The sequence below is a fragment of the Quercus suber genome, unplaced genomic scaffold, assembly GCF_002906115.3.
Source record: "Quercus suber isolate HL8 unplaced genomic scaffold, Cork oak 2.0 scaffold_844, whole genome shotgun sequence".
Taxonomy (NCBI): Eukaryota; Viridiplantae; Streptophyta; class Magnoliopsida; order Fagales; family Fagaceae; genus Quercus; species Quercus suber.
This window is the reverse complement of record NW_027070274.1, coordinates 109,240-253,418: the sequence shown is the minus strand read 5'-3', so window position 1 is coordinate 253,418 and position 144,179 is coordinate 109,240. Positions and strand designations below refer to the sequence as shown.

The 144,179-nt window shown below is 34.2% G+C and overlaps 7 protein-coding genes, 1 long non-coding RNA gene and 1 pseudogene across 10 annotated transcripts; 4 read left to right on the top strand and 5 right to left on the bottom strand.

Annotated features, from left to right (window-relative positions):
* The first annotated feature begins 31,646 nt into the window (after nt 1-31,646).
* Nucleotides 31,647-32,585, top strand: LOC136065079 (F-box/kelch-repeat protein At1g57790-like). The gene has a single exon (XM_065767756.1). The coding sequence runs from the start codon at nt 31,647-31,649 to the stop codon at nt 32,583-32,585; it is 939 nt and encodes a 312-aa protein (XP_065623828.1).
* A 1,457-nt stretch (nt 32,586-34,042) lies between these two features.
* LOC112019080 (OVARIAN TUMOR DOMAIN-containing deubiquitinating enzyme 2) lies at nt 34,043-42,744 on the bottom strand. The gene is made up of 9 exons (XM_024051605.2): nt 42,585-42,744; nt 41,974-42,055; nt 41,823-41,868; nt 41,131-41,239; nt 38,940-39,031; nt 38,786-38,848; nt 38,174-38,289; nt 34,504-34,579; nt 34,043-34,364 (listed from the first exon to the last, which is right to left on the bottom strand). The coding sequence occupies exons 2-9, from the start codon at nt 42,036-42,038 to the stop codon at nt 34,308-34,310; spliced, it is 624 nt and encodes a 207-aa protein (XP_023907373.1). The 5' UTR covers nt 42,039-42,055; nt 42,585-42,744; the 3' UTR covers nt 34,043-34,307.
* A 3,610-nt stretch (nt 42,745-46,354) lies between these two features.
* On the bottom strand, nt 46,355-51,087 carry LOC112019081 (uncharacterized). The gene is made up of 3 exons (XM_024051607.2): nt 50,460-51,087; nt 49,473-49,601; nt 46,355-48,356 (listed from the first exon to the last, which is right to left on the bottom strand). The coding sequence occupies exons 1-3, from the start codon at nt 50,889-50,891 to the stop codon at nt 46,794-46,796; spliced, it is 2,124 nt and encodes a 707-aa protein (XP_023907375.1). The 5' UTR covers nt 50,892-51,087; the 3' UTR covers nt 46,355-46,793.
* A 13,657-nt stretch (nt 51,088-64,744) lies between these two features.
* On the bottom strand, nt 64,745-65,125 carry LOC112019084 (uncharacterized). Its single transcript, XM_024051611.2, has one exon. It carries the CDS (start codon nt 65,123-65,125, stop codon nt 64,745-64,747), a length of 381 nt encoding a protein of 126 aa, XP_023907379.1.
* Nucleotides 65,126-88,520: 23,395 nt separating this feature from the next.
* On the top strand, nt 88,521-91,145 carry LOC112019074 (uncharacterized; annotated as a pseudogene).
* A 2,266-nt stretch (nt 91,146-93,411) lies between these two features.
* Nucleotides 93,412-94,536, bottom strand: LOC112019075 (F-box/kelch-repeat protein At1g57790). The gene has a single exon (XM_024051600.1). The coding sequence runs from the start codon at nt 94,534-94,536 to the stop codon at nt 93,412-93,414; it is 1,125 nt and encodes a 374-aa protein (XP_023907368.1).
* A 14,772-nt stretch (nt 94,537-109,308) lies between these two features.
* Nucleotides 109,309-118,994, top strand: LOC112019067 (uncharacterized). 3 transcript variants are annotated; one of them, XR_010626713.1, is made up of 4 exons: nt 109,309-109,476; nt 110,025-110,126; nt 113,555-113,656; nt 118,227-118,994. It is a non-coding gene; the product is annotated as an uncharacterized LOC112019067 (long non-coding RNA). The 3 variants fall into 3 exon arrangements; XR_002883651.2 differs by having other exon boundaries at nt 109,310-109,476; nt 118,224-118,994; XR_010626712.1 differs by lacking the exon at nt 118,227-118,994 and adding an exon at nt 115,960-115,975 and having other exon boundaries at nt 109,310-109,476.
* Nucleotides 118,995-120,314: 1,320 nt separating this feature from the next.
* LOC112019082 (uncharacterized) lies at nt 120,315-124,039 on the top strand. The gene is made up of 5 exons (XM_024051608.2): nt 120,315-120,704; nt 121,885-122,608; nt 122,704-123,061; nt 123,666-123,728; nt 123,811-124,039. Exons 1-5 carry the CDS (start codon nt 120,419-120,421, stop codon nt 123,874-123,876), a joined length of 1,497 nt encoding a protein of 498 aa, XP_023907376.1. The 5' UTR covers nt 120,315-120,418; the 3' UTR covers nt 123,877-124,039.
* A 2,860-nt stretch (nt 124,040-126,899) lies between these two features.
* LOC112019077 (F-box/kelch-repeat protein At1g57790) lies at nt 126,900-129,104 on the bottom strand. Its single transcript, XM_024051603.1, has 3 exons — nt 128,300-129,104; nt 127,125-127,129; nt 126,900-126,983 (listed from the first exon to the last, which is right to left on the bottom strand). Exons 1-3 carry the CDS (start codon nt 129,102-129,104, stop codon nt 126,900-126,902), a joined length of 894 nt encoding a protein of 297 aa, XP_023907371.1.
* Nucleotides 129,105-144,179: the final 15,075 nt, after the last annotated feature.

Genomic DNA, 144,179 nt, shown 5'->3' with positions numbered 1-144,179 from the left:
AATGAATAAAAAACAAATAAAACTTGCTACAATAGTTACGAACTTTTTCACAATTGCTAAAAAAATTTAGCAATACACACCTAGCAAAGCTCAATTTGAGGGCATATGTTGCTGATAAGCCAAGAATGTGTTGACTTCTTTGGTAAATTAACCAATTAATTAGTCAAGTGAATTAATTAAACTCAATTACATGCAATAAGCGTGGTAGCACAAACAAATCACCAATTAAACTAAATGCAATGAAAAATAAATTTGACACAAGTGATTTGTTTACGAATGGAGAAACCACCGAGGCAAAACCCCACCAAGTGAATTTAAGGTCACCACTCCCGAGAATCTACTATTATCAATACAAGCGATTACAAGTAAAAGGAATCCCAGTACGTAATACCAACTTACAATTGAACCTTTACCCCAATACACAATTGGACTTGTAATGTAGTGACAATCTCTCATTTCAATGCACGGCTCCTAGTACGTGACTAACCAATCGATGCACAGATCTAAGTACGTGACTAACACACCAACTTAAGAAAGATGTTGGCTGCAAAGTTGTTCAGTTCATCCAACGATGAAGATCAAGAAGCTCCTTGGTTACAAAACCATTGCCGCAAAGATGCAGCAGCTTCTACAATGAATATGATGAACTAGGGCAATTTTGTCTCGAGTCACAATATGTGTGCAACAACAATTACAACAACCTTTATATCACCTTTGACAGCCTTTAAAAGTGTGCTATACTAACTCTCCCCCTAAATACATGGCTACTCTCAACCCAAAACTACTCCTCCTTTTTGTCATGAATGACAAAGGGTAAGTCACTAAGAAGTCGTCAACTCCTCATCCCTGGAAGAGCTAGCATCCTCATCCTTAGAAGCCTGCGAAGAAAGTGAAGGAGATGGAGTCGCGGCAAAGCCACCCATGCGAGCCTGTTGTCGTGTGATACGACTAACACGAGTGTTCACCTGATACAACTCAATAGTGAGTGTATCAAAGAGAGCATCCATGCGCTCAAGCTGTGCCATGATGGCCTCAAGCATCACACCCCCACTCGAAGAAGGAGCAGAGGTAGATGGAAAGGTGGGGCCAAGAGAATCTGTAGTCTCGGTTTGTGGCCGCTTCGGTTAAAACTGGGCCTCACTCCGTCGAACAGATGCTGCGCTAGTGGCACCCATGATGGTAAAGAATTGAGAATCAGGGATAGGGATAGAAAAATGACGAATGATTCGCGTGATAGCCAAAGGGAAAATGAGCTTATCACGGGTCGCCATATCTCTATAGACATCGATGAGAGAGAGAATGAAGTGAGAATGAAAGTTTATAGAGAGGTCCTCTAAGAGAGATAACAAAAAGCAAGCACGAGTCTCTGTAGTGGAGTTATAGTCAGACAGTCGATGAAGAACGAATGTCATCACCATGTTTAGGAATCTCGGACCTTTTGCAAAGTCCGAGCATAAGGTGTTTTGGCGCTCACCCCAAAAAGAAGTTATCTCACAGAAAAGAGATAGAAGTTCATCCTTGGACACAATCCTTAGACGTGGATAAGCGGGGTAATCAAGATGTGATACTCGCGGAACATGTAGTATCTCGAAAACAATCTCCGGAGTGACTACAATACATGTACCTCGAATTTTCATAGCAAACTGAGGTATAGAGGTATCGAAACCATGCATATTGGAGTAGGACTCCTGTATGATCACGGTGGGAAAGGTATCTCACATAGAGATTCTCATCCTCAACTATGAAAGATAGTGGGTAGAGCAGTATCAGAAAAGTCCGATAGAACCACGTGGCATTCCAAATGAATACCACATTTGGAGAAGTTCTCTAAGAAGTCCTTACGTGCCTTCTCATCACGGAACCGAAAGTGAAGAGGAGTAGGATCAGAAGAAGATGTCTCGGAACGAAGAAGGTTCCGAGATGGAGTAGATTTGCGCTTGGGTGCCATGTGCAGACTATCCGAGAGAGAGAGAGAGAAGAAGAGAAACAGAAAACATAATCACAACCGAGCATAGAAAGATAGAAAAGAAAGGGTACGTATGCATGAAAAATGCATGAACATGTGATGTGCTAAAAGAAATTGCATCATGAGTTCAACCCAATCCAAACCTAGCAGCACAAAATTTTCAACATATAAACACACATCTGAATGCCTGAAATATTGTGAAAATGCAAATGGAATGTAATGCATGATCATATAGCATCAAATAAGCAACACCCAACCTAAAAATTTCACAAGAATCTCAAAAGTTTTCAAAAACCCCAAAAAATTTCAAGCAAACTCAAAACCTAGTTCTAAATTCATGAAATGCATGAAGAACGAAGGATTAAGAGATCATACTAGAGAAGAAACATAAGATCTAGGCCGAAATCCAAGGGGGGAAGGTGAAAGGGTTGAGGGAAAAGTGTTTGGAAGAGGATAGAAAGCTTTTCTGTTAAGGAGAAATGAGAAAGAATGAATCTGATTTCGCGTTTAAGCTATTTAAACAAATCGCGGCTCGATGGAGCACTAGAAGCTATCAGCTAGACAGAAACTTTTTGGATGGATCGAGAAGTTATCGAGACAAATTCCAGATAGCTCGATGGATCGAAAATGTGATAGGATCTATCGAGAAAAGAAGCCTAAGGGTCTCAATAGATAGCAATCTATCATGGATCTGTCGAGAAGCTATCGAGCTTGATAGAAACCAGTTTTTCAAAAAAAGGAGAAACACACAGAAATGAATGCAATCAAGCAAGCCATACAACCAAGGATCCAATCAACATTTTAAGCTTTCAACAAACATCTCTCAACAAGAAAAATGCAAAGCATTCATAGATCCAAAACACACACACACACACACAAACTAAACAAGTCTAACCAATTTTATATTTCAAAAACAAGTCAAGACAATTTAGTGAGTACACAATAACACATGTATCTCTTGTGATGGCCAAATCACATTGTACCTGCACATGTATTAAGAATAGAAAAGAATTTGTGTGTTGTGTGAAAACATCGCAAGAATGTATAAGTGTCTCATATTATGACGATTTGAGATATGAGAAAATCAATTTAACTCACACACAATCATAACTGCTTGATGAGGACTATTAATAACGCCTTAAAATGTATACTTGTTATATATTTATGTGGGCGTTATCTCCTTATTACTATGCTTAATTTGTATAATTAAGCCATGATTTGCATTAGTCCCTATTTTCTATCTTTACATAATTTCTTGAATAAGATGCTACTTATTGTGTGTAATTTTTTACTTTTAAGAAATCATGTGAGTTTACAAGAATTTGTGAGAGAATGGTGGCTGAACTAGAATTAAAGTGGAGTTAAAGGACTATGCTTAAATGTCTAAGGAGGTCCAGTTGGAGTGCTTGGATTTTCTACCATGATTAGAAGCTTCAAATAAGGAAAGAAATCAAAGAAGCAAAATCTGAAAAGGAAAAATCTGATTTGAGCACTGATCAATATTTTGGGCATATCTCTATCTTCAAATATCCAATTGACACAAGGCTAGATGGGTTAGAACCGTGACTTAACTATCTACAACTTTCCAATTTTTAGTTTTTCGAAATTCTCAATTTTTAAAGGCCAAAATTACCTCACAATTTACTGCAGTAAACCTAGACAGAAATTAAAATAGTAAAAGTTTTATTTTCTTTGGACACATTTTTTACCCTAGGGTTTGGAAGGAAGGCTGGGTAGAATGAATTTTGGAGAGAAAAACCTTGTATTTTCCTTTATCTAATGGCAGCCTAAACTCTTTGCTAGGACTTGGGGTTATGTTTCTTCTATATGGTAAGAATATTCAATGTGATTCTTTCTAATAAGTTCAATCAATTTTTTCTTATTGTTTAGATAAATTTCTAACAGTTTCAAATAGAAATTAGGTTTTAAAGTGAATGGGTTTTTTCTGAAAACTTTTCTAACCGCATTATTAATCTAGAATATCATGCGTTCTTGAATTATCTCAGTTCAACCGACTCATAAGTATTTAATTGTATAAGAACAATCAATTATGAAATATATAATTTCTTAGATCACAAAGAATTTCATATCGATAGAGGGAAACACCCCAATGCCCTAGTATTTACATTATTGATTTAAATCAGTTTTTATTATTATTCTTGTTAATAATCACATAGCAAAAGTACTTTTGTACTTTTCTTCTTCACCTAAATTGTTCTTTAATTATATTGTCTTTGAATTTACCCTGCTCCTTGTGGTTCGACCTCGGTACTCCGAGAATTATATTGCTACGATCTCTTGCACTTAGGAGTAAGCAAGCAATTTTGGCACCGTTGCCGGGGAGCTGCTGCATATTCAAAGGCAATTTTTTTTTTTTTTTTTTTTGGAGCAAAGCATAGCTAGTGGAAATTCTTCTATTAGTAACTTCGTTCCATTTTTTCCCTTATTTTGTTTTTATTTTTCTGTTTGTTTTTATTTTATTTTATTTGATTGTGCATTCATTGTTGCATGAGCATTTGGGTTAGAAATGAGTGAGGTAGATTAGAAATTTTTGAAACTTACTTTGGTAATCTTTTTGACACACCTTCACCTTCACCTTCTTCATCAATCATGGGTGATGAAACACATAATAATCATGAGGAGAATAGAAGAACTATGTATGAACTGTTGCATCCCACACAAAATTCTATTCCTTCATGCATCATGTTTCCTCCTAATGCACCACATGTAGAACTGAAACAAGGTTTATTAGCAATACTTCCTGACTTTAGGGGACAAGAAAATGAAAATCCTTATGTCCATGTTGGAGCTTTTGAAGAGGTAATTAGTAGTTTCTATGCACAAAATGTTATTGAGGCTGCTAAGTTACGTTTCTCTCCTTTTTCTCTTAAGGATAAGGCAAGAAGTTGGCTTTACACCTAGAAACCTAGGTCTACAGGTAGTTAGGGGGAGATGGCCAAAGAGTTTTTTAAGAAACACTTTCCTGCCCACAAAGTCCAACAAGTAAAAAGAAGGATAGCTAGTTTTGTCCAAGGAGAAAATGAGACCTTATACCAAGCTTGGGAAAGGTACAAAGATCTTTTCAATTTCTACCTAACTCATGGGTATGAAGATTGGAGGTTAGTTAGCTATTTTTATGAAGGACTTACACCTAGGGACCGACAGTTTGTTCAACTCTCATGCGGGGGCTTTTTACAAAAAGAACCTGAAAATACAATGGATTATCTTGATGAGATAGCTAAAAACTCTAACACATGGACTGGACCTAGCCCTATGGACTTCACTAATAGGACTAGAACTAACACTACCACTTCTAGTGGAAGTGTTTTCAAGTTGAGGAAAGATGATAACATGAGTGCAAAAATCAACATGTTATCTAAAGAAATTGAGGCACTCAAAATGAAAGGAAGTAAAAGTGTTAGTGCTACCTTTAGATGGACCTAATGGAGGTATGTAAAATCTGTCATAAGATAAACCATGCTACAAATGAATGTGCATCACTTTCATCATTCTTGAATGTGCCACAAGTACATGCATTTAATTCATACTGGGCAAATAATTCTTCATATTCTAACAATTATAACCCAAATATGCGAAACCATCCATATTTGAGTTATAAGAGTGACAATGTGTTGAATCCTCCTACTCCAAGGAATTTTAATTCACCACATGCATCATCATCATCTAGACCTTCCTTGGAGGATGCACCAAGTACTTTCATTCAAAGGCAAAGTTAGCAAAATCAAAAGTTTGAATCCATGCTCACTAGGCTAGATGAAGAGGTAAGAGAGACCAAGAGTCATATAACTAGGCTTATAAATTCATTAAGTGGGACAGAGAGAGGGAAGCTTCCTTCGCAAACTCAACCTAATCCCATTAATCAAAATCTAAATTAAAATTGGCTCTAAGAATAAATATGAGGAAGTAAATGTTGTGACCATTTTGAGAAGTGGTAAAGAGATTGATAAAATTTCTCCTTTAGTAACTAAGAAATCTAAGGAGACCATAGTTGAAAAAGAGAAGGATGAAATTGTGCCACTTGGGCTTGATGACATTGAAAAATGCCCAATCCCTCCACCATTTCCACAAGCCTTAAAATTACCTAAGAAATTGGACATCGTATCTGAGATATTAAAGCATTTGCATCAAGTTAAGATAAATTTGCCATTATTGCATGTTATCAAGCAAGTGCCTGCATATGCCAAGGTAATTAAGAGCCTATGCACTATCAAGAGAAAGCATCATGTGAAGAAGACCGCATTCCTAACAGAATAGGTAAATGCAATTATCCAACATAAGACCCCACCAAAGTATAAGGATCCAGGTTGTCCAACAATCTCTTGTACTATTGGAGATTACATCATAGAGCATGCATTGCTAGATCTTGAGGCAAGTGTTAATTTGATCCCTTTTAGTGTATAACAAAAACTTGGACTTGGTGAGTTAAAACCTACTTCAATAATTTTACAATTGGCTGATCACTCTGTAAGGGAGCCGAGAGGGATTGTTGAGGATGTGTTGGTGAAAATTGAACAATTTTCTTATCCTGTTGATTTTATTGTTCTAGATTACCAACCTGTTTTACATCCTACTGTTCATACCCCTATTATTTTGGGTAGACATTTTCTTGCCACAGCTAATACTTTAATTAATTGCAGGAATGGAAGGATGCAACTCACTTTTGGTTTCATGACTTTGTAGCTAAAAATATTTCATGCGACTAAACAACCACATGAGGATGATGACTATGCCTATGTGAACCTCATTGAGGCAGTGGTTCAAGAAAAGTTTAATAAGAATCGTTTTTCTGATCCTCTTGAAGCTCTTCTTAATAATTATGTTGATTCTTATGATTTAAAAAGTGATATTCATTTATCTAAAATTTGTTCTTTGTTGGATTCCTCACAGGTTTCTAAAGGACAACAGGTGATGGCAATTAATGAAGGATGGAAGTCTTGCTTTGAGGAGCTACTAGAAAATGAAAAAAAGCTCGTACATTCAAGTGAAGAGGCACCACAGTTGAAGTTTAAGCCACTACCCGGTGGTCTTAAATATGAATATTTAGGCCCAGGTAAGCTAAAACCTAGGTGGGATGGCGCTTTCATTGTAAGGGAAGTATTTAACCATGGAGCTGTAGTAGTTAAGGACCCTAGAGATGGTAGGATTTTGAAAGTAAATTAAAAAATTTTAAAACCATACTTAGGGGGAGTTATACCAGAGGAGAAGACTATGTCACTTGAGATCCTTGCCTATTGGGATGCTACATGAAATCTAAAAGAGCCTTATGAAATTGTACCATTTTTTTTTCTTTGTTTCCTTTTTCTTTTTGCTTTGCTTTTTTTTTTTTTTTTTTTTGGTGAGTTAACATTTGCAGGTGTGAAAGAAATTTCAAAAAAAAAAAAAAACAATTAAATGCTTAAGGTAACTTCTTCCCTTTATACTTGAATTTATTTTGGCTTTGATACATTGAGGACAATGCAATATTTGAGGTAACATTTGCAGGTGTGAAAGAAATTTCAAAAAAAAAAAAAAAAATTTAAATGCTTAAGGTAACTTCTTCCCTTTATACTTGAATTTATTTTGGCTTTGATACATTGAGGACAATGCAATATTTTAGTTGGGGGGAGAGGTCTACACATTTTGCTGCACTTGCATGACTTTTTTCTTTCTTTCTTTTTGGTTGCAACTTTTCAATTGTAACCACAAAAACCAAAAAAAAAAAAAAAAAAACCTTGAATTTGAATGCAAAAGAGTCATAAGCTTTATTTTATATCATGTGATGGAATGAATAATGCTAAGTGGTTATACTATTTGCTATATTAAGACTCTTTCAAGAAGGGCACAATTAGAAACTTTTGAGCACAATAGCCAAGTTAGCGGGCGGTTGGATGTTGGATATGCATGGATCATGAACAAGCTAGATATAAGTTGGAACTCAACCCATATAGAGAGTTCTTGAGCCTTACTTTTCTTTGTGAGAGTATATCTTTGTTTGAATTCTTAAATTTCTCTCATATGCTTTAGTTTTTGTAAAAGATCTCTATATTTTTTTTTTTGGTTGACTGCTGGAAACATTATGGGGAGATATACATGATCTTACTTATTTTTGTCCTTAGCTATGCTGGTTTATGTGGAATTTTAGGAGATGAGAACTTAATGCCATCAATCTTTTGTCACCAGCTAAACAAATATTCAACCTACCTTTACATTAACCATTGTCACCGTCATTTGAGCCATGAGAAATACTTCTACAATACCACAAAACATTTTTATTTATGGGTATTCTCTTGGGGGTTCAAGTTTTGAGCTATTGAAGCATTTAGATACCACCACTGTCTCTCTTTTCTTCCAAAATAAAAAACAAAAAGAAGAAGTAAAAAAAAAAAAAAAAGAGAGAAAAGAAAGAAAAAGAAAGAGAAGACATACATATAAATCATTGGTGTCTTGCACATCTTTCATGTATTTCAAAAGGGTTATATGGTTGAGTAAAGGTTATATTGATTCAAGTTTGTTGTTACTGCTATAAGTTGGGTTTGGCTTGAATTTTCTGCATTTAATTCATATACCTCATATTTCAAAGAGGGCAGTTTTGCCTTTACCTAGCCATAAGATTATACTACCACTGACCTTAAAGTCCTACTTGATCCTAAAGGTGCATGGTTGGTATGTGTTTGGGATAAAAGTTAGGGATGAGAATGACGTTAACCTCATGTTTCCAGGAATTCAACATCCTTTCCAAGAGATCTTTTTCCATTGTTTTAGCGGCTGTTTTTGTATACATGTGATATTCTTAAAACTTCTTCTTTCCTTTTTGTTCACATGTGATTTGAAGAGAAAAACCATTACTTCTATGTGTGTTCTTTCAAAGTGTTGATGACTTAAGAGAGGTTTTGGAGTAAAGGCTCTAATCTAGATTATTCTTAGTCTATACATGTTTGGAAAAGCTGGTTTGATTGGATGGGCTATGCACAAACACACTCCAAAAGTGAAGCTAGTAAAAACTCTTTAATATAATGAATAGTATCCCAACTCAAAAATTGAAAGTTCATTTGTATGATATAATGATAAAGCAGACTAACATTTGTTGCAAGAATTTTCAGGAAACCTTTGACTTTTGTGGGTAGAGTCACTACAAACTCTCATGAGAGTAAACTCGTCCACTGGGGTGACCTATTATTTATCTTTACATAATTTCTTAAATAAAATGCTATTCATTGTGTGTAATTTTCTACTTTCAAAAAATCAAGTGAGAAATGTGAGTTTACAGGAATTTGTGAGAGAATGGAGGTCAAACTAGAATTAAAGTAGAGCTAAAGGACCATGCTTAAATGTCTAAGGAGGTGCAGCTAGAGTGCTTGGATCGTCTACCATGATTGGAAGCTTCAAATAAGGAAAGAAATCAAAGAGTCAAAATCTGAAAGGAAAAATCTGATTTGAGCACTGATCAGTATTTTGGGTGTATCTCTCTCTTCAAAAATCCAATTGACACAAGGCTGGATGGGTTGGAACCATACTTAAATATCTACAACTTTCTAGTTTTGAGTTTTTCGAAATTCTCAATTTTTGAAGGCCAAAATTAACTCACAAATTACTGTAGTAAACCTGGATGGAAATTAAAATAGTAAAAGTTTTATTTTCTTTGGACACTTTTTTTACCCTAGGGTTTGTAAGGGAGGTTAGGTCGAACAAATTTTGAAGAGAAAAACCTTGTATTTCACTTTCTCTAATGGCAGCCTAAACTCTTTGCTAGGGCTAGGGGTTATGTTTCTTCTATACAGTATGAATATTCAATGTGATTCTTTCTAAGATTTTGTCAACAACATATTTGATTGTTCAATTAAATTTCTTTTGATGTATTAGTTCTTCCATACTTTCAATAAGTTCAATCAAGTTTTTCTTATTGTTTAGATGAATTTCTAATAGTTTCAAATAGAAATTAGATTTTAAAGTGAATGGGTTTTTTTGAAAATTTTTCTAACCGCATTATTAATCTAAGTTATCATGCATTCTTGAATTGTCTCAGTTCAACCAAATCATAAGTATTTAATTGTATAAGAACAATCAATTATGAAATATGTATAAGAACAATCAATTATGAAATATATAATTTCTTAGATCACAAAGAATTTCATATCGATAGAGGGAAACACCCCGATGCCCTAGTATTTACATTATTGATTTAAATAAGTTTTTATTATTATTCTTGTTAACAATCACCTAGCAAAGTTTCTTCACCCAAATTGTTGTTTAATTATATTGTCTTTAAATTTACCCTGCTCCTTGTGGTTCGACCTCGATACTTTAAGAATTATATTACTACGATCTCCTGTACGTGGAAGTGAGCAAGCAACTATCACTTTTGAGGTACATCATATAACTCCCATATCTCCTAGAAATACGCTTGCAGCCATATTTAAAAGCATTTTGATTGTTTTTGCTTTTGATTTTCTTTGCATATTTTCTTTTAAAGCATGTCATGCATTTCATCAAGCTTTGCATTGGAAGTCATCTCCAATTGAGCTCTGACTTGAAATAGCTCCGCTTCAAGTTTCTTGGTCCTGTCAACAAGGAAGTTGTTCTTGAACCGCAATACTCCAATGGTTTGATTTGCTTCATCGAACTCTATGGAGAGCTCTTCTCGATCTAGTTCAACATCACTCAGCTTCTTGGTGGCCAGCCAATACAGTTTCTCATGCTTTTCGGAGACCTTGTATAATTTTTCATAAGTTGTATGGATGTCATCTTCATCGTCCATTTTCTCAAACTTAGAATCCACCAAGTCCTCTTCATCATCTACTATTTTTGAAACCCCATCAGTAGAAACAACTATAGCAGTAAAGGCATTCAAAATTCTCTCGTCATCATTGTCATTTGAATCATCTTCAAGCTCGATGTCACTCAAGATAGCAGCAAGGACCTTGCTTTTCCCAATAGTCTTGAGATATGTTGGAAATTTTTGTTTCATATGTCCAAAACCTTGACATCCGGAGCACTTTGGTCCGGAGAGAATAGGGTATTGACCACCATCTCTAGCATCCTTCTTCCCTTTATCTTGGCTCTTGAATTGTGAAGAACTTAATTGCTTTCATTGTTGAATCCTTTTGCATTAGCATTCTTCAGAAACTTTTCGAACTGCCTCGTGATATAGGATTTCATCTTAGAATCTTCATCATCAGATAACTCATCGGTATCACTGCTTTTGGCCTTCAATGCCATACTCTTACTCTTTCTCGATTTCCCGATCCTAGTCAAATCCAATTCATAGGTTTGTAAGTTGCCAACCAGCTCTGTCGAAGGAATTTTGTCACTGTCTTTTGATTACTCAATAGCGATGATCTTGGCATGGAATCTCTCTAGTAGAGATCTAAGCACCTTTCTTACAACCTTGAGTTGAGAATGGTTTTCCCAAGATTAGAGGTAGAGTTGACTATGCCCTTTATCTTGGCATAGAACTCGTCAAATGACTCATCCTCCTCCATCTTTTCAATTTTGAATCCTTGACAGCCTTAGTCCCTTCATAGGTTGTCTGGGAGGATAGTCCATGCTTCCTTAGCAATTTCAGTAGAAGATATCTTCTTGAACTCCTCATTGGTGACCGTACTGGATAAGGCATTCAATACTCTGCTATTAAAGTTTGTTGCTTTGATCTTGACATCATCCCAATCAGTCGGCGCTTCCTTAGGCTTGGTTCAGCCTATCTCCATAGCTTGCCGCACCTTCTCATCTAAAGATTGCAAAAAAGCACTCATGCGTACTTTTCAGTATGTATAGTTAGTGTCATCAAATAAAGGATTTATAATTAGAGACTGTCTTCTATCCATGACAAACAGGAGTCAATGGATCACACAGCAAAGATTAATCTTAGTCAGAGTGTGCCCACTTTGATACCATTTGATAAACCAAGAATGTATTGACCCCTTTGGTAAATTAATCAATAATTAGTCAAGTGAATTAATTAGATTCAATTACATGCAATAAGCGTGATAGTACAAACAAATCACCAATTAAACTAAATGCAGTGAAAAATAAATTTGACACAGATGATTTATTTACGAAAAGGGAAAACTACCGAGGCAAAACCCCATCGAGTGAATTTAATATCACCACTCCCGAAAATCCACTATTATCAAAACAAGCAATTACAAGTAAAAGGAATCATAGTACCTAATACCAACTTACAATTGAACCCTTACCCCAATACACTATTGGACTTGAAATGTAGTGACAATCTCTCCTTTCAATGCACAGCTCCCAGTACGTGACCAACCAATCGATGCATGGATCCAAGTATGTAACTAATACACCAACTTGAGAAAGATGTTGGCTACAAAGTTCTTCAGTTCATCCAACGATGAAGATCAAGAAGTTTCTTGGTTACAAAACCCTTGACGCAAAGACGGAGTTGTTTCTACAAGGAATATGATGAACTAGGGCAATTTTGTCTCCGGTCACAATATGCATGCAACAACAATTGCAACAACCTTTGCATCACATTTAACGGTCTTTTAAATAATCCTTATATATGTCTAGGGTTGTGAGAAAAGAAACCCTACATAAATAACTTGGATATGCATGAAAAACAGATCTAGAAATCTGAATTTTGTAATTCTCTATAGATACTGTTTCTGTCAAGCAGCTGTTGAGCACAAGCATTAAACCTCAATAAATTTACCTGTCAAGTTTTAATGAACAGCAATTCTTCACTTATTTCTTGGATAGATTTGCATGGCTTCAATACTATACTTAAACTCTTGTTCCTAGAAGTACTAAACCCATATTCTATCTTACTTTTTTAGGTTTTATTTTATGTTTTACTAATTATGGTATGTCATGCGTCTTTACCTTTTTTATATAATTAATTATAAAAAAATAAAATAAAAAAAGAATTGATAACATAACAACTTGTTATAAAATATAACTTTTTTTTTTTTTGAGAAAAGTATTTGTACCTGCTAATTACTCGTATTTGTTTTTATACAAGGAAAAAAAAAAGTGTAGGCGGTGCAGCCGTGCATTCTCAACAAATATAAATAAATAGAAGGGCGAGTGCATGAAGCAAACAGATGGAATGATCATGATTGAAGCAATGCCTCACTATGATCAAGTACTGTACTCAATGCAGTAGATGATGCCACGTATGCAAGGATATTGGAAGGTGATTGGACACGTGAGCATGAGCTGGAATGTTGCTGTAACAGATTTTCCTTTACTTTAGGAAGTTAGTTATTTGACAGTATTGCTAGGTGCCTTAGCCTCTGTATATAAGTATAGAATCAGAGCTTGTATGTATCAATTTGTATTCATATTTCATTCTTTCAATCAATAAAGGTTCAGTTTCTATTTAGATTGAGAGCACAAAACTTGAAAGAACCTCCTTTAATCATATACTGTGGGAACCTTATTGATGGAGAATGGATTAAGTTATGATATCTAGAGGAGCTGAATCAGAGTTTACACAAGGCTGGAAAAAACAAGCTTCAAAATTATTCCAATGAGAGAATTCTTGATCCAGTTTGCTGCAATGGCAATTTGTATGGAGTAACATCTTTTGGTAACATGATTGTACAAATTCATATCATTCAACCCAATAGTCTTAAGATATCTCCCAGTGTCAACGTACCGTTTGCTCATGTTCCACAATATTCTGACGTGTTGTTAACATTAGTAATGGAATCTTGAGGTGAACTTTTCTTTTTTAATATAATGTTTACAGATTCCAGTGGCAGATACATTACGGCAATTGTGATTTATAAATTAGATTTTGATAAGTTGGTGTGGTTAAAGGTAGAAAGTACTAAGGATCGGGCATTCTTTTTGTCCTTCAATTTTGATAACCAGTCCTACAACGGGTTTTCTTGCCCTGCTGCGACAGAGATCGAAGGCAATCGTGTATATTTCACTTTGGCTGATGGTCATAAAAAGTTGTACTCATACAACATAGAAGAAGGAAATCTTTCGGTCTCTTCACCTTTTCCAAATCTACCAACAAGGAAATCCTCTCCAATTTGGGTGATGCCAGCTGATCTCAGGTACCACCATATAATCTAAAATCATTCATTTTTTTTTTTCCCACTTTGTGATCATTCAGTGTGGCACTCGCGTGGGAGAAATTAAATTGTCATTTTTATGGTGACCTTGCATCATTCTATTTGGCGCATATGTGCTTGTATAATAGAAAAATGACCACATTTAAGTTAATCAAACCCAAAATTTACTCACTTCAAGTCATATAAAGTTGTGTAAAAAACTATAGTTGCTACAATAATTATATAAATTTATGTTAACATTATTTATTTACATTTAAATTTTTTATTATTTTTTTTTGCGTATCTCAATGATGAAGGAAGAGAATAAATGATAATTTTTGTGCATCAAGAAAGAGAAAATTGTTTTTAAAATTAAAATAATAATAATAATAATATTTTAATAAAATATAGTACAAAATAGAATAAAATTAGATTTTTATACTAAAATAGACAATAAATACTCTTTTGAATGCTCTTAACCGACCATTCAAAAGAATCAATTCTCAAAGTGTTACATCTTGGTTAAACTTGAAAAACTGAGTTTAATTTGTGGTTTGTTATTAAAAAAAAAATAACAAATTTATTGTATTGAATTATTTAATTTTGAACTCTCTATGTACGCCTGCTTTTTTAAGTCAGTTGAATATGAACCAAATAACGAATTTATTGTATTGAGTTATTTTTGAACCCTCTATGGTTACTTTTTGAAGTCAATCTGAATATGAATCAAATATTATTCGAAAGTACTAAAAAATATAGCAATTATCTTGATTCTATTTTATGTTTAATTTGTTTCTTCTTTATCTTGCTGACATAAAATCTTGCTTATACAAATAGGTTTTTTTTGTTAATCCGCTTATATATATATATATATATATATAGGTTACCAAGTACAATGAAAGAAGCAAAGCACATTTACCGTACCTTCCTTTGGACATGCTTAAACTGATTGCCAAGCGTCTCATTTTACTTGATTATTTGCACTTTCGTGCTACGTGTAAAATGTTCCATTCTGTAGCACCTCAGATCCAATGGAGAATTGCCACACCAAGGTTGGAAAACCCTTCTTTATCTCCATGGCTAGTGTTATTTGGGAAAGAGAGTGTTTATTCTTTCATTGACCCTAATCATGGTGACAAATATCTAATCTTGGAATTCTAAAGTTAAACGACGAAGAGCATAGTTTCGAAGTTCTTACAAAGCCTAAACCACCGTGCAACGGTAACTTCCAGAAGTTTCTAGTAGAATGTAATGGTGAGCTCTTATCAATATTTGTGGCTCCATTTGGAAAGTGGGTTCGAGTTTTCAAACTGAATGAATCAAAAATGACTTGGGTTAGAGTTGAAAATTTAGGAAATTATATGCTTTACGTTAGCCATAAATCGTCCATGTCTGCTATGGTAAAATCACCTGGAATGGAGAACAAAATTTACTTTCCGAGATTTTATGGAGAAAGCATTGTCTTCTATTCACTAGAGACGGATAATTATCATTCCTTTAAGAGTAAGGATGTTGTTGACTTTTATAGCACAACAGAAGTATTGTGCTGTGGTTGGATCGAACCTAGGTGGTGCTAGATAACTAAAATAGCGGTTGTTAAGAGTGAGAATTAGATTCTTCATAGCATGTCATCTTCTTGTATTGAGTACAGATGAGTTAGACCTAGGAATTGCTACTAAATTGTAATAGTTACTTGAAATAGGGTTTTGTACTTTTGATTAGAGAGTAATGTTGCAGCAACTAACTAATCACTTCAGATGAAATATGTAACTTTGTTTCTCATGACTATTATGGAGGCATATCTAATTATCTATACTGAAATCGACAATAAATTTATATTATATAATATCGTATTATATATACACACACACACACCATGTTATACAACTCTATTCATCGAAGCTACCTCTTTTGTGTGTTTCAACTTTCAAGTGATATATTCCGCATCCATGAAAGTACTGTAGTTTGTGCAATTGTTGTAAATTTCTATTATTTATTTCTTTGGTGGACTCGAGTATGAATGAGAGTTTAAAGGACTTGTGGCTCTTTCCTTGAGAACCAATATTTTGGGTTCTGTGGATAAGTAATAAGATCTATTGAAATACCTATTTTCTCTCAAACTACACTCTTCTAAGTTCCTTTACATGCATATATGTATTATTGTGTCTTGAGTTTGTTTTTGCACAGATTGGTCCAGTAAAAAAATCCTACTTGATCGCGGCAGAACCAAACCTAATTCTCTATAATTCTCTCTCTTTTTCGGCTCCCAATAGACTTCATTGCCCCTATATTAGACTTGGGCCTAAGGAACTGTGAAAAAAGGGGTCCTACAAGGTATTAATTATTCTAGGCACAAAACTTTTAGCAAAAAGGAAGTTTTTGAGTACTTTTGGAACAATGTTCCCTTCTCTTACTTGACTAGTAAGTTCCACACATGGGCCCCACTATAGGGTCCACCCCTCATTTGAGAGGAATGAGTATTACTTTAAGAGTATTCAATAAATTTTCTTGGCAAAATCATTAGCAAATTTTTATGTACATAACTTTATGTTTTTACTTTCTCTCTCTTTCAACATGCCTACGGTGGAAATAAACACACTGCGAACTCAGGTTCCTTTAAACCCTGGTTATTTTTCCCATTGAATTTGAATGATTCCACTTCACATTTCAGTATTTCACACACATTGATGAATAGTTCTTATTTAATATTAGGAGCATAACACTGTAGGACTAGGCTGTTTGTTTCTCCTTGTTACTTGCAATGGCCTATTCAATAAAGTTGGGATATTTCTGACTCATTACAATGAATAATCAGTACAACATTCTTTGATTAATTCATAAAGTGTGCTTTTTTGTATGTATACACTTTATGAAAATGGCTGCTATTTGTTAATAAATAGGATCATTTGTAGCAGTGAATCTGCACTTTGGAGGTTATGAAGAGAATTGTTTTGGGGTGTGGGGTGGGTTTCAAATTATACTCACTGTGTAAGTAGGCACTTGGGTTTTTGATGGGTAGAATGCTTGCTTTTTAATGATGTTTAGTACATAAATCAGGCCACCAAGTGCCTTATAACTCAATTGGCATTTTTTAGTTCTTCCAACGGAGATATTTAAGGTTCAAATCCCCTCACTCCTAGCCATTGAATTACCAAAAATATTCAGGTCAAAGCAAGTGGAAGTGTCAAACATGAGTTAAAATGACAGTGAATCAGTGATAATATGCTATATATATGCAGTGTATAGTGTAGTTGGGGTTACCTTAGATTGCTATGCCCGATTGCCCACTCACACACCGTCCACCACAACGGAGGTAGTGAAGCTATTGCAAAGAGTGATTTCAGCGAAGCTATTGCAAAGAATGATTGAATGAGAGAAAGCTTATAAAAAAAAGATCAAGGATTCAAGTTGAAGAAAAGAAATGTGAAAATATAGATGGAGAGACAGAAAGATAGAATGATGAGAGATTTTTTTTTTTTTTTTTTTTTTTTTCTTTTTTTTTGTCTTTTGCTTTAGAAATTTATAATATCTATTTTAGCATATTTCAAGACATTTACATTGTATTACTAATGAATTTATCTGGTATTAATTTTGATTTTAGTATATTTCAAGAATGAGTTAATAAATTTGTCTCCTATAATTTAATTTTGTTAGCCGAATTTTGACTATTTTTGTTTTTTTCTTTTTTAATATTTTGTATTTTAGGATATAATATGGCATTTTTAATGCATTCTATTGACCAATAAAATGACTTAAATTTTTTTAATTAAAATATATAGATAAATATTTTATATATATATATATATATATATAACACTACCACCCTTGAACTTGAACTATCAATCTCAGTCTCAGGTATACATTGACTATTGCACCTTGTCATCAACTCCAAGCGAACCAGGTTGCATGGTCGTTTTATTTGTTTTGGAACCTCGTTTAATCGTATACTGTGATGATGGAGGTTGGATTGAATTAGCCTATTTTGACGAATTGAAGCAGGGTTTAGAGAAGGCAGGACAATGGCATGAGGTACTTGATCACTCGAAGAACGTACTTTATAATCCCGTTTGCTGCAACGGTAACTTGTATGCAGTGACAAGAATTGGTTACATGCTTGTGCAAATTCAAATCATTCAACCCAATAGCCTTAAGATACAGGCTCTGAATCTCTGCTGCCTAACGGACGCTACTAGTTATGCTTATGATAAATCAAAAGTTTTAACCGAATCTTGTGGGCAACCTTTCACGCTTGAGATAGTCTATACAAATCGCAGTTTCAGAGATATTGTAGGAATTAAGATTCATAGATTCAATTTTGCTAAGAAGGTGTGGTTAAAGATAAAAAGTGCCAAGGATCGGGCATTCTTTTTGTCTTTCAACAACAAATATAATCATGGCCACCACTGCGTGTTTTCCTGCCCTATAAGAGCAACCGCAGTCTGGCTAAATTTTTCCATCTATTTTATACTAACAACTTACTTTTTCTATTTTACAATATCACTTTTACAAAATACCTACATCGGAATATCTATTATACAGTCTAACTTATTCAAATAATATTTATTACTATTATTATTATATTCAGTGGCAACTTCATGAATTTTTCTCATGTATTTCTTAAGAAACATAAATTACACAATCTAATAAAAGAGATTGATCTTGGGCTTTTTTCCTAGGGTCTATTGGGCATTTAGGCTTGCCATTTTATAATTTCTTTTTTTCAGATGTTAGTTCAAAAAAAAAAAAATTGGGCTTTTTTTTTTTTTTTTTGCTTGAAATCGCCAATATATTGTTAAGTAGAACAAATTATGAAGCAGAGTTTAATTTTATTGGCATAAAAAAAATAAAAACAAAAATAAAAATTCAAGTCAGGGTGGTCATGGCCTTCAAGTACCACTACCCCTGGTTATATTAATAAATATGTCTTTCATCAATATATTTTTTTTCCACCCACAAGTCCCAACCCTCTCTCTCTCTCTCTCTCTCTCTCTCTCTCTCTCTCTCTCTCTCTCTCTCTCTCTCTCTCAATTCTTCTCTGCCTCTACTTCTCCCTAAACTCTCTTCCTCACTCATATCTCAAACCCAAATCGGCAGTAGTCGGCAGCAACCTGGCGACGGTAGATCCGCAGCAACCTGGCGCCAACAGTGGCAAATCGGTGGCAAATCCAACAGGCTTTCTGATGAGTTTTTCATGTGGATTTCTGTTGGATTTTTCATATGGGTTTTCCGATGGGTTAGATAGTTTTATTGATTTTGGTTTGGTTTGGGGTGAGTTTTTCTTTGGGTTTGGTTTGATTATGGTTGGCGATGCTGGGTTGCGGTGGTGGTGTTTAGCGGGGCTGAGCTGTGGTGATGTGGGTGGTGGTGTTGGGTCTGTGTGGTTGGTGGTGGGGGTTATCAGTTACAGAGATTGAGTTGAAGAGAGAGAGAGAGTCAGGGGAAGAGAGAATGTGAGGGGAGAGAAATAATATTAAAATAATGTATAGAAGAGCTATAGTAACCATGCATATATGCATGAGCACTATAGCAATTGTGCATTTATGCACAACTAGTTAATGTCCTGCACAATGCACAAACACTTTGCAATTTCATTTGGAAATATTTTTTATTTTTTGATTTTAAGATACATATATAATATTAATTTTGTTGTATATAGTATTTATGTTTTCCCAAACTATTGTCGAATGCTTTAAAGCTCCCTTTTGTGAATTCATATTTATAATTTTTCTTATTCTAGAAGTAGTTTCAAACTATTGATTGGCTCTTGTTTACTAATATTGATATATGAGATTGTAAAGTTGTAATTCACAACTATTTTGTGTTAGCTTTAATTCTGTGCCAAATTTGATTGTAATTTTATTCAATCTTATTTCCCTATATTTATGTGGATTTTAATTGTAAAGGATGAGTGTGAGAGAGTGTGAAAACTCAAGCTTAAAACGAAGAACAAGTGGATTTCGCGAAAAGTTCGCAAGAAGCTAACCCACGAAGTAGCCACATGTAGAGTACATGACTAGAATGTGAAGAGTCATGACAACCTGGAGTTTTCGCAAGTGTCTCACGGGTAAGACCTTCCTGCAAAATACTCGCGAAACATTATGTTTGGTTATTTTGTCATGTTTTGTTTTACCAAATCTTTACCCACACTATATATACCCTCATTTTTCACATATTATAAGGAGTGTTTTTCAGAGAAAAACCCCTAAAAATATACTTGAGAGTTAGAGATTGTTATACCCACAATTATCTACACATTTCCTTGTAGTTTTCCTCTACTCCTACCTCTCCATCTCTAAATCCTTGAGAGGTTGATAACCCAAACACTTACCACACCTAATCTGAGTGTCAAGTGAGGTTTCGGTGCTGCTAGGAAGTATTGGAAGAAGCCAATCATTAGCGGATGCAATCAAGCTGAATTGCAGGATCCGGGAAAGTTAGAGAAGACAAGGTTCCAAAAAGCTAGTTAGTAGTAAGAGCTTGGAAGGATCAAGTACATTTGGTAGATTAGGTTTGGAAGGTATTTTGTTATTCGTGTACTCCAACTTTATTATTTAGTTGATCAATTATTGCTTGGAGGGCGATAGAGAGGTTTTTCACTAAGTACTTCGGTTTTCCCTTCAATAACACGTCTCGGTGTTATCTTGTGTTTGCATCTCTCTTCCTTACTCTTAAGCTTTACTTTATATTGTTGAATAAGTATAAATATGGCTTAAGGTAGTTTTATCGGTTGTTTGCGCTTATTAACTTTTATTTCGCACGTAGTTTAAGCTAGAGTAAAAGCAATCAAGCCGTAATTTTTATTAGGGGTCTAAACAAACTCTTGTGTTTTCACACAAATTTGAGCTTTCAATTGGTATCAGAGCAGGTACACTTATCGGATTTCATTATCCAAGTGTGATCCTAGACCCCAAGTGAGATGGATCAATCTTAATCTCTTAATGCTCCTCCATTCTTTGATGGGAGTAATTATGCTTTTTGGAAAGTACGTATGCGTGCTTTTCTTTGTGCTATTGATGAGATGGTATGAGATTCCGTTGATAATGGGTATGTTAGACCCATTACTGCTAAATCTGAATGGGATAAGGCTGCTCTTGCTTTGGCAAAGGCCAATAGCAAAGCGATTAATGCTATATTTTGTGGTGTTTCTACTGATGAGTTTCACAAAATTTCGCATGTGAAGACCGCCAAGGAGGCGTGGACCATTCTTGAGACAACCTACGAAGGTAACAAGAAGGTTAAGGACACTAAGTTTCAAATGCTAACTACTCGGTTTGAAGAACTAAAGATGAGCGACGATGAGTCATTTGATTCCTTCTATAGGATACTCAATGAGATAGTGATTGCCAAACTCAATCTTGGGGAGAAGATTGAAGATGCTAAGGTGATGAGAAAGATTTTGAGATCCTTACTCGAAAGCTTTCGGGCTAAGGTCTTAGCCATTTGGATACTCAATGAGATAGTGATTGCCAAACTCAATCTTGGGGAGAAGATTGAAGATGCTAAGGTGATGAGAAAGATTTTGAGATCCTTACTCGAAAGCTTTCGGGCTAAGGTCTTAGCCATTGAGGAGAGTAAAGATTTGGTTGAGATAAAGATTCAAAAACTCATTGGATCTCTCCAAACCTATGAGCTTGAACTGTCTTCTCACAAGTCCAGCAAATCACTTGCTCTCAAAACTATAAATGAGAGAATGGATGATTCCTCCGAAGAAGACGATGTGGAAAAGGAGGTGGCGTTTCTTGTAAAGAACTTCCAGAAATTTCTCAAGTTGAAAAACAGTGGGAAGTCTTTTGGCAAAGGAAAGTTTTCATCCTCCAAAGGTGATAAGAAGGAGTTCAAGAAGAAAGATGGGAAGGATTCTCCATCCACTCAAGGAATCGTGTGCTATGAATGCAATGGTCATAGAGATCTCAAGAAAGAATGTCCAAACTATTTGAGAGAAAAGGGTAAAGCGTTTACCACTACCCTTAATGATTCAAAAAACTCAAATTCTGATGTGGAAAGAGAGTGTAATAGTGAGGGAAACTATATGGCTTTCATGGAAATTACCATGGTTGACTCTAGGGATGATTTCAGAACTTGGTTGATGAGCTTGGTGTGCATTCCGAAGGTGAGGAAGCTGAAGATTCAAAAGTTGAGGATATGTGCCTCAACAAAGGTAAGAAGAACCTTCAAGAAGTGTATGATACTTTGCTAGAATATTGTGGCAAATATGCCAAGGTTGCAAACAATGCCATTAAGAAGATGAAGAAAATCGAGGAAGAGCATAAGTGCACACTTATGTAACTTAAGGAGGCAAAATGTGAAGTTGAAGGGCTGAAGAGAGAATTGATGGAAGCCTATTCAAAAATCATGTTTCTTGAACTTGAAATTATTCAAGCAAATGTCAAAGTGGAGTGCATTTCCATCAAGAAGCTTGCTAGCGTCCTTTCTTCTTAAAAATCTTCATATGACAAGACTAGTCTAGGCTATACCAATGAAGGAAGCTCAAGTAGCGAACCTAAGAAGGAAGTGAGGTTCGAATCGGCCAAAAATATAGAAAAACTCAAAGAGGTGAAGCCTGAGATTGAGACCCCTGCTGTTGTAAATAGAACCATTGGTGCAAAATCAAAGGATAAAGGGAAGTCATTACCCAAAAGTCAAAGGGGGCCTCAAGTGAAGCACTTTTGTCATCATTGTGGTGTACGAGGGCACACAAGGCCAAATTGCTTCAAGCTTCATGCACTCAAGAGGACTGATTCTATGCGTGGCCAAGACAATTCAAGAAGAATGCCAAAGGTAACATAAGCTAAAGGAGAAAATGAGGGACAACTCATTGGAGATGTTATGAAGATGTTGAAGAACATTTTATTATGCCTTGCTAGATTCACCCCGAGATTTAAGAGTTATGTCAGTTGTATCCTTCCATCTAAGGATCTCACCCAAAACACTTGTACAATATGGGTGAAGAAGGGTACTCATGCATAATCATTTACTATGCCCATGCATTAATACTTCCAACATATTACGGTTATAGTTTCATACATCATGACATATGCAATCTTCTTGTGTCATTGCTTCCGGTTTTTAGCATGTTTATTTTTCATGTTTTTGCTTATTGTTTTTTGTTGATCTTACTTGTTCTGTTTTTGAGTGAGTTGAAAAATTCAAAACCCATAAAAAGTGAAAAATCTCAAAAAGTTTGATCTCTTGTGTTGTATATATCACATGTGAGTTTGGCCTAGTACCTCCGTACTAATGGTGTAGTGCATTTACGAGCTTAACTTGTTATGTATGCACATTTTCTAAGTGTGAGCGATATCTAGAAATCTACGTTTTGATTGCTGTAAATAGATCTTCAAGCTTGTCATGAATTATTGGTCAATAAACTTGCTTAATCTTAATACATACGTAGACTTGTGTCTATATATCTCCTCACAATTTTTTTTTCTTTTTCAAAGAGCTCTACAAATGTCTATCTCGAAAAGACATTTTGAGTTGAAAAAGTCGTCACACATACTAGTATTTGACTAGAAAAAATGGAAAGAGACTTGTATTAAAATGTATGGTGCCAAAGCCAAAAGCTCAATTGTCAAAGTTCTTTCAAAAATTTTATGGCATCGCTTTTCAAAAATTTGAGTTGTTTTTTATCAAAAATATGAAAAATGGAAGCCAAATGAAAAGCTTTCAATCAATTGTAATCACATTGGTAAGGAGTCATACATGTTCATTTCTACAAGTGAGATAGGTCACTTGACTTCGTACTAGTTAGGTATGACTTGATTGTATTGATCATTGAAACTTCATACTAAACTATAGATTAGTTCATACTTGATCCACACACACAACACACAAGTCTAATGTTCAATGAATGCTTATTTCATTTGTATAATTGTACATGTTCAAATATGATGTGTATACTCAATTTCTTGTTGATCAAACCTAAAAAGATTTTTGAGTATTTTATATGTTATTGAAAGTGTTTTTATGCTTTTGTGTGTTTAGAGTTTTGTCAAAAATGTCTATTTCTTGTTTTTATAAAATTATATAAAATAAAAAATAAAAATAAAAACTCTTTCAGAGGCATTTTCATGAGTAACTCGTGAGTTAGCTCTTCCCGCAAAAATGAGGATGGCAAAAATCAGAAAACACTGAAATTCAGACAGAGAGTTTCGCGACTGTTTCGCTAGAAACAGCAACCCGCGAAAACTGGTATATGCTTAAGTGGCATTTTCGCGAGTAACTTTGCGAGAAGCTTACCTGTGAAAAGCATGTTTTTGCAATTTTTAAAGGCAAACAGTGACGGTTTTTCAAATGTTTTGTTTTTGCCTCCTCCGAGCCTCTCTCAGCCCAAAACTCTCTTTCTCTCAAAAACCCACCAAAAACTCAAGTTCAATCACTTCCAAGATTCATCTAAGGTATGTTTCAACATCTTTTCACTCTTGATTCCTTAGATTAAGTCTTAGATTCTATGATTTCTAGGGTTGGGTTTATTTTTGAAAGGGTTGGGGAAAACTTATTTTCTTGCAAAATTTTTTTATTTTCTTGATTAGGATGTGTCCCATTTTGTTTGTTTGTGTTTGTGTTGGCCCCAAGTGGCCTTATAACATGTATTTAGGTAAGATTTAATCATGTTCATGCATTGTTTCATATGTTAGTGGTGTGTATGCACACTATGTGTTTGATGAAATGCCCAAATGACATGTTGTTGTTGTTTTGGACTCCGATGAGTACCAAACTTTGGGGATTACCATGTTTTTACATTCTTAACAAGTTTTAAACATTGGTTGTTTGTTTCACACACTTTGCCCTATGCATGCTCTATCATGCTTGGCTCGTGTATCACACATGCACACCTGATGCACACACTTGTTCACTTGACATGTTTTGCACTCACTCATGCTAGATAAATGTTGTTACTATTTCGCACTTAAAACATTGTCTTGTGATATTAGTTTTATGTTTTTATGTTCTTTTTAGAACTAGTTGTTTGGTTTATGGATTAACTTGTATCTAATCAAGTTTGTTTACTTGTTTTGTTTCTGTCCTTGTTCCTTTGTTGTGTGGCTATTCTTTTTGCAGATGTATCGTCGTTCCTCTCGCGGTAAAGAACAAGTGATTGACCTTACATCATCCCCTGTGTCAAAGAGGACCCAACATTCATCCAATGACTTCGACAAAAAGGGATTCAAGACTCTCTTGGACTCTAAGACGTTCTCCAGCATCTTTTAGAATGCACCTACTGTGGTAGAAAGGAATGTGCGGTTTGACACCCTGTGATCCATTTTTATCCCTAAGATTTTTGCAAATAAAGATTGGGCAAACCTATTCAAGAACTTTAAGGATCCTGTTGATGAGTTGGTCAAGGAGTTCTACTCAAATGCTAGGTTCACAAAAGCTAAACTGAAGTGTTGGGTTCAAGGAAAGGATTTTATCATCACTCCGAACTATCTTGCAAAGATCCATCGCATCAACCATTCGGCAAATGTGGACATCTCTCCATATGATGACAAACTTGCTCTAGTGACAGATATTCTTGACATTCTAGGAGCTGATCATAAGGTTTCCGCCAAAGGCACGTCCATTGGAATTGCAAAGTTTGGACCAGAATTGAAGACTCTCACATTGATCATGTTTTTCAACATTTATCCACTGACCAACACTAGATTCATCAATCTTGGAAGAGCACAGTTTTTATGTGATCTCATCACAGGAGCTCTGATTGACATATGTGCTCACATTTTCCAAACTATGGGGAAAACAGTAGGATGATCAGTGGTACAGATGTGTCTTCCATTCTACAATCTAATCATAGTATTTAAAGGTGTTCATCCACCAAAAGATGGAACTACCCTACTCTGTCAACACCCAATATCCCTGGTGTTTCTCCAAATGAGCAAAAGTCACTCTTCTACTAAACAGGGAAAGCAAAGTCCCTAAAAAACACCAAAGAGCGACTCTTCCCTACATGCCACTCCTTCCGGACATCGTTCAACTGCTCCCACTACCCCCGAGCATCCTAAGACCGCATTTCCTCACACTCCTGAGCCGCGTTCTACTAGCACTTAGCCGAGACCATCTAGTTCTGATTCCGATAGGTTAACTACCTTGGTTGAGGGTTTGCATGAGCATATTTTAGGTCTTGATAATGTTATCTACTCCACCAACAACTAGGTTTAGATGCGTCTAACAATCATTGAGACACAGTTTGATAAGATTCAACGCAAGTTAGAGGAGAGCCTTTGGCTATTCATGCCAAAAAGGGCGAGACCAACTCACTATATAGTTTTGACTATAGCATATAGTAAGGGGGAAAGCATCATAAGAAAGGAAGTGTGCATATTGAAAGGGGGAGTTTTGTGAGCTCAAAAGGAGGAAGCTTACCTTAGTCACACACTTTTGGATAGTCTAACCATTGTTTGGCTGGTCTAGTTTACCTTTTAAAGTTTTTATAACTTATGGGTATTTACATTACTTTCTTTTTAAGCTTTCAAGTACTTTAGTTTAAAACTTTGTTTATCTTTAGTACTTTTGTGTATCTTGGTTTTTATAGCCTTTTTGTTGCTTATTGATTTCTATCGCTTTTAGCTTTAGTTTCTTTAATGCATCATGCTCGCTGGACATGCAATTAATTTTAGCATTGAGCTTAATTGCATTGCGTGTTCGAATGATCATTTACTAGATAAATGTTCATTATAGTCATTCCTTAATGACTGTTCATGTTTGATCAAGTTACGCTTCATAGCTTATATCTTGCTTAATATCTTGATCGCATTTTACTTGTTCCTATACGTACCTTGTGTTCAATTTGTCATGAGCTTAATGAAAGTTTTGTTTATGTGCGAGTGTTTCAGGATACAGGTGTATACGGTGCAAGTGCTTCACAACTTCTAAAATTAGGTGTAAGTGAGTTTTGCCTATGTTCCCAAACTCACGTTTAAATCTAGAGTTTGTTTAGGGGTTTGTCACAGAATAGCCAAAGGGGAAGATTGTAAAGTTGTAATTTACAATTATTTTTGTGTTGGCTTTAATTCCATGCCAAATTTTATTGTAATTTTATTCAATCATATTTTCCTGTATTTATGTAGGTTTTTAATTGTAAGGGATGAGTGTGAGAGAGTGTGAAGACTCAAGCTTAAAACGAAAAACAAGTGAATTTCGAGAGAAGCTAACTCACGAAGTAGCCACATGTAGAGCACATGACTAGAATGCGAAAAGTCATGACAGCCTGGAGTTTTCGTGAGTGCCTCGCGGGTAAGGCCTTCCCGTGAAATACTCGCAAAACATTCTGTTTGGCTATTTTGTCATGTTTTGTTTTACCAAGTCTTTACCCACACTATATATACCCTCATTACTCACATATTGTAAGGGGATCTTTTCAGAGAGAAAACCCTAGAAAATACACTTAAGAGTTAGAGATTGTTATACCCACAATCTTATACACATTTCCTTGTGGTTTTCTTCTACTCCTACCTCTCCATATCTATATTCTTGAGAGGTTGATAGCCCAAATACTTACCACACCCATTCTGAGTGTCAAGTGAGGTTTTGGTGTTGTTGGGAAGTATTGGAAGAAGCCAATCATTGGCGGATGCAATCGGGCTGAATTGCGGGATCCGGGAAAACTAAAGAAGACAAGGTTCCAAGAAGCCAGTTAGTAGCAAGAGCTTGGAAGGCTCAAGTACATTGGGTAGACTAGGCTGGGAGGGTCTTTTGTTATTCGTGTACTCCAACTTTATTCTCTAGTGGATCGATTACCGCTTGGAGGGCGATAGAGAGATTTTTTGCCAAGTACTTTGGTTTCCTCTTTGATAACACCTCTTGGTGTTGTCTTGTATTTACATCTCTCTTCCCTACTCTTAAGCTTTACTTTATATTGTTGAATATGGATGAATATGGCTTAGGGTAGTTTTATCAATTATTTGCGCTCATTTACTCTTATTCCGTACGTAGTTTAAGTTAGAGTAAAAGCAATCAAACTATAATTTTTATTGAGGGTCTAAACAAGCTCTTTTGTTTTTTCACAAATCTAAGCTTTCAAAATTGTATAGTTCTTAGGCATTCCTAGGAGATCATACCATATTATAAATTTAATATTAAAAATAAAATATATAAAAAAAAAAAAAGAACTAAATTGTAGTTACAGTATGCAGAATAAGGTATAATGAAAGTACTTACTTTCCAAACTGATGGTATGCCCTTTTCTTTAATTAGCTTTGTTAGAGTATCCGCGCAATTATCCTCAATGTTCATATTCAAAATATTTTTAGTGTTTAATAGATTTGTGAAGCAAGCTCCCAAGTGTTCAAATATAGTATAATGAAATTCAGCAATATATATATATATATAGTATTAGGAAAATTGCAAAAAGAAAAAACAATCTAAAAGATTTCATACGATTTTTTAAATTCATATAAAATAACTTCATGTTAACTATAAACAAATTTTCTCAAATCCATTAAATTATAAACCTCATTCATAATTTTAAATACAATTCTAATAGTTCACACTAATAAGGAAAAAAATTATTTCATTTATGCGTGTGCAATACAATAGATTAGTATCAAAGTAAAAGGTAAAAATAAAAATAAAAAACAAAGAGACTAACGTAGAGAATAAGTAATAAAAAAAATTAAAATAAAAAATAAAAAATAAAAAATAAAAAACTGAAATAAGGGTTGAAAGTTGACAAAATAGTATACATCGACATATATATCTATCAAATCAAAAGTCTCAAAACCCACAAAAGGTTCTTCGTGACTTCAGCTTGTTGGCAAAAATCCAGTCACACATGCATCATCGTAAACTCAACACAAAAGCTCCAACACCAAAAATCTCAAACAACGAAAGACCCATATCCAATCACAACCCTCACAAAACCCACAATGACCTCTGACCTCCTCATCAAAACTACAAGTCATTTACATCCTTTCTAGATTGGAGAATCTCATATGTGCATTTGAGTTAGGATGATGTAAAAGACTATGGGCAGGGGTATATAAAGTAGTAAAAGTGCAAGAAGTGAAAACCTAAAGAGGAAAAAAAAATAGTCTTGAAACGATGTACCTAAGAAAATAAAGAGTCATTATGTGTTTATTTAGTAAACAAAGAGTAATTATCTTGGTGAGAGATAGATGAATAGTCTTGAAACGATGAACCAAAGAAAACAAAAACTCCATATCTTTTATTGTAAGAGAATCCTCAATCAAGGTTTTCAGACCCGAACCAGACCGTACGGTCCAACCCAGATAACCGGAAACCTCTCACTAACACGATTCTTTTAACCACTAGAACCGTTCTATACACAAAAAGCACAAAACCGTTCAAGCCGCGGTTGAACCACCCGAATTTGAGAATCGTGAACGATTCTCACAATTCAAATCAACGCTTTTTAAAAAATAAAAAATTTAAAAAAATTTAGAAGCTCACGGCACCTTATCACCATGGTTGAAGCTTCAACCATTATGAGATGCTATCAAACATTGAAAATATTGAGATCCCATCATCTCTATCTCACTAGCTCTGTCTCTCGTTTGTTCTCTGTCCAAAACTTTTTTTTCTAAATCTTCTTCTCTTTCTCTCCCTGTCTTGTTTTCCTGCCTCTACTACGTCTAGATGTTGCATAAACTAGCTTAAGAAAACTAAAGAAAGGTTAAAAAATAAAAATAAAAATAAAAATAATGTATGAACTGGGAAGTTGGAGTGACAGAAGAAATGAAGGTTAAGAAGACGAAAGAAGGGAAAAATATGTAGAAGTTAAAGGCTGACTTGGTGTGGTGTAGATTAAACTTTGGGAAATGGAAGCCTTGGGGAAATTAAATAAATAAATAAAGGTAAAGTTGATGTCCTGATCCAAACGTGATGTGTTGTTATGGAGTCGCAGGTGAATGAAGGGAATAAAAAGAAAAAGATTTTAAATTTGTATTGGGTTAGAAAGCGAAAGGTTATGGATTATTATTGGTTGTTATTGTTGAAACAAAAAGTAATCTCAATGATACGTTTAAATTTGAACCAAACTATAATTTGTTGTAAAAATATTGTGAACGTAGATATTCTAGATTAGAAATTAAACATAATGATATTTTTACTTGATATTTTTACTTAATATTTTTATAATATTTATACAATAAATTATTGTTTTAGATTAATATTTAAAGTAATTAGATTACTATTTAAAGTAATGTTAATTCTCTAAATGAATTAGACTTTTTTTAGTTAATTTTTCTATTTTTTTATTAAATTAATGTTTTTATATAGATTAATATTTAAAGTAATTAGATTACTATTTAAAGTAATGTTAATTCTCTAAATGAATTAGACTTTTTTTAGTTAATTTTTCTATTTTTTTATTAAATTAATGTTTTTATATATATTTAAAATAATTATTAAATTAATTATGACGTCATTACGGTTCGACCTCAGTTCGACCTTGGTTCGACCTGAAAAACCTTGAACCTCTCTCTTTTACGGTTTAATGAACAGTCCGGGTCCGAAAACCTTGTCCTTAATGAGAGTGTCATTTGGCAAAACCTCATAATCTCTCAAATGAAGTCTCTCCTTTTATATATATATATATTGATTGATTGATTTTACACCCACTGATGTGGATGTTTTTTTGGTTAAAATGTGTAAAATGACATACTTTTTGTATTTTGCAAGATTATGCAACCACTGATATGGTTGCTCTAACAGAGATTGAAGGCAACTGTGTATATTTTACTCTGGCCGATGATGATCACAAAAAATTGTACTCATACAACATAGAAGGAGGAAATCTTTCGGTCTCTCCACCTTTTCTCTGATACTGCCATCATGGCAAACCTCTTCGATTTGGCTGATGCCTAATCTCAGGTAACATTATACAATATCACATCTTTGCCTCTTTCTTTTGATCACTTATGTTATTCATTCGTAGTACAAAATAAACTAGTCTTATGCATAAATGTATTTTTTAAACAAATATATTTATGTATTTTTTTTTTTGGCTCAGGTTTACTGCATTAAGCTTATAAAGATACGATTCAACTATTCAGGAAATTATTAAAAACTTTTACCATTTTCCTTTTTGGCTGCCTATATCAATTTGAACGATTTCACATTAGGATTCTTAGGATACTATACTAGCAAATCATTGTCTGAATAACTAAATTGAATATTTATTTGTTTCTCAAAAAAAAAATGGAATATTTATTCAAAAATAACCATAAAGTATGATCTTGGAAGCAGCATGATTGGGCGTCACATAGGACAAATCAAAGAATAATTTTTTTTTTTTTCAAGAATTACTTTACTAACTTTTAATTTTAATTCTTTGTTTAATATTTTATTATTCTTAAAAATTATAATATTTGGTTATTAATAAATTATAGTCTTGTTAGTAGTGATGGGCCAGGCTAATTTTGAAATTAATTTTATTCTAAACATCATTTCATAGTTATGAATTTAATGAATTATCCATTATTACTTTTAAATTGATATATATTTAACAATATATGAAAAATAAACACCCCGTACTTGTCTGTGTTTATGCCCGTGCTTTTATTTTTTTTGCTAAACATTATGTCCGTGCTTCCCTAGAATATGATTGTCTGCAATAATGATCGTGTTGATTATATTTTATGCATTATATCTTATTATTCTTTGCTGACATAAAATCACGCAATACCAGTTCTAATATGGAAGAACAAGGAAGTGGCAAAGCCCACGAAAAAGTAAATTATTTAGAGGATGTGGATGACACAATTGATACTGAAGAATATTTACCTCACCTTCCTTTTGACATAGTTAAACTGATTGCCGAGCGATTCTTTTTAGTTGATTATTTAATTTGCACTTTCGCTACCTGTAAAACGCTCCATTCAGCATCACCTCCAATCCAATGGAGAATTGAAGCACAAAGGTTGGAAAACCCTGCTTTATCTCCATGGCTAGTGTTATTTTGGAAAGAGAGTGGTTATTCTTTCGTTGATCCAAAGCATGGTGACAAATATCACGTTAACTTGCCGCAAGCGATAAAAGAAAGCAGCATAGTTTGTAGCTCAAAAGACGATTGGCTGCTCGTAACTGTAGACTTATCAACATCCTTTTTCAATCCATTTACGCAAGCGATTCTTCCATTGCCAGATTTCTTCGGAATTCGGAACTCTTGCATGGGCTTCTCGTCAACCCCATCCTCTTCAGAATGTGTAGTTGTTGAGATTGAGCAGAGCTGCAATAAACCAAAATTCGTTGTACGCTTTTGTAGCCCAGGGATGAATATTGGGATGAGTGTGAAGGTGATGATACAGACTCTCTTTGACTGCAATAGCCCAGTTTTCTCCAAAGAAGCATTTTATTTTTTGGGTAGGGTAGTAAATCTTGGAATTCTAAAGCTAAAAGGTGAGGAGCCTAGTTTCGAAGTTCTTTCCAAGCCTAAACCACCTTGCAATGGTAACCTCCAAAAGTTTCTAGTCGAATGTAATGGTGAGCTCTTATCAGTATTTGTGGCTCCATTTGGAAAGTGGGTTCGAGTTTTCAAACTAAATGAATCAAAGATGACTTGGAATTGGATTAGAGTTGAGAATTTGGGCAATTATATGCTTTATGTTAGTCGTTCATCGTCCTTATCTCAATAGCAAAAACACCTGGAATGGAGAACAAAATTTACTTTCCTAGATTTTATGGGCAAAGCATTTTCTTCTATTCACTAGAGACGGATGATTATCATTCGTTTGAGAGTAAGGACGTTGTCAATTTTTACAGCACAACAGAAGAGTTGTTCTGTGGTTGGATCGAAGCTAGGTGGTGCTAGACATTTGGCAGTTTAGACCGAGCTAGGTGAGTTTGCTTTTGTACTTTTGATTAGAGAGGAATGTTGCAACAGTTAGCTAATAACTACAGATGTAACTTTGTTTGTCATAAGTATTACGGAGGCATATATTCTAGAGTGAAATTGACACTAAACACACACACACACACACACATATATATATATTCAAAAATGTTATGATGAAGTCTCATGCGTCTGCTATAAAGTCTCTGTGAAATCCCATGCGCCTGACAAGCCCTTAGGAATAAAGATATTCCTTAAAGCTCATAATGGGATTCTTGAAAAGAAAAAGAAAATCCACATACTTTGGTCTTGTCATGTTTTCATACTTTAATCTTGCCATGCTTCTTCCAACAAAGTCTGAATATTATAGGTTGAAGGAAAGGACAAAAATTTTTAGCTGATTTTTAAGTCAAAAAGTAGGAAAAATACAGTTCACTTTTACTGTTCACATATTACTGTTCATGGATTACTGTTTATGATACTGTTCACTCCGAATTTTTGCCTATTTAAGGGGGGTTGTCCCTTAAGTTTAGGACAGAATTTTTCATAAAATTTTCTCAAAATTCTCTTCCTTTGAACTTCTTTCTTTAAAAGCCTTCTTTAGAGAGAATTCCTTACTCCTACTACCTTGTTTCTACTGCCACCATTTCCATACAAATTTTGTAAATAGAACTAGTTCCAAGCTTTGTAACTAATTCAATCTTGTAACTACTACTACTACTGTAAATGCTTGTTCTACTTTCAATAACAAGTATTTTCAGTTTTCTGTTTAATATACTACTTGTTACTACCGTCATTTTGGACGGTTCTAAATTGCTTTTATTTACTTTGAATTATTTGTATATATACTACTTTATTTTTATATATACTACTTGGCTGATTCTACTGCCTTACTATTGTTTTAAATTACTTTGATTATACTTGCAATACCACCTTCTTGGCTAATTCTACTTTGCTTTACTTTACTTTCAACATATATTATATTGTGATATATATATATATATACACACACCATGTTATACAATTCTTAAATCGAAGGAAGCTCATTTTTGTTATATGCGTGTTTCAAGCGATGTATTCCACATTCGTGAAAGTACTAACGTAGCTTGTGCAATAGCTGTAAACGAATGAGAGTTCAATCATGGCATTGTGGACATAACGAAATTGAGCATGTTGAACTCTTTTTTCTTTTTTTTTCTTTTTTCTTTTTTTAATTGTTGAGGAAAATGAGCATGTGAACAAATATAGGAACCACGAGGATGCACAGGAACCAATAATATACAACAGGGTGATTAAAATACAATACAATCTTATTACATTTTCCTAAGAAAAAATATAAAGTAATCTTCTCATTTGGTACAACATATTATTCAGCAACAATAGTTCCCAAAGAACATATTATCAGTTATTAATTTTTCAATTATAACTTCGCCAAACCTTACAGACAATGCAATGGGTCAAGTCCTAAAGAAGCTCGCTGTGATAAAATGGGACAACATGGTGGCTTTGTTTTCCATAGTTACTGTCATCTGTATTCTTGAAAGTTGACATGGCCTGTAGCTTGAGCATGTTCCATAGCCTCCTATACATTAAAAAAACAAAAGAGTCCGTGAGTATCATAACAAATCAAGAAATCAAGCTATGGTGGGTACCAGGTTTAAAAAAGGTAAAAATAAAAAATAAAATTGAAGCAAGCATAATTTTTATTCATAAGAAATGACCTTCTGGCCGATTACTCCAATTTGGCACACTCCACAACGCAAAGTGAAGTTGGCAGTGTCAGTAAATCTCCTCTTCCTGGAAATAACAGGATGTAATTAACGCAAATCATGCACCACAAATCCAATAAAATAAAATAAAGTCTACACATTAATGATTATCAATGCAAGTACATCTACAAAGTAACATGAAAACTAGGAGCAGACCATAAAGGATGTAACTCATCAGAGGGTAGGAGTTCAAAGCAAAATGTCACATAAGAACATTGCCCCAATGTCAACAAAATGCAAAACCTCAAATATTTTGATTATTCAAAAACATAATAAGAGTAATTTTATTTAATCTTCAGTTATATACTTCCTGACCAGCTGGGTTAGCCACATTATCCGCAAAGAACTTGTGAAATTATTGAAGGGACAAATTATTCATGGAACTTTACCATGTGCATCAGGCAGATGACAAAAATCTGCTTCATCACATTATCCTCCATCCTTGTTTTGCCAATAAATTTCTCATACAATTTTTGTTTTGCCGATAAATTTCTCATACGATTTTAAGATTATCTTAACCGTCTGTTGGTCCACGAATTTATGGTTAACTAGTGGGGACTGTAATACAAGCTTTTTCCATGCAAAAGCATCAAGCTGGCTCCAACGAAATACTATCAGAGGATTGTGTGATGAAGCAGATTTTGGCAGGATGATGACCGTACATTGGAACAAATCACAGTGGCTTATTTCTCAAATATATTTTCGGTCCAATGGACCAACAGACTCTACAGCAGTAGTAGATGCAATGCAACCAAGAGTTACCGAGGCAATGAATGCAACCTTGACTCAAGATTTTAGAGCTGAGGAAGGGATAAAAGCTTTGAAGTAAATGCATCCAAAAATCACCGGGTTCTAACAGTATGCCTCCTCTCTTTTATTTGCATTATTGGTCTATAGTTGGTAATTGTGTAACACAAACAGTCCTTAATTTCCTTAACCACGGTATCATTCTCCCAAAATTTAATGAAACCCACATTGTGCTCATCCCAAAAGTGAAAAATCCAACAAAAAGCACCCAGTACAGGCCCATAAGTCTTAGTAATGTTGTGTCCAGGACTGCTTCTAAAGTCTTGCCCACTAAAACGTTTGTTTCCCCACATCATAGTGAAAATCAAAGTGCTTTTATGTGTAACCGCCTTATTACTGATAATATGTTGGTAGCATTTGAAACAATGCACCATATTAGTCAAAAAATGAGTGGTAAGGTGGGAGAGGTGGCTTTGAAATTGAATATGAGTAAGGCATATGATCGGGTGGAATGGGGGTGCTTAGAAAAAATAATGCAGAAGATGGGGTTTGATGAGAAGTGGGTGAATATTATGATGAGGTTTGTTAGCACTGTTACATACTCTGTTAAAATTAATGGGAGATCTTGAGGCTGCATCACTCCTAATAGGGGTCTGCGCCAAGGAGACCCTCTCTCTTTGTATTTGTTCTTACTTTGTGCGAAGGGACTGTCGGCATTGCTAAAACAATCAGTGGAACAAGGATTACTGAAAGGAGTAACAGCATGCCAAGGTGCACCATAAATATCACACATTTTCTTTGCAGATGATAATCTTATATTCTGTCGGGCCACAAGGGAGTAATGCTCAAATCTAGAGAAGGTTCTAGGAACATATGAAATAGCCTCTGGTCAGCAATTGAATCGTGAGAAGACTTCCCTATTCCTCAACCGTAACACACCTCAAAATATTCAGGATGATATTAAAACTAGATTCAGTGCAGAAGTCATTTGAAAGCATGAGAAATATCTCGGCCTTCCATCCTAGGTCAGAAAGAATAAATGCAACACTTTTCGATAATTGATTGAAAGGCTGGATAATAAGCTTTCAAGATGGAAAGAAAAGCTTCTTTCACAAGCAGGCAAACAAATCCTCATTAAGACCATCGCCCAAGCGGTTCCTACCTATAACATGAGTGTGTTCAAGTTTCCGAATGCATTGTGTGATGAGATGACAGCCATGATCTGTAAGTTCTGGTGGGGGCAGTCAAATGAGAGGAATAAGATGGCTTGGTTGAGTTGGGATAAAATGTGCCTACCAAAGGAGGAGGTTGGTCTAGGATTTCGGGACTAAAAGGCCTTTAATCTATTGTTATTGGCAAAACAAGGCTGAAGGCTACAAACTTGCACAAATACCTTACTGCATAGGCTCTATAAAGCTCAATATTTCCCAAATGGCAACTTCCTTACCACTGAACTTGGCAATCATCCATCTTTTGCTTAGAGAAGTATATTTTCAACTCAGAGGGTTGTCCAGCAAGCATATAGGTGGCAGGTTGGAAATGGGGCCTCAATTGTGATTTGAAAAGATAAATGGTTACCTAAACCATCTACTTTTCGAATCTCAAACCCATTGGTTGGCTGCCCAGCAGATGAAAAGGTGAGTTGTTTGATTGATCATCATTCTGTTACTTGGCAAGCAAATATGGTAAAACAGGGTTTTGCACCTGATGATGCGAAGGTCGTTTTGAGCATCCCATTGAGTTCTAGACTCCCTGCGGATCGACTGATATGGGCTTACACTCCTAAGGGCAACTTTACCATGCGTAGTGCTTATAGAGTTGCCCTGCTGTCTTCATCAAATTCGAGCCCTGAAACTTCAAGCTGTTGTAATCAAGGTTTATTTTGGAAGGCTTTGAGAGGACTAAATATGCCGAATAAAATCAAGACTTTTGCATGGCTTTCAAGCAGAAATATACTTCCTACAAAGGCCAACCTTTGTCATCGAAAGGTTTTTGATAACCTGGTTTGTGAAACCTGTAGTTTGGAAGCTGAAAGTAGCGGACACTTTGGAGTTGTGAAATGGCCCGTGAGGTGTGGATTTTATCTAGTCTACTGATTGAAACTCAAGGGGTACACTTTCCAGAATTTATAGATCTCTTGTGGCATCTCAAATTCGTACAACAGATGGGCAATGATCTTTTGGAATTGGTTATAGCAACTTCCTGGAGCATGTGGTTCAACAGAAATGTTGTTTGACAAGGGAAGACACGGCAGTTGGCTGCTATGGTTCTGCAGAAGGCAAGAATGCTGCTTGACGAGTTCCAAGTGGCAAATGCCCAACCATCTAAGGCCTTGGTGAGTGACACAGCCTGCTGGACTAACTCCACATCTCCTTGATACAAGATTAATGTGGATGGCGTGGTCTTTGAACAACAAGAAGCATCAGGTGTGGGTGTTGTCGTCAGAGATCATTAAGGCATGGTAGCAGCAGCAATGAGTGAGAAAATACACTTTCCACAGGGACCTTTGGAGGCTGAAGCAAAACCTTTGGAGGAAGCAGTAGATTTTGCTTGGGATGTTGAAATCCGGGATGCCCACTTTGAATGTGATTCACAATTAGGCGTGACCAGTCCACAGGTTACCATTATTAATATCATAGCAGGGATATGTGACAGGCAGGTGTTCAGGTTGGTGCAAGTTTCACATGTTAAGAGAGAGGGTAATCGACCAACACACATCTTGGCACAATTTGCCAAGGGCATTGATTATTATGTAACTAGGATAAAGGAAAATCTGAATATTATTGAGTCTGTTGTGGCTCAAGATGTACTGAATTTATCTTCTTCTTAATAAAGTTGTAGTCTTTTCATCAAAATATATATATATATATATTACCTTTGCTGCTCCTTAGTAAAATTAAGAGCAAGCCCCTCAACTGGACCAATGGTCCCATCCTGTACAGCAAAAATAGTCTGATCAAACTCCTCTGGAGCTCCCTCAAAGGGTGACATCTGTCAATACAAAATAGAAAAATTCACCACGTAAGAGAAAATTATACTTAAAATAATAATTATAACAATAATAATTTGGGCAAGCAGAAAAAATAAAATAAATAAAATAAATAAAAATAATGAAAGCACACAGGGTGAACAGATGGAACTATTAACTATAAAATTCCATAGTCTTCAGGGTTTAAACCAACATGTGTTCCCTTGAAAAATTTCATTGTTAACAAGAAATAAACTTATCAGGCCAATGACAGTAAAAACTGCTTAGCAAGTTCTTTTTCTTAAGTTCCCTTTCTCTTTCTTGAATCCCAAAACACGTGCAAGATGACAGACGGTTAAGATCATCTTAAAATTGTACTTGGCAAGGTGATTTCGTAGTGGGGCTTAAGAGATGGCAGAATGTATAACTCCTACATATGGGTAGTTTTATTCGTTCTGAATATTCATTTAAATGAAGAATCAGCCAAAAAAAGAAGGTGAAATAATCTGAACCACATACGGCTAAAGCATCATAATGGAGCCCATCATAAATCAGCATAACTCTTTCAGAATACTTCTTTTCCTGTCCAATAGCACCCCAAAAAAGAGTAAATACTCAGAGTTGGCAAGTAGACTAGATTCAGATGAACAGAAAACATATTCCAAATGCTAACCTGACCATACAAATCACATCGTGTGGTCTGAATATCATATGCTGCGATTTCACGTCCATAATAATCAGCTAATATTGAAAGCTCAATGGCACCTTCACAGATAATATAAAAGTAACAAATTTAGCAGAATGAAACAACAGATGATCAAAGACTTCCTAGTGCATCATTGTGATTAAATACACAGAACAGTTCAACAGAAGCAGAAAGAAACTTCATGCCACTTTTATCAAGAGAACCATTTGCCACACATTTTTTAAAACAAAGACAAGCCAAACACATTCTCAAAATTTAAAACTCAAAAACTTTTTATGGTAGTGGATTCTTTAAGTTATGCTTTGTATAAGTCCAGATTGAGTATTCCAGTTGGCAATCAGAAGACAACCAAAACACACACTAAAATGCACTGCATGATAGGTTTTCTTTTACGTATTGTTGGTTATCAGGAAGAAACTGAAGAGAAAAGATACTGGATTCCTACAAACAAAAGGTCCACCCCTATTCATTCAACATATCCAATTTCTTTTTACTTCAGTCTTCTCTGGAATCTAATGATACATTAGTTAAAGACTTAAGCACATTGTACAAACATTACCAGCATAGCCAGTACTAGTAAAGCTAACTGAATTGAACCACTACATAATGAATTAAGGAAGAACTTAAAGAAATGAACAAAAGACAATAAACCTATGGCAATCACGTGTCAGATAGCATCACATGTTTGGAAAATAGTCACTACTATTTATAGTGATACAGTTTTTGTACATTTGAACATGTGCAAACAACTTCACGTGACTTCAAAACAGTTAACTGAAAATATTCTCTCTCTATTTCTCCTGTTTTGGGGGGAAATAATCCAAAAAACAACTATATCATTTTCAAAAGATAAAATGTCCACTCAGAAACACAATTCATCAAATTTATCTTCAAGTGAACCATTCAAAAAGACCATGTTGTACAAGCACAATTATTACCGTAAACAAGCCAAACTCAAGGCCTGTCATTACTGCACTTAAAGTTCATTAGTACTGTTAAAATGTGCAACATCATGCTTGAACTAACGTGGCATATTTATCAATAAATCCAAAAAACTGACATGAAGACTTCATGATCATATATAGAGTAGAGTGTATGGTGGCATCTTAACATATCAAGAAATACAAAAAGATAGGAATTATGCAGTAGATAAAGGTGCATGATAAAAAAATTGAGTTGATCTTCCTATTAATGATTGTGAAAGCTTTTACAAGATACATGCTACCTTTGATAACTTTACAGTTTCTTTTTTTTTTTTTCACTCAGAGGGGGAGGGCAAAAGCAAAGGAACCACCAAAGGTGCTTTTAGAAAGAATCAAGAATCTAAATTCTTTATAAAAAATTTAAAAAAAAAAAAAAAAAAAAAAAAAACTTGATATAATTCAACCAGAATAAAAATTGAGCTGTCCATTATACTGGAAACAAATTAATAGATTATCAATTACCCTAATTGCAACATAGCAGCAAAAAATGATCAACTAAACCAGTTTTGTGAGATTATCACAAACTAATCCATGCTATTCAATGTGAGCAGAGATATTTAAGGCCAAATGGCAAAAGAATCCACAAGGTTTACCAAGTTTAACATGATATAGAAATTTAAGGAATTTCTCCGTTTGGTTAATCAATAACTTGACCACTATACAAAACAAAATATGCCATAAATCTTCAACAAGATAAGTTTTACCCTCCTTCAAAATAATTTTACATATTTTAAATTTTTAACAGTGATAAGGAATCAATAACCGCAAATGTGAGAGACAGGTTGCATAATTCTTCAATTTTACCACTAGAATTTCTATCCTTTCTGAACTGGAACTAGCTAGAATGATACCCTAAGGCAACCTTGAGCTATAGGGTCAACATGCAAGGTGATCTAATTTAGTAGTCATCCTATGCTACAGCAAGCCCAAACCCATGAATAAACGTAGCAACAATTATCTTTAAAAAATGGGTGTTACTTTCTTCAGTTAAAAGGATAAAACTCTACGATTCCTTATGCATGCCTTACATACTGCTAGACAACGAAAAACCAGCAGCAATTGCAAGGATAAATTGACCCAGGATAGTCATTATTCAGACCCATTTGGTTTCAGTTACATCATATGGACAATGAAGCCTCCCCTAATTAAGAATAGAAAGTTCAAGTTCAACAAACCTCCCCACTTCTCTGAGTCAAGAATCCAAGTACAATACTCTTCATTTGACTTTCCAAGAAATGCTTCAGAGTATTTTGTTGGATCACTTGCCACTGTTGCAGCTATAACCTTCAAAAATTATAGACAAATTTGTAAGGATAAAAAAAGTATATAAAACAATATAATTGCCACCAATGAATGCCTAAAGTGTAACCACAACAGGACCAATTTAAAACATTTTTTCCTAGATAATCATTCTGATTTTCGTCTTTCTAATTTTGAATCAATTTGGTCTATGCATTTGATATGGTAATGCAAGGAACACCAAAAATTATCTCTATTTTCCGACCACTGTCCTGCATCATATGGAATAGTAGATGGTAAGAAGCTCAAATTGAAAACATCAAGATGCGAAATATATACAGTTAACAGTATAGAATAAATGGTTTAACAGAGCATCTAAATAGAACATTAAGTACTTCATCAGCAATTTCAAGATTTACACCAAAGATACAGGGTTTATAAAGCTACACAGAAAATGAAATTTACTCACACAGATTCTGCAAGATATCAAAATTTAACTTTAAAATCCTTTATCAAATGTTATAAATTTTCAAAAGAAAAACTCTTAGAATCAAGTTATTCCAGCTAACAAGTTCAAAATTTTATACTATAACATTGGCACCAAAGATTAGGTGCTATAGACTGTAACCTGTCTCAACTCAGAGGCTTTGTGTTTGTCATGATCCATGACAAACCTGCAAATCAAGAAACAACAGAAAAATAGATTAAACATAACCAATGAACACACTTTATCACAATTGAAAAAAGCAAACAGAGGTTTTGTAATAATCTGAGCTTACCCAACAGCATTAAAGAGGCAACTATTGTCCGAGGGAATGACCCTTCTCACAACAATACCTTCCATGTTAATGAGAAATAGACCTTTAAAACAATCACAACAACACAGTAGGTTTTAGAATTACATATAAATATTAAAAAAAAAAATGCTCCATATTTTATCTCCATACTCTACAACACACATACACACAGAAAGAGAGAAACCCATTGTACATAAAAACAAAATTTTTAAACTTCATGGGACACATAAAAAGACATGAATAGAAATTAAAAAAGAAAAGCTCAAAACTTATAAAAATAAGAAAACAGAAAATATCAGAAACTACTAAATCTAAAACCCACTAAAAAAAAACTAACCATGCATACCCAGGTAAAAACTTTCAAAAAAAACTCAAGATTCAAAATGTTTACAAATCCGAGCGGAATTCCCACAAAGGAAAACCAACCCAGGTAACAAAATACATCATTTCAGAGTAAACATGAGAAACTACCAGCTGAATTTGCACCCACAAATTTAAAAAGAAATTATAGATCTACTACAGCACCAAGAATAGCATTAAATTCAAGAAAACTAATGGAACAAGTTGAAAAGGATAAAATTTAGGATCTTTACCTCTGTTTTTTGTATTGTTTTGGTTTTGTTTGGGTTAAGAAAAGGAGCAAAGCTACAGAGTCTTTGAGATGAAGAGGTGATGTCAGGGGTGGGTTAAAGCAGTTAAGCACAATATATAAATATAATGGGTTTGTTTGTTGCCAAATTTACATGGCAATGGATTGGAAACTTATATAATATTAATAGTTTCCACTGTTTTTGGATGTGGTTGTGTTACTGGTTTTTTTTAAATTGCACTTTCGGCAATGGTCTCCATTGAATCAATACTATATACGATAAGGAGCCTTAGTGGATTTGGAAAATGATGTATGTTACATGATGATGATTGGTGACTTTGACATTCCAAACATTTTTTTATATTCTTTTCTATTAAGTTTTTAGAGCTATCAAGGCACTTACGCAATAAATTTGACAACTTAATTTTTACTAATTTTCATTTAAATTCATCACTTACATCAATTTTTTTTATCCACTGTTAATAATTTTTTTTGAAGAACAGTAATACTTATTACAATACATGAACACGAAAGTAGTATTTAGAATTTCTTAAACAGGCTTATAATATTTCTATATATTAAAATATTCAGAAAGTTAGTTATGGCTTTAAAAATATTTAAAATACCCCTAATTTAATTAAATAATCTTTATCCTTAAAAATAAAAAATAAGATTAAAATTGTAATTCAACAAAATAAAAAATAAAAATAAAAAACTATTGTAAAACTTTTTTTTTCCTAAAAATTAGCACAATTTCTACCTAAACATATCTCAAGTACGTCTGATACATACTAATCAAAAAAAAGTATGATACATTTTTTTCCTTAAAAATAGTATACACTAAACCCAGCAATTTATCTCATTTCAAATATTAAATTTTAGTTTTATAAAATTCTTTTATGTGTAATCTCATTAACAATAGATAAATTCAAATTGAAAATTTATGTTAAACTGAAAATAAAAAAAAGTCTCATTGCATGTGCAAAGCGCGTGTGATGAGACTAGTATTACATAACCAGAATACCACTATAAAATGACCTAATCTTTGAAGTAGTAGCATGAGATTAAAAGAATTAAAACTCTATTAATAATTTGTTACATAAGTAGGTATCAAATTTGTTGTGTCCGTACTTGTAAATTTTCTTATTTTATTCCATGATAACATAACATAATGCTTTTGTTAAATAAATAACTTGTAATAGCCAGGAGGTTCGGAGGTTGAGTAAAAAAAACAAATATGTAGCTTTTGGATGTAACATTCTCGTTGGCGTTCTTTTGCAATAGCTTTACGAAAGAGATCTTTTTAACGTGTAGAAACAACATTCTTGATTCTCCCTGCCTTAGCAAATATATTTTGGGGTTTCTTTGGTTTCCATAGATAAAATTTTATGGATAAATTAAAATTATAAATTATACAAGTCTACGTTAAGATTATTAAAATGACACGCTACTTTAAGGTTTCTATAAATCTAATCAATCTATATCCTCTCACCCAATTATTTTCTTGGAACCCGTCGTGTTTGGAGATTTTTGGGCATGCATTTGGAATAGGATATTGTTGATCTGATGAAGATTGGATCAAATTAGCTGTCAACCAATGACCAACTTGTTAGGAGATAGGGCTTTGATGAAAAAAATTGTGTGCTGTGTGGGGAAGGAGTGGAAACAGTGGCTCATTTGTTTATAAATTGCCATATTGATATTGCCAGGTCAATTTGGTTATATTGGATTTGATGAAGATATAATAAATTTAGCCTTTAACTCTGCTATCCGATTCATCCAAATGATGAACCAGGAGCAACAAGATAAGAAATTGACTGAGTTTTGCACCGTATAGTTGGCATTTGTTAAATTAATTTTAATCATTTAACCACACAATTCTAAGTTCTAACACTCTCTCTCACATGTGACACAAGACTTCCTGCTCTGATACCATAATAAATTACTGGTTATTCTAAAAATTTAAACTATTGAGATATAGTAAATTTAATAATTTAACCACACAATTCTAAGTTCTAATAGCATTTACTGTAGATTCTATATGGAATATGAGAAACCAAATTGTGCATAATGGGGGCCAGGTTAACACCATGAATCTCATATGCAATTTGGAAAGAGAGTACTAAAATATGCAAACTCATTGGTGCAAGTTGAGGATGGGGTGATGGGTGAGAGTTTGGCATCTGGGAACCCCTCCTTGTGAATTGTGATTGCATAAAACTTAATGTTGATGCCGTTGGTATTAGAGGAATTCACTACACTTGCTGTTGCGACTAGAAGTGAACATGGGCAAAGGTAATATGATCAAGGTCAGGGCCAAGGTCTATGAAAGTTGTTTCCCTATGCAAGTTGAAGCAACTGTAATTCAATGGGCTCTAAATCTTGCCAAAGCTAGTATCAAGAGACCAAGGCTAACTAAAAATTGGTATCTAATCAAACAAATTGGCAACCACAGTGAGATTAAATGCCAGCAACAACTCGAAGAATGAGAAACAATGATGCTGCAAGTTTGGAATCCCAAGCTGAAGATGAGTCAAGGGAGAATCAGCACGAACTATAATAGAACACTTAAAAACAAATGGTTTGAAACCAACTTCTAACACAAATTGGATCAAAACTACGAAGTTCTGCCAAATCGAACGGCTGATATATTGGCTTCGAAGCTAAATATTTATCAGATCTATTAGCCATAAAGTGGTGGAAATTCTGCCCAATGCAATGATCCCAGCCTTCAAAGAGGTACTTCAAAGATTCCAAAATACCACCACTGGACATAACTCTGGAGAGGAAAATGGTCCTCCAGCCAACAATACACTCGGGGAGGCATGAAAGGCCTTTAAGCAATCCTAAGGTTACAACCAAGAGTCGATCCACTACCACCTTGAGTTGAACCACCTAGATTTGATCAACCTCGAGTGAGCAACTTCGAGTTGAACAAGAAAAGGTTGATCCACCTCGAATTGAAATTCCTCAAAATGATTTCCCAAAAAATGATGGGCCTTATAGATCTTCTCATTTGAATGGGCATGACAATAGGAGACATAGGTCTGGTTTTCATGAAAACATAAGGTATGGCTATGAGAGGAATGATCAAGATAACGCTAGAATGGACTTCGAACCACATGGTGGATTGGTGGTGATAGATATTGTTATCAGGAGCCTTACAAACCACCTTCTGAGGACCCTAATTGACAAACGTAATTGTGTATAGACTAGAGGTTTGTCTATTTTCTTACCATATTCTCTATGCTAGGCATATATTTTTAAATTAATGTTCAAATTAGTCAAAGAACACGCCAAATACTTGTTTTACATCACCTATTACCCACATTTTTTAACATTGATGTTTGTTTAGACTTTATATTAAATTCTATCAGATCCAAGTACTAGGCATTCAAATCAAATCTCAAATTCAGCCTCTCTTCACCTCCCCTACTATCGGGCCAACAAGTAACTCGGTTCTTTCACATGAGCTTAACTTGTGTTCTACTACTGTTTCACATGTTCTTAAATTGTGTTCGATTACTGAAGAAATGCAATTGTTTAATTTATTTATTTCTAATTATTAGTTTTGAAAGTAAAAGTTACCATTTCACTCAATCTTGAGACCATTCTGATCGAAATTTTAGCTTGAGTGATTCCTTCCCCCATACTAACCCATACAAATAATCCTTTTTGTTGGCAATTGATTTTTTTTTTTTTTTTTTTTGGGGAGCAAATGGCATTATCTATAAGATATTCAGGGAGAAATTTATCCCCCATAAAACAAGAATATAAATTACAAATGAAAATTTCATCATTTTTCTAGCATGCATTTTTCATTCCTTGATGGTGTCTGACTTAATGATACAGTACAAATAGCATAGTTTGCTCCCCAAGTCACTTGCAGTGAGAATCCTATAACCTATACAAGCAAATGGGCTACTCATGACAGAAGATAACCTGGATGATCCATTAAATATCGTTATTCCTCAGGGGTTGGCATCACTCGTGAACAGAAACTTTTCTGCAGAACATAATCAATTGTAGATACAAATTGGAGAACCAGAAAATGAGTGATTCCACCCCGCCATTCGTGAGAATTTTATTCACTGGCTCCTCACACCGACCTCTGCGCAGTTTCAAATGGGTTCCTTTCAAGGTGGCAACGAAACTACTTATTTCCATTTGGCTTTGTTGGTAACAAAGATGAGCAAGCTCTGCCTCACTGTGTCTAAATCTTCTGCTTAAGAACTTGGCGCAATTGGACCTTCTGGCTTTCCATCCTCGCCTCCAAAAGCTTCGCCTTCAAACTATTCTTCTGAGTGCTGCGAGGTATGCACCCTTTCATCCCTCTAGTTGCATGAGGATTCCCAGACTCAGGAGAACTCCACTGCCCCGCCAAATCTGGGGGGCTAATGCCACCTTTACCTGACCCCCTATCTGGAGATAAGATGCTTCCATTGGACATCCTTCCATTTGAAAGTCTACCATTCAGTCCATCTACAGAAATAATCTTGTAATTTTCCCCATTACTTGGGCATGATCTCCAAAGCCGTGCAATTGAAGACACCTTCTTCAACTGCCTCGGTACTGAGCAGACTTCACTGATTTCAGTAATTGGTGTTTCTTCGCCAGTATTTTCCTCCCATTCTGTTCCGCTCCTTGAGACATTGCTGTCTTGGCGATTCCTGTTGACAGATGGGGCACTCCCTTCTGGTGAATTACTTGAGCCCTGATCCTCAACATGGCTCACAGTTTCCCACCCGCTTTCATCTTCTTCTATATCACCATTCTGATCAGTAAATGCATTTGAAAGTCTGTGAATGCTGTCCTTGTTGATCACATTAACTTCAGGACTCACTGTATGAATTTTGGAGGCAGGACTAGCGGGACTGTAAGTGACACACTGTTCAATCTCCCTATCATTGGATTCAGCAAAATTAACTTCTTCAAAAATGGAGAAAATATCATCCGGATTGGGACGTTCATATGAGAATTCCTTGATATCTTGAATATTCACAGAGGCCGCAGCCTGTCGAAGCAACTCTATGTCTCTCATCTCCTTCACATCTGGAGTTGCACATCTTGACCTCAGAAATGTCTCCAGATCTGCTGCAAGCTTGCTCATCTGAGAATACTTCTGTTCAAGGGCCACCTTAGCATCAATCAGCTTCATCTGAACACGTTCTTCACGCCAGACCTCAGCCATCTGCAACATCCTCCTTTCCTCTTCCACTTCCTCTCGGAGTTTCATGGACTCCCTCTTTAGTGCTTCAACTTCAGCCTTGTCTTCTCCTATTTCCTTTGCAAGCTCATCACATACTTCCTCAATTAATTCTCTGGCCTTTCTTTCTTTCTCATAGTCCTGCATATATCGCTTTGCTGATAATTTGGCATCAGCCAGCTCATTAACCAATTTGGAATTCATGATTTCAGTCCTCTGTCGATTTTTCCTTTCCCTGTTCACTTCAGTTTTCAAGTCATCAATAAATGCACGGATTTTCTCATGCTCCCTACTTCGCCAAGAGGCCTTTTCCTCACTAACTTTCCTCAAAAAGTGCTCAAGTTTCTTCTTTGATGATCGCCGCTCAGTCTCAAGCTCCTGAATGCAGGCTCGAGCCTGCTCTAATTCGGTTTGAAGTGCAGAAACCACTGAAACAGCACCTAGTTGTTGGTCAAGGAGCTTCAAGTGACTGTAAATCTGCCGCACTTCTTCTGATGTCTTTAAGGAGACAGGGTCCCATTTCGTTGCCCCCTCCATTGCAGGGTTTGAGAACTGAAATGAAGGTTCAAGCTGGAAAAGTGTAAAACCATCCAATATTAGACCAAGAAAAGAAAAACATATTTAAATTTACAAGCTGCAAACAGGGACTAATAATTTCATGATTGTATCTATAATACCCACCAGCAAACTTTACTCTGGCAACAAATGCTTTATTCAGAATGAGTGAAAACAAAGTTGTGTAATTTCTTGTCTAATTGACAATATAGCACTAAGAAATTATCCAATTCATTGTGCAAATCAGGGTTGCACACCATTTCATGTGTTCTGGTAAAATTCTCTCTTTTTGACAGGATTGAATAAATTCAGGAAGTATTTAGTATCTCAGAGTGACCAACCCCAAGTTATTGCGTAAACTTTAACAAACTAGTGGAATCTTTTAGTGAATATAAGTGAGGAAATTCCATCCCAAGCCTCTTTTTTCCCAGACTTAAATCCCATTGTACATCTCCAGTTGTATATATTTCAGTATATTTTTCCCGAAATTAAATAAATAATGACATTCCATTTTGTAATTCCTGATAATATATGTTGATTCAATTGATAGATTCTGATCCTACCAAAGAAAGAAATTCAATTGACTGATTAATATGCTGAACTGTATTGGCAAGAAATTTTGCACTAAATCCTTTCATATGAGTAAATTCCAAATTGAACAACTTGAAACTCCCATCAGAAAATTCTATACTAATGAAAATTCAAAATGCCGACCAACCATTTAAAAGAATTAATGACTTAGCAAATGATATTGATGATAACACAATCACCAATCCTCGAAAAGGAAATCGCCTGACTAAGGACAAAAGGCCTTCCCTAGGTGGTTGCTAGTTAGCAAGATAAACATGTGGCATTGAATGTGTGCCACCTGCACAAGATAATAAATGGGTTGGGATTTCACCTGAGCTGCTATACGATCCTCACTCCGTATCTCCAAATCCAATGGGTTATCAATACTTCAGTTTTCAATTAAGGAACTTAAAGTGACCAGTTAGCAAGTGAAAAACGATACACGACACAGGCTATATTTCAATAGCTAAATCATCCTCAACTCAGTAGCCCCCAAATCGAACAGGTCATTACTTTCAAACGCATTATGGTTCAATTAAATAATTATAAGAAGCATCATACCTTACACAAGAATCCATTATTTGTGCCAGCAACAGAACCAGGGGTTTGTAAAACATCCTTCTCTTCAAAACCATAAGCTTTACCGCTACGATGACACATAAAAGGATCACCTACATGGCCCATACTATGCTGCATGGAGGAACAATATAATGAGAAAAATCACATAGTATCTAAAACCAATTAGGCAAGAACTTTACCACATAGAAATCCAACCAAACATTTAAAAAACAGCACGCCCAACAAAATGCAGTAAAGATGGGTAGTTTTAGGGAACCGTTTAAGGCAATATCTACACGTCCTAAAACAAATTTAATTAGATCACAGGCACAATTAAAACATTATGATAAAATTCCAATTACTATAAATCTTACTAAAGGAAGTCCAGTAGTCCATATTACCAAACTAAAAAAAATTTCCCAATCAACCAAAACCGATTTAAGAGGAAATTTAACCGGCCTTACTTTCATAGAAAAATAATTGCCCTTTATCATCAGGCTAAGACTCCTATTCGTTTTTGGTGTAGGAGGGATTTGATTATTCGAACTCGCTTATTCGATGACAAAAAAAAAAAAAAAAAAACTTTACAGTTGCGCTAACTGGAATCCATAGCTTAATTTTATATGTAACAAATGAATCAAAGACACCATTGCAGTGAACAACAAAATACTCCCTTTTAAATTTGAACCTCAACGCTAGTCTTTCACAGTTCACACCCAATCACAGAAAATCCAAAATAAATTTTAGCATGAAAAAAAAATATATGATCAAACACGTTCTCACAAGTCAAACTCAAAAGAACAAAAACTAAAAAAATAAAATAAAATAAAACTTCAAAACCAAGCAACCCAAAAAGAAAAAATAAATAAATAACTTTTACAAAAAGGTCTATAAAGTATAAATGCATTCAAAAAATATTTCCAAAATAGACCTAAAAATCACAGATCTTGAAATTCCAAAGAAAGAAAGAAAATGATACTCAAACTTTACCTGAAGCCCTAACTGAGCTTCGCTCCTCCGGATACTGCTCCGTTCTCCGACGCCGGCGGACATTTCCGGCATCTGCAACCTCCATAGCCCAGCGGCGAGCTTCCTGGCCGAAACGACAACTTCCTCTCGTACTTTCCGGCGACATTCTCGCCGCGGCGGCGACTTGTCGTTCTCCTCGTCGTTTTTCCTACCTCCGTGGTGGATCTTCCAGCCGAGTAGCGGAGTCTCGGGCCGGCTACGCCTGCCTGAGTTCGAAGCTCCGGTGCGCCTCAAACGGGTCGGGTTCCGGGTCGCTCGGCGCGGAGTGGACCTGCGAGTGCTGGTACTAGGCTTGTGGTACTGAAGATCTGAGTCCGGAGAAGGGTTTAGGGTTTTGGAGGAAAAACTCGCCGCGAATGTCGCCGGCAGTTGCGGCTTTCCGGTGATCTTCATCTTCGAAAGCTAGATTCGCCCATTTAGTGTGAGAGAGAGAGAAGGAGAAGGTGTTTGAGTTTGTGTGTGACAATGAAACTGTGTGTGTGGGTGTGTGTGTGTGTGTGAGAGAGAGAGTGAAATAGGAAAAAAAGTACAGAGAGAGCTGAGCTTCGGAGAGAGAGAAAGAGAGAGAGAGATTCGGGTTAAGAAAATGACGCGAACTGAGACATACGTGTATTTGTATGGTCAACGTCTCTGTAAATTAAATTTGGACCAATACGGTGTCGGTTTGATAGGGGCGGGGGGTTACACGATGTCGTTTTGTTTTTGGCAAATAGACGTTGTAATTTGAAAAGTCATTAATCGAAAAGGACATTACAGAGGAATAGCCGTATAAACGGTTCGTTTAATCTTTTTCAAACTTTTTTTTTTTTATGCTGTGTTTGGTTCTATGTAAAATGTTTTCCAAGTGTAAAATATTTTCAGATAAAAAAAAATATTTTCAAATGTTTGGTGGTATTTTAAAAATACTTTGAAAAATATTTTTTAATGTTTGGTTGTGTTCTTGAAAATACTATAGAAAACACATTTTCTACTTGTTGCTCACATTTTCTCAGCTTCCAAACAAATATAATATCATTTCTCAGTTCAGAAACACAAAAGAAACAAAACCGGAAAAAAAAAAAAAAAAAAAAAAAAAAAAAAAAAAAAAAAAAAAAAAAAAAAAAAAAAAAAAAAAAACATTCATCAAATCCGGTCAAATTGAGAGAAGAAGGAAGAGAGAGAGGCGATTGGGTTCAATCTAGACGCGAGATCGCGTGGCAAAGGCGAGATCATGTGGCATTGGAATCGATCTTTGCTTGATCGGTGGTGAGAGGCATGACCCCGACGGTGATGGAGTCGATCTCAAGTTCAGGTGACTGGCCTCTCTCTCCCTCTCTCTCTTTGGGTTCGGTTCTTTTTTTTTTTTTTTTTGGAAATGGTTTGAAGGTAAGCTTGGAGATGGGTTTTGGATCGTGGGGCAACACAATCTAGGCTAGCCGGAGCTTGGCTGAGATGAGCTTGGAGATGGGTTTTGGACCGTGTGAGGAGTGTGCTCAAGCTCTCTCTTCAGGTACGTGATTTCCAGAAATGGTTTGAAGGTTAAATCAAAGCGTAAATGATTTTACGCTCAAAGTGGCTTATTTTCTTGTCAAAACGTAAATGATTTTTCGTTAACCGTATTTTCCGTAGCTGCCAAACACGCACAAGAGTGTAAAATAATTTCCTGAAAGTGTTTTACACTGAAACAAACGCACCCTTAATCAGGAATTTTTTCTTCTTTTTTTTTTTTGGAGAGATTTTCAACTTATAGCGTCTATCCAATGATAGTTTTTTATCATCAGACCAAGATACCGATTAATTTTTGGTGTAGGCGGGGATTAAACCCTAAATCTCTTATTTAACCATCAAAGATTTTACTAAGTGAGCTAACTAGAACCTACAAAATCTTTTCATTTCTTAATGGATAATTTACAATTTTTTTCTAGGATGGAATATAATTTTAATTTATGGCTTTGGCGCCATAATAATTAATTTTTATTATTAGGTCAATTCCAAGTCTACTCTACTCACTTACCCAATATTTCTCTCTTCATCCAAAGTCCAAATTGGCCATAAATTTTACTAGTTGGCAAATTACTTTTTTAAACTTTTTTTTTTCATTGTTGTGACATATTAAACCCTAAATTTTATAAATAAACAACTCAAGTAGTTTAAGATGAATATAAATTGAATCTTGTAGTTTTACTAACAAGGTACAGTTTATGGATACTATAAAATCTCATAACATTTATATAACATACTTATTTTGAGTTGTGAATTGTGATAGATCACAATGTAATCTTTTTATTTTATTTTGACATGTCATGGATTGACACCTTAGCTTTTGAAGTTTTGTTAGAAAAATCTTATACTAATTCCAATTAAAAATCATATCAATTTAAATTTTAAACATTTCAAGTTTGATTAATGGCTCAAATTGATATGATTTTTAAAAGTTCAATTCGACATGAAACTAAATAAACTATAGGATTAATTTATTAGGATTAACTTATTATAGCCTTAAACTTTAGGGTTTAAAATATAATGTCCACCATTTTCTTTACTTTTTTGAGGTTATTATAATTGTTTTTATTCTTTACTTTTATATATATAATTTCAATATATGACATCTGTTTTATAAATAATTAGTTTTTATTTTTTGAATTATTGATTTCATCTTAAATGGAAAATTATGATTTTGTTGATGAATAATGGAAAAGTATGATTGTGCAATTATTAGGATTGATAATTGATAGTAATAAACATATCTTTGTCATTATTGTTGAGTCAGAATTTACCATGTACACTTATAATAAGAGAGGAGAGATGCAATTTGTTCATAAAGGTAGTAGGGATAAAAAAAATATTACAGTTTTTTATTATTATTATTATTTAACATCCACTTTTTTTAGGGGAAAAAAAGAAGATTCTAACATTGGGAATATGGATGCACCGAAACAACTTTTATTTTTTTTAATTTCCTTTCAATGCCGAGTAAAAATTAAAAAAGTAATATTAGATTTGCATTTATAGTTGGATTTTGTAAGTTCTAATCATTTTCATTTTGTACCACGGGTATATCCTTGTGATACAAAAAATCACATTTAGTTCTAGGCTTAGTTTCTTCTCAAAAAAAAAAAAAAAGTTCTAGGCATAGTTATGTGCACGTACAATCCTAATTAATACACCATATCATTTAATTAAAAATGTTTTTGAAGGAAGGTGAAATGCAAATTATCTGAGATAATCATGTCATATATAAATAAATAAATGGAATAATTACACATAACCCATCTGTGGTTTGGGCGAAAATTACGTTGCCTACCCGTGATTTGAAAAGTGTCACTTAACTCACCTGAGGTATGTTCCGTTTGTTTTTCCGTAACCCACCTTTGTTAAAATTAGGGGTAAATAGGTATTCTTGCACAAATTTTATGTCTCTCATTCCAAAACAAAAAATAACACAAAAATGCAAGAAAAACAAGATCAAAAAGTGATATTTGTCTCTCTCTAATTTTGAACATGAAGAACATACCCAACCCCGTTCCACTACCAAACCCATTAACTAGAAAAAAAAAAAAATCAAAAACAAAATCTAGCAACCCAGACCACAACCACGATCCACACATCAAAAACAAAATAAAAAACAAAACCCATTAAACCACGATCCACCCAAAGAGGGGAGGCATAGCAGCGAAATCCAGCAATCCAGCAACCCAGCTACCACAAAACCTAGACAAAATCCAGCCACACCACCATTGACCCGCAATCCACCACAAAACAAACCAAAATCCACTGCCACAAAACCACTGCCACGGCCAAAATCCACTGCCATCAAACCCACAAACCATTAAACCCGAAACCCACATTGAACATGGCGAAACCCACGGCTTAGGAGGAATATAGCAACCCAGCCACCACAAAACCCAGACAAAATCCAGCCACACCACCATTGACCCACAATCCACTACAAAACAAACCAAAATCCACTGCCACAAACCCACTACCACGACTAAAATCCACTGCCATCAAACCCACAAACCATTAAACCCGAAACCCACATTGAACATGGCAAAGTCCACGCTTGGGTTGGCGAGAGTGAGGAACTGGAGAGAGAGTGAGAGTCGGCGGCGAGTGGAGGAATACGTTTGGGTAGGGAGTTGGGCCGGTGAGGAGTGGAAGAAGATCGGTGAGCTAGGTCGGCAGAATGGGCTATGAAGATTGGCGAGTTAGGTCGGCGGAAGGGCTGGATCGGAGCTGGGGAGGCGAGCTGGGTCGACGGAAGGGCTAGATGGAGCTGGGGAGGCGAGCTGGGTTTATGGTGGATGGGCTTGTGCAAATCGGCGATGGAGGAAAAGAGAGAAACTCAGAGGGAAGATGGAGAAGAAAATGTGAGGAGAAAGACAGCTGGGATGAAATGAAAGAAAGAAAATGAAGAAAAAATAAGGAAAAAAAATTAGAGTAGTGTGAATGTGCGAATAAATTTTTTTGGTATATTCTTCAGGTTTAAAATTTGTGTGAATGGAGAGACAGAAAAATACCACTTTTTGATATTGTTTTTATTACATTTTGTGCTATTTTTTGTTTTGGAGGAGAGAGACATAAAATTTGTGCAAGAATACCTATTTACCCATAATTTTAAAGAGGTGGGTTACAAAAAACAAACAGAACATACCTCAGGTGGGTTAAGTGACACTTTTCAAAGAGGCAACGTGATTTTCGCCCAAACCATAAGTGGGTTATGTGTAATTATTCCTAAATAAATAAATAAAATTTAGATAATTGTGAAAAAGATCTCTTATGTACCATTAACATTCTTCCCTTTTTTGATGAATGCCACCAAAGTAATAACTAGTGTGAGATGCATAATGAAAATCCAATAGGTAGTCTTGTTTTTCTCTCAAGATAAAAAAAGGAGTGTAATGTAATGTGACACGAAGATTGAACAATTTTCAATTACCGGCCTTTAAAGTTTAAACATTTTTGCTTGTTTCCTAGCTGCCGTCCTAATAATAACGAAGAGTTAGATTTTGTGTCCTCAGACTCTCAGATCTGCTTGTTTTTTTCTTGCATTATTATTAAGTATAGAATATAGATATAGTACAAGAGCAAAAAGCATCCGAGGGACTCTCAACGTGGCACTCTTTCATGGTCTACACGTGGCAAATAATGCTTGTACATGTCAGCAAGCATCCCATGCATGTTAGCAAGGCGACGAAGTTTTCCCACATGGGGTGGCCTTTTATATATATATATATATATAGAGAGTATGGACTAACTTGTTTTGTGAGCCCAAATAATAGTATATAGTAATTAATTATGTTAGACTTTTACATTTATATAGGTTTAGATCTAGTCTAAATTAGTTTAATGAAATCTTTATTTTCTATACTTGTTAGGAAAGCTAGGCACTCAAGAAAGCCGTTAATATTTTTTTGCTGCAATTTGCTTAACGGCTATTAGTCCCCGACCTTTTTGATCTATGATTTTAATTTAAAATACTTGAACTTCAGACAATTTTTTTCCCCTAGTAATAAGTGTAAAGTGAGGACGTTATTGAATATCCATATTCTTTCCGTTAGGAAAATCAAATAATGCCCTTAAACTACAAAATTCTTAACACTTGTCCCATGCAAACTAAAAAACTTTTCCCTTTTTGAAACAAAACAACAGATACATACCAATAATTTTAGTGACAAAAATTTTATAATTTTTTTTCATTAGAGTTTGTATTATGATTAGAGTATACTAAAAATGATTTCATTGATATTGATTGACAATCATAATATGTAATCTCAATAAATTCTGGAAAGAAATTGTAAAAATGTTTGTGTAAAATCCATAAATACTGTCAGTGCAGCAAGGATTTGGGCAACCACATTGATAGACAGATAGAGATACGTGGGTCATAGAAGAAATGGTGGGTATTTGATGAGATCCAAAGAATCTGTAAGGTGCAATGAGCACATGTGGGTCCAATACATAATGCATGGTCCTTAATTAATTAATGTGTGTGAGCGATTTACTACCACTAACACGGTTTTTGATTTTTCAAAAAAAAAAAAAAAAAAGGGTTTTTGATTCTTCAAAAAAAAAAACAAAAAATCACGGTTTTTGAAAAACTAAAACAGCAATCCTTTTTATTGTAATCATTGTTGTTTTTTTGCTTGGTAATCCTTTTTAACTACGTGATGATGGAGACTTGCACGATTGTTGGTAGCCAATTTTCTACTTTAAAATTTTGGTACTGAATTTTAGGTTCATTACATCAGTCAGCTTGATTTTGCTTTATATAAGATAAATTACGAGATTCCGGCCTTTTTGCCTCTATTAAACAAAATATTTGACAATATGTTTATGTTTCTAAATTATATAAGTTTGTGTCCTTATTTTGTTCATGTTTCCAAATTAAAGAGGTTTGTATCCTTATTTTGAAACTCGATTTTAATAAAATCGAGTTTAATAAATCGATTTTAATAAAATCGAGTTTCAATGAAAATCTCGATTGCATGGAACTCGAGTTATGCCAAATGAATAATTAAAAAAAAAAAAACCTTGCATGGAACTCAAGTTGCACTTAAAATGCCACTATAGCACTAAAAAAACGCCACTATAGGTATGGAACTCGAGTTCCATACAAATATATATATATATAATATTAAAGTTTCATTTGCCATAACTCGATTTTAAATTAATCGAGTTTCAAAACAGAGGTACGAACCTATATAGTTTGGAAACAGGGGTATATTGTCAAATATTTTGCTCAATAGGGGCAAAAGGCTAGAATCCCTAGATAAATTATCACATACATGTGTAAATGCACGTACACATATATAAACATTAATATTTTGATACTAGTGTTGGTTATAATTTATAAAATATACATATTGTATATAAAATTAACAATTTTCACTAAGGTTGTGCATGGGTCGGATTAAAGAAATTTTTTGACCCCAACCCACCATGGTAGGTAAAAAAAATTCAATCTAACCCAACCCAATCCACATGAGTTGGGTTGGGTCGAGTTGAATCCATGGGTTTGACAATTTTTTTTTATTACTATTATTATTAAATTGAGCCAAAAAAAAAAATCACTCATACCACTTGAACTGATAAATAAAATATATATTAATATATGAACTAATATTCCAAACTCAGTTATACATTAATATTGGCTTTTATATAGGATAAGAGGAAGAGCTGGTTATTTAAAAATATTTATTAATTATAAAATATATTTTAAATATATATTATATATATGGGTGAGTCAGGTCAAGTTTGGCGGGTTTGAAATTTTATGACCCAAGTCCAACCCAACCGCTATCAAAAAAATTTGTAACCCAACCTAACTCACCAAGCCCTAAAAGCCGACCCAACCCTAAGGATTGAGTTGGGTTGGGTCGGTTTTGGCAGGTTGGTTTCACACCCTTAACTTTCACATATGTATCTTCGCAAGATAATTTTTAGGGGAACTTATCATCTTTTAAGCTCCAATGAGTATACAAAAGTTGTCTAATTTGATATTAAACATATAAAAAAATGAATTTGTGAAAACAAAAACTATCTTGTTTCTATAATTACTAGATCGATTGACAAATTCTATTAGTTTTTATAAGTATCATTGGACTAACTCAAACATTTGGGGAGGTCAAATTTTATTTTTGTAGCTAAATATTTAAAAATTTTAATACTAACACATAATATAAAAGAATTTTTTAAATTTGGGGGGGGGGGCATATATATATATATATATATGATGCATCAAAGATATGTTTTACCATAAAGGACTTACATGGACTTGTGATATAGAGTAGTTTATATGAATCAGCTTGTGACCCACATATTAATAAATAAATTAAATTACGGTTTATTTATCCGCGAGAGAGAGAGAGAGAGAGATTACTTTAGGGTTTGCATGGTGAAGAAGATATTAGTTATTACATGCATAATGCATAATGATACGTTTGAAGGTTCATTGAGCGATTGACAAAGTCCATATATGATATCATAGCAATCTAAGTCCAAATGCATGCGCTTGCGTTAGGACTAGGAATTGAATGAAATAGTTGGTAATTGATGTGTCATGTGTGGTATGCATGTTAATTTCCAAGTGATATATATAGTGCCCACGTTCAGTGGCGATGGACTTGCTAATGCTTGTCCATGATCAACATCAAGAAATTATTGGTTTATCTTTATCATGGGCAGGCACGTACGTTGACCATATACTATCATGAATAAGAATAATAAAAAGCTTATATATAAGAAAATTATTTATGGATTTTCTTAACATATGCCCTGGTTAAGAGCATTTCGAATTTGTTTGTGCAAAAATAAATGCATTTTGTGTAACCAAAATTCCCTTTATGTATTTTACATNTTTTGACCCCAAAAAAAAAAAATCACTCATACCACTTGAACTGATAAATAAAATATATATTAATATATGAACTAATATTCCAAACTCAGTTATACATTAATATTGGCTTTTATATAGGATAAGAGGAAGAGCTGGTTATTTAAAAATATTTATTAATTATAAAATATATTTTAAATATATATTATATATATGGGTGAGTCAGGTCAAGTTTGGCGGGTTTGAAATTTTATGACCCAAGTCCAACCCAACCGCTATCAAAAAAATTTGTAACCCAACCTAACTCACCAAGCCCTAAAAGCCGACCCAACCCTAAGGATTGAGTTGGGTTGGGTCGGTTTTGGCAGGTTGGTTCACACCCTTAACTTTCACATATGTATCTTCGCAAGATAATTTTTAGGGGAACTATCATCTTTTAAGCTCCAATGAGTATACAAAAGTTGTCTAATTTGATATTAAACATATAAAAAAATGAATTTGTGAAAACAAAAACTATCTTGTTTCTATAATTACTAGATCGATTGACAAATTCTATTAGTTTTTATAAGATCATTGGACTAACTCAAACATTTGGGGGAGTCAAATTTTATTTTTGTAGCTAAATATTTAAAAATTTTAATACTAACACATAATATAAAAGAATTTTTTAAATTTGGGGGGGGGGCATATATTATATATATATATGATGCATCAAAGATATGTTTTACCATAAAGGACTTACATGGACTTGTGATATAGAGTAGTTTATATGAATCAGCTTGTGACCCACATATTAATAAATAAATTAAATTACGGTTTATTTATCCGCGAGAGAGAGAGAGAGAGAGATTACTTTAGGGTTTGCATGGTGAAGAAGATATTAGTTATTACATGCATAATGCATAATGATACGTTTGAAGGTTCATTGAGCGATTGACAAAGTCCATATATGATATCATAGCAATCTAAGTCCAAATGCATGCGCTTGCGTTAGGACTAGGAATTGAATGAAATAGTTGGTAATTGATGTGTCATGTGTGGTATGCATGTTAATTTCCAAGTGATATATATAGTGCCCACGTTCAGTGGCGATGGACTTGCTAATGCTTGTCCATGATCAACATCAAGAAATTATTGGTTTATCTTTATCATGGGCAGGCACGTACGTTGACCATATACTATCATGAATAAGAATAATAAAAAGCTTATATATAAGAAAAATTTTATGGATTTTCTTAACATATGCCCTGGTTAAGAGCATTTCGAATTTGTTTGTGCAAAAATAAATGCATTTTGTGTCACCAAAATTCACTTTATGTATTTTACATTACCACTTTATAATACACATTATATTATATTATTATTTTGTATTCCATTATATTAAAATAATATATTTTTTACCCACAATCCTACACAACGAAAAGGAGAGGGAAGGGAAAAGAGAGAAGAAAGAATATTAAAAAAAAAAAAAAAAAACGATCAATATGGTAAAAAATGATGCTATAGTATTATGCAAACATAAAATTTATTGTTGCAAGAATGCAAATTTAGATGCAAAATGTATCATCCAATGGAGCAGGTTGGTTTTTTTTTTTGGTGGCATTTGTGGTATGCATTTTGCATTCTCAAGGGTTTTTCATTACTCAATGTGAATGCTCTAAGAACATTCATTTAAGAAATACTTTTACATTTTTTTTTTTTGAAAAATGAAAAAAAAAAACAAATGATTTTTTTCAATTTTTTTTTTTATATATTTCCCATAAAAAATAGTATCAAAATTTTCGTAAAATGATTTTTTAAGAAATATAGGTGTGTTTGGATTCCAAGATTTGACTTTTGGATTTAAATTTGAGTAATTAAAATCCAAATACTTGTTTTAATAGTTTTAAAGGATCAAGGATTCGGATTTAACCAAATTCATGAAGGTTTTAATCCTTTAAAAGTCTTGAATTTGAAATGATATCTAAAATCAATAGATTTGAGATTTCAAATCTATTGATTTAAAATTCAAATCCAAATTAAATTCAAATTTTCAAACATAACCTAAAATAGCTACTAAGGGAAACCACTATCTATATACTGTACAAAGAGCATTATGGTTCAATAACATTATTTGTTTTCCCCAAATTTGAGAACATAGGATACAAATTCGTCTACCCAGCACTTACCAATGCCATAAACAAAAAGAATCCTATAACCTGTGGCAGTGGCACACATTAATGAGGTCACTAATTATATATGGTCGTCCATAAACTAAAGCCACACTAAAATTCCTATGTGAAACTTCTTCTTCCTTTTTTATGGACCTATGAAACTTCTTTTATTGTCCCTTTGTCGGAAACAATGAATGAGTACATGGTACATTACATACTCCACTTCTATCGACCCTTACAATGAGTTAAAACTTAAAAGGTCAAAATGGTGCCCCCACAATCACAAGTGCATGTCTGAAGTCCTTTATGGGGCTATTTATTTACCATTTTTAGCTATAATTCTTTATTTTATACTTTTACAATATTTGTGTTCTAAACCTATCTTAATTTTCACACCTTTCCTTGATGTTGCATGGAACATGAAATTTTTGTGCATGCATGTATATAAATATAGATATTTACTATGCGTGCTTGTATTGTATCGTGGTGTCCAAATTTTAGTCCATAATTTCGATCAAACTATATTAAATTTTGATCAACTTAAACAAATATCAAAATTTACAGACTTTTTTTTTTCTTTAAATGATAAACTCCAATCCTCACTACAAGAATTTTGGCCTTTAGTGACCAAATTACATTAATTATGTGGTCGGTAATAGGTTCTCGCTAATGCTAAGCTGAGATTTTTTTTTTTTTTTTTTTTTTTTTTCACTTTTGGAAAATGGTGGGAAATGTTTAGCAAAGACATTTTCCTTTGAGTTCTTAGGTTATTTATGACTAAATTTGTCATTATTAGCAATGACATTGTCGTTGTTGATAGTAACATAATTGTGATAACATTAATGTTGTCGCTAAAAACCTTTTTGTTACTAATTTTGCGCAACGATAGTTATTGATAACAAATATCGTTACAAATATTATTAGCAACAACATTCTCGTCGTTGATATTAACATAATCGTGATGACATTAATATCGTAACTAAAAACCTCTTTTGTTACTAATTTTGTGCAACAACAGTTAGCGACAATAAATGTTATCACAAATATTACTGGTGACGATATTTAAAGCATCAATTACGAGTTTTGGCCTATATAATTCTCATTATGTATGTTTAAGAATAATGACAAAGTTTGAACCTTAATTTATAATCAACTCAAAAAAAATTTCCCTAGAAAATTTATGATCCACAACATTTTCATATAATGAAATGTTGTGGTGGACTAACAATTTGGTTGTGAAAAAAATGTTATGGGAGTGGTTGTGTAGGTAAAACAACTTTTTTTTTTTTTGGTTTTTTTCTCTTGGCTATAGAACTCCTGTTTGTCTGATCATTGGTGGGAACTGAGTGAGATCTGTGAATACCATGAAGGACAATTACTTTAATTTTTCGCTTTCTTGTGAGTATCATAAATTCAACAAATACTAGAAAATGTTTTACCTAACCTTGCTGCCATGTGGTACCGGTGGACATGAACGCAGATGGATATAAATTAATAATGAGCCACGGAATTCATCACTGGGATATATCATATATATATATATATATATTAATCACATCAAGGCTGAGTCGATATGATGTTTACTTGAATCTAACATCATTATGAAAGGGATTGGGATTTAAGTCTGATCCCCCCCCCCCCCCCCCCCCCCCCCTTCTGCTGCTATTCTCGGTCCAAAATGTAAACAGCTTTCCCCCAAAAAAAAAAAAAAAAAAAAAAAAATGCTCTGATTATAGAGCAGCGCCACATGAAAATTGAAGAGGCTCTTGATGCTTGTAAAAAGTGACAAACCCTTTATATGTGAGGAGAAGAGAAATGGCTGAACTTAAATTCATAAAAAAAGAAAAAGAAAAAAAAAGGGAATTAAGGTTGCCTTCATGCATGCCTTCATATTAATTTTATGTTCAAAAGATTGCATGAAACTGTTTTTAATAAATTTTTGTTGCCTTATCATTTAACTGACCGTATAACTTGTGGCACCTATTGTAAAAAAATAAATAAATAAAATCAACAACAACAACTTGTGGCACCAAGTGAATTCTAGTTAACTCAACCGATGAAGTCTTAATAATTAAATAAAAAATTTATGATTCAATCCTTGCTTACACCAAAAATCAATTGATGTTTTGATCTGATAATAAAGAGCATAATTATCATAAACATATCATAGATTGAAATTCTATAAATGCCATCTAAATAATTATGATTCCACTATACACAATTAAACATGGCATGGCTGTCTTCTCAAAAAAAAGAAGAAGCATGGTTGAATAAGTTCTAGGAGTTTCAATTCATTTTTTATTTTTCACCTTTTTGTTTTCTTTTTGTGGTCAGGCTGGGTGTTTAATCATAGACTCTCAGACAGATAAATAGTTTATTTTGGGCCAGGTGCTATTATTTCTTATGGTCTGAAAAATATTGGGCTGAGAATAAATTTTACTTTATTGAGTGATATGGGAGATGGGCTAGGCCTGCTGTGTCATGGCCTTCTAGAGTCAACACCGAGTTTCCAATTTACAGGCCTTAGCATTCTGGGCCTAACTTCAAGCCCTTCGTCTCTGGACTCTACCACCAAAGATAAAAGAATGACAAACATAAACTAAAGCTAGTTTATTACAGCTACAAAACCAAACCAAGTGAGATAGGTTTGTTTTACACAAATTTGAAACAGAGTTTTTAAAGCCAAACCTGAAGGAATTCCCAGTCCGAGAAGAAAGTCCAAAGCACAGGTACAAATAAGCTTAAAAGAAATCACTTTTTATTCTTTAATGGAGATTGGCAAAATTTCCAGAGTACAAAAAACATTATAGTTCGAGAATTTTTTTTTTTTAATTTTTTTTATTCATAATAATAGTTATTACCGAGCTTAATTAAAATATGCATTTACTTATTTAGTGGGAGTTCTTGTAATAAAATGAAAAAAAAAGTTATATTGAAACCCACCACAACTCAAAATAAAAATATTGTAAAAATATTATAAGATTTTGTTGTATCCTTAAGTTTTTTTTATCCAATGGCTATCTTATCTCGTAGTTCTTCAGCCTAATCACTTCCAATGGACCCAAAAAAAACCCTTACCAGGTTTGACTTGTCTATGGGCTTATCGGGTTAAAATTGGGTAGCCCCATGCTTTTCTAGATTTCTCAAACACCCTTATTACCTTAACAGTTGGGATTTTCTGTTTTGAGGAATAAGTCATGGTGATTAGAGACCTTAGCTAATTTTTCTTTCTTCTAATAGCCGCGGTTTATTGGATTCCTAATAACTTTATAGCTTATTGTCATTGTCAACTGAATTTTTTTTTTTTTTTAAATTACGAGAAAAATCAATCACTGAGTCTTCTTAAAATTTTTAAGATTATTTATATTTGTGAATTATAAATCTAACGTTAATATCGAGTTCAAATGAAAGTGGCATTACTCCAATCACGGGAAAAAAAGAAAAAGTGAAAAATGTAATGAAATTTTTTGTTTCACTAATATTGCTTTTTGTTTTTGAGAGAGAGAGAGAGAGAGAGACTCATTTGAACAAAAAACAAAACCTTAGGCTCTGCCTAGAAAGAGGTTTTTGGTATTCACAGACAACAATAAACAAAATCTACAGTAGAAACCTTCTAAGTCCTAACCCCATTCCCCTTCACTTCCTTTACAAAACAAGACCAAGTACATGACATTCCTGATTGACCAAAACATCCAAATATATAAGGAGGATTAGAGCAAGAAAGACTCATCATCACTACCATATATACATGCATATTCATCATCACCTACAGCCTCAGCTCAATTCACCTCAGGAATACTCTGCAGGGCAGGCCTCCAGGACCTTGGATGCGAATCAAATCGATCACTAACGTTAATCAACTGGGCCAAAACTTGTTGCACAGACAATTCTTTCAAGTCCACCTTGCCTAGCAACTCCTCCAGCTGTTTCTTCGTGATCTTGATCTTTACCTCTGTAGTAGTAGTAGTAGTAGTAGATGAAGACTTAGTAAAACTTCTCTCAGCTCCTCCAAGGAGACCCTTCTCTTCCATAATCATGGCCTTATTATTGTCCCCCATGTCACAATCTCTATCACTACCATAAAGCTCCTCCTTTTCTGGAGATCCCCAGTAGTCACCACCCCATTGCACAGAGGATTCATGCCTTATACAATTTCCCATTTTCTAAATTTTTATGTTTCCTGTATAGCTTTTTCTTTCTTTTTTGCTTTTGTGCTTGTAAAGAGAGAGAGAGAGAGAACAAGATTTTAAGACATAAACAAGTGTGGGCTATGTATATATAGCAATATAGAGAGAGTAATGGAAAAGGTTATGATAGAGAAATGGTATGGTAGGGTTAGGAGAAAAGATAAAATGTTGGAGAAAAGGTCATACCTAATTGTCGCCACGTAGGATGACATGTCCGACGTGGCATGTGATGGAGAGTTTTGACCTCATCAGGAGGATCATTTTAGGATTAGCTTCAACTCTGTGACGGCTTCCAACTTGGTAGCTAGTTTAGCTAAGGCTGTCGGTGAGCTCTCTATATGGTGGCTTGGCTTGGCTTTGCTTATAATAACTAATAAGAAGCCCTTTGAAATTTCAATCAAAACAATTTGGTTCAATATTCTTTTGTTGAATATGTTAGTTTAATATTTTGCTGTGTGAAAAGCATATAATCATATAATTGCAATGGTCAAGTTGGTCGAGGTTGCGTGTACTTTATACAATTATTTACGGAGTTGCTACTATAATGTATTTTTAGACAGTGAGAAAGTTATTCTAATATCACAAATAAACTCACAATTTTTGTCACAATTCTCCTACTTAGTAGATTGTGACTAGTTACACGTTATTTTTACATAAACTTATTATTTTTTCTTCACTAATTATAGACAACCACTTGAAAAATTGTGGTGAAAGTTGTGCATTATTTTGTGGAACTATTTTTTTTTTTGGGTAAAAGAGTAGATGTGAATCTAACTTTTGTTTTTATCCTAACCTTGTAGGTTTTAGTTCTACCATATTCAAAATCTATGAGCTCAACATTGTTCACCGAGCCATAAATCTTTATTGGAGAGATTGTAACAGAATTTTGGTTATATCTCTACTCAATATATTTTTTATTAAATTTAAATTTTGACAAATCTACAATTTGATAACATTTTATTTTTATATCCTTTATACTTGCAAATCTTCCAAAAAATCAAAGATCAATAGATATGTCATCAATTAAATATTTAAATTTAAAGTTTTGAGAAATGATATGCCGATAACATTTTCACAACAAATTCTAAATCATATGTTGTTATTAATTGTTATGGGTGGAAAAAAAAAAAGTAATTTAAGTTTTGGATTCAAATTATTCTATAACAACTTCATTCAAACTATGTAGATATTGTCGTCTTTGAAGCCATGTTAATTTTGTTTTGTGGGAGTTGTAGTCATTAGCTACAATTAAGTTATAACCAAACTTTATCCAACCTGTAATTATCATTAATTATACAATATTACTAATTACTCTATGTGGCTCATTATTTTGAATGAAACCGTGTGATCCAAATATTATAAGAGACATTTTTTTTTTTATTTTTATATAAGAATATAAGAGACGTATTAAGACACAAAGCATAACATTTTTTTATTTGAAAGTAAAAGCATAACATGTGCGGGATGATGCATAATGTGTCTTTAGACCGTACAGTTGATCAGTTAAATATTACTTTAATAATTGTATCATCATTTAGAGATCAACTTTAACAAGAATTCGGTATAAAAGTCTATATTTACCTCCTGTATAAAATAAGACCACATCAAAATTTTTCAACTTAGACAATAGAGATTGACAAATGTTATCACATTCAACCAATATATTTTGAATGTTAAAAAAAAAAAACGTATTTAAATTGAATAAAGAAAGTATCGAAGTTAAAAGTTGACGGAGATGATGCTAGACTCGCCGCAATTGAAGATGCTTGAGCAGTTGAGCTGAAAACTAAAAGCGTAGGAAATTAACACGAAATTCTCAACTTGTGAAGAACAAAAATTAGAGAAAATACACGTAAAAAAAAAACAATCACGTGCACAAGATAATATTTACGTGGTTTGGTAATTTGTTTGTGTCCATAGAGTTGCAGAAATTTCACTATTATCAGGGAAAAAAAAATACAAAGTGCAACTACATTTTTTTTTCTCTCTCAAAAACTACAACAATAAACCCTAGTTACCAAAATTGCGTTTTTTATATCTTGCGCACAAAATTCACAATGGTTTACAAAACGGGTCAAAAAATTTGGTCCAATCCTCCGCTCCATGGACTAAGCCTCAAAAAATCTCCAATTAAAAATTACGTAACATTATTCGGTTTAGGTCGGATCGTCAACCGGATTAAACATAACTAGGTTCTACAAAGTCCAACAAGAATTAGGAGGAGAAGATGGGCAACATGTACAACATGGGCAACAAGAACAAGAAGAACACCACAAACCAGCTCGCGAATGCAAAAAACGCTGTGAAATTAAGCAACAAAGCAATGGAAGTAGAAAATCGTCAGTGGTTTGTGGACATTGTTTTAATTAATGAACCAAAGCTTAGTAAAATGGCAATGGAGGCCCAAAACAATGACAAAGACATCCAAAGTCCAAACAATACCTTTCCACCAATTTCCAATAATCTCTGCTTCTTGGAGACTCCATCTTGTTGTTAGATGGGAAATCTATGATAGAATATCATGCATTCATTCAGTTTTGGGTAAATTTTAATTAAAAAAAAAAATCTACAAAAAGGTAATGCAAATTAGAACCTGAAGACTCCCCTTTTGGGTTCACTAACTAAGGATACGGTGGAGATTAAGTCCTTTTAAATCAACATGCTTATGATAAAGCTGAGCAAATCAAAACCTCGCCCTCTATCTCATGAGAATTAAACACAATTGAATTTATCTTCCCTACCTATAATTCATGACTACAGTCATGCTACTATTTTGTAAAGCAAATTTGATCTCATTTTAGTGTTAGATTCTTACATATGGTCTACAATAAAACTACAAGCAAGAGAAAATTATTATACACTCCCTCTCATAAAGAGGTGGGTCCCACCCCCCATGAGGCACACCCTTCTTTGAGAGAGCAGGAGCATACTTTCAAATTATATAATAGCAATATCAAACCAATGCCCTAATTAATTAGCTCAACTAGCACTTTTTTATATTTTTAACCAAGATATTTAAGACTCCTCTCCTAACTATTACATAACAATAATGATAAAAGAAGCTAAGTTCAAGACAAAAGTTCACAATATACTTAATTTGCCTATCATCAGACACCTGTACTCAATCTAGCTAACATTAATGGCCCATTGTTAGGTGAGTACTGTGAATTTTTGTTGTAGCCCTAGAACTCATGAATTAATTATGTTTCGTCTCAGCAATTAGAGAAGAATCAATTTGGACATGGACCCCGGATGCCGGATGTGCCAAATAATTGAGAGGCATCTTGAAATCGAACAGACGGCATGATCCGAACTTGAAGAGCAATAATTTAAATCCACTTCCAACCCCACCTTGAGATTCTTCACCAAAGTTCCCATGCCCTTGTCCTTATAAAAATAGCTGCTTATCTTTTCATCATCCAAGGCATCATCTCCATCAATTTTCCTCCTTAATATTTGAAAGGTTTTGGTAGGATTCTGACAGTAGTTTTTATTTTTTTCATTTGAAAAATGAAAAATCTAAAGTAACCTTATTTTATTAGAGAATATGAATGTAGGCTTTTAAATTATCAAATTCTTATTAAATTTAATCTCTACTATTTATTATATTATATTTTCGAGTTTTCATTACAAATGATATGCTTCTCTCCTAATAGATGAAATTAACAAATTCATATTGTTTAGGACAATGCACATTCAACCTTTAAAAAATATAAGAAATCAAAATATCAAGTTAGATTTCTCTTTTAGAGCATTCTTGTCCGTTGTCAAAACTTTCTGTTTATTTTACTATTAGAACTTATTTTTTATATTATTTTATAGTTTACACAATCATTTTTCAAAATATTCCACATCAAATTATTTATTTTACAATATATTTCATTAAAATACTATTTATATGTTTGGAGAGATGAGGTAGATAGAGAAGAAAGTGATGGGCAGAGAGAGCATATCTGGGATGAGAGAAAAAAGAATAAAATATAAAAAACAAATGAACAATAACCAAGGACAGAGCTAGGAAGGGGCCAAACGGATCCGGTCCCTCTAGGCTTATGGAAAAAAAATATATTTTGGGTATATTTTCAGCCAATTTTATTTATTTATTTTATATTTAAGCTCCTCTTATAAGTAACTTGCACCTCTCTTCTCCGAAATCATCAATCTAACCCATTCCAGTTCAACCCAAACTCATGTAATCCTCAGCCCAAAACATATGGATGCTTATTTGTTAATATTTTTATTTTATAAATATTATGTTCATAACATTTTCACAACAAATTTTAAGTGATAGGTTGTTATCAGCTGTTATTGGTGAGTAAAAAAAGTAATTTTAAATTAGAAACAATAACAATTAACCATTTAAAGATTTGTTATGAAAATATTATAACATTTTTTTTTTGGCTTATACTCCAACTCCCCTAGTCTGAAATTCTAGGTATATATATTTACACGGTTTTTGAAATTTAAAATGTGTGAAGTTGATACAATTTTTCTATTCTACAGCATGTGTGAATGCTCTTAGTTGTTGATTATTCCTCTTAAAAAGATAGAGAAAGCCACGAATATCTTTTTTGGTAAAGTAAAGCCATGCCCATGAATATCATGAAAGCCGAGCCATTTAAAATGAGAGCTAGACCTAAAGCAGGTGCGAGCTAGACTATAGTTTGTAGTTTCTACTAAGGTCAGGTGTGAAAAGAGTTAAAGAAGGAATCTTCAACATTAAAGTAAGTGTGAACGCATAATGGCGAAAGGAATCTTTTCATCTACGTGCCACCGCTCTTTCACGTGCGGTTGCCCACTTGATTTTGATGCGTGTAGTTACGCACTTTTCATCATAACGCCAATTATGAAAATCTTATCCATGATCAATGGAGCTTTGTTATAAAAAATAAAAAAATTAAAAATCAATGGAGCTATTATATTTTTAACTATACCTTTTTTTTTTTCTTTTTCTTTTTTTTTTAACTTAAAAAAAAAACTATGTCGGCATTACAAATCGGTGTTCCAAGTGTCTAATAGATGGTACACTTCCTCAAGTCATAATCTTAATTTATTTTTTTGTAATGGGAAAGAATCCGAACTTTATTCAATAGAAAAAGATGAAAGAAACATTATGAAGAAGAGTTTGTTCAATAAAACAAAGATTCTCTTCAACTCATGCATAATAATCAACAATGTAAAAAGTATGTTTAGTCAGTAAATGAGTGTGTTTATTGCCTTACCTACGAACATGCATATGAGAACTTAACTTGTTTACGTTCATGTGTTAAAGAAAGTACACTATTGATGATCAAGACAATTGAAGATAGGGTTGGGGCTTGCTTGGATATCAGGCTTGGAAAATGATCAGGGAGACTTCCTCCAAGACAAACTCTCTAATCCCCACCTCAAATCTTCCTTCAAGACAAACTCTCTAATCCCCACCTCAAATCTTCCTTCACATTACTCCTAGTATCTAAACTTCTAGGAATGTAATACTTGGCAAATAGATGCTTGAAAAGGTAACTATTCCTATATTTGGTTTGATTATAAATCTAATAAGAATAACGAGAAATATGAGATGCTTATGTTTGGTTTACTCCTAAGAATTTTATACAAAATTTTATTTTTCTCAAAATATCCTTTGATTAATTTGTATACACAATGTCAAGTGTTTTTTTTTTTAATCTTCCTCCAAATAAATTACGATAAACAAAATATAAACTATAATCATGAAAATTTCAATAAAACTATAGTATAATTTTTTTTTTTAAATGTCATGTATGATACAAAAATATTTATAATTATTATGTTTTTAAATTTATTTGAATTGGTTAAAGAGTGGGGATGTATGGGTAAAATTATCAATTTATAAAAAATAAACTTTTCCAAGCATGGAAATGTAAATGCCCAACTTTTTTCCGAAGAGAATCCATTTTCTTACAAAAAGGGTATTGAGTGGAAATCTAGATATTTTATTAATTTAAAAATTTACAAACTTATGACGTCACTTCAACATGATAATAAATAAGTATTTAAATTACCTTTTATGATTAGTGGCAAAACAGCTTGTAAGATCTATATTGTAATAAATTTATATATAGTATTCTTAGTATCACTCTTAAAGGTGTAATTAACTTTGGGATCTATCTCATATTAAAAACATATTAGGTATGGAAAATGGGTTTGAACGATAAAAGGTATTGTACACTTCCTCAAGTGGATTGAATCATAGTCTGACTTATACTCAAAACACATCATGGTTTTAGATAGTAAAAAACAATGTTATATATTAAGTCAATCCAGCATAATATCATCATCCCTGAAGGTTTAATTTCAAGATCTATCTCATATTATTAAGATCCTAACTAAAACGATTACAACCGAAATTTTTTAATCTCTCTCTCTCTAATAAAAATTTATATCGAAATGACAGATCAATAATCGAAAGGTCTTAACAAATAACAATAGGAGGACATCATACATTTCCTCAAGTGAATTGAATCATTGCATGACTTTAACATACTCAAAACAATTGTTTTAGATAGCAAAACACAAATGTTTTAAAGTCAAACCAACATCATGCCATCATCCTTTGAGGATTTACTCCAAGATCCATTTCATATCAAGATGGTAACTAAAGGATTAACAACAGTAATTATTTTAATGTATCTCTCTTTTTATTTTATTTTTTTTTCTTAATTTAGAAGTGGAGCAATGTGAATCAACATCAAATCATATCCATTCCAATTAATCATTACACGTACAGTTACTACTCAGTATAGTAAGTTTAGTAGTCTACTGATTGAATGACTAAATCAGGTGTATATGAATATTATTCACACATGTGAGTCAAAGTTTTACGTATCGCCGCTCTTAATTGATTTGATTATCAATGCGTGCTGTTAAATTATGACTTTGAATTTGCATACGTACCGTACGTAACCAAGCTTCATATCATAAAATTTAGAGTGGAAAACTAGAGAGCAATGCAACTGTGGCAGCTGACAGGAAAGAGGTGGTGTTCTTGACAAGTATATCTAAATTTCCTATTTATTTATGTATTAGCTCAAAAGGATAATTAAATTTTATATGAATGGTTGGCGAGTGAGTCAGTGATAGTGAGTCTAATTTGGCTCCTTTACCAACCAAAACATCACCTTTATGAACCGCTCCTCTCGTCCCCATATGGCTATATAAGCTACGATCCAAAAAAAAACCCTCAGAATAATTCACAAGGACTCTTCCACATCCTGCTCACGTGAGTATTTGGTCTTCAACACGTAAGCACACATCACTCTTCCACACCTACTCATTTGGTCATTCACTGGTCATCACTAATATACACGTGGGAGCTGACAACTTCAACGCATGGCTGATTGGCTCATTGCTGGGTTGGTTTCCTTTGATAAGCAATAATTTTGGTGGTGTTTTCATAGGTTCAATTTGGTGGGTCATAGTTGTGGGTTCGCGGCAATTCATGGAACTAAACTCTGATTCAAAGGTCTTAATCAGCGTAGCAGTAGACATAAAAATGTTGAAATTTCTCAAGAACAAGCAAGAAATGGCAGCCTTATATATAACATGGTAGTTTAGACTTTAGACTTTAGGAATCATTCAATTATATATCTTAGATTAATTATGTCCAGTACGGTGGGGTACAAAAGCAATAAAGCATTATATTTGACGCATTTAAACTCTTTAAGGTATTATAATTAATGTGAACATCCTTTGTAAGACATGATACTCCACAAAGTTTATAGTGGCAAAGGCCTACCCAACATCCTTTAAATTATAGGTTTTTAGAACTACATTGAAATGCCATGGAAATTTGTCAACGAAGTACTCTTTTGAGATTTAATGAAGTATTGCTGCCATTAGTTCAATATATAATTATATATACAAGCCACTGTTAAACTGACAGTAAGAATGGTAAGTGTTACTAAATTTTTAGGGTATGTTTGGAAGTTTTGGAGGGAAAGAAGGGTAGAGGCTAGGAAGGAAGGTGAGGAAAACAATGGGAAGGGGAATGATTATCCCAATTTTTCTTATTTAGATGTTTTAAAAATTAAGTAGGAAGAAGGGAATATATATTCCTTTCTTTTATTTTGATGTTTTAAATTTTTGAATAGAAATTAGAAAAAAATTATAAAACATCATATACATTGATAATTACTCTATTATTTTGATAAGTTTAAAGAAACATATATAAATTGACTTCATTATAAAGACAATTAACAATTTAAGGGAATTCCCTCCTTCAAATTCTCTCAATTTGGAGGAATTGAAATAACTCTTCCCCCTCCTTCTAAAAACATCCAAAAAATATCAATTAAAATTCCTATCCCTTTTCTCCCTTCCCACACCCTTTTGAAGCAAGCAAGACATAATGAGAATCCTATAGTTGTGTTGTATCTCGTAAATTATGTTGCCATTTGTTTAACATGTTTACAAGGGAATATTAAACTGAAGAATTTTGTTAACAAGTGTCATAAAGACATAAGTTAAGGTATATTTACTAGGATTTGTCTTACCTCCAATATTTTTGTTAATTAATTCCGACACAATGTAGACACATGTCCAAAATTGATCTTGTGTCCTCATTGATCGTATCACTCAGTATACTGAAGCAATATACTGAAGCTTTGTCCTATTTATTATTCTAAATTATTAAAAACATTTAAAAAAATAAGCAGTTTACGAATACTAAAATAGTTAGTATTTAAACTATTTTAAACAATTTTGCAGATAGCCCAAAAGCAATTGAAATCGTGATTTTAAATTATGATATCAATTGCTTTTTTTTGGGGGGGCCGGCATGCACACTAATAGTCTAATAAGTCATTGACAAGTCCTTCGAAAAATATACACTACATCAATTAATTCTTATGGCACGTGTTAAGAATGCCTTAAATTGAATTTTTTTTTTTTTAATTATAAATTTGAAAGCAATTTCAAGGTAAGAGGATAGCTTTTGTAGTCAAGCATTCCTAACAATTTAGTAACAACCAAACTATATAGGATTGTGTTAGGCTTATAGAGTAGCCACTCGTTCAATGGGCAGTGTCTATTATACACTGCTTATTATACACAATGTATACACATTTCAGTTTTTAAAATGAAATTGTGTCTTTAAGTTTTGGTTTCTATTCAAAAAATAAATTGTGTGTAAAATTAATATTTGAATTAATAATTAGCAATGTGCAATGAGGTATGTTTACAATGCATATTTTGTTAAACTGAATAATTTGTCTTTCCGATTTGATTGGAAATTGGTAAGTATTTTGAAAATCAAGAACGGTAGGAGGATAGTTTGTCTGTTTCCTTTGTGTTTGTTGGATTTGTCTCCCATTTGGTCAAGTACTGAAATCTAACAATCACTCTTCTGCTGCCATCTTTGAAGACTATAGAGTCAAAATTTTAAAATTCCTTCCAACTATCAATAACTATAATATATATATATATATATATGCATGCAAGCTTTCTCTTTCTTGATAGGTTGTTCACTTTTCCAATATATATTCCTACTACTTGAAGTTGTTGACTCAACTTACCAATTAAACCTTTTCAACAATATACATATAATAAGTTTGAGTGTTTATCTGCAGTTAGCCTCAAACATGTGGTGTATATAAATTCACTTTTATAAGTTTTTATTTTCCATCCCTTTGCATGCTTTGAATTGATTATTCACTTGCTGTTCGCATCAAACAAAATAAAATTAAGGTTACTTGATTTCTTGTTTTATACTTTTATTTGACTTGAATTTGTCAATTCTTGGATATATTAACCTCACTTTCTCTATATATTATTAGTTTCTTCTTTTTCATTGCATGACATTATCAAAACAGTCGTGCCACGATTACACATTTAGACTACCAAATAATTTTAAATGCTCCAGGTTGGAGAATAAAACAGATGAACTAGTTAGTCCGAATGAGATTAACACACATGTATCACATTGCTCACCAACCTGATATTCGGCCATAATCAAAGGGAGGAGTTAAGTTTTAACTGTTCAACTACTAACATATTCTTTAAGAGATCTCTTAACCGTAAAAACGATTTTTTTTTTCTTTTGCAAACAAAAAAAAGTTCAAAAGAAGTCGAAAAATCATTTTATAAAATGATGCCAAGTTCTAGGAATTGATCTGCCGGCCGGCGGCAGCCAAATTATCCTTCTTCTTTTTTAATTAAAATTTGATTGTTTCTTTGGAATATTATTAATGTCCATATATATGAAAGATAATCTCAGTGACGCAATTAAAAAAAAAAATTGAATGTAACGTTAACTAATTGTTATGAATACTTTTTAAGTCTTAAGATTGGCTCGAAACTTAACCGGATTAGATAATGACTTGAATTCTCTTTTATCTTTTCCGCCTGCTTACTTATTAGTTGATATATGAGTTTCACTTTCGCATGGTTAATTATTATGATTTTAAGGTTTTGTACTGTTGTTTACTCATCTACTTACGTAATCTCAAGAAAATGTGTTTCAAGCTTCAAAGAAACAAAAATCTTATCCCTTATCCTTTTTTGTTGGATCTTATCCGTTCATATGGTAAGATGAAGTAGAGTAGTTCCTAGTCATGAAAGAAAAAAATGTTTCCTCAAACACATCACAATTCTAGCTTTTTTTATATACAAAAAATAGATAGTTGAGTGAGGAAGATTTAAACTCTGGATATTTTTATTAAAAGCACCAAAAAGTGTCAAGTAATTTAGTTGCAAAACTTTTGGTATATAAAGAATTTGTACTTAGATTTGTTATTAATGTTGCACTGTTCCAAATAAATTATGTGCGGAAATTAATAATCCAACAATATTAGATGGCTTTATTAAGCAATGTGTATGAAGGAATTATAATTGTTTAGTTGGCATAAGCCTTTCAGAGTCGATATTTTTTTTGCAGATTAGCTTTAAGATTATCTGAAACTTTGACTTTCTATCTACCATTGTTGCTTGCTATATAAATCGATGTATAAGTATGATAATGACATTATCTTTTCAAGTTTGGTTTTTCGGCTTTGTTATACATTTTTACATTAATGTAACAACATTGCTATTGTATACGTGGTAAACCAATATGACTAGAGGCCTTGGCAGCGCGGAGGGCAGTCCAATTTATCATTGAGTTGGGCTTTAAATAGTCTGTGTTTGAAGGTGACTTGGAGGTTATCATTAAGACCCTTGATAATGAAGTTTTTTCTTTGGCTAGTGTTGGACATATTGTAAAAGACATTTGGTCTATGTCAAGTTTATTACAAACCAAGTCCTTCTCTTATGTTAGGAGGCAAGACAATTTCATGGTCCATGCCTTAGCTCAAAGAGCAATGTTTTCTTTTCCTGTATTAGTCTGGATGGATGATGTTCCACTAGACATTTTTCATTTTGTTTCTTCTGATTTTCTAGTCTTTCATTAAAATTTGCCGCTGAATTTGGCTTATCAAAAAAAAATAAAAATAAAGGAGAGATGTTACAGAAGTATATAACAAAATATTGGGAAAACGTTTTCCATAAAAAACAATCTTCTAATTCCTTCTCCTATTCTCCCTTCCCCTATTTGAACTTCTTCACTCGTAAGTGTCTAATACTCCAATAGTAATTGTCCAAAACCTAGAAAAGTGATTCTTATTCAATGGTTCAAGTGCCTAAGTAGCAGATCATATCATCATAACATTTAGCTAAGCCAAATTGCAGCCTTGCCATTGGAATTGAATTAGAATATAAACAATAATTTGATCCATTATCAATTGTTCAAAATTTATTTCTCTCCCAGGCCCAGCCAAAGCTTGATTCTAAATGGATTTGAAGATAGGCCCAAAATCTCAAGTCTTGAAAGTGGGTACTCAATGTTGAGGCTACACGGCGCTGACACAATAGGGGATGGCCCATCTCCAATATAAATTTTTTGTTTGACAGAACAAAGTTTATTCTAGGCTTAATCATTTTCCAGACCAAACGAAAACAATAGTACCGGCCCAAATATAGAATTAACCCGTCTACGAGTCCATAATTATACACCTAATCTGACCAAAAAGAAGGGGTTCTCTCCTCTCCTAGCTAGAATCTGATTACATTTTTTTTTAGTCTTGCATGGACTTGTTTTGGGTTGTTAATTGGGCTTAAGTTTGCTATTGATAATTTTTGTTTGGGCAAATTTTTTTGGACTTGTCAATTATATTTTAGATTTTAGGTCTAAATTAAAGATTAATAATATTATTAAGGGAGCTAAGTATAATTCTGTTGAACCCAATTATTAAAATTAGTACATGCTCCATCCCTACATGTAAAGAAAAATCATAACTTTTAAAATCCCAGAACCAAACCTCTCAATCTCAAATAAATTGTCTCTCAAACAAGAAAGTATCTCATGAGACCTATGTCTCAGTCATATGTGAGTCTCATGTGTATTTACCCAAAAAATATATATTATGCATATAACAAAGCAAATAATATCAGAAATATGAGATATGAGAATCAAACAATTGGAGAGAAAAAAACTTAGAAATCAAAACTTTTCAGATCTATGAGAAATCATACTATCTCCTACAAAAACATTGCATTCCCTTCATCACTCAATTGAGACAGATTCGATTAGAACTCACAAAAACAAAAGAGGTTTTTTTTTTTTCCTCGCTCTTTTAGGATAATAACAAGAGGCAGAATTATCAAAGTGATGAGAGAAGAAGAAGAATCAGCTCAGAAAAAAGAGTGGAGAAAGTAAGATTATGTGCAACAAAAGTCATCCCAAATTTCAAACTTGAAAAATCCAAAATACTAAACGAATAAATATAGTGGCTACAATTATTGGAATCTATTAAACTATTTAAGATATTACAAAAAATGAACCCAAAAATTCAGATTTTGTAACTTCCAAAATGCCAAAAAAAAATTAAAGAATCATAAGATGCAAAACCTATAAATTATAGAAACAAAACAAAAAATGTGTGACTACATAACATGGAAATATAAAAGAAAAATAAGTTATTTTCAAAAGAATAATCAATGGCTGTAGCTATTGAAATCTACCAGACAATTTTAGGTATTGCAAAAAAAAAAAAATAAATAAATAAAAATGAACCCAAAAATTTATATGTTAAAGGTTCCAAAAGGCCAAAAAATATTAAAGAATCGGAAGATTATGAGCTTACAATTTATTGAAACAAAACAAACAATATATATTGAAATCTGTTAGATGGTTTCAGATATTGTAGATGTACATAATTTACAAATGAGAGAAGCCCATGAGTTGAGAATTCTTTGAAACAAAACAAAAAATATGAGACTACACATCAGAGAAATAAAAGATAAATATAAGTTACTCAAATGAATATTTCATGGTTATAGTTATTGAAATTTATAGATATAGATTATAATTATTTCAAAGAGCTTTATTTTGTTAAATATATAATATATGGAGGCTATTTGTGTAGAGATTTTAAAAAAAGAAAAAAAGATTTAGACAGTTTTTGAGTTGTAAGTCTTATGACATATATACATACATAGTCGTGAATGAATTTATTAAATTCAGTTTGTACTTATTAAGCATTGGTCACATATAAGATGTGGACCAATTGCTTAAGAACCTTAGGTATATATTAGATTTCTTGATTAGATTGTTTTCTTTCCGCTTCTTTTAAAAAAAAAAAAAAAAATAGATTTAGCAATTTTTATGTAACCCTAAAATGGTGGGCCGATGGTTGAATATAGGGTCCCAACTTCACAATCATGCTCATTCAAATGCCTCTAGCAATGACTTCGACCTCAGCTGACCCACTTTCTTGTCTTTAAATTTTGATAAATTTTTGAGCCCATTTTGTAAGTAACGATTAGGCTTTAGGCCCAATCCTGATTAAACTTTCCCCTAGATCAAACCCAAGTTATGGGCTGAATTGACGTCTCAGACAAATTGACTCTTGGGCCGGCCCACCTATAAAATTATTATTTTCAATTTCTTTTTTGTTTAAACCCAAGTGTTATTAATTCCATTATTATTATTTTTTTAATACGTTATTGGTTTTTTTTTTTATTGCACATGGTTTAGCCAAAAAAGTTACTACTTGCTTAAGTTGGTTTAATAAATTAAAATAATGAATTTGGGTAGTGGGAAGGCAAGTCGGAGTTCAAGTTTTTAAGAGAGAGGGAGCTTCACATAATTTGGTATATTGCAACGGTACTATTCACCAATTGGTGACAACAAAATAATAGAACCTTGAAAACGATAGAATAAAAACATTTTAAATCAAACTTAAGATATATTTGAGGAAATATCTTATTCATATAATTATATTTCCTAAAAAATAATATATTTTTTTTAATGTGAAGGAGGGATTAGTTATTTTTTATGATTTTTTTTTTTTCATAATTGTTATGTGTATATGGAAAGTTTGTTTATTTGGAAATGTAAGGTCTCAATTTTCGGACTAAGCCAAAAAACGAATGGGATCTAGGCCCAGTGGACCCGATACAATGAATTTGTAGAGAGTGGGCCAAAGAGCTAGGTATTAGTGCGTGGACAACGACTAGAATGGATTTACATGATGATCAAATAGAAATGAGCTGAGTTTATCAAGGAAAGTTCATCCTCGGCACCATCCGAGGAACTCTGTTCTTGAGGGTGTTTGGATGACCATGGTTGTAGGAGTTTTTCAGATTGCCATCGTGCTCCCCTCTTTGTGATGGATTTCTCCTATTATATAGTCCTCTTTTTATGATCGTAGCTTTCTACTTATTAATCATTTAAGTCTATACTTGAATGTCTGTCCCATCAGACATCCTTTTTGGTGTTCTGTGAGTTGCGGTAATCGAGGTAGCGTTGTTCAGAGGTCATTTCCTCATTAATGCGGCTAGGACGTTAGTTGGAGGCACTTAATGAGGAGGTGACAGTTTCTCCCTGAACTGCTCCTCCACCATGCTCCCATGGTTGACCCTTTGTACTCGTTTTTCTTTTCAGAATGCTCTGGGAGGTTGTCTTTGATGACGTGCCACTCTTCCCTTCTATAATCTTGCTGGACAAGGACAGGATTGTCCTCGGCGATGTCTCTTGGTAATATGGGCTTTCTTGGTTCGTCCTCAAACATTCCTTCCTTCTCGGCGTGGGCTTTGGGCCCAATACAAAAATGGGCCGAGGTCGCCGAATTCTTAGGCCCCATAGGAAATATATTAATTTTATAAATTAATACACCTATGAAGGAATAACTATTATAATCATTTTAGAAATAATAGTTATTCCTCATTTTAAAGAATGACTATTTATATGGAATGACTATTTTCTATAACAAAAACATAACCAAACTATTAAATATCTAAAGAATTACTATCTTGCATCAAAATAAATAAGTAAATAAATAAATTAGAGTAATGATTTTTGTGTCCATGAAATAACTAATCAAACATTAAAATAGTCATTATTAACTTAGTAGATACCGATATTTCATAATTAGTATAGTATAGTGTAGTTTATTTTTTATTGTTTTTGACAAAATTTTATATTTTTTGATGGGAACTTTTTATGCTTTCAATAAAAATTTTAAAACGTTTCTCAAATAAAAATATGCTCTCTTATTTTTATTAGATGAAAAAGTCTTCTATCAATGGGTTATTTTGAATAGAGAAATAGGAAATTGCGTGAGAAATTTTCAATTGTGTGTGTTTGAGACCAGCTTTATCTAGGTTTTAGTATTTATGTACAACTTTTTTTTTTTTTTTGGCAATAAAATTCAAATATTTTAATGAAAATTTTGATACAATCATATATATGTTGTTGTAATAAACAATTTACTGCTTTGAATATTTTGCAATAATAAACTATTACTTTACAAATCATATTGCAATAACTTACAAATAATTGACAAAAATAATCAAGATCAAATTGCTGCAATGATATCTTCATTGAAATAGATAATTATTTCATATTTGTCATTGAAATAAATTGTAAATAATTGATATTAGATTATGCAATGATATCTTCATGTTTGTTATTATAATAAATTGTAAAACGGTCGGGAATAGAATTCTGTGCTGGGTAGGAAGCATAGACAACCACAAAATTTTAGAGGATGGTTAGAGATGATAGCCCAGAAAGGAAATGGTGACTAGATGGTATGGATGATATAATGTATTAAGTAAATGTTAGTTAGGGATGAAATTTTTTCTTATCTTATCTTCGTGTTGTTTTGAGAGTGAATATTATTTTTCACTTTGACAATAGAGAAACGGGTACATCTATTATAAAGTTTATATATTATTTTTTATCAAATACAACTGCTATTTGATAATTATTGTTTGTTAGGAGATTCTTCTCTCTTTATCAGTTATTGTATTCTCTTGATATTTGTTCACTGTTTATTGCGGTCATGTAAAGTTCGCTTATTAGAAATGTATGATAGAGGAAGCTTTTAATAAATATTTTTCATTCTTTTACCATTTTTGCAATATTGATACGGAGCAGTTTAATTTTCCTTTACCATTTTTTCATTCTTTTAATTTTCCTTTTGCTGGAAAATTGCTTCACAATCTAAAATTGTTTGAGATGTGTGCCAAAAAACCACTTTCTTAGATTCTTACTAAAGAACATTCATTTACTCTACACCAAACCATAGAGTGATAAATCCATCTCATGACAATTAGGTTTGTTCAACTCTACAAACAAACTGTTTGGCACCAATGAAACCACACCGAGTTGATCGGCAACGACATATTTTATGTTAGCTGTTGTGATCAGCCGATAATTATGTCACCAACTACCTTCCCCTCCCCTCTATCCTTTCGAGTTTTGCCCCCCCTCTTGCTTCCCATCCTTTTTCCTCATCTGATTGGTCCCTCGTCACTTGTTCCTCTTCGGCTCTTCCCCATTTGAATAAAACCCATTGCCTAAGCATGCTGCCAATCTGTCAAGATTGAAGAAGACCTTTAGCAATCAAATGTTTCTTCAAAGTGGCATTTTACTAAAACATCAATTTTTTTCCTTTTGCCCAACAATTGGCCACACTGACGAAAAATTGTTGATTAAAGCTCAATTTTCTGAAATACAAATCAACGAAGTTGATGCAGCCTAACACCTCCTCCTAGCTACAAGGAAAAGAAAACCGGCCACACCACTAAATTTTTTCTAAAATAATGTTGACCACTAAATTATCAGGAGCAATTATCAATTAGCAAGAGACATTAACATTCTAGTTAAAATAAAGACATTAATATTCTTTTTCTCGAAAAAGATAAAAGAGTGTCTAACATTTTTTGTGAGGTAGAAAAAAGAGGTGAGAATAGATAACATATGGCTTGGGTTCTCCACGTTGTACTTTCTTAGTTTGAGAGGTTGTACAAATATTGCAAATCAATAAATTCTATCATTTATTTATTTACAAGAACCACAGCTTGAGTGGAGTCAAAGAGCAGCGAGTTTTCTCACGCCCCACACAACACATCACATGGTAAAGAGAAAGAGATCCATGAGATGAGAGACGATACAACAGATGGTTTGATAATAAAAAATTTTGGAGTTTCAAAGGTTAATTTGTCAATTTCTTGAAGGAGGGAGGCCAAGTATAGATATTTTAGAATTAAAAGTTTAAGGGCCCATTTGGTATTGAAGTTTAAGCAATATTGTTTGTATTTTTTTGAAATATGTATAGATAAAAAAGTGTGTAGAAATACGTATAATGTTGTTTAAAAACTGAAAATGAGTTGTTTAATAACTCTACCAAACATGGCCTAAATTGTTGTACACTAATAAGTTTTATTTATTTTATTATTTTTTTTAAACTGGAGGTGGTACACACGTAGGTTCGTCGCTTATTGTTGTTCATATTTTTATTTTTTATAAAGCAGGAACTTGCCCTGCATGTCAAGCTCCATGCTACTGGTGGGAACAAGACAAAAATACCAACACTTTTCTTTGAAGTATTGGTTTTGTTAATATCTTTCTACTTTTTGCATCTCTTTTTAATCGATATGTTGTGGGCAACCCAAACCCAAAGCCTGATAAGGAGAGCCCAATTTTTTATGGAAAATATGTCATAATTTGTCTGTTTCATGATAACATGCTCTGTATCTTATTACAGCGATTTTTTTTTTCCCGTTCTTCTTTTAATGCCTGGTGGTCCAAAACCATTTTAGCACATCCTTAGAATAGCAGGCCAATGCAATATCAAGATTCCTGTTTACATGCTTTTATTATTTTATTTTTATTATGTATTTTTCTCTTTTTGATGCATCATATTTACTAAAATTAATGATGCCTCTAGTCTGAGATTTAAACATGTGTTTTGGCTGGGAGACATGTTTATATCCTTTGTGTGCTGATATGTACGCATCTTTCCGTTCTCTTGCTATTTTTGGTATCTCTTATTTATTTTAAGTTTTTGTAGCATCCTTCCATGAGATATAACGAGATTACTTAATGTTTTGAAACATAGGTTACTTAGCTTTGTTGTGTTCTTCTATCTAGATCACTGGATGATGGAATTTATAAAATTATAGTGTGAAAAAAATAAAAATAAAAATAGATGCTCTCATTAGAGGGCTTGCCTTTTTAAAGTTTAATGAATGGCTTGCATGCTGCTTGAGAGGCGGAGATGACAGAGAGTTATTGCAGGAAGTAAAAGATTTGATAGTTAGATGTTAAATTTGTATGAGATGTTGATAGTTCTTGGAGGCATAGCTTTTATTTGGAAAAATGTAATTGGCATGTAGCATTTATTTTGATTGTTTTGGATTAAAAAAATTAAATAACTAAATCAACTTATTGTTCGATTATTACGGCATCACCATTAATTTATTCCATGAAATTACTATTATTTTGTTTTAAATTTATTGTAGTTATTTTAGGCCACTTATATATAATTTCGCACTTCAAAGTAATTGGCAAACTGTTAGAACATTAATCTCTCAAATTATCAATCAACCGCACAAGAAAAAATTCACTTTTTAATGGGATCGATCAAAATTTGGTACTAATAAATTTCAATAGTTCTATATTAATAAAATAACAAATTGAGAAGAAAATTAAGCAGCACATTTTAAGTAATAGAGATAAGTCTTCAATATTCAGCTAAAAATATGGAAAGCAACTCTTGAATATTACCATGAAGAATAATTTACGTTAATTTTTTTTTTTTTAATTTGGAAAATATTTATTGAAAAAAAAAAAAAAAAAAAATTTTTTTTTTAATTTGGAAAATATTTATTGAAAAAAAAAAAAAAAAAAACAGCAACTATGAACTAGCTACAGTCAAAGCGGAAACTATGTCTTGCTGCACAGCATCTACAAAAGAAGCAGGACCCATTGACTCAATGCAACATAATTTACGTGCACTTAACATAACAACAAAACAGCATATGCATCTCAATTTCACGCCAAAAATAATCTCTTTAGAGTTCTCTAGCACCACCTAGGTTCGATCCAGCCACAGCGCAACTTTTCCCTTGAGCTATAATAATCAACATCCTTTCCATCAAAAGAATGAAACTTTTTGGTCTCTAGTGAGTAGAAGACCATGCTTTGTCCAAAAAATATAGGAAAGTAAATTTTGTTCTCCATTCCAGGAGTTTTTGCCATTACAGAAAAGGATGATGAGCAACTCAAATAAAGCATATGATTTCCCAAATTTTCTACTCTGATCCAGGTCATTTTAGATTCATTCAATTTGAAAACCTGTACCCATTTTCTCATATTACCCACAAATACCGAGAAGAGTTCACCATCGCATTCTACTAGATAATTCTGATCACAACCACTCATGCATGGTGATTTAGGTTTAGTAAGAACTTCCCAAGTATTCTCACCATCATTGTTTAACTTCAGAATTCCTAGGTTTCCTTTTTGACCCAAACAATAAAATGCTCCTCTGTAGAAAATCGGGCAATTGTTATTAAAGGAAAAGTCTGCATCATTAAATTCATTTTCATGCCAATGTTCTATGTCCAGGTCCTGCCCCAAGCTAGAAGAGTACTCTACAACAAGCTTCTCATCATAGACGTCACCTTTAGCATCAAGCAATTTACGCTTACTCAAATTAACAACTACACATTCTGAAGAGGGTGGGGAGGAAGAGAAGCCAATGCAAGAGAAATCTAGAGCTCTATCTATATTCTCTGCCAACGGTAGAATGGCTTGGGTAAATGGATTGAAAAAGAAAGTTAAATTTTCACCTAAAAAGAAAGCTGATTTTTCAGCTACAGCTACTAGCAGCCAACCATCCTTTGAGCCGCAAATTATACCTCCTTTTAGTACTTGTGGCAAGTTGATGATATACTTGTCACCATGTTTTGGGTCAATGAAAGCACAAACACTTTCGTTCTCAAAGAACACCAGCCATGGAGATAATAGAGAAGGGTTTTCCACCTTCTCCATGGCAATCCTCCATTGGATCGGAGGTGCTGCAGAATGGAAGATTTTACAAGTAGCACGAAAGTGCAAATAATCAACCGAGATGAGACGCTCGGCAATCAATTTAACCATGTCCAAATGAAGGGCAGCTAAATCATTTGTGGACTCCACGTCCTTTAAATCATTCTCTCTTCCATAAACCTTCCCACTTCCTTGTTCTTCTGTATTATTTTTGTGCTCGTCTTCTTTTTGTGTATTTGTTAACCTATATAAGCACGAACTTATATCAACAAGGAGTATAAGAGGAACAAATAGATAAAATCAACAAAATCTATATAGCAAACAAACCATTCAAGTGTTCAAGCATTCAATAGATATAGATACCTTACAAAATTGCTATTAGCAGTAAAAGCATATTTAGTTTTTTTTATAATTAACAATAGTACTGATCTGTTCTTTTTGAATGTTTGTCAACTTTATGTAGTAAATTTTGAAATTCCTCAACTATATAAAACTAGTTTGTACGGTGCCTACCATATATGAATTTTCATTAGTAACCATAGATTATTGACAAACAAGTATAGATTTTAATATATATATAATTTTTTCCCAATTGTGATTTTCAATGTGAACCTATTGATGTTGACAAAAAATTAAAAGTTTACAAGTAGTGAGCAATTACCTGAGAAGAGGCATAATCCAAATCAGACAAGATCGTTGTAGTCTTGGTAGATTTAGAAAAGGTGAGGAAATTGAAATTGTTCCATCTTCTATGCTGTACGAGTACAATTTTTTGTAAGTGTCATCACCATATAAAGTGAAATATACACGATTTGCCACATTTGGATTAGTTACATGGATGGAAAACGCTTGCTGTTCAATTGTGTTCAAAGGCAAAAAAAAAGCCCGGTCCTTGGCTGTTTCTACCTGTACCCATTCCTTGTTAGAAAAATTTAATCTGTAGATCCCAATTGCTAAAACGCCTGTGAAACTTTCATCCTTGTACTGTATTTCAACTGTGAATAGATCGCCACAGGATTCCATCAAGTGTACTTGTTTCGTAGTCGGACGAGGTGACCGTAGAAAGACATTTAGAGGCTCGATTTTAAGGCCGTCACGCTGAATGTCATGAATTTTTACAAGCCTCCTACCGTGTTCACAATCTCCTAATGGTGACCATACTGCATACAAATTACCATCGCAGCAAACAGGGCTAATTAATAGATTAGGCATTGTCGGCATTGATTCTTCCAGAATTCGTACCAAGTCTATAGTTCGTTTCAGCTCATCATAATAGCATAACTCGGTCCATTCTTCATCGCCAAGTTCACAGTATAATATATAACGCATACGTACAACAAATAAGACTACCTTGCAACCTGGTTCGCTTGGAGGAGACGTCAAGATACAATCTCCAATATCTGCTTTGGGCATGCACGGAAGTTTTATTTCTTCCATAGTTACAGGATTCCACAATATGGGGCAGAAATCTCTATGGCAATATAAACACCAACCGTGACAATTAGCCCATAATTTCCTATTCTGCAACTCAGGGATTTTACGTATATATGTTTTATTGGGATTTGATATGCTGCAAAATATTTGTCTTCTGCTGTGTTTATCAGTGGAATAAACAAGCCAAGGATAGGGTTCAGGCGGAGGCGGACGATGCTGTTCTTCATACTTTGCTGCCGATTTCTTCTCCATGATGAAAAGTAGACTTGCAAATTAAGGGTCAAGAATTTAAAGAGTTCAAACTGAGAGGTGCTTGAGTTTGAAAGACACGAAGTTCTTGTTTATATAGGCAGGGTCTAGAGTTCTAGATCTTAAAGGATTCGGTTTTCCCTATGTTCTAGGAAAACCAAGAGTATAGCTGCGTTTCTTAAACGCGGCTAAAGGTTTGGTATAAATAAAAGAAAAAACCCTAAGCCAATATCACTCAACAGTCTCTCCCTTTGACTCCCAAACCCTAATCACCGATCCAGCCCTCTCTAAACCTCATCGTCTTCTATTTTCTATTTTCTATTACCAAACCCACCACCACCTCTCTCTCTCTCTCTCTCTCTTTCACTTTCACTTTCTCTCTCTAACCCAAACCCTAACAAAGATTTTGGTCTTCATGTTCTTCACAATCCGATGCTCTGATCCCCTCAAATCTCATGGATCCAATTCGCTAGGTCAGTTTTGCATTCAATTAATTAATTGATTCTTTTTTCTTTTTCTTTTTTTTTTGCTTTTTGGTTTTGGATTCTGAAAATCGTATTATTCTCGAGAAACTTTTGGGGATCTTGTTTTATTTCTCTTTACTTTTTTCTTTTCTTGCTGTAAATATTTTTGTTTTTGTTTTTTTTACTATTTTTATTTAACCTTAGTTTGGATGCCGAGAAAATCGAATACCAAAAAAGAAAGGGTCAAAGAAGAGAATGAAATTCCGAGTATGCTGGTATCTCGATTCTTCAGAGTTTATACACAGTGGCGTTGGCCGAACCCTGTGATGTTATGTTCAATAGAAGAGAATGAACTAGGGTTTCCTATATGGGATCCTTGTAAAAACCCTAGGGATCTACTTCATCACATGCCAATTATAAAGTTGATTGGTTTTGAAACTTTGGGGGGTTTCTGTGGTTTTGTAGCTCCGGTGTTGTTAATGGTTGTGGGGTTGGGGAGATGTAGTAAAATGCTTCTTGGAGTTTCTGGGTCAGCTTCGGCTTTTTTTTTTCTTCAATATATTCTTCATTTGGGCTGTTTATTTAGCTGTTCTTAGACCAGGTGCGTTTTTTTAATACTATCGAGAATTCTGTTATTGATGCTCTGATGAGTTCTCACTTCCGTTTAAAATTGCTTAACATGATTGAATGTTACTATAAATTTTTTTTTTTGAAGCAAATTTAATTATTGTACGAGATGACACATTGTTGTTTTTGTGTTTAGCAATGTTGAAACTGGGTATATATTATGTTCTGACCAATATAGGAGGTCTATAGGCAGAGTCTAGAACTAGTAGTGTACAAGTACGGAAGTATAGTAGTACACAGTAAGAGTACAGTATGTACAATGGGTCCAATTGTGCTTTGGGGCCTAAGGATAACACAAGTACTATCATTGCAAGAAGCTTAGGAGTGGTGTCAGCCATGGCTTGATACTCGCGACCTTGCCACCTTGGTGCTAAAATGAGCAACTATGTTTTGTTTCTTGCTCTGAAGGCCCAAAGCTGAAGGGATGATTGTGTGCGTGCATCCAGTGTGTAGCAAATTTAATTATATTATGAGCTGGGTGCATGTTTGTGTATAGCAAATGTGATTATAGTATGCTTTGTGTGTTGGTGTAGCAAATTTAATCATGGTACGAGTTGGGTGCATGTACGTGCATCCAGTGTGTAGCAAATTTAATTATATTATGAGCTGTGTGCATGTTTGTGTATATCAAATGTGATTATAGTACAATTTTTGTGTGTTCTTTTTTTCACTATGTTGGAAGTAATGAATTGGCACGTACATCTTTCTAAGCATTTTGAGATTGTTTGGTTCTGTGTGTTGCAAATTGGTTTTTGCTATAACTTGTTTGACTGTTGAAGATGCTTACCACTCCCCCCCCCCCCCCCCCCCCCGGGGGGGCTAAAAAAATAAAAAAAAATAAAAAAGAAAGGAAGAGAAAGGCAAAAGAGATGCCTGGACTAGTGTTTGTGTAACCAACAAGGTGTACAATATGACTTTCCTTGGTGTTTTGGCTATCAATTTTTTGAATGGATTTTAGACTTTATTCAGATGCTTTCATTTTATACCAAAACAGCATATGTGCTTCCTGCTTCGTGACGTCTCACTATTCTGGACTAGAAGCCTTGCTTGCCACACTCCACACTTACTGTAGTAATTATGCTCATGGGTCTATTAACTAGATATATCTTATTATGAAACAAAAAGCTTGTAATCTGCAATGAAGTTGGTTTGTTTGTTTGTTTGTTTTTTTTTTTTTTTGTTTGTTTGTTAATGTTTTAAGAATTGATAGCTGAATTTGGTTGTGAGCTCACAGTGACCAAATTTTTCCTGCCTTGCAACTATATCATGTCGTGCGCGCACACACACGCACGCACACTTGATAATTTAAAGTGGTACATATAATGACCTTCTATATATTCACCTGTGCAGATACTGGAGCCATCAGCAAGTGTCTTATGTCATGAATGCCCAACTGAAGTAATACTATTTTTCTCAATTTTCTTTTTAATAAAAAACTTTCCAATTGATTCTTTCTTTGTTGTTTCTCTGTGTTTGTCTCCAATAATGGTTTCATTTGCAGGGTTCTGTTTTGGGCAGGAGGGTAAGATATTGCAGAATCTGCAAGGGATAGATAAAGGGATTCGATCACCACTGTCCTGCTTTTGGGAACTGCATAGGTAAGTGATATATGTCTAACAGTTTTTCCTTGTTAAAATAACTATAAAATTCTTTGAATCCTCTTATGGTGTTATTCTGTGTGAGTTATCCCTCTACTTCTTCGTGATTTTTGCACACAATGTGACAGAATACCAGGGTAGATAATGATGTTCATATGGTTTCCATGCAGGCCAAAACAATCATGTCCTCTTCGTGGTTCTTTTAGTTGGATTTCTTTCTACTGTAGCTTCTTATGTAGTGTGTTCGTCCCAATGTAAGCCCATTGTTGCCAATGCCTGATAATGTTTGTGTCATAGGACACATGAATGTCTCAACATGTACTATACTATAGGGCTATAATAATCTCACATTTTAGATAGTACTTGTGGCATCAGGATTCCCCTAAAAGAGCACACCTCAATCCAATTAACTCAAGCCTATGTGACTCTTGACCTTCTAAAACATGAATGGTTATTGTAATCAGCAGCCTGCGCAAGACGAATTCCATAATATGGATCATAATTAGAGTCATTTTTTAAATTATTTTTCTTGTTTCATCTCTTTCCTTTGGGAATGCTTTTTGGTGTTACATTTTTGCCCTTGTGTACTTTTTTTCAGTTGCCGCAAAATCCCAGGTTGTAAATAGAACCAGATTGGAGGTGGGTCATTGAAGTGTTACTTTGTTATTATCCAATCAACTCAATGTTCTTTCATTCTTTATTTTATTCTATGCCAATTTGTGTAGACTAGTCTGTCTGGAAATCTGGCCATTAGCACAATGCTGTTCTCTATTTTCCAATTGCTATGGCAGGTTTGTATTATTATTTCCTATATTTTTAAAATTCTCTCTTCTGAATGTAGTAATGAGAAGGAATTTTTTTAGACATATAATAGAATCTACTTGCATGTGTGTGGCAGTGTTTATGACATGGCATATATATTGTATGTGTTTCAACATCAGAACAGATGAATGGGTAAGTTCCTAACAACAGGAAAAAAAGGAAGATGATGGATGTGTGTGTGTCTCTGAGAGAGAGAGAGAGAGAGAGATGATTTGGCGTTTTGCTACAGGACTGTGTCAAGCTATAAGGCAATAGTGATGCTTGAATAGTAAAGGCCATTATAATCTATGTTTCGATAGACAATAGAGATCTTCATGGCAGATTTTATTTTACACAACCTCTCAAAATTTCCTATGTTCAATTCATTTGTTTCCTTGAAGATAATTTTCTTCTTCTTTTCCACCCCCGTAACAAGGGCATGTATAGACACAAATACCACTTTACCTAATGATCATTGGTGAAGACCAGAGGGTACCTAGTTATTTCAAACATTCCACAAAAGTTTGAACATAAAATTCTAAGGTAAACTATATGGAGTACGGTATAATTGTACAAATTAATCCAACAATTACCCATCTTATGCAACTAACCAAACCATAACTCTTTACGTAATTAGTTGGCTATTTATAAACTTTTTTTTACACAATTGATTTGATGTGGATTGTTTCACTTGGGATTGCACTGTTATTCTTCTCTTTCCTCTGCATCTCTTTATTGAAAAGGTGAATTGTTTTCTTGTTTGTCTACAAGTTGATGATTATGTGCCTGTAAAAATTTACAGATTAATGCCTTTTGGAATTACAAGAGCATATTAAATGGATGATGATTGTACAAATGGATAAAATGTCTGCTCCTCCATCAAGGGAGCGTGCCCAACGTCTTTATGAGAAGGTATCTACTTTTCCTGTAGTTTTGGGACTTTACTTATTATCTGTCTAAACTTCAACTAATTTATGCTCTTAAAAATTTTAATTGAATTTTCACTTCCAGGGCTGTGTATGTGTGTGTGATTTGTGTCTTCTTTAAAATCACACTTGTCCTTAATCCTTTGTCTGAAAAGAGTTTTGGAGGCCAATTATGCAATAAAAAATGAAAGTAGGCCCCATTGTTTCAATGATAGGTGGGGTTTGGGTTATTATTATTTTTTAAATGTGGGTGTGGGGTAGGTAAGAAAAAAAAGCATAGGCTAGAATTTAAGTTTGAGATAACGAACCCACTTGAAATAAATTTTGTTAAAAGACAATATAGTACGTTATTTTTATGGTACAAGATTTTCTAATATGTCCTTGCCAAGTTTTGCTTGTTGATGAGTATATTGTGGATATAATATTTTCTAATTATATATTCTGCAAATTGTGTACCTGGACTGATATTTGGACACTTGCATTCTAAGCAATAATGGGTATCGTGGGGCATCCTTGGATCTAAGATATTAACACATATCGTATGGATCTGATCTTTTCTATTTTTTTTTTTTGGATTATCATTAAATTTTAAAATGGTCATTTAATTTATTGTCGAAACACACTTTTCTTTTCTTTTAATGTACCTTAATGTACGTTACAAAGGATTATATGCGGAGGGTGACTCCAAAATTAGGGAGTTTGCAGCAGCTTCAAGTTATTACTTGCAAGCTGCATCTCTTTGGCCATCAAGTGGAAATCCCCATCATCAGGTTTTGCCCATTACTACCATTTTATCATCGATCCAATCTATTCTTTAATATACAGTGGATTTTTTTTTCTTCTGTTTTATGTTTTTAATGTTGATCTTTCGGTGTGACACATTCTCTGGTTGTTATCTCAGCTTGCTATATTGGCTTCATATTTGGGGGATGAGCTGGCGGCTGTTTATCGATATTTCCGGAGTTTGGCAGTGGATAGTCCATTTTCAACTGCAAGGGATAACTTGATTGTTGCATTTGAGAAGGTGTGATGCTTGTCTATAGCCGCGTTTTGCGTTGTTTTTACAAACGCGGCTATAGACAAAGCCCATATGATAGAAAACGTGGCCTATAGCTGCGGTTTTAGGGACTATAGTCGCGTTTTAAAAAAGCGGCTATAGACCTCGTTTTTTGTAATTCAAATGCAGCATTTATTCTGATTGTTTTGGATTAAAAAAATAAAATAACAAAAACAATAGCTTGTAGATTGGTACGGCATCACCAATTATTCCAACAAATTACATTTATTTTGTTTTACATTTATTGTAGTAATTTCAGGCCACTGATAATTTCACACTTCAAAGTAATTGGCTAAATGTTTGAACATTAATCTCTCAAATTCTCAATGAACCGCACAAGAAGAAATTCACTTTTTAATGGGATCGATAAAAATTTGGTACAAATAATTTCAATAGTTCTATAATAAAAAACAAATTCAGAAGAAAATTAAGCAGCATATTTTAAGTAATGGGTAACTGTTCAACATTCAGCTAAAAATATAAAAAGCAAGTCTTGAGCAATACCATCAACAATAGTTTACGTTAATTTTTTTTTTTTTTAATTTGTAAAATATTTATAGAAAGAAAAACCAACAACTATGAACTAGCTACAATCAAAGCAGAAACAAAGTCTTGCTGCACAAAAGCAACAAAAGAACTCATCAAAAAAAAAAAAAAAGCTACAAAAGAAGCGGGACCCACTGACTCAACGCAACATAATACACGTGTACTTAACTAGAACAAAACGGCATATACATTTCAATTTCACGCCAAAATGATCTCTTTTCTCTAGCACCACCTAGGTTCGATCCAGCCACATCGCAACTTTTCCCTTGAGCTATAAAAGTCAACATCTTTACCCTCAAAGGAATGAAACTTCTTTTTCTCTAGTGAGAAGAAGACCATGCTTTGTCCACAGAATATAGGAAAGTAAATTTTGTTTTCCATTCCAAGAGTTTTTGCCTTTACAGAAAAGGATGATGAGCAACTCAAATAAAACATATGATTTCCCAAATTTTCAACTCTAATCCAGGTCATTTTAGATTCATTCAATTTGAAAACTTGTACCCATTTTCTCATATTACCCACAAATACCGAAAAGAGCTCGCCATCACATTCCACTAAATAATTCTGGTCATAACCACTCATGCATGGTGGTTTAGGTTTCGTAAGAACTTCCCAAGTATTCTCACCATCATCGTTTAGCTTCAAAATTCCTAGGTTTCCTTTTTGACCCAAACAATAAAATGCTCCTCTGTAGAAAATCGGGCTATTGTTATTAAAGGAAAAGTCTGCATCACTGAACTCATTTTCATGCCAATGTTCTATGTCCAGGTCCAGGTCTTGCCCCAAGCTAGAAGAGTACTCTACAACAAGCTTCTCATCATAGACGTCACCTTTAGCATCAAGCAATTTACGCTTACTCAAATTAACAACTACACATTCTGAAGAGGGTGGGGAGGAAGAGAAGCCGATGCAAGAGAAATTCAGAGATCTATCTATATTCTCTGCCAACGGTAGAATGGCTTGTGTAAATGGATTGAAAAAGAAAGTTAACTTTTCACCTGTAAAGAAATGTGATTTTTCAGCTACAGCTACTAGCAACCAACCATCCTTTGAGCCGCAAATTATACCTCCTTTTAGTACTTGTGGCAAGTTGATGATATACTTGTCACCATGTTTTGGGTCAATGAAAGCACAAACACTTTCGTTCTCAAAAAATACCAGCCATGGAGATAATAAAGAAGGGTTTTCCACCTTCTCCATGGCAATCCTCCATTGGATCGGAGGTGCTGCAGAATGAAAGATTTTACAAGTAGCACGAAAATGCAAATAATCAACTAAGATGAGACGCTCGGCAATCACTTTAACCATGTCAAAATGAAGGGCAGATATATCATTTGTGGATTCCATGTCCTTTAAATCATTCTCTCTTCCATAAACCTTCCCACGCTCTTGTTCTTCTGTATAACTTTTGTGCTCGTCTTCTTTTAGTGTATTTGTTAACCTATATAAGCACGAACTTATATCAGCAAGGAATAGAAGAGAAATAAATAGATAAAATCAACAAAATCTATATAGCAAATAAATCATTCAAAGTGTTCAAACATTCAGCAGATATAGATACCTTACAAAATTGCTATTAGTAATAAAAGCATGTGCAGTTTTTTTAATTAACAATACTACTCATCTGTTCCTTTTTGGATGTTTGTCTACTTTATGTAGTAAATTTTAAGTTCTTCTATTAGTAACCAAAGATTATTGACAAACAAGTGTAGATTTTGATATATATAACTTTTTTTCCAATTATGATTTTCAATGTGCAAAAATATAGACGTTGACAAAAAATTAGAAGTTTCGCAAGTGAACAATTACCTGAGACGAGGCATAATCCAAACCGGACAAGATCGCTGTAGTCTTGGTAGATTTAGAAAAGTTTCCATCTTCTATGTTGTACGAGTACAATTTTTTGTAAGTATCATCACCATGTAAAGTAAAATATACACGATTTGCCACATCTGGGTCAATTACAGGGATGGAAAACGCTTGCTGATCAAGCCTGTCCAAAGGCAAAAAAAATGCCCGGTCCTTAGCAGTTTCTACCTGTTCCCACTCTTTGTTAGAAAAATTTAATCTATGGATCCCAATTGCTAAAACGCCTGTCAAACTTTCATCCTTATACTGTATTTCAACTGTGAATAGATCGCCACAAGATTCCATCAAGTGTACTTGTTTGGTAATCGGAAGAGCTGACCGTAGAAAGACATTTAGAGGCTCGATTTTAAGGCCGTCCCGATGAATGTCATGGATTTTTACAAGCTTCCTGCAGGCATCATGATCACTTCCTCCTGGTGTCCATACTGCATACAAATCACCATCGCAGCAAACAGGGCTAATCAGTAGATGACGCATTTTCAGCTTTAATTCTTCCGCCAATCCTACCTCCTTTATAGTTCGTTTCAGCTCATCATAATAACATAACTCAGTCCATTCTTCATCGCCAAGTTCACAGTATAAGATATTGTTCATGTAGTGAAAAAATAAGATGACCTTGCAACTTGGTTCGCTCGGAGGAGACGTCAAGATGCAATCTTTGATATCTAGCCCCCAAGGCAAACACGGAAGTGTTATTTCCTCCATAGTTACAGGATTCCACAGTATCATTTGGCCGAGATTTCTACAGAAATATAAACACCAACCATGACAAGTAGCCCAAAAAGTTTTATTACGCAACTCAGGGATTCTACGCATGCATATTTCATTGGGATTTGATATGCTGCAAAATATCTGCCCGTTATTGTTATCGCCAAAGGAATAAACAAGCCAAGGATAGGGTTCAGGCGGAGGCGGACGATGCTGTTCTTCCTTCTTTGCTGCCGATTTCTTCTTCATGATGAAAAGTAGACTTGCAAATTAAGGGTCAAGAATTTAAAGAGTTCAAACTGAGTGGTGTTTGAGTCTGAAAGACTCAAAATCCTTGTTTATATAGGCCTGGTCTAGATTCCTAGAACTTGAAGGATTGGATCTCTCTTGAACTAGGGCGTGTTACCCAAGTTGTTTTATTCTTATTATTGGAGATTACATAATCAAACTCCATAGGGCGGCTTTTCTATAAATAAATTAAAAAACTCTATAGCAGCCGCCTCCACCGTAGCTAAACTTAAATATATTATATTTTCATTATAGTATTGCAAAAAAAGTTTTAGAAAAAGTATTGCCAAAAAAAAAAAATTAAAAAGTAAGGCCTCCCACCTAGCCGAAAGAAAAATATATTTTCTATTGGCCAATAAAATATTTTGTTAATTTGTTTAACATTATAAAAAAAATTAATCAGTGCCCAAAATTTTAAAATTTAAAATTTATTTTGATACTAATTGTTTAGATTTATTTTTTGAAATAAAAATTTAAAAATATATTTTATATAAGTAGATGAAAATAGCCCAATTAATGTATTAAATTATATAAAAATGTTAGTGATGATATAAGAATTTTTAAAAATTATATTAACTAACAATACATTTTTGTGAAAGCTAGAAAAAAAATTAAAATTAATTAAATCTTGTTTAAAATTGATTATGTCCTAAGAAAAATTAAGTAAATTAGCGATGATATCAATTGAAGGATTTGGCTTATCTCCAATACTTTTTAATTGGAATATCCTTTTGTTTTAATATAAGAAACTGTCACTACCACTTGTCATTATATACTTAAAACAAAAAGAGATGTCCACTTGAAAAAAGTACTAGAGATATAAGTCATAGCTGTAGATATGAAAGGAGCAGAAATGTTTTCAGGGGTTAATTGTAGTCTCGACAACACAACAGTAGGAGCTCTACTTGAAGCAATGGTGGAAGCTAGTATCATAGCTCAAAACTATGGCATCTAGCAAGTTTTGTTCTTAACCGACAAGGTTAATCTCCATCAAGTTTTCAAATCGAGGAAAAGCACAGATTGGCTGGATAGGAGTAGGATAGCTGATTTGAACTTTGTTTCTCAACTTGGTTTATGTTGTAATACTTTAGTTGTTCCTCATGTAGTAGTTAAGGTTGTGTGGTGTTTTGCTAATTAAACAGGTGGTACAAGTGGTACAATCTATTAACAGACCTTTGTATCACAGGTGGTACAATCTTGCTCTATATAGCCATGTATGAACTCTTCCTTTGTTTCGTATATAAAATAAATAAATAAAAAAAAAACTACCTTAGTAACTCCAACTCTATAAGTAAAGAATGAGTGTTTGTGAGTTGTAAATATCTATTTCTTTATTATAAATTTATATTATATGAATGTGAGGATGCATTTGAGATTGATTGTATGCACTGTTTCTTTCTTTGTTTATTTTTTGTTATAATGTCATTTGTGTCAGGGACGAAACTAGGTGGGGGCCAAGAGGGTCTGTGCCCCTAGTCTTTAAAAAAAAAAAAAAAATGTATATGAGTATATTTTTTACAATTTTATATTTGGGACCCCACTTTCAAAAATTTTGGGCTCCTTCCCCTACAATTTTACATTGATTTCATTTTAATAGCATTTTCATCAGTTGTTAAATACCATAAGACCCAAAATTTGTGCAAAAGTACATTTGTGATACAAAAACTGTGTAAATTTCATCAGTTGCACAATTATTGTAGCACAAACTTATTTTTTGCAAATTTACACAATTACTATAGCTATGCACATGGATGTTTTAGAAATTATTTAAATTGAGGACAATGGTTTTTGGTTGAGGAAGAGTTGGGATAATAATAAAAAATTGATAAGGAAATAGTATTCTAATGAAATGTAGTGTAAAATAAATAATTTAATGTAGAGTATTTTGAAAAGTGAGTACATAAAATAAAAAAAAATTGGTTAAATATACTAAAATAGACCAAAAAAAAAAATGGAAACAATGATGTTATGTGCCTTTGTCTTTGTTAGTAGATAATTGCATTATAATGTATTACAGAATAATAATTTTATGCATATATCTTTGTTGATAGTTTGTTAATAATAAATATGCTTCTTCGGAATTTCTTGATTTTTTTTTTAACTTATACTCTAGTCCCTTTAACTCGAAATCCTAGGGGTCCTTCCCTGATTTGTGTGAATTTTGATTTGTGTGTATTTGTGCGTGTATGGTATACATGTAATATAACTTTTATAATTTAATAATTAGGAAATACATTGGGTTTGTTACATATGTGTGTTATTATCACGTTATAATTATTTTTTTATTATAAATTCAATGATTTAAGAAAAAAAAATAGTAAAGTTAGTTATTGTTCAATCATTTAATTGGTTAAATAGAAACTTTTTTTTTTTGAGAAAGAAGACTGTCAGTATTATTAACTAGAATCTGCAAAGAGAACAGAATAGAGGTGTGGGGGAGCATCTTCCAACCACACTGACAAACCTCTAACATGTCTAGCATGTCTAGCCAGGTTATGAGCTACCTTATTACCAATTCTACGTACATGAGAAAAGGAAATACAGCTGTTGGCATCTAAGGTGGATTTAGCCAGAGAAATAATGTGTCCAAAGGAAGAGAGGGAATCTTCGTCAGATTTGAGGGTGTTAATCACAATCTCTGCGTCTCCCTCGAGAATGTATGGCCTGATTCCGATCTCCTAGGCAAAACCGATAGCTCTGGCAGCAGCCATTGCTTCCACAATTTCCGGTGCGAATGGGAGAGGGGCCTGCTCTGAAAGGGTTGCCACCACCCTACCATTGCAATCTCTGATCACTACACCCAGCCCCGCCTTGCCCAGGTCAGCAAATGAAGCTCCATCGAAATTAATCTTAAAACACTCCCGTGGAGGCGGAGTCCAGTGAGTCCGAGTCTGTGGGTTTCCAGCAACAGCTCGTTGAGGAGGTAGTGAAACATTCGAGTGCCTAAACTCTGTCAGAGCTTGCTTAGCTTGGGATAACACTTGCGCCACTGGGAAGTCTCGTGAGCCAACTCTGATTTGATTCCGTCGATGGCAAACTGTCCACATAACCATAGCCATCAGTTCCAAGTTCTTCCCTTCTGCATGAACGAAAGCAATCAAGTCTTTGAGAGAATGGAAACTTTTTATCTGTCGAAATTCAAATCCTCGTAACTCCTCCCAAACTTCTGCAATCTTCGGGCATTCCTATAGAGCATGGCAGACCGTTTCAGAATTTAAATTACATTGTTCACACATATCCTCGGTAATGATCTTCCTCCTCACCAAATTTTGCTTGACCGGGATTGCATTGTGACAAGCACGCCAGAGAAAATTTCTGACTTTATTTGGAATAGAAAGACTCCAAATCCGCTTCCACGTGCCATCTTCATGCAGTTGGTCAACCCGTGGAATTGAAATGTTATTCTCTTTGGCTAAAAACTTAGTGCCCGATTTCACAGAGTAGGCACCTGAAGAATTATAAGGCCAAATCACCTTATCTTCCGTGGGACGATGGCTAAGTGGAATGCTGAGTATCAACTCCACTTCTTCTGGAAGAAAAAGTCCACGGATAAGATCAATTTCCCACTTCCTTGAAATCGGGTTAATGAGGTCTAAAACCTTAGCATCTTCGAATCCTGGAACAACCTGTGAAATAATTTTTGGGTGATTAGTGGATGGCAACCACGCATCATTCCAAACACTAATAGAATCCCCACTTCCAACTCTCCATCTTGCACCTTGGAGAAGCACATCCCTTCCTTTCAAAATACTCCGCCAGGCATGTGATCCCAAAGTAGAATTTGTGGCTTCCAATATAGAGCAGTCAGGAAAGAATCTTGGTTTAAAAACCCTATAGAATAGAGAGTTTTTATTATGTAGCAATCTCCATGCTTGCTTTGCCAAAAGTGCATCATTAAAATCTGCAAGGTCTTTGAAGCCCAACCCTCCCTCATCTTTTGCTTGGCAAAGTGTGGACCACTTGACCCAGTGAATCTTCCTTCGATCTCCATTTTGACCCCACCAAAATCTCCTAATGAGACTTTCAATTTCCGCACAAAGACCCAAAGGGAGTTTGAAACAGCTCATAGTAAATGTGGGGATTGCTTGGACGACCGCCTTTATCAAAACTTCTCTACCGGCTTGTGATAAGAGCTTTTCTTTCCATCCTTGTATTTTCTTCCACACTCTCTCCTTAATGTAGTTGAAGCTGGCTCTTTTATTTCTCCCTACCAGGGAGGGAAGACCCAAATACTTCTCGTACTGAACAATTTCTGGAACTCCCAAGGCTGTTTTTATATGATTTTTGGTCTCCTCACAGGTAGCTTTGCTGAAAAAGATTGTTGTCTTACTTCGGTTAATCTGTTGACCCGAGCATTTTCCATAAACCTCCAAAATGTCCAAAATTTTTTGGCACTCTTGAACAGTAGCCCTGCAAAACAAAAGGCTATCATCTGCAAATAGGAGGTGAGTTAATCTCGGGCTATATTTGCAAAGCGAATAACCCTTAATATCACCCTGGTTTGCAGCTTGGCTTATGAGACCATGAAGACCTTCTGTGCAAAGTAGAAATAGGAAGGGAGACAGAGGGTCTCCTTGGCGAATGCCTCTTGATGGGGTGATCATGCCTTTGGGTTCTCCATTTACCAGGATCGAGTAGGACACTCTTTTAACACAAAGCATGAGCAATTTAATCCAGTGCTCTGAGAAACCCATCTTCACCATAATTGATTCCAAGTAGTGCCATTCCACCTTATCGTATGTCTTGCTCATGTCTAGCTTTATTGCCATAAAATCATCCCTTCCTTTATGATTCTGCAGGCTGTGAAGAGACTCAAAAGTTACCAAAATATTGTCAGAAATGAGACGGCTTTTTGTAAAAGCACTCTGCTGTTCAGAAATAATTTTTGGTAAAATTTTCTTAAGTCTATTTGCTAGAACTTTTGAGAAAATTTTGTATAACACATTACACAAACTTATAGGTCTGAAATCAGCAGCAGATTCAAGATTTTTCTTTTTTGGAATAAGGGTGATGAAAGTATGATTGAGATTTTCAGGTAAAGAAGCAGAATTTAAAAAATGAAGTATAGAGGTAGAGATGTCATCACCAATTAAATTCCAGTAGTGTTGGAAAAAAAGAGGTGGCATTCCATCTGGTCCAGGAGCTTTGAGAGGAGCCATCTGATTGATAGCCTGCTTCACTTCCCATTCTGAAAATTCTGAAGAAAGTTGTTCGTTCATTTCAGCAGTAATGACCCTCTGAATAGAGTTCGTGGCTAAGTCACAATACTGATTGTTAGTTGCCGAAAAAAGCTCCTGATAGTAATGAACTAAACAATCAGCTATTTCATCCTTATCCGTTCTCCATTGACCGTGGCAATCTTGGATTTTATGGATTAGATTCTTCCTTTTTCTTTGTGAGGCGTGGCTGTGAAAAAATTTTGAGTTCCTATCACCAAATTTTGCCCATAACATCTTTGACCTTTGAAACCAAAGTCTATTCTCCTTGTCAACTAGCTCTAAAATATCTTGCTTTAGGCTTCTGACTCTCTGATTGCATCCAGACCGCATGGCCACCTTTTCAGCTTCATAAAGTTCTTTTCTTTTCCTTGCTAATTGTTGTCTCACATTCCCAAAGTGGGTCCGGTTCCACCTGCCAAGTTCCTTCCCACATTTTTTAATTTTGTTTGTGACCATCATTTCTATATCATCCCTCTCCTCCAAAGAACACCATACGGCTTCAACTATGTTAGAACAGCCACTATCCGAAAGCCACATTTCCTCAAATCGGAAGGGCTTTTCAGCTACGGGAAGATCTAAACCGTCGAGTGTAATCCATAATGGACAATGGTCTGAGGAATCGGAATGAAGATGGTGCACTTTTGATCCGGAAAACTTCAGAAACCACTCATTATTAGCTAGTCCACGATCTAACCTTTCCCAAATAGAGTGTCCATTGGCGAAATGCTTTCGCCATGTGAATTGAGAACCCACAAATCCGAGGTCAATGAAGCCGCATTCGTCAATGACATCCCTGAAGAGTTGCATTTGTGATTGGCTTCTATTGCTTCCTCCCACCTTTTCCGAGCATCGAATCAATTCATTAAAGTCTCCTGCGCATAGCCAAGGGATATTATTCCTGTTATTGAGTTGCCTTAGTCTATTCCAAGCTTCAGATCGTCTGTGAGTCACCGGTTCTCCATAAAATCCTGTGAAACGCCAAGCCTCAGCACTGCCTTTGTTTATGATGGAATCTATATGGTACTTTGAGAAAGAATCAACGTGGAGATCACAAGAGTTTTTCCAATACAATGCTAGACCACCCCCTCTGCTATGTCTTTCTACAAAAAATAAATTATCAAACTTAATGCTCCGCTGAATATCTTTTAGCCTAGCTTCATCCGCCCATGTTTCGGCTAAGAACACGACGGAGGGATCTTTGGCCTGAATCAACACTTCAAGCTCCTTCCCTGTACGCAGGTTCCTAAGCCCGCGACAGTTCCATACTAAGAGACTCATTGTGATTGGCGGGACTGCTGAGCAGCCTCCACCATTGGCATTTCTTGTACGTCCTCCCTTGAAACCTGAAGTTTTTTGGTAGGTAACTCGGGTTGGATATCCTCCTCTGTTTCCCTGCCACGTTTGGTAGCAGTGCTGAAGGAAGTCTGGTCAGTCATCATGTGAGTATCACGAGCCATTTTTTTCCACTTACGTAAGCTGTTGGTCTCTGAAGTGGATTCTTGGTTTGGAATTGCCACGTGGGAGCAATGATTCTGAGCTTCCGTTACTTGTGTTTCCTTCACTAAATCCGGATCGTATTCATGAGATTCCAATATATGCGGACTTCCAGCTGTCTCACATAACGGATCCGAGGTTTGATGATCAAACTTCATAAGTGCAGTATCTATTTCCTGGATTTGCAAGTCAAAGTCTTGGGGATTAGTAAGGAAAGAAGATGAAATTGGAGCGGAATTAATTACCTCAGGATTTGAGCCGTTATTAGTGATAATGGGCAGCGGATTATCCTCCGCAGGATCCGTTACTTCCATATATGACATGTGAGGGGTGTTCACCGTATTACCGCCGCCGGGAACCGTATTCCTATCACTGTCGACGACTGGTGTAGCCGCCTTGGCAAGTGAGGGTGTTGGAACAAAAGTCTGGCCTACTGACTCTGTCCCGCCAAGACCATCACCCATGCCTGCCACTGTTGTAAAATGAGTTTTTCCGGTGTTGTAGGACAAAGCCCGTAGCCATTCACCATACTCTCTATTTGTCATGGAAATCGTTCCCTTGCTAGACAACCACACCTCACATTCTTTTTCATCATGAGACACCATGCCGTACCAATAGCAGAAATTTGAGAGTTTCTCGTATTTGAAAGATACCCAGATTTCTCTGTCATTCTCCAATACTACTGTACGGCCACGGCAAAGAGGTTTGGACACGTCAACCTCAACTCGGATCCGTAAGAAATCCCCTCCTATCATCTCCTTCGAGTTCACAGACGGTGAGACTTGCCCGATAGTTTCACCCAATTCTATTGCTGTTTCAGGGTCTAACATACGCATCGGTAATCCATGTAGTTGCACCCAAAACTTCACCTTCGTAAAGCGCAAGGTTCGCGCTGGGGCAGACGCATCATAGCGTTGAAAGAGTACTAGATGCCTGTCAAAAGACCATGGCTCTGTAGCTAAGACTCGTTCCGCGTCGGACTCCAGTTCAAAAACGAAGAGAAGCACGTGGTCACCAGCCTCTCTGATTTTGAATTCCTTACGTGATCTCCAAAGCGGTTTAAACGTCCGCCCTATTGCTTCCACGTTTAGGGCCCTTCTCGTAAGGAATTTGGCAGCAAGCACATACTCTTTGCTAGTCAAGTTTTTTGATTTGGACAGACTGATCTTGGCCCCCTCTGCACTTGTCAAAGAGAGCTTCTTCCAGTCATTGAGAATCGCCTCCATTGAGAAAGGAAACTGAAGGGAGAAAGGGATGGGTAGAGACAAAATAGTTTTAGCACTGTAGGAGACAAAGACTAGTAAGGCCCTACTGTTGCTCACTGGTAACAGAGGGAAGGGTGTATCATTCCGTGGAAGATAATAAAGTTTCTACGTTTAGGTCTCTCAGAGAGAAAACCTAGGACGAGAAAAAGTTGTTAATCTTATGTATGAATGTGTATGGTTTTGCGGGTGAATAATCAATACAATGCTAGTGGTTTGAGTTCTATCATTTAGTTTAAAATATTTTATATAAAAACAATAACAAATACAGATAGTAGCAACTGTATAAAAATAAAAATATTTATACAAACTTAACAAATAAAATGGTTACACCTCCCTACATTGGCAATAGATAATAACAACTAATAATGAATTATTATGTAACGATTTCAAATTTTAAACTCTTTATAAAAAAAAAAATGGTAAAACTTCATATCTATATGTGTGCATGTGTGTGTGGTTCCTTTTATTATTATTATTATTATGTGTAATTTTTTATTATTAAACGTTATTTATTTTAAGTTTCTTAACAATGAGTTTTGATTAAAGGGGGAACTCATCTTTTTAAGATACAATTAAAAGTGGACAAGCAAAGCCAGATAATCGCGATGCACATGGCACATGGACCTTGTCTTTTGAGGAGATGATGTGCTTGATTTGATAGACTCGTCTCATTAAGGTCATGTTTGGTTGGAGATGAAATAGGAATGAAAGAAAAAAAAAGGGAGAAAATAGGACTTTGGGTTGTTAGTAAGGAGAGAAAAGTGGAAGGATTTTTGGTGGGGCCTATAAATTTTCTCCCTTGGCCACCGAAAATTGATTTCTCTATTTTAGAGAGAAAATAAGCATGAAAGCTTATTGCAATTGGTGTTACTAAATTACCCTATTAATACCTCTCACATTGCCAAGTATGTTTCTCACGTAGTGGCAGAGCCAGGATTTAAGTTCAGGAGGAGGAAAAATTTAAAAGAATGCACACAGGCACACACATAAAAAATAACATCAGTATGTTTGCTATACTATATTTTTCTATTAGAGATTTATTTACACATGAATAATTTTTTTAATTAAAAATTTCTATTTACGATTATAATAAGATATTTTAGTAGTTGGATACTCAGGTGCAAATCATACGAATATGAAATTTTAGTGAACAAATTGTAATATTTTTAAAAAAAATTGTGAACTTATAAACATTTGAAAATTCAAAGTTTAACATGAAAAAATATTGAGCTCTATAATTTATTATATAATTATCTTTACATTTTCTTGCTTACACAAATTTTATTAGCAAAGAATAAATTATTACATTGGAAAATGATTTTTCTTTTATCATTTTTATCACTTCAAAGGCAATAATAATATTCTTTTTCAATCTTTTCAATTAAAACTTGTGCTTCTTTACTTATTCACTTTTATGTTTGTTTGTTTGTTTTTTTTTTTTTTTTTTTTTTTTTTTTTTTTTTTTTTTTTTTTTTTTTTTTTTTTTTTTTTAAGCTTTAAAACACATTGATAGATGATGAATGGTTTTATTTTTCTTTTAAATTTAATGAAGTTTTCATATAAAAAAATAATAATCCAATGATAATTTTATAAATGAAAAAAAATACGTAAAAGCAAATTCATGTAAACAGAATAAGAAAATAAATGAAATACAAAAATTAAGATGGGACCAGTGATGTGGAGGGGAGGGAACAAGTTGATAAAAGGACCAAAAAAACCTTGAAACTCACAAAATAGTTATTACTCTTTGAGATATATTTCCTCATAATGGTAATATGACAAATAAGTAAAACCCTAAGTAAATTTTGGGCAGGCGAGTGGGGCAATTGCCCCCCTCAACCCCCCTTGCTCCATTTTTGTAGTCTCACCTTCTCATCCTCCTTTTGGATTTGGATTCTCTAGAGTTCTTAGGGAATTTTACCAAATAGATTTTTACAAATACTAACCATTCTTTTATGATTTAAGGCTTTAGATTCTGCTATGTCAGTATTTCTGATTCAGATCTTCTAGAGTTCCTAGAGTAATTTACCAAATAAATTTCTACAAATTTTAATCATACTTTTATAATTTAAGGGTCTAAATTCTGCCATGTCAGTATTCTACTAACAATTCTCTTAAAATAATATTGCAAATAAAACAGTTAAAGTTTGGCATCAACGTTTCCAAAGGGGAAAAAAATATCAACCACCAAACTCCATCTCAGAAAATTAGATTGTTGAAAACTAAAATCTCCAAAAATAAAAATAAAAAAATAAAAACTGAGTCAACTTGTTTTAACAAATTTCTCTTTAAGATATTTATCACACAATATATATATATATATATATATAAGATGGAACCCATAATCAAAGAAAGTTTATTTTATCCCAATCAAAGTCACCACTCTTTATCAGATGATTCAGATCCATTTTGATTGTTTTGTTTTGTACAGTAAAAATTAAAATTAATAGAAACACACGTTACAAACCCATACCCCTGTTTGGTCCCGAGATACCAAACGAAATTGAATGAGGTAGGTTGATTTCATTTTTCAAACCAAAAAATATTAAAATGAGAAACAAACGGTTGATTTTAAATGAAATCAAAAGAAAAGGTTTTCAAAACCAAAAGAAATAAAGAATCTAGAATTTAAGGGGAAAGAGATTACAATTGACATTAAAAATTGGAACTTTTTAAGTGAGGGGTTGAGCATGAAGCACATATGCAAGTTGCAAAAGAAGGAAAAATCGTCTATAATTTTGTTGGATGTGGAAACCAGATTGGGAAATCTCCATGGGGAGGAAGGGGGTGATTTTTCCCTCCTGCAAACACTCTTACACCCTTAAATCATAAAAGAATTATTAAGATTTAAAGAAATCTATTTGGTAGAGTATTCTAAAAACTTTAGAATATCTAAATCCCCTCCTTTTTATTTTTATGTTTTTGTTCTTTTCCTTACGTGTTTTTGCTTCTTTTTTTTTTTTTGGTTATTTTTCTCTTCAAAGTGCCTTTTGTTTTTTCCAGTCAACATTTATTTATTTTTTGGTTTTTGTTTATTTAAAAATCAACAATTTTTTATTCTTTTATTAATTAATGGTTTTTAAAAAAAATTTAAATGGTGGTTTTCACTTTTAATAAAAAATGCAATATTATGGAAAAGTACTTTTTTTTATTTATTTAATGATTAAAAAATATTACTTTAAGGAGACTGTGTTTTAATGCTTGTTAGTAGAGTTATTAAACTAGACATGTGGCAATAATTTAAAAGGGGTACATAAGAAATTGCATTTAAAGTACTGTATTTAAATTTTGCCCATTATATAATAGGGAGACATAAATTATATCTCTTCATTTTACCGTCCTCCTAACCAAACATCATAAAAGAAAATTAAAATATTTTTTATTCTCCCACTTTTTTATACCTTCCCCATTTTCTATTCTCTCACAACCAAACAGAACCTAAAAGACGAGTTTTAGAAAGTAACTATTTTCCAAATAACTTTCATACAATATCATTTTGTGAAAAAATCTCATAGCAACATTATTATGCCAAAAAAAAAACCCTTCCCAAGGTCAAACCTTATATCTTCCTTCTTTTTGTCCTAAAATCTAAATCCTTTTCATAACTTGGGGGATTAAAGTCTAACATGATTTAAGATATCATAGAAGACTGTAAATGAATTGAGCTTTATTGAATATTGAATGTTCAAGTTTGACTTGATAATAAATGTAAAATGTTTAAGGTTAGTTTGAGCTTGAACCAAACCTACAAACAATGCCTAAGCTTGAGCTCGTCAAAATGTCCAAAAGCTTGAACTTGGTTTGCCTTGACTTAACTCATTAGTCAAGCTAAGTTCAAACTCGAGCTCATACTTAAGCTTAATATCAAGTTTTTGAACCTGAGATACAACACAAGTACGTTATGAAACTCATATTAGCAAGCACATAAAATAGTCTAAACTTTGTTTGTTTTTTATTGAACCATATTATTCACAAGTTTGATCATGAACAATTTTATTTAGTTTGGGCTTAACTTGTTTATTAAATAAGCCTAAAATAAAAACCCAAGTTTGACATTTTAATAAACAAAAAAATATGAATGATTTGTTTTATTAAGCCAAGTTCAAATTGTTTACAAATGGTTTACAACTCTTAACATAAAGATGAAGGTGGCGCATACCGGTAACCCTAAGTGAAGGATTATAATTGTTAAATGAATTGTATTTTAGCCTTTATTTAACAATTTTTAGAATAAAAGTGATGGAAAGCTATATTTTAAACCTATAATTTAGGTGTGGAACAAATTAAACCATATAGTTTCAAAAGTTAGAAAGTAAACCCTGAAGTTTTAAAAAATTAACAAATTAAATTCAATGAAATTACAACTTAAATCCTAAGGTTTCAATAAAAAAATAATAATAATTAAACCCCTTGTCTATATTAAACCTAAAACACATGTCATTTCACTTAAATAGTCACAAGTATGATTTGTTAAATTTTTTTTAAACTTTAGTATTTAATTTGTTACACCATTACAATATAGGAGTGGCTACCGTCAATGATAAACCAAAAATTTCAGATCCAAAGAGCTGGAGACTTCACCGAAGTAAGGAGTGGCAACCGTCAATGATGTCGTTCATCCCAGCCCAAGAACAAATCTTATAACCAAAAAATAAAGAGAAATTTCACACACACAAGAAAGCAATTGCCTTTACTTAGTTGATCAAATATATTGATACCCAGATCAAAATTCAAAGAACCCAGTTGAGGTACACAAAATCTGAAAGAAAAAGGTGGAGGATCTGAGCTTCTAAAGGAAAAAAGTTAACCAATCAAGAAAAAAAGTATACATGGAAACTAAAAATGTGAAGGTGATGACAGGAAGTTGAAGAAGAAATCTTTCTGGGTTTTCCTTAAAGAGGCAGCAATTGGGGAGGACTTGAGAGTCAGTGGCGGTGGTTGCGGTGGCAGCGAGTGCGGTTTGGTGATGATGGTGCAAGAGATGTATAGAGAAGAAGACAAGAAGATCGGAGCACATTTCTTTTTTATAAAATTAATTAATATTTGAATATATTTAAGGGTACAGTAATCATGTGTGTTAGGCTGTAATTTTTTAAGTGAAATCGGGTTTTAAAAACCGAAGTGGCACCATTTGATTAGTGGATGTAAAGACGGGTGTTTATACCATGATCTTATTTAGAGCCGAGTAAAAGCGGCTGATTGAAAGTGGGACCGCAAACAGTCTTTTGTTTATCACGTGTGTGGCTGGCAGTCAAGTAATAATAAATAATAATAAAAGTCTAAAAGTTGCGTAGGTTAGAGAGCAGAGGTTGTCGTTTGTCGAACCAAAAAAAGAAAAGAAAAGAAAAGAAATCTATCTTCCTGGCTGCAGCCTCCAGTGTTGGATCTCATCCACTCTCTCTCAATCGGGTCAGGATGGGGGTCGAATTTCATTACTATGGAAGGTTTGATCAGTTTATTTTCAAAGCCGTGTTTTCATAGCTGCGAAAAGTTTTGATTTTATTCAGATCTAAGTTACTATGCATAGTCGAGTAATATTGATTCCTAGAGATGTTTTACCTATCAAATATATATATATATATATTTGATTCCTATAGAGATTTTATTGTACGATTTTGCTGTTTTGCCTTCTGTTTGGTGGTTTTTATTTGATTTGTAAGGATGGTGCTATAATTCTGGCGAATTTGTAGTTTGAGGGAACCCGGTTGGAAAATTTCATGAAACAAATCTGGGTTTTTTATGAATCATGAGGGAATTTATATGTATGTCTACATGAGAGAGAGGGTTGGTTTGGGTTGTAATCTCGCAACGTTTTTTTTTTAAAAAAATAAAAAATTATGCAGAGATCTAAAGTTTCATTTTACAAGCTTTGATTTCCAGAGCTTTTTTCTGTAGTTTTTGTCGAATTTGGCCCTTCCAAGTTGATTTTCTTTTTCTTTTTCTCTAATTAAAAAAGAAAAAGACTTTGATGTGTAGATCTTAACTTGTACAGAACTATTGACCAACAAAGGAGGATGAAATTCAACATGCTATGATTCCTTGGCCACTATGAAGGACTAACTCAAACCACGATTCCTAGTTCATAGCTTTCCAGGTGATTCTCTAAATTCTTGATTTTGGGTAGGTCTAGCCGTCTAGGTCTGATATTTTTATGCTATATATATATATATATTGACTTTTGGTGCTAACTATTGTCTGGAGAGTGAGAATGATAGATATATGCAGTCTTGCTTATTACTTCATATTTATATTCAGAATTTCAGATTGTTATCTTATTAGTAGGCATTTGTATGGCTTGGTGATTATCATGCTGTTATGTGACAATATGACTAGTTCAGTCAATGAGTTCTAGCTCAAATGGAACCTCCTTCCTTTGTAAGAAACATGTGAGTGACTATGTAACTTAAAGATTTTTTGCTTTAAAAGTAAAAGTTATGGTTTCTCCTCGCATAGTATTTGTGGATATAGGGCTTTGCTTTTTTCACGTTCCTTTCTCTCCAAAGAGTCCACATCAAACAAACAAGAAGGAATAGCCCTCAAAGTAAATTCTATTCAAAAGAAAAAGACACCATACGGTAGATGCACCATACACATACCACATCAATCCCATACACTATAGATGCATCAAGGGTCATGAAAAATACAAGTAACACTGAAATCCATTAAGCTAGTCATCCCACCAAACAAAGTATGTAAAAGGATGCTTATTAAAGAAAATAGAAGGATAAGTTTCATTTCCACCACAAATTTTTCTGAGCCTACAATAGTCTTTAAATCCTTTCTTTCCACAAAGTCCCCATGACACAAAGAGGCGTAGATTTCCAATTAAGCCCTGCACCATTTCAAACAATTAGTCTTTTCCAATTAAGACATTTTCAGTTGGTAGATGGATTTAATATTTGAAATATAAAGAAGTATTGGAGATAGATTAGAACTTACTTTTTTCTTCATTTTTGTTCATTAACTTCTTTTAACCTCAATCTAATTTAACTATCTGAATCTTGGTGTTTGTTTAGCATGCTATGTATAATTTTTTTTCTGCACTTGTAAGATTTATAAATCTGGTATATCTGCTTGACAATTGTTGTGCTGGCATCTTGTTTGATTGCTTTTCCTTGACATTAAATCATTGACCATCCTTATGATTGTTTAGGCCATGTTTGGTTAACCCATTACTCATAACTCATAACTCATAACCCATACCCCATATCTCATAATTTTTAACTCACATTTGTTACACAATTTTGTCCTAACTCAGACATGGTGTGTTTGGTACTCCAAATCCTATATTTTTTTCTCTCTTACAAAAAAAGCTTTAACACTGTTGCCTTTTGTGTGTGTCAGAATGATAATGTCTCCTTTTTTTATTTCACATGCTTGATATTCTCAAATCCCACAAACAGCAAAGAAAGAAGGGAAGAACCCAGTAAAACGAATTCTCACCTTCTCTCTCTCGCTCTGTCTCTGTCTCCCCTCAAACCCACTGGATCTTGCCACCATACCACCAACCATGGCATCAAACACAATAACACCACTACACTATCCTGCCTAGCTCCCAAGAATCACATAATACTCATTTTTTAAGCACCCACAGATTCCTAATCCTACCTAGGATGCAAACCCGACATAAAGGTTTCAAAGCAGAAAAGCAAACACAAAAAAAAAAATTGAACCTAAAGGACAACACCTCTTCAATAACAAATCCAGAATGGCAGCACCTTCTACAAATTTTAATGAAATCAAAACGCACCAACATCATCTAGAAATCTAGAACCCACTACCACCAGCACCGCCACAAATGAAATAGGGGAAATAAAATCAAAATGTATAGGAAGTGAGAGAAACGGCAGCCACCCACATCTCAGATCCAAACCTGCCATAGGCATACCAAAAATCCGAACCCCACACCCACACACAGCTCGAAAATCCAAACCCCACAACCACACCCACAAAAGAGAGAGAGAGAGTGAGGAAAAAAAACTTGATCTTGCCGAGGAGAGAGAGGGAGAGAGCTTGAGGGGTGGGTGAGAGAGAGTGGGGCTAATGAAAATTTGGGAATTGAGTGATGGAAATTGAGAATTGAGTTATGTTTTTGGCTAAACCAAACATAGCCTAAGTTTTTCTGTTGTTGGATGAAAATTTTCAAGAACTTTTGACCAAATAAAAATGACAAGTAAAGTTTTTTAAAACATGGGGGAATTGGAGGAGGTTGATATACAGTAAAATAAAATTGGCTAAGACAAAACTAGGCCTTCTGGAGAAGGAATACCGATCCCACTAAACTTGCACCCTTTCAACAAACCCCTCATTTTTTAACCACATTGTCAAATCTGATAGGGCTTTTCCCTCTCACCAAACCCCCTGCCTCTAATCGAAGTGGATTATGATATGATATTGGGTTTCGTAACACCCTTTGAATTACGTCAGAGAAATTCTCTTCCCAATCTTTAGAAACCAATGCCCTATCAATCTTGGACATCAAAGGATTATCAACACCACTAAACCAAGTAAATTGCCCTCCATCAAGAGGCAAGTCAATCAAACTAAGATCCTCAATGAATTCAGAGAAGTCTAACATCGCCGGGCTAAAACTAGTACAACACAACCTTTCACTTGGGAAACAAATTACATTAAAATTCCCAATACACCACCACAGAATATCCCACTAGTGACGAATCTCAACTAACTCATCCCAAAGCAAACCTCTCGTGCTATCATTGTTTGGTCTATACACCCTGAACAAGCCCACTCAAACCCATCTTTCACTCCCTTCCATCTGATAAAATCTGAATAAGCACCCACCATATCCTCCAATCTCTCAACCGCCCTTCTATTCCACATAACCAGAATCCCACCATCTGCATCCATAGCGATCCAATCCATATAAGAACAACTCCATAAACTACTCATCCGAGAAAGTTATTTATAAATCACTGATAGGCACAGCTCAGACTCAGATCTAATTATAAATCACTGATGGGCATAGTTTTAGTCGAAGGCTTAATATGTATTTCAAATCAATTGCAAGTAAAATGAATATTGGTAGTCATTTGAATGATTTCTAATGGCCTAATAGAGACATAAACCCCCCAGAATTACTTCCTTGTTGTATAACTAGCAGTTATATGATTTATGTGCATTAAATAAATAAAGAAACAACAAAATTATTTGTATTCAAATAATAAATTTTAAATTTCAGTGACCTTTAATTATAAGAACTAGGAGTTGAAAATTTTAATAAATCATGAGGGATTTGAAATTATGTGTGTGTGTGTGTGTGTGTGTGTGTGAGAGAGAGAGAGAGATTGGGTTGGTTTGGGTTGTAATCTCGGAACTTTTATTTTTTGGTAATTTTGATGCAGAGATCTAACGTTCCATTTTACAAGCTTTGATTTTCAGAGCCTAAAGGTTCTAATATTTTTTCTGTAGTTATTGTCAAATCGACACCTCTAGGTTAAATTTAAAAAAAAAGAAAAAAGAAAAAAGGAAAAGACTTTGATGTATAGATCTTAACTTGTGCAGAACTATTGACCAACAAAGGACAATGAAATCCACCATGCTATGTACTCCTTGGCTGCTATGAAGGACAAACTCAAACATGATTCCTAGTTCTTAGCTTTCCTGGTGATTCTCTTTAACTCAGTCTGAACCTTTTTTTTTTTTTTTTTTGTTTGAATTCAGTTGAAATTCCTTAAAATTATAAGACATTTTTAGTTGGTAGATGGATTTAATATTCAACATATAAAGAAGTATTGGAGATGGATTAGAAACTTACTTTTTTCTTCATTTTTGTTCATTCACCATCCTTATTATGGTTTAGGCCATGTTTGGTTAACCCATAACCTATATCCCATATCTCATAATTCTTAACTCTCATTTGCTACTCAATTTTCTCCTAACTCAGTGTGTTTGGCACTCCAAATCCTATATTTTTATCTCTTACAAAAACAACTTTAAAAAATTTGCCTATTGTGTGTGTCAAAACAATAATGTCTCCTTTTGTTATTTCACCTGTGTGATATTCTCAAAACCCACAAACAGCAAAGGAAGGGAAGGGAGGAATCCAGTAAAACACTCTCTCACCTTCTCTCTCTCGCTCTGTCTCCGTCTCCCCTCAAACCCGCTGGATCTGGCAACTATACAACCAACAATGGCATCAAACACAATAACACTACTAAACTATACTGCCTATCTCCCAAGAATCCCATAATGCTCATTTTTTAAGCAGCCACCGTTCCTAATCCTGCCTAGGATGCAAACCCAACATAAAGGTTTCAAAGGAGAAAAGCAAACACAAAAAAAATTTGAACCTAAAGGACAACACTTCTTCAATAACAAATCCAGAATGGTAGCACCTTCTACAAATTTGAACAAAGTCAAAATGCGCCAACATCATCTACTAGTCCAGAACCCACTACCATCAGCACCACCACAAATGAAATAGGGGAAATAAAATCAAAATGTATAGGAATTGAGAGAAACGGCAGCCACCCACATCTCAGATCCAAACCTGCCATAGCCACACCAAAAATCCGAACCCCACCCCCACACAGCCCCAAAATCCAAACCAAACATAGCCTAAGTTTTTCTGTTGTTGGATGAAAAATTTCAAGAACTTTTGACCAAAATAAAAATGACAAGTAAAATTTTTTAAGACATGGGGGAATTGGAGGTTGATAGAGAGTAATATAAAATTGGCTAAGACAAAAGTAGGCCTTCTAGAGAAGGAATACCGATCCCACCAAACTTGCACCCTTTCAGCAAACCCCTCCTTTTTCAACCACATATTGTCAAATCTGATAGGGCTTTTCCCTCTCACCAAACCCCCTGCCTCTAATCAAAGTGGATTATGATATGATTTTGGGTGTTGTAACAACCTTTGAATTATGTCAGAGAAATTCTCTTCCCAATCTGTAGAAACCAATGCCCTATCAATCTTGAACATCGAAGGATTATCAATGCACTAAACCAAGTAAATTGCCCTCCCTCAAGAAGCAAGTCAATCAAACTAAGATCCTTAATGAACTGAGAGAAATCTAACATGGCCGGACTAAAACTAGTACAATTTAACCTTTCACTTGGGAAGCCAATTACATTAAAATCCCCAATACAACACCACAGAATATCCCACTAGTGACGAATCTCAACTAACTCATTCCCAAGCAAACCTCTTACACTATCATCGTTCGGTCCAATCACCCCGAACAAGCCCACTCAAACCCAACTTCCTATCCCTTCCGTCTGATAACAACTGAATAAGAAACCACCATATCCTCCAATCTCTCAACCACCCTTCTTTTCCACATAACCAAAATCCCACCATCTGCATCAATAGCAATCCAATCCATATAAGAACTAGTACGTAAACTACTCATCCGTGAAAGCTATTTATAAATCACTGATAGGCATAGCTCAGACTCATATCTAATTATAAATCACTGATGGACTTAGTTTTAGTCTAAGGCTTAAATTACTTCCTTGTTGTATAACTAGCAATTATATGGTTTATGTGCATTAAATATATATAGAAACAACAAAAGTATTTGCATTTGGATAATAAATTTAAAATTTCAGAGACCTTTTTAATTATAAGAACTAGGAGTTGAAAATTTTTATAAATCATGAGGGAATTGAAATTTTTTATATATATGTCTATGTGAGAGAGTGATTGTAATCTCGGAACTTTTATTTTTTTCGTAATTTTGATGCAGAGATCTAACGTTCCACTATACAAGCTTTGATTTTTAGATCCTAAATGTTCTAATAAGTTTTTTGTAGTTATTGTCACATTGACATCTCTGGGTTGATTTTATTATTATTATTATTATTATTATTATTATTATTATTATTTTTATAAATTATAAAAAAAAAAAAAAAAAACTTTGATGTATATATCTGAACTTGCACAAAACTATTGACCAACAAAGGAGGATGAAATCCACCTTTTTTTTTTTTTTTTGGTAATCAGTTGAAATTCCTTAAATTTATAAGACATTTTCAGTTGGTAGATGGATTTAATATTTAACATATAAAGAAGTATTGGAGATTAATTAGAAACTTACTTTTTTTATTCATTTATGTTCATTAAATTCTTTTAACCTAAATCTAATTTAACCATCTAATTTTTGGAGTGGCTATGGCAGATCCAAACCTGCCATAGCCACTCCAAAAATTCGAACCCCACAAAGAGAGAGAGAGAGAGTTTTGGCTAAACCAAACATAGCCTAAGTTTTTCTGTTGTTGGATTGACCAAATAAAAATGACAAGTAAATTTTTTAAATACATGGGGGAATTGGAGGAGGTTGATATAGAGTAAAATAAAATTGGCTAAGACAAAACTAAGCATTCCAGAGAAGGAATACCAATCCCACCAAGCTTGCATCCTTTCAACAAACCCCTCCTTCTTTAACCACATATTCTCAAATCTGATAGGGCTTTTCCCTCTCACCAAATCCCCTGCCTCTAATAGAAGTGGATTATGATATGATATGGGTGTCGTAACACCCGTTGAATTATGTCAGAGAAATGCTCTTCCCAATCTGTAGAAACTGACGCCCTATCAATCGTGGACATTGAGGGATTATCAGTGCCACTAAACCAAGTAAATTGCCCACCCTCAAGAGGCAAGTCAATCAAGCTAAGATCCTCAATGAATTGGGAGAAATCTAACATGGCCTATCTAAAACTAATACAACCCAACCTCTCACTTGGGAAACGAATTACGTTAAAATCCCCAATACAACACCATGGAATATCCCAATGCTGACGAATCTCAACTGACTCATCCCAAAGTAAACCTCTCCTACTATCATCGTTCGGTCCATACACCCCCAAACATGCCCACTCAAACTCATCTTCCACTCCCTTCCATCTGGTAGAAACTGAATAAGAACCCACCATATCTTCCAATCTCTCAACCACTCTTCTATTCCACATAACCAGAATTTCCAGCCGTATCATCTGCATCCATAGCAATCCAATCCATATAAGAATAACTCCATAAACTACTCTCCAATTTCTTGTCTATTCCACTCAACTTTGTCTCTAGCAAACACACTACATCACCCTTCCACTCTCAATAAATTATTTACGACTAGATGCTTTTGGGGGTTGTTTAAACCCCTAACATTCCATGAAATAAGTTTTAATTTCATTAATAACTAATCACCCAACACCATCACCCTGCCACTCTCTTAGTAAATTCTTTATGACTAGATGCTTTTTGGGGTTGTTCAAACCCCTAACATTCCAAGAAATAAGTTTTAACTTCATTAATAACTAATCACCAGCCCTATAAGCCAACAACCACATGAAAACACGATCTTACTTCCCATCATTATTGCCCATGGAGATCAGATTTCTCGACTCCCTCTCTCCTTTGGACTTTGCTCTCACCTTGCGACGAATGGTGCCCTCATCTCCTTTGGATACCTTAGCAGCTGCCATGTCCCTCTCTATATGAAGTAGCATGACTATAACAAGCCTCTGATGGCAATCCAACGGCAGCCTAACAAACTTACAAAACTCACAAATTCTATATTTGACCCATCTATTCTTGACACCTCCAAATTCCCGTGAAGAACCTCTGATGCTGCCACATCCAACACAGTTAAGGGTAGACGAGGGGGATGGTGGTGTTATGGCGAGTTTTGGTGAATGTAGCAGTGATGAATTATTCATGTCACCCAGATTGATATGGTGATGGTGGATGATTTAGCACAAGGTGGGACATGAAGATTAACTAGGCAAGGGGGATGGCGGTGTTATGGCAAGTTTTGGTGAATCTAAGAGTGATGAATTATTCATGTCAGCATGTTGATAGGGTGATGGCGGATGATTTAGCACAATGTGGGACTTGAAGATTAACTAGACGAGGGGGATGGTGGTGTTATGGCGAGTTTTGTTGAATCTAAGAGTGATGAATTATTCATGTCACCACATTGATATGGTGATGGTGGATGCTTTAGCACAATGTGGGACATGAAGATTAACTAGTTTCTATGAGCACCATGATCTGTCTTGACCTGACAATGAGCCGGGAAATATGAAACCACACCTGGACTTGTTAAATTGTGTAACTATGGTTCACATACACCACATAACATGTTTTTAAACAATTAGGGTTCCTGCTTTTGAATTTAATCTACTTCTGAGATTGAATTTTAGTATTTTACTTACTAATTTTTTGCAGCAGCAACATCTTGCACAGCAACAGCGTCCTGGACAGCAGCAGTGTTCTCGGCAGTCTCATCAGCAACGCCACTTGTTTCACCTGCCCAAGAGAGAGATACATACTTATAAATTTTTTCTTTAATTAAAAAGAAATTTAATATATTGCTCCCATATTAATTTATTACCTGGTGCTGTAGCCTGGGAGCTGTAAATGATTTGTTCCCCTCCTCTAGTTATTCCTTTTTTTGACTTAGCTAGATTATAAATTGAATGTTTATATTAGTTATTAAAATATACTGTTTGGAACTCAAAAGTACAAAAAAAAAAAAAAAAAAAAAAAAAAAAAAACTAAACTCAATTATTTTTATTGACTAATTGACTACTTACTGAGAGATTTGCCAGGAAAGAAGTTTTTCTTATCTGCCCGAGGAGCTGAGTAGGAGTAGGGGTTGTGTGAATGCTTGGAAATGTTGGCAACTGTTTTGCCGCATATCAGACATTTTCCTGAATTTCCCATCCTATATTAACAAACTAATATTAGTTAACCAACTAAAATGGGAAACTAAAATGTAAGATCTGACACTTCAGTATTTTTATATTAATTAAAATAAAATAAAATGTAAGATCTGACACTTAAGTATTTTTATATTAAATAAAAAAAAACTAAAATGGAAGATCTGACACTTCGGTATTTTATATTAATTAAAAAAATACCTTAAGTCCCTAGAATGTCAGATCTGACCCTTTGGTATTTTTCATATTGATTAAAAAAAAAAAAAAAAAAGCAAAAGCAGATGAACAGTTGAAGCAATTAAAATAGAGAGGCGGATGAACCTGTACGGACTAAACTGTAATGAACAGTAGCACCAATTAAAAAAGAGAGGTGAACCAATTAAAAAAGTGAGTCAGATGAAAAGAAGGAGAGAAGAACACCTGTAGGAGCTAGTCGGAGAGAACAGAGAGGGCAAACGCCAACTTTTAGCTAGGTGTGTAATGCGTGTTTGATTGGGTTGTGTTTGACATTGGGATAAAAGGTCAGTTTTTTTTTTTTACTATTTATTATATTTTTACTAATATTTGATTTATTTTTGTTATTATTTATGAGTTATATTGTATTTTTTGATATTATTTATAAGTTATATAATATTATTTCAGTTACTTTTTAGCTTTATCTGCAAAAGTTTGAGCAAAAAGTTTTTAATTTCAACTAAATAAACTTGTTCTTAAATGGACTTTTATTCTTTTCTAAGTTATACGTACTATTTTTTAAAACTCATTTCAAGATACAAGTATATTTTAGTATAACGTTTTATTTTATATCTTTTTTTATAAGAACCTTAATACACTTCTAATAAAAAGTTTATTAAATGAAAATATGCTCACTTATTCCATTTTAAAGTACAAGCATATTTTAGCATAATTTTTAATTTTATTTTTATATTTTTTTTATTGGAACGTTGATACTTTTCTAATAAAAAGTTTCCGAAATGAGAATATGTTCACTTATTTTTATTAGATACTTCTCAAAAAAGAAAGAAAAAAACTATTAGATTAAAATAACAAAAATGCCCTCTATTCAATTTGAAGAATTTTTATCTTATTTTCTTCAATTGAGTTGGGAAGTTTATTTCGTCTTAGTGGGTGGGGTTCACATGTCAGCAAAAGATACTAACATTAGTCTTAAGAGACACATGTGGGACCCACATATCAATAAAACATGTACACCCAAAACGGATATAATTCTTCATAAGACATAAGATGGTATACCATTTTTTTTTTTTTTTTTTAGAGATAATTACAAAATACTATTAACCAGGCAGTTCGAACCCTTTCCCGACCTCAATCACTTTGTACATGAAAATATGTCAATTTAGCTATAAGGCCTTTAACTAGTATATCATATTTCATGAAACATTAGTAGGACTCACATATAGTGAGAAATGGGTCTCATGAGAGACTGGGCATAGAAAATTTACCACAAATTATTTCAATTTTTTTTTGCTATAACTCTAATATGATGGATTGTAAATGATTAACTGCATCCTACACAAACCTACCAATTTTTCTTTACTAGGCACACTCTGGCACGTCACATAAAATTATGTGTTCCATGACTTTTCTTTCTTTTGTTTTAACAAGAATTTTCCCTCTTCGCTGTCCAAAATTAAAATTTCCCCCAAAATTAAAAACTGAGCTCTTCTTCCTGTTTCTTTCATGGCGGGATACGAACCTCCCTCGTTCTCCCTAGGACTCGATCTGGGTCTCGATTCGGAGCCCCAAATAGCTCCGGACAAACACCCGATCCAAACACCGGCTCCCCATGACGAAGATTTCGGACCTGAGGTCATGGATTCGGATCCTGAATCCCGGCCTGAACCGCCCCGGATCCTCAAGCGCCTCAGGCGAGGTCCTACCACCACCCCGACCACCAAAACGCCGTCGTCTCATGCCGTTGACGATGACATTGAAGATTTCTCCTCAGAAGACGATTTTCTTAAAGGTAATAATCAAGTGCCATTTTTCTTTGTGTTTGTGTGTTCTTTTGTTAGGGTTTATTTTGATTTTGAATTTGATTACCCAGTAAAGTAATTTTGTTTAGCTTAATTGTTCTGTTATTTTATATAAATATGATTTGTGATTTGTTGGTTCACATTTCAGTGCTATGATTTTGTGGAGACCGATTTAGTTAAAGAAAAATAGACTTTGAATTTGGCTTAGAACTAAAATCAACTTCTTTTGGGAGTGATACTTGAGAATTTGTGGTGGTGAGACTGTAAAATGGTAGGTTGGGTCCATTACCAAAAAAAAAAAAAAATAAAGAAGGTGAAAATATACCATTGGGTCCCTAAAATTTGAGTCGGATTATATTTTATTCAATGAGATTTGAAAAGTTCATTTTTAGTCCTCAAAAAATTGTGAGATTTATAGAGTTTTAAATTTAATAATGGAGCTCATGTGGGTTTGCTGAATTTTTCTACGTAAGCAAGAGTTATGACGCTGGAAGGACTAACTTGATATGTTTGCAATCTTTTGAGGACTATAAGGTTTTGAATTGCGCGGACTACAATAGAACCTAACCTAAATTTTAGGGTCCAAGCATTATATATTTGCCAAAAAAATGACATACCTAAGACCCTTAATTGTTGCTTAGGTACTTCCTTTGATGATGTTTTATGCACTTTGAATGCTGTCGTCTGCTCACAAGATTATCAATGTGGTCACCAGTCATTTCTAAGACATCTTTTATGATCGGCTTTCTATGATGGGATATTCTTTCCTAGAAAGTAGCAGCTTCCTTATATCCCAAACTAAGTCATTGATTTATAATAGGAGGTTCGCGTTTAACAGAGAGCTGATTAACAATGCTGGATTTACTCTAGGACTGGTTTTCTAATTCTATTCAGGTGTTTCTTTCAAGATGGTCAAATGAAGCCAGACCATGTGCTTTTGGTGCTCCTGAGTCTCGTCTCAATCCTAATCTGTATTTTTATAGGAATAATCACTGCATAGTCACTGAAGTTAATCTGAAGTTATAATTATTGAAAAACAGAAATGAATCTTAAGTTATATTTTTCACTCTCCATTTTTGGTCGGCCTTTTTTATTATCAAGAAATTATAACTTGAGTTTGAATGTTTTTTTAGTTCTGCTGCTAGACTAATCTTACTAAATTTGTGGCAGATGCACATCCACCATCACAGTTCCAATCTATGTGTAGCAGTTCAAAGATCCCATTGCATGGAAGTGGGGTCTTAACCACTAAATCATCTAGCCAGTTAAACACAAGGAAAAGGAAACAGGTTTCTGATACCTCAGCTTCTGCGGGTTTGGAGACGATCCACAGTGAGTTAATATTCCCAAGATTAACTCAGAGTCCTCTTCGAATGTTCCAGTTAATTGATTCTGACTCTGATGATCCATCTAGTTGTGACAATGTAAGCAGAGAAGTTCGTAAAATTGGTCCATACTCAACGGAACGACAATCTAAATCTGACCATTCTGCAACTTTGAGTGAACAAAAGAGAAAAGTGTCAGCTAACATAAATCAAACTGAGGATTTATGGAAAGATTTCTGTCCAACAAAGAGTTTTGGCATTCCAACACCTGCTTTTGATGAGGTTTATGAAGAATACTTCCAGTCTCTGAAGGATAAGAATGTACCCCAGAGACCGAGTTATGCAGGCACTAGTAATAATGACGGCCATCATGGAAATACAACTAACAGCCAAAATGATGAACAAATATGGGATTCAGATGACCCCCTTCCTCCTGCTCATCACTATTTTTTCCATCATGATCCAAGGATTCAGAACTTAGTCCGCAGTCGCTTGCCCAACTTTTCTCCACTTGGTGTCATTAACAACAGAAAATATCAGCAGCCTAATGCATCGGCTATTGATTACATGTATATTGCTTTCCATTTCTTCTATTTCTATTGCTCTTGTATTTTATCAACTTTATTGTGTGTTATATCATAGTATGTCCTTATTGGTGCTTCAGGAGACAATTTAACAATGAAGAAGCTTCTAAACGGCAGGCAAATCAGAAACTGAATGTTGATAAAAGCCGCACAAGGGGAAGAAATAAATTGAAAAAATCAAATACTGAAGATGTCATGCTTGCTTCTGGAGGTTGGATGGACCCCAAGCAGAATGCAACTCAGAAAATCAATGTCAGCAGGTCAACAAAGGGAAGAAGTAAATCAAGAAAATCACATGCCAAAGAAGTTTCACAAGCTCCTGGAAGTTGGGTGGAACCAAAAAGCCATGCTACCACACCAAAGGATGCTGGCAAAAGACGGGTTCAAGCAAATGGCGAGTCTGCAGGTCATTGGTTTACAAACTCAGATGGAAGGAAGGTGTGTTAAATTACTATTGGCTTGTTGATTTGAATGAATTTTATTAAGGTTATGGTTAGTTGCAGATTGGTTTCATATATTTGCTCGGTCACTTGATGTTTGTCCACATAACCAATGTTCTGCGAGTTGATTGAGTATAGGTGGGTTGTTAATGATGCTGTTATTATAATTGAAATCTTGTAGGTAACGATGTTTGCCTGTCAACAATAGAGATTCTGCACTGTCTTATTATTACATCTAACAAAGAACACAATATTAGTTTTTTGTGAAATTGTTATGGCTGACTTCATTTTACTTGGTGGTTGGATATTTTTTTTGTCCTTTTACATTTGTATAGGGAATAATTGCACATATTGCTGCACGAAACCATTTTCTTGGCTGTGAACTTGTGAAAATCCATTCTAGTTGGGTAAATATCAAACCACACTTGGACCTGTTAAACTGTGTTACTATGGTTCACATACCCCACAGAAACATGTTCTTAAACAATTAGTATTTGCTTGGCTACCCCTGTATGATCTAATATTCAAACATGTTCTTAAACATTTGTCTTCTGGACTTCGATAATTTACAGGCTTATGCTAACCTATAAATTCCACTGCAGGTTTATGTCACTAGAGGTGGGCAGGAATTGACAGGTCAAAGTGCTTATAGGCAATACCGGAAGGTACATCTAAATACCCCTACATTCATGGTTTTGGTTTTCACCTAATGTCAGTTAAATATACATTGAATATACTTGGTTACAGGAGAGTGGAGCAGGGGGATTTAGGAAGTCAAAAAAGAGAGCTAGTACCAAGAAGAGAAAAGGCTGAAGCACAATGCAAGGATTTTATCCTTTTATTACCTGTAACTTGTAGAATGTACTTGCAGGACTCGTATTGTAAGTGGTTTTATTCATGAAATCCCTACTTCACTGTAGAAAATCTTTAAATGTAATACTGCCTTTTACTGGAAAATTGCTTCACAATGTAAATATGTTTGAGATGTGTGCCAAAAAACCACATTCTTAGAGCATTCTCATAAAAAATGCTATAATATATAACATTTAGCATCTCAAAAGGTTACTTTATTCATTTTAACAACTCACTTTACAATACACCTAACATCAAATGTTCCATTATTTTACTACATTAAATTTTTTTTTTTTATTACACAGTGGACTGACTTGCAGTGAAATGGCTGCCCAAAAAACTTCATGTCTGAAGAATATTGACTAGACTCACCTCATTCGCCTCACTTGTTTCATTAAACAAATATATATGTTTTTTAACATTTTGTTACAGTGGGCTGCTAGAGATAGCAGCCCACTATACCTAGCTGTCAAAATTTATAGCATCTAGCACTTTTGATATAGTGTGCTTTTATTAAATTAGATGTTAAAAAATAGTATTTATAGCATTTGACACTTTTGATGAGAATGCCCTTAGATTCTTACTGAATAACATTCATTTACTATACACCAAACCATAGAGTGAGAAACCCATCTTATGACAATTATGGTTGTTCAACTCTACAAACTGTTTGGCACTAGTGAAACCACACCGAGTTGATCGGAAACAGGGATTTTTATGTTAGCTGTGGTGATCAGCCATTGATTATTACACTGACTACCTTCCCCCTCCCCTCTATCCTTTCTCAAAAAAAAAAAAAAAAAAAAAAAAAAAGTGCCATTTTTGCAAAATTCATGTACGTCATCACGCATTTTAAAAATGCCATGTTAAAACCAAAGCCCATAGCCAAAATCAAACCCACAGCTACCAAACCACCACCAACACAACCACCCAACCACCATTTCAACCATAACCCATAGTCACAACCAAACTCACAAACAAAATCAAAAACCAAACCTGGCCACCAAACCCATAGAAAAAAATAAAATAAAATAAAACACCACTACCACCACCACCACCACAACCATATCAAGAGGAGAGGGAAGAGATAGAGATCGACGAAAGGGGTGGAGAAAGCTGGGGTGGCGAGGTGGGTTTGCGGTGGCTGGGCAGGCGAGATCGGCGAGATGGGTTGGTGCCAGGGGTGGGTCAGAGCTGGGCTGGTGGCTGGGCAGTGAATGAGTTTGAGCTGGCAGCTGGGTTGGCAGTGGAGGAAGAAGAGAGAAAATGAGGAAGAGATGCCGAGTGAGTTTGAGGAGAGAGAGGGCAACAGGATAAATGAGAAAGAAGAGAAAATAAACATAAAAAAAATAAAATAAATTATTTAAATATCATTACAAGTGTGAACACACAAATATATATATATATATATTGAATTTTGTTAATGTGTGCCTAAGGGCACACAATCATTTTTATTTATGGAAAAAAATTTCTCGAAGATTGAAAAAGTACTAACAGTTTTTTCAATTCTCGAAAAAATATTTCTAAAAGTAGATGGCTTAATGTGTGCACGCATTAACCGGACCCATATATATTATATTTGAGCAACAGTGCATAGCCAAAAGTAGCTGTGTACTGACAAGCCAAATTTTTTTGCTCCGTCTCCGCCAATGCTATAAGCCTATTACTATTAGAGGGCTTACCTTTTCAAAGCTTAATGAATGGTTTACATGCTGCTTGAGAGGTGAGTATAAGATGACAGAGTTATTGAGGGAAGTAAAAGATTTGATAGTTGGATGTTAAATTTCTATGAGATGTTGATAGTTCTTAGAGGCATAGCTTTTATTTGGAAATGTAATTGGCATGTAGCATTTATTCTGATTGTTTTGGATCAAAAAAATAAAATAACAAAATCAACAGCTTGTTCGATTGCTACAACATCCCCATTTTTTTTTTTTGAAAACGACATCACCATTTATTCCAAGAAATTACTATTATTTTGTTTTACATTTATTGTAGTTATTTCATGCCACTGATAATTTCACACTTCTAAGTAGTTGGCTAAATGTTAGAACACTAATCTCTCAAATTCTCAATGAACCGCACAAGAAGAAATTCACTTTTTAATGGGATCGATCAAAATTTGGTACAAATAATTTCAATAGTTCTACAATAAAAAAACAAATTCAGAAGAAAATTAAGCAGCATATTTTAAGTAATAGGTAACTCTTCAACATTCAGCTAAAAATATAGAAAGCAACTCTTGAACATTACCATCAACAATAGTTTACGTTAATTTCTTTTTAATTTGTAAAATATTTATAGAAAGAAAAAGAAAAACCAAGGTTTTCAGACCCGGACCGTTCATTGAACCGTAAAAGGGAGAGGTTCAAGGTTTTTAAGGTCGAACCGAGGTTGAACCGGGATCGAACCGTGATGATGTCATAATTAATTTAATAATTATTTAAATATAAATAAATATATTAAAAATTAGTATAAATAGAAAAATTAAATTAAATGACCCAATTAAATATAGAAATCTATATTTCAAATGTATTTTTTCATATCATAACTTTTACAAGACAAATAAGAAATATCATATCCTAAGTATACATAGATATAATATTTTTTTATTTTTTTATATGTTGATTAGTTAAACTCATAATAGTAATATTGTAATAATATAGGAATTAGAAGGACACTTAGTAATTTTAAATTAAAATAATTATTTAATAATTATTATATACTATCTATTGACTCACTATTTTTTCTCTATTATTCAAACTTTTATTTTTGAGTAAATAATAATACTTATTAGAACAATCACAAAAATGTAACAAATAAAATATTATAAATACTTTTAATTAATATTTACAATTTTTTTTAAACAAAAAATCTAATATTACAAAATATTTCCTAATTTTTTTATCACAATTATAACATAGCAAAGTTTGAATGGTCAAATCTCAAGTTCTTCAAGTGGATTAATTATGACAATTGATGGATTAATTATGACAATTTGCTATGTCACGAGATGGATTAATTATGACAATTGTGTACTGTGCAGTAAGGTCCACAGTGTACCAGACCTGCAGCATCAAAAAGAAAAAAAAAAAACAAAACAAAACAGCATGCTCTCCCGTTCATTGTACCATTACTTGGAAAAATACAAGTGGCTAGTGCCACATCAGGGGCTAGATCTATCCAACGGCTGAAACATTTTGCCGTACCAGACCTGCAGCATCAAAAAATAAAAATAAAAACAAAACAAAACAGCATGCTCTCTCTGTTCATTGTACCATACTTGGAAAACTACAAAGAAGTGGCTAGTGCCACATCAAAGGCTAGATCTATCTAACGGCTGAAACATTTTTCCATATTTAATTCAAAAATCAAAAGTCTTCTTTTTTTCCCAATGCAAGTCACGTGAAGGGGCTTTGAAAACATAACAAAGAATTCAAAACAAGCACAAACAGAGAGAAGGTGAGAAACTCAGAAACCACAGCTGTGGAGACGGAAAGAAGAAAGAGAAGAAGGAGAAAAAGAAGAAAGAAGAAGAAATAGGAGCAGAAGACGAAGATGAAGGCCGTGACTAGCGCTCTGTGCTGGGTTGCTAGCTTGCTGCTTCAACTTCGCACAGCCCTTATTTTGTCATCTTCTTCTTCTCAATTTGTTTTTTTTCCCTCACAAATCTTCTGGTTCTAGATTTGAAAAAAAAGTTCAAAGTGCATGCCGGCTAAATCTTTAATTTCAGGCGGTGTTTGCTGAAAAAAAAAAAAAGGAACCGTGAGAACCGTTCACGGTTCTCAGAACCGTGAGGTCCGACCGCGGTTCGCACGGGTTCCTGCTTTTTTCTTATGGAACGGTTCTTGATGCTAAAAGAACCGCAAAAATGAACGGTTCGAAGTTTTTCCGGTCGGACCGTACGGTCCGGTCCGGGTTTAAAAACCATGAGAAAAACCAGCAACTATGAACTAGCCACAATCAAAGCAGAAACTAAAGAAGCGGGACCCATTCACTCAATGCAACATAATATACGTGTACTTAACTATAGAACAAAACGGCATATACATTTCAATTTCATGCCAAAATGATCTCTTTAGAATTCTCTAGCACCACCTAGGTTCGATCCAGCCACATCGCAACTTTTCCCTTGAGCTATAAAAGTCAACATCCTTACCCTCAAAGGAATGAAACTTCTTTGTCTCTAGTGAGAAGAAGACCATGCTTTGTCCACAGAATATAGGAAAGTAAATTTTGTTTTCCATTCCAGGAGTTTTTGCCTTTACAGAAAAGGATGATGAACAACTCAAATAAAACATATGATTTCCCAAATTTTCAACTCTAATCCAGGTCATTTTAGATTCATTCAATTTGAAAACTTGTACCCATTTTCTCATATTACCCACAAATACCGAAAAGAGCTCGCCATCACATTCCACTAGATAATTCTGGTCATAACCACTCATGCATGGTGGCTTAGGTTTAGTAAGAACTTCCCAAGTATTCTCACCATCATCGTTTAACTTCAGAATTCCTAGGTTTCCTTTTTGACCCAAGCAATAAAATGCTCCTCCGTAGAAAATTGGGCTATTGTTATTAAAGGAAAAGTCTGCGTCATTAAACTCATTTTTATGCCAATGGTCTAGGTCCTCGTCCAGGTCCTGCCCCAAGCTAGAAGAGTACTCTACAACAAACTTCGCATCAGATTCACACTTACTCAAATTAACAACCACGCATTCTGAAGAGGGTGGGGAGGAAGAGAAGCCAATGCAAGAGAAATCTAGAGTTCTATCTATATTCTCTGCCAACGGTAGAATGGCTTGTGTAAATGGATTGAAAAAGAAAGTTAACTTTTCACCTAAAAAGAAATGTGATTTTTCAGCTACAGCTACCAGCAACCAACCATCCTTTGAGCCGCAAATTATACCTCCTTTTAGTACTTGTGGCAAGTTGATGATATACTTGTCACTATGTTTTGGGTCAATGAAAGCACAAACACTTTCGTTCTCAAAAAACACCAGCCATGGAGATAATAAAGAAGGGTTTTCCACCTTCTCCATGGCAGTCCTCCATTGGATCGGAGGTGCTGCAGAATGAAAGATTTTACCAGTAGCACGAAAATGCAAATAATCAACTAATATGAGACGCTCAGCAATCACTTTAACCATATCGAAATGAAGGGCAGATATATCATTTGTGGACTCCATGTCCTTTAAATCATTCTCTCTTCCATAAACCTTCCCACTCTTTTGTTCTTCTGTATTACTTTTGTGCTCGTCTTCTTTTAGTGTATTTGTTAACCTATATAAGCACGAACTTATATCAGCAAGGAATAGAAGAGAAATAAATAGATAAAATCAACGAAATCTATATAACAAATAAATCATTCAAAGTGTTCAAACATTCAATAGATATAGATATCTTAGAGCACTCACAGTAGTGGTGCTATATTGCTATATAGTAATATTTTAGCTCCTCAAACACTAAAACCAGGCTGCAGCAGTGGAGCTAAATTTATTTTTTTTAGCTCCATTGCTACAGTGCACATCTATTTGTGCATTTATATTCATTATTTTGATCTATACAGGAGATAACATATATGTCCTAACTGTTTATTTTACATCTATTTTCTGATAACTCTCCAGTTACTATTCATCATCTCTTCCAGATCCATTGTTATTGTTATTCTTTTGTTGGAAGGCTGAGCCTCCTATCTATCTGCTTTTATTCTTTGATTATTTGTTCATGTTGATCAATTGTTTCCCAGTTATCTGCTTCCTCTTGTTTCTGTTTTTATCCAGCCCATTTGTTGCAGATGTGTACTGTTGAGACTTGTAAGACCGTGATCTGTGCCGTTGTCAACCTAGTAAGTCCAGTAAAGCCCAGGCTGAGTGTGTGTCCCGCATCAAACAATAAGTCCCGACGGGTAGGGCGTGAGCGAAAGGGAGTTATCTCAGAGTAAGGTTTGTGGCAGTAGGAAGTTGAGTTGCACGAGATTAGGCGACTGTCTTTGTGTACACCCTATTTCAGATCTATAAGAAAGGTAAATCCAAATCCACAGGAAAATTCATACCCAAAGCATCAGGAAAATGCTACAACTGTGGAAAGAAAGGTCATTTCAGAAAAGAGTGTAAAGCTAAGGCCAAATCCCTTATCAATACCCTCGTTAGTGACCAAGCAGGAAAAGATGAAATCATTAAGCTCCTAGAACTCAACCACTCAGATAGTGAGATTTCTAGTAGTGAGATTCACCAGATTTACCAGTCATCCTCTGATTCCTCTAGAGTTTCTTCTAGCACCTCTAGTGGCCCAGATGAACCCATCTGTGATGTTGCTGGGTTTTCCTACGAAGTGTTTCATGATCGTATAGACCAGGGTATTGACTCCGTCGGGAATTCCACATCCTCTATCGGTATCAAAGATGGGGAGACCTTCCTCATCTTTTTGGACAGCATGCTTGATGTCTTCCCTAGATTCTTCTGTAAGGCAATTGTTCCACCATTGGAGGAGTTTACCTGTGAATCCTAAGGAAATGAGTCCTATGACCTCAGTATGGGAATGTCCTTCACTGATGTAGTTATTGGCTACCATGGTCATATGCTGGAGTTTGTTCAGTATTTCTTGTTCAGACAAACCATCTATGTTCCATTCATAGAGTTTACCTGAAGTGACAGAAAACTGGCTACTCAAGTTCCTTTCCTCGAACTGGAGGTCAGGGGGTGTGGGTCTGGGATACCAATTTCTGGTTAGGCTAGTAGGGGTTACCTTTGGGTGGGTAAGCCTGTTAACCTTTAAACTTCTAAACTGGCTTTCTAGGTGTTCTATCTCCTTGTCATTGTCTGAGGAGGAGGTGCTAGAACTACTAGAGGCTGTATAGACGTCTAAAACAACTATTCTGTTGGTTTGAAGACGGGGATCAACACTGGTTGAAGTACTAACTGGTGGAGGGGTGACTGGTTCCTTCTTCACTAGTTCTTCAAGCTTTTGGTTGACTATTTCTAAGGCTGTTTTGTCCTTAGATCTAAGGCTAGGTTGCTTAGTTGTAGGGAGCTTGACTAGAGGTTTCTCTATGGCTTTGACAGGTTTGCTAGGGTTTCCTGGCTGGGGAACAACCTTGCTGTCTACCTTGTCTTCTATCCTATCAAGCTGTTTTCCTATAACACCTAAACACTGGTTGGTGTAGTTGTTTTGCTCTATAACCTTCTTCACTACCGTTTCTTCTGGAGTGGTAGGGGTTTTGAAGGGAGAGGCAACTAGATCTGTTCCACGGTGGTTGAAGACTATGGCTTCTTGTGGTGGATGGTGAGATCTAACAACTTCTGGAGGTTTGGGTTTACCACTAGCGTCCTTGCTAGGGAGTTTTGTCCAATTGGTTTTGGTGAGAACACAAGACTTCTTGTGCCATTCAAAATGGTTCTCAAAGTATTCAAAGAAAGGGACATTACTGGATATCTCTTTCATGAATGTTTACCAATTTGCGAGAACTTCTTTCTTTTGTTCAAGGGTATGGTTGGCTCTATAGGCTTCTCTTTTGAGTCTGTTCTCTTTTGACTCAAACTCCTTGCCTAAGGCATCCATATCAGGAGTGAATTCTTTCCTGATAACCATAAGCTCGTAATCAATTCCAGGTTCTTGCTGGAGGATCTTCCTATTGGTAGGGATTTACCATATCGCTACCTGTTGGTGATGGAGGTTTTTAACTCTTCTTTTCTTCCTCATCAACAACTGATTCTTGTTTGGCTGTGTAGCAGGGTGTACTAACCTGGGATTTGGTCTGGACACCTTGGAGTTCTAGATCTAAGTCTCTTCTAGACTTAGGAAAGGGTGCTAGAGGTCTGGATGTACTACACTGGGATGCAGGTCTATTTTTAAGAGAAATAGGGAATTACGGGAGGTTTTGGTGTAGGTGAGCTGGTGAGCTCATCCTAGGATCATCATAACATGATGGGATGTAAGAAGGTGATCCTACTGGGGGTCTTAATCTAGAATGGTCAAAACTTATCCTAACTGAGCCATCGGCTAGTTGCTGGACAAAGTCTAGATCAGGGTTTCGTGCAGGGTTCTGGATCTGATGAATGAAATTCTCATTTTCAATCATCCAATCAGTAGGGAAAGTAACCTGTGACCATTTCAGGGTTTTGGGAACCTGAATGTTAGCTTTGGTGTCTGTGGTCTGGATCAGGGTAGTTTCTCCTTTCGGGCTTTTGTCAAGTGCCTGAACATTGAAGTTCGTCCTCATGCACTTGTAGTATACTCTGTATATCAAGGCTAACTGTCTGACTCCGGGTAACACAAGGGTACCAAAGGTCTTGATATTGAGGGTGAGGGTTTTCATAACATGTGGGTCTTCAAGAGCCACTGAAAAGTTTGGAAAGCAGTCAAAATGGACAGGACCATTACTAAGACTGGTTTCTATGGTTCCTAAGAGGCTGTCATTGAATCTTATATGACGAGTGTCTCTAAGGGCCATAAGGATGGAAGCATTTAATCCTTCTCGGATTAAAGGTTTAACTCCGACCTGGACTAAACCTATGTGGATAAAATTATATCCATCATTCATATGTCTTACCAGGGTTGCANGGCTAACTGTCTGACTCCGGGTAACACAAGGGTACCAAAGGTCTTGATATTGAGGGTGAGGGTTTTCATAACATGTGGGTCTTCAAGAGCCACTGAAAAGTTTGGAAAGCAGTCAAAATGGACAGGACCATTACTAAGACTGGTTTCTATGGTTCCTAAGAGGCTGTCATTGAATCTTATATGACGAGTGTCTCTAAGGGCCATAAGGATGGAAGCATTTAATCCTTCTCGGATTAAAGGTTTAACTCCGACCTGGACTAAACCTATGTGGATAAAATTATATCCATCATTCATATGTCTTACCAGGGTTGCTTCAGGTAACAAGTAGCACGTCTCGTACTCCTTGTTGATACTGTAAACCTGTTCTATGGTTCTGACATGGAAACTGGTTTTAAAGGCATTCTTAAGGGTCCAAGAAGATTTGTAGATCTTGTTGGTGGGAACCTTGGGAATGTTCCAATCTCCTCGTTTTAGATCTAGATCTGACAACTCATAATTCTCCGAATTGATTACACCATCTGACTGGGGAATCTCAGGGAGGGATGTACTGGAAGACCTAATGCTGGTGGAAGAGTTACTTCTAAACAATCTTCTCATATTCATGATTAAAAGCCTAGTTAAACAATCACAACCACAGTCATCCAGTTGATACCATCCCATTGTGGGAGAGTGCTCTAGCATCTAATGGAAACAAATGGACTTCTGATTTTTCTGACAACCTGCTGTATGATCTGTGGGAATTGAATAATTTGATCATGGCGTGTTAGCTTGATTAGCCTAACAAACCCGTATTCAAACATTCTGGAAAGCCAGCTTGAGTTCATGATTTCTTCTTTTGTGCCATCATCTGCGTCGTCTTCATAATTGATTATGAGACCAGGGAAAGGATGGCGTTTCTCATAAGCTCTGTGGCTGCTACCAAAATATTGTTCCCATAGAGACTGAGCAAGAGCATGGTCAACTTCTGTGTCAACATCCCTATTTTCTCCAAGGATTGGGAAATGGGTGGTGACCAAAACTTTGAAGTGTTCGCATCATTGATCATAGGATTTGAACATGGCCTTGCAACCAAAAATATTGGTTTGTATTTCTGGGGGCAAGTTGGCAATAGCACTTCTTAGGATAGTTTGAGCCTTAAGGCTAAACTTTGCATAATCAGTACCCATAATAGTCATTTTATCCGTTTATAGATGTGCACTGTTCATGAGAGCTAAAAATAATAATAATTTTTTATTCCTTGTCTCATTAAAATATTACCTCTCTCTCAACTCTGATCATCTCTCAACTCTCACTTTTCTCTCTCTCAACTCTCTCAGCTCTCTCTCAACTTCCTCTCACAGCTGCCGGCCCACCCCCACGCCACTGGCTCACATCGCAGATCTGCCGCCGGCTTACACCGCAGACCCCGCGCCGGCTTACACCGCAGACCTCGCTGTCGATCCACGCCGTAGACCCCGCCCTCCGATCCATGCCGCAGGCCCCGCCTTCCGATCCACCCCGCCCTCCGATCCACGCCGCAAACCTCGTTTTTTTTTTTTTTTTTTTTTTTTTTTTTTTTTTTTTTTTTTTTTTTTTTTTTTTTTTTTTTTTTTTTTTTCCTGTTGTGGGCTGTGGTGTGGTTGTGTGGATAGATCGGCGTCGGTGGGTGGCCGAGTTCGTCGGCATCAGTGGGCTGTGGCTGGTTTTGTCGGCATCAGTGGGTGGCTCGGGTGGGTTTCGTGGTGGTGGGTATTGCCGCCGATCAACCTTAGACCCACACCGTCGATCGAAGTGCTTGCTCGTGGATATTGGGTACCTGACTTGGAGATTTGGGTTTTTTTTTTTTTTTTGCTTACTGTGGACTACTGCCGGTGGTGGTGGTGGTGTTGGTGGTGGTTGTAGGTGTGGTTGTGGTTGTGGGTGTGGCTGATGGTAGAAGTGGTTGTGGCTGTAGATGCTTTTTTGGTAGTAGAATATATTATTTTATTGTAGTGATTATATTATTTTATTGTGATATTTATATTATTTTATTATGTTGAAAGTTAAAATAGATTCACTGCTGTAGTATGTATGTAGGTAAAATAAATAAAGTAACTTTTGGTGGAGCTAAATAGCTAAATTTTTAGCTCCACTACTGTGGATGCTCTTACAAAATTGCTATTTGTAATAAAAGCATGTGCAGTTTTTTTATTATTAACAATACTCCTTATCTGTTCCTTTTTGGATGTTTGTCAACTTTATGTAGTAAATTTTAAGTTCTTCAATTACAAAACAAGTTTGTACGGTACTTACTATATATGAATTTCCATTAGTAACCAAAGATTATTGACAAACAAGCATAGAGTTTGATATATATAATTTTTTTTCCAATTATGATTTTCAATGTGCAAAAATAGAGATGTTGACAAACAATTAGAAGTTTCGCAGGTGAACAATTACCTGAGATGAGGCATAATCCAAACCGGACAAGATCGCTGTAGTCTTGGTAGATTTAGAAAAGTTGAGGAAATCGAAATTGTTCCATCTTCTATGTTATACGAGTACAATTTTTTGTAAGTATCATCACCATGTAAAGTAAAATATACACGATTTGCCACATCTGGGTCAATTACAGGGATGGAAAACGCTTGCTGATCAAGCCTGTCCAAAGGCAAAAAAAATGCCCGGTCCTTAGCAGTTTCTACCTGTACCCACTCTTTGTTAGAAAAATTTAATCTATGGATCCCAACTGCTAAAACGCCTGTCAAACTTTCATCCTTATACTGTATTTCAACTGTGAATAGATCGCCACAAGATTCCATCAAGTGTACTTGTTTGGTAATCGGAAGAGCTGACCGTAGAAAGACATTCAGAGGCTCGATTCTAAGGCCGTCCCGATGAATGTCATGGATTTTTACAAGCTTTCTGCAGGCATCATGATCACTTCCTCCTGGTGTCCATACTGCATACAAATCACCATCGCAGCAAACAGGGCTAATCAGTAGATGACGCATTTTCAGCTTTAATTCTTCCGCCAATCCTACCTCCTTTATAGTTCGTTTCAGCTCATCATAATAACATAACTCGGTCCATTCTTTATCGCCAAGTTCACAGTATAAGATATTGTTCATGTAGTGAAAAAATAAGATGACCTTGCAACTTGGTTCGCTCGGGGGAGACGTCAAGATGCAATCTTTGATATCTAGCCCCCAAGGCAAACACGGAAGTGTTATTTCCTCCATAGTTACAGGATTCCACAGTATCATTTGGCCGAGATTTCTACAAAAATAAAAACACCAACCGTGACAATTAGCCCATAAATACCTATTCCGCAACGCTGGGATTCTACGTATGCATGTTTCATTGGGATTTGATATGCTGCAAAATATCTGCCGGTTATTGTTATCGCCAAAGGAATAAACAAGCCAAGGATAGGGTTCAGGCGGAGGCGGACGATGATGTTCTTCCATCTTTGCTGCCGATTTCTTCTTCATGACGAAAAGTAGACTTGCAAATTAAGGGTCAAGAATTTAAAGAGTTCAAACTGAGTGGTGTTTGGTTTTGAAAGACTCAAGTCCTTGTTTATATAGGCCGGGTCTAGAGTCCTAGAACTTGAAGGATTCGGATTCCCTTCTGTTCTAGGAAAACCAGGATCTCTCATGAAGGAGGGCGTGTTACCCAAGTTGTTTTGTCCTTACTAGTTATTATATGAGATTACATACTCAAACTCCATAAGGCGGGTTTTCTTAAAAAAAAAAAAAAACTCTCTATAGTGGGCGGCTCAACCATGACTAAAATAAAATATATTAGGCTATGTTTGGAAACTTTTATTTTTTGCCTAGTTTTTGTTTTCAAAATAATTTTTTATTTTTTTGACTAAAACGCTTATTTGATAATTTAAAATAGATAGAAAATAAAAACTGATTTCAAAATTCAATTTGTGAAGAAATCTGAAAACACGCAAAAAAATGTTTTTAGTTTCTAATTTTCAAAAGTCAATGAAAACATGCATTTAATTTAATGAATCTGTGTCATTTAATAAGATAGCCATAGAGTTCAAATTCTAATAACAATATATTTCAATATTTTCTATTTTAAAATTTCAACTAACCAAACATGTTTTTTATTTCAAAAATACAAGAAAATTATTTTGTAATTATAATATCACAAAAAAATGTTTTAGAAAAAGTATTGCCAAAAAATAAAAAATAAAAAGTAAGATTTCTCACCTAGCCAAAAATATATATTTTTTCTATTGGCCAATAAAATATTTTGTTTATTTGTCTTACATTATAAAAAATTTAATCACTGCCTAAAAATTTTAATATTTAATATTTATTTTGATAGTAATTGTTCAGATGTACTTTTAGAAATAAAATTTTTAAAATACATTTTATAAAAGTAGATGAAAATAGCCCAATTAACGTACTAAATTATATAAAAACGTTAGATTCTTTTTATATTGCACGTATTACTTATAAAATATCAACTAATAATACATTTTTGTGAAAGTAAAAAAAATTATCCAAAAAAAATTAATTAAATTCTATTTAATATATGTCCCAAAAAAGATTAAGTAAATTAGCAACGATACCAATTAAAGGGTTTAGCTTACCTTCAGTACTTTTTATATATAGAATCCCATTTTGTTTAAATATGAAATTGTCACATCATCCACTAATTACTAAATAAAAAGTGGAGATTAAAATTCACTACCACTTCCCATTATGTATTTTAAAAAAAAAAATGTCAAGTTAAAAAAAGTATTGAAAATATAAGCCAAACCCCCAATTGAAAAGAAAATTTTAGTGAAACTATGTGGAAAAAATATATTTTTTATTTTTACCATTAACCACATTAGCTTTTTCCATCCATTATTTAAAAGTAAGGATTATTTTGATACAATACTAAAAGGTTAGGACTAAACTAACACATGTGGTTGGTTGGGGACCAAATTGACATATATCCTAAAAATTAGGGAACACATATGTAATTTAACCAAGAATATATCATATAAAGAGTTAGTTATTATTTTCTCAAAAAAAAAAAAAAGAGTTAGTTATTAAGACTATTAAATGATTTGCTTCTATAACCCATATAAAATATTATGTTACTTTTCATGAATATCTGGATAAATTAAATATATTTAAATTAAAAGGAGGACAAGAAGAAAAAAAAAGAGGGGGGGGGGGGGGGGAAGTAGAGCTCTCATTCTCGCCCCAAAACATCTCGATCTCCTTTTCACATCTCATTCATTCTTATAATTAAGGCGCCTATAATTGACATGCCTCCCTTCATATAGCTTTTTAAAAATTAAAAAAAAAAAGAAAAAAAAGAAAAGAAAACCATCTCTTTAAGTAATGAGTTTCACTTCATATTGCTGACATGGTTAACTTGATGTGGGGAAAAAAATGTAGTCCAACAAAACACGAAATTATATATGGAAGTTTTTTATTAAAGAAAAAAAAAAAAAAAAAAAAAAAACGAGTTCCACAATGACAGTAAGGTCGTGCAATTTTGAGAGTGAGTTTGGCGAGGATATGGGCAGAGGAAGGAGACTTTCATGGCATGTTAGAAACTCATGAGTAGAACTCATCCTTGAAGACTATCTTGCAAGAGAAGGGTGTCCAAGAGCTTATAAATACATGGTTAAACTTACATTTAATCCATATGGAACATTATGATCATAAAATACAACCACGCTCTGCAACCGACAACCATGGTGGCTCACTCTAGCGACACTGAACCGACGGTAGCCCTTTCTCTTTTTGGTAGCTCCACTCACCTATCAGTATTTTTAATCTAGCCTCTAGGTTGCCCCATCCAAGATCCAACTACAAAGCCAGAACTCATTTAATCTCATACTCAATGAGCTACACTCGATTACTCGGGGTGGTGGTTAGCTTTGATACCAAATATTAAGAATCTTTAGGTATAACTCACTCTTGAAAACCGGCTTGTAAGGGGAAGGTGCTTAAGAGCTTATAAATACATGTTTAAACTTACACTTAATCCACGTGGGACATTAGAATTATAACATGGCATAAAAGATGTATAGAGGATATGATGTTGGTGTTGTTAGTAGGGTATGGGAGAACAATATGAGATGAGGGTTTCAAGAAAGTGAGGGACCAAGGTGGCTCTATATTTTGTTCGAGGGTCCATATATATACATATATATATATATATATATATGGACCCATGAATTGAAGGGATGCTTCTAAAACATTTATACAACAATGACATAGAGCTTCAGTCACCAACAGATCGATCCTATAATGGTCTAGCATAGATAGGTATATGACATAGTCCTCAAATTTGTTGTACTAATCAATGTCAATATTTTGACTTAAGCATTATTAATAAATAAAATTGGACAAAGCATGATAACATAACATCACATCAGAAACAAATAGCTTGAGTCAATAAAGCTGAGTTTATAAAGAGAAGGTTTTGGAGGATGTTTAGCTTGCACTATATAGGCTAACACAACCATGATCAAGATCATCATACTCCTTATTCGTCTATTAATAATACCCATAATTCTTCTCCCACTTAATTTTATGGGGATGCATATTAGTTCAAATCCATGATTCAAAGGCCCAATCAGAGCATAATGTTTGTTTCCTGCAAAAAAAGGGAATTCCACGTGTAAACGTAACTTTATTCAAGCATGAAGAATCAAACTCCGGAATGTATTCAATATTCTCGAGAAAATTATATTAGGAGTTTAAATTTAATTTTGGGATATGTTAACCGATGCTTTTAAGACAATGGTTAATAATCTATTTTAAAAAAGTTTTGACGCTGCTTTTTATTTTACAGGAAATAGAAACTTTCCCATAAAAAATTTCTTAAAATGATTTGTTATCAATTTGCTCTGAAGGCATCCATTAACATTTCTCTTTAATTAAAAGTTTTTTTTTTTTTTTTTGTAATTAATTGCATTCGTCAATCATCATATCTTACGACCACAACTTTTTTTTTAGAGGGTTTTAACTTATGATGTTCATTCTTGATGATAGCTCTTTATCATCAAATCAGGACACCAATTAGTTTTGGTGTAGGTAGGGATTGAACCTTAGATATTTTATTCAACCATTAGAGATTTTACCACTAGTTGAGCTAGTTGATTTGGGGTTCAATATCTGCCACACCAAAAATCGACTGATGGTTTGGTCTGATGATAAATAACAAAAATCACAGAAGCAGATACCATAAGTTAAAACTCTATAAAATAAAAAATAAAAACTACAAATTAGAACCCCTCAAATAAAATTGATTTCTGGCGAGACTTGCTAAACAATTAGCCTTGGGTTTGGCATCTCTAGCCTTTCTAGGAAGCGAAATGCATTTTGCAAAAATTGAGTCGTTTGTAATGAATCTAATGATTAAGATTTCGTTACACTTCTCATTTTCCAAAGCAAAAAAAAAAAAAAAAAAAATCTCCAATGAGGTTTTTCATATTTTATAGATTCTCAAATAATATGGTTGATCAACATAAGTAACATAGTTTTGAATGTTAAATAGACTAGCCGCGAACCTGCGCGTTACGCATGATAATTATTTTTATGATAGTTTTATTAAAAAAATTTTACAATTTAAACTAATCTAATAATGAGTAATGTATTTCGTAATTATATTTTTATTTATTATAAGAACAATCATAAATGTAATATAGGATCAATCCAAAACACCAAAAAACATAAACTAAAAAAAATTAATAAAACTTAACAACGATTAATTGAACCAATATTAGGATAAAATTTTGTTTTTGATAATCTATTAAGGTTACTTTCTTTGTAGAAATTATAATTTCAGCCGCCCAAAACATATTATCAAATAAACAATTATTAGCAAAATATAAGAATTAAATTTCTATACATGCATTGTTATAAAATAATAATAATAATTAAAATAAAATTGCAAAAGTTAAAATTTGTCACCTATCTAATTACTTTTGTTTGGGTAACCTTTGCTTTTCTTTCGTTTGGCTAACCTTTACTTTTCTTTAAATAAATGGCATTATAAAGTACTTCTATTACAACTATTAAGAGTAATTTGTCCACCACAAAGGATTAGAAAATAAACAAAAATTAATAAAGTCTCATAGTTTAACATCTAAATTAAGCACTATAAAAAATCATGCTATGTAACAAAATAAATACCACATTATCCAAATCATGCTATGTAATAGAATAATATTATATTTTTATATGATATATTTAATTCTTTAGAATGTAATAGGATAACATATAACATTCAAAGAGAATAAAAAATAAATAAAAAAACAACAACAACAATTTAAAATAAATAAATAAATAAATAAATCACAATTTAAAACCCAAAACTAAATTGCATTAATCCAAAATTTTCCCTTTAAGCTAAAAAGGCTCACACAAAACCCTAAAGTTGAACTGAAAAGGCTTTGAGTTGGACTTGATAGTGGAACTAAATAAATAAGAAGTGGGCTGGATTAATTATACAGATTTATTATATGGTGATAGTGGAAGTAAATAAATAAGTAGTGAGCTGCATTTATAGGGCTGAAATTTGTAAAAACCATTTTAAAATTGTAAGAAAATTATATTTAAAAAAAAAAAGAATGACGTGACAGCTGATGTGGCGTAATGTGGGAGCAGCAGCATTAAACGCTACGCTTCATCTTTTAGTAATATATATAGATATATAGATCGGTAATTTATAGGTATAAATACAAACAATGTAGTGGAGCTTTAGGCGATTAAATAAAGAACGGACGGTCCGTCTACATCATACACATCACGAAGCAAATGGAGTTGCAGACAAGCTCTTAAAAAGAGGAGGGGGAGCAAAGAAGCCATCTGGAAGTCTATTCTCATTATCCATCTTTTGTATCACTTCGATAAACTTGGGACTTTTTGTAGATAGGTACTCCTAAAGAGTGCCCTATGGTTCTTTTTGTAACTAGACACCACTTTCAGGTGTCTAATGAACATACTTGATGTATTTGCTCTTTAATATTCAAATAAATTCCCCTTTCTACCAAATAAATAAATAAATTAAATCTCTTGAGCAAAAGATTTCGATTTTAATTCAAAGTAGCACAATACCAATCACTGCAGTCCATCCTAGAAATCACACACAAACCACAGTAATCCATCATCCTAGAAACACCCAACTAACAAATAGCCCAACACTACGCATAGATGACAACAATCTATCCTCTCCCCATGGCAATAAATCACTAGAAATTATTTTGATGTACTAGAAATTGTTGAAACTAGGATAGGAACAAAAGAAAATTATAACCCTAAAACTAAAATTGATCTTTGGCAAGAATCACTAAACGTTTTACTGTTACTTTCGTGAAAGGGACCCTAAATAGTTTATTTTATATTCAAAAAAAAAAAAAAACGCATTTCCAAAACTTATATTGCTGAAAGAAGTTCTCTATCTAACCATAATCTTTGTTTATATAGCAATTTATTGTAGGATGTTTTATGTGTGTGACTACGTGTGTGTACGTACATACATACTGTGGGGAGAAAAACCCAGCCCAACTTATTGGGCCGAGGCCCTGAATGAGGAACACTCTTCATCCGAGGAGATAAGGCCTTCAGTCGGAAGCCCACGCCAATGGGGGACGCCTGGGGATGAGCACGTATACCATCCGAGGAGATACTCATATGTCCGAGTAGTCATGCGTCCTCGGATCCGAAGAGGTTTGATCAAACACGAGTATGGGAGGTTCAAGTGATCTATTTGACAAGTGTCAAGGGGAGAAGGACCTCGGACACACATAGAGATAACGACAACAGAGAAATATCAAGGAGGCATACTTCAACCACCGCATTTAATGCACTGCACCTACCTTCCTGGCCGCATTTATGTGGATAGGACCCCTGAACAGTGCTTTCTCAGCTACCGCCACTCGCATAAGGCTAAAAGTGGGGTGATGGGACATGTACTCAAGTGGGTGCCTGGATGACGAACAAATGGACGGAGGAGATGTAAGAAGGCAATGCTATATAAGGGAAGGGTACCTCTGATAGAGGGGATCGAAAAACAGGAGAGAGAAAGGGTACCTTACATGGTTGTAGCTCCAGCAATTGTAACCCTTGATTATCAATGAACAACTTCTCTTCGGACAGAGTACTCATTAGTCCGAGAGCACATTAATCACTTCTCTCATTGGTGTTGCTGTTTAATACTGTAATTTTCATTATTTGCCTAGCCCTTTCGCCCACTCTCTACAAAATTTATTGTTTTGGGCTCAGAGGGTTCCAAATCCATACCTCCTTGGGCTTGGGCCGCAAAAACTGACCCCACACATACAATTGCAATGCCTAGCCGGTGATGAGAGGAAATTATAATTTAATAATATCAAAGTGCCTTCATTTTTTCTTTTTTCTTTTTTTGTTGAATTAAAGTACTTTAAGGACTAGCATTGCGAGTGGTTCTATAAAAATTAGAAAGTCCTAAGGCCTTAATTGCATGAAAGGTTTCAATTAAATCATTTTTTATATTAGATTTTTTGTAAACTAATATCAATATAAATTATAACATTTTGAGTAAAATTGATCATTGGCAAGAACCACACAACAATTATATTATTACTGATATGTAATCTGTGCTTACACACGAAAATGATAAATTGAAGTGGTGTTATTGATGTTAGCTTAGGTTCTTAAACATATAAGACATTAGTTCGACCATAACATTTAGATGTACTAAAATGATTTTTCCTTACAATTTTTATAATATTAGTTACACCAAGTTTTTTATTATATTGCTATTATGTATATGATTTTAAAAATCATTATTAGATACTACATATACGATATCAATTCACAATCATTATACGTAAAGTTCTACTAAATACAACGTAAAATAAAAAGAATAGATTGGAGCAATAGTATCTCCTAAATTGAACGGGGCGGTACATGAGATCATTCAGCTCAATTATAATTTTTTAGGTTCAGGGTCTTTACATACAAATATCTAAATAAAAACAATATAAAAAATATGCTCATTAGTTTAGAGAAAAAAATAATAGCAAAAATCTGAACAATTTAATTTTTATGAAAAGCTAACAAAAGCAAAATCCAATTTTGATTCTAATTAAATTTTCTCTAACCTTTGGTTTAATATATTTCCATATATATATATATCATCTAGTTAGTAATGAACCATATATAGTCATGGTATATTACATAAATAACTTATAAATTTGAATATTTTTAGTTACACAAAAAATGACTCATAAATATAAAATCATTTAAACTCTCTTTTCCTTTAATTTTATGAGAGATGCTACATCTACAACAATTTTACAACATTTTTACAACAAATCACAGGTGGTTAGTTGTTATTGGTTGAAATTTGAAATTAACACTAAGATTACTTTTTTACCTCAACAATAACAACTAGTAACAACCTGTCACTTATTTGTTGTAAAAATATTGTAAAAATGTTGTAGATATATCATTTCTCTAATTTTATATATAGAATTAGATATATGATTAAGTTTTTTATGGTTTATTTATATTAGACTTCTCGATTTCTATATTGAACTAACTCACTTGGCACAAAAATTTAAAAATTTAGATTAGATAGGACATGTGGTGTAAAATTAGACCCTAATTGAAATTTAAAATCTAATTGAATTCTCTTAATTTTGCATATATATATATATATATAGATTACTCTCATGCAAGGATACAACCCTAAAAATCAAAATTTTATACAATCTAAAAACCATT

Bases quoted from the DNA above. Each gene is read 5' to 3' on its own strand.
- LOC112019082 (XM_024051608.2), top strand. From the start codon at position 120,419: ATGGCGGGATACGAACCTCCCTCGTTCTCCCTAGGACTCGATCTGGGT. The intron at 120,705-121,884 runs GTAATAATCAAG...AATTTGTGGCAG, and splicing joins AGAAGACGATTTTCTTAAAG to ATGCACATCCACCATCACAG. The intron at 122,609-122,703 runs GTATATTGCTTT...TTGGTGCTTCAG, and splicing joins GCATCGGCTATTGATTACAT to GAGACAATTTAACAATGAAG.
- LOC112019077 (XM_024051603.1), bottom strand. From the start codon at position 129,104: ATGGAGTCCACAAATGATATATCTGCCCTTCATTTCGATATGGTTAAA.
- LOC112019081 (XM_024051607.2), bottom strand. From the start codon at position 50,891: ATGAAGATCACCGGAAAGCCGCAACTGCCGGCGACATTCGCGGCGAGT. The intron at 49,602-50,459 runs GTAAAGTTTGAG...TCCTCCATGCAG, and splicing joins AAGCTCAGTTAGGGCTTCAG to CATAGTATGGGCCATGTAGG. The intron at 48,357-49,472 runs GTATGATGCTTC...ACACTTTTCCAG, and splicing joins ATAATGGATTCTTGTGTAAG to CTTGAACCTTCATTTCAGTT.
- LOC112019075 (XM_024051600.1), bottom strand. From the start codon at position 94,536: ATGGAATCCACAAATGATATATCTGCCCTTCATTTTGACATGGTTAAA.
- LOC112019084 (XM_024051611.2), bottom strand. From the start codon at position 65,125: ATGGGAAATTGTATAAGGCATGAATCCTCTGTGCAATGGGGTGGTGAC.
- LOC136065079 (XM_065767756.1), top strand. From the start codon at position 31,647: ATGGAAGAACAAGGAAGTGGCAAAGCCCACGAAAAAGTAAATTATTTA.
- LOC112019080 (XM_024051605.2), bottom strand. From the start codon at position 42,038: ATGGAAGGTATTGTTGTGAGAAGGGTCATTCCCTCGGACAATAGTTGC. The intron at 38,849-38,939 runs GTTAGCATTTGG...GCTATTGGACAG, and splicing joins GATGTGATTTGTATGGTCAG to GAAAAGAAGTATTCTGAAAG. The intron at 34,365-34,503 runs GTCATTTCTTAT...TTTAATGTATAG, and splicing joins TTGGAGTAATCGGCCAGAAG to GAGGCTATGGAACATGCTCA.